Source organism: Cupressus sempervirens, chromosome 7 (assembly GCF_028749045.1).
Source record: "Cupressus sempervirens isolate cs-2001-9-10 chromosome 7, ASM2874904v1, whole genome shotgun sequence".
NCBI lineage: Eukaryota > Viridiplantae > Streptophyta > Pinopsida > Cupressales > Cupressaceae > Cupressus > Cupressus sempervirens.
Window position 1 is genome coordinate 327,464,583 of NC_143124.1, and position 144,179 is coordinate 327,608,761.

Below are 144,179 nucleotides of genomic sequence, written 5' to 3' on the forward strand. Positions count from 1 at the left end.
TGGCAATCATGAAGGCTATAGCGGCCATAGCATCTATTGCTTTTTTATTTGTATCTACTAGAAGGCTATCTTAGTGAAGTGTTGTTTTAAAGATCTTCTACTATCCAATGATATGGCAACAATATTTCATCCTTTGTTTAATATTCACATGTAACTTGTCTAATGACCAATTAGGAGTCTCCAAAGACAAGTAGGCTCTTAAAATTCCATTGGATAGCTTGATGTAGCCCTGTTACTAGTCCTTCATACTCAACTATGTTGTTTGGGCAAGGGAATGAAATTTTGTAAGACTTAGGGATAAGGTCTCCTTGCGGCGTAACAAACAAAATTCTTGCCCCCAATCCTTTTCGTGTGAAAGAACCATCAAAATAAAGCTTCTATTATGTACTAGGGGTAACAATCATAGTTGTATCATCTAGAAAATATTCTATGACAAGATGGTCTCCTTGAAGAGGAGCTTCTACAAGTTTTTTGGTCATGACTTGTCCCTTAATGGCCTTGCGGTCTTTATAGACAATGTTAGATTCACTTAAAATCAAGACCCATTTTGCAGCACGATCAGTGAGGGAATCTTTTGATAGAAAATACTTGAGGGGATCTATATTAGCAATGATATGTGTAGTATGATTAAGCACGTAATGATGTGGATTCTGTGTGTAAAAGACTACAACCAAACAAGCTCACTCAATAGTAGTGTAGTTCAACTCATAGCCAATGAGTGTTCAACTAAGATAGTAGATAGCTTGCTAATTACCATTGTCATCTAGCTGTGCTAAAAGAGCACCTAGGGAAACTGAAGTGGTAGAAATGTAGAGAATTAATGGTTGACCTATGACTAGAGGGACTAGTACTAGTGGATTAGCCAAGTATACCTTAACTTGCTCAAATGCTTTCTGACATAGGCAATCTCATTGAAACTTGATGTCCTTTCAAAGAAAGTGTTGGAGTGGATGGACCTTATTTGCTAACTAGGACACAAACTATCTGATGGACTGTAACCACCCTTGAAAGCTATGGAGTTGTTTTAGGGTAGTAAGTGGAGGCATGTCCATGATAACTTTTACTTTTTCAAGTTCTACCTCAATGCCTCTTCTTGACACTATGTATCCTAACAACTTTCTGGATTGGATCCCAAAAACACACTTCTTATGATTAAGGCAAACTTTGTATTTCTCCAACCTCTCAAATACGGTGGTAAGAACAACAAAATGGGAATCATGTGTCTTAGATATTCCTAAGATGTTATCATCATAGTCTTCCATGATTACATGTAGGAGATCATGAAATATTGTGGTCATTGCATGTTGATAGGTGGTGTCACTAGTAAATTTAGGCTTAAATTTTGATGCAAAAAGGTCAAAATTTTGACAAGAGTAGGTCAATAAGGTGACCAAGCTTGCTGTCGATCTTTTTTGGTTAGTTTTTTGCCACATACATTCTACATCAAAATTTAGACTACATAAAGGTGGACTTACCGACATGACTTTCATTGATTTCCCTAGTCCAAGCTGAACTGGTATTTCCTCATTTGTGAGCAACGCTCGTCAAAATTTTGACGTAAACCTTCATAATTTTGCATCAAAATTGCGACGAAAGCAATTTACATTTCTTTGCTGGTGCCATATAAGCGATGCCAAAGTGGACTAGTTTTGCGCCAAAATTTCAACCAAAATATTGCATTTGTTTCAAAATTGAGATCAAGATATGTAGAAATTTTGACAAGCTATCCCATTTATTGTAAAATCTTTGCTCTCATAGGAGCCTTCTAAACTGCACAAAACTTGATTCTAAAGCGTGATTTCTCACTACATGAGAGTCAGGGTATCGTGCACATTTCTACCTCCACACCATTGTTTCATTCATCACATGATTTATTTCATACAAAACAATGGGAAGGAGGAAGAAATGTGTATGATATCCTGAGTCTCCATCGAGCAATTATGCTTCATAGCTCAAATTTTGTGCAGTTTAAAATGCTCCTATGAGAGTAAAGCCTTTGTAATAATTGGCACAGCACATCTAAATTTTGGTTCCTGTAGGGAAGAATAAAATTAGGAAAGAATTATTTATCGGGAATGAAAGCCAATAATTTCATCTATTTTTCAAACAGATAAACGTGACAAAATAACTTATAGTCCCAATCACATCATCATAAGAGTGCATATATAACTATAACTATGTTTAAAACCAACATAATTTACAAATATCCACAATTCAAATATTATCCTTTGATGTTTTCTTTAATGCAAAGTTTTAAGTCAACTATGTTATCGCCTTGGATGTAATACCAAACTATCATTAGGCTAAAGACTGCAGCAAGATTTACGATTTACAAATGCAAGGAGAACTACCCAACCAAAGTAGAAAATGACATGAAAAGTTAACAATCTATTAATTAACAATCTAGATGAAATATTTCTAGCAATTGAACTGTACATTATAGAAACAAAAAATTGCCTTAAAATTGACACCTCACTAGTTGTTCATTTGCATCCGTAATGGCTTCACAAAAGTTGAAAGCTTACGATTTGTCAAGAACACAAAAGGCACTCATAGTTCAGTTGCATCAATAAAACTAAAGTAGTTCAGTTGCACGGTGAGGGCAAGAGACTGTCAATATCAATTTTGGAGTTGCAGATAGGTAAGCGATAAACATAAAAAGGTAGTACAAGATTTTAATAGCAATTGTGACCTTCATAGTTTTTCTCAGTAGTTTTGGGTCATTAAATTGGATAGAAAATTGATAGTAAAATGTGAAAGAGAACACACATAATGTCACATCAAAATAAGTTTGCATCCTACATATGAGTATGCATCAAAATTAAATTTTTACCTCCTCAATCTATCTGTATCAATAAAGAAATAAGATGTTTTTGTAATACAAAATTCTTGAACCCTATTCGACTATAATCTTTCAAACCTGCAAAATAAAAAGAAGGCCATAAGAACTAAAATAAAAGGATTTATTTCTAACAAACTATCACATATTCTTTGTATGTAGCTTTGGACATGATACAAGCTGTTTCACAAGTAACACTAAACATTCCAAATTTTTTCTCGTTTACTAGAGTGATGATAAACTATATGCAAAGTAGAAATAGTGCAGCATAATAGATGATCAATATCTACAATTTTTAATACTAAAAATTATAAAGAATGTAATACTCACAAGTGTTGCTGCCTAAGAGAATGCAACCCAAGTTTATCATGATCTCTGCAGCATTCATTGCATTGGGAATATCCTACTTATTTGCAAACACCAGTAACACTGCATCTCATAGTTCATCTTGCAAGAACAAGAAACTTAAATGATAAAAAAAAATTCTATGGATAACATGAAAATAATTGTTAAAAGAATGAGGCCAATTTTACACATAATAACCAAAGTTGCCATGAGAAAGACATGAAATCTTCTTGATCCATTTTCCAATTGTGTTTATACAATCTTAAAAATTCACTTTGATAGTTCTGACTAATTATTGTTGGAAGGATTTTATTTACTTCATCGAACGAGTGTATATTGTAGTCTTGGCTTCTTGTATTTTTCAAGATAGTATCATTACTCGTCTAGTATTGTTCAATCTGAAAGGATGATATTGATATGTTGTTTTTCTATAACAGCCAAAACAAGGGGTTGTTAACCTTTACACAAACAAAGGATGAAAGCATAAACATAGGGCATCAACAACACAACAAAATAAACCTTTTCCTATGCACTTGGACAAAAGTCTAAGCAACATCATTGTTACGATTGCAACAAAGGAAACCCCACTACAACCTTTCAATAAGGCCCAAGAGTGATTATTTAAGAGTCACCATTATCAGTAGAATTTTGTTCAAAACAAAAGTGGGAGCAATAACTTCAATAACATAGGCCACAAGGTTAGCAGGCATCGCACCTGAAATACGGTCTAACATCCAAAATTGTGACAAGAATGGAAGCGATAGAAGTCTAGCTCAGATGAACAACATGAGAAGCATCAATATAATCAAAAAAAGTTTCTTCTTTATTAGAAAAAAAGTCCTCAAAAGGAAAATCTCAAATAGAATCAGAAGCTCTAATTGTCAAATGGTCATTTTTGACGGCCCTCCATCAAGTCACATCACCTATTCAACAAAAAATGGCAATAATTAGACATGTATCCTATAGAGATTCATTCTCTACAACAAAATGAAAAACCCTCATATTCAATGCTTCACCCAGGGCCTCTCATCAACCATGATTGAAGTGGAGAGATCTCTATTTCAACTAGAATACAAACATAGAATAGCCCAAAATTGTACTAGATCCATCCAATTTTAGGAAATAGCAAAGGGAATTTCCAATGGCCTCAGGCAAAATAACTCACAAAAGTTAAATGAAGATGAGGAAGGAAAACCCAAACATAACTCACATAGGTATAGCTCAATGTCACCAAACATTAGGGACTTCAAAGAATTAGTCACCCAATGGTGTAAATCTTAGAGGCACTAGAGACTCTAAGAATTTATAGACCATACTTCTACACTAATAAAAGTCCATGTTATCACCACAAAATAGGAAAAAATTTGCATAAGACTTGATAGCCCAAGCATAGCTCCTTTAACCAAAATTTGACAGACAATTCTCTAGAGCATTCAACGGGTCTAGAACCACCAGCAAGAGCAAATATCCTAGCACCTAGAAGCCTAGCTTAGCGCTACACCAGGAGAGTCAAACCCCAACAAAAACCATCCAATGGATCTCTTCTAATGGCATGTGTTACAAGTATATTAAGTTCCCCTCTTTCTCCAGAGTGGAAAACATCATGAATTTTGAGTTCAGATCTACGTTATGTAATACTACTTTACTCATGTTTAGAGACCCTTACAATATATTCAGAGATACTTATTATATCTATTCTATAATAAATGGCAGTGTAATAGCATACTAGCATCAGATTTCATAACCCACATCAAAAGTGGTTAGTTACACAAGAAGAAGCATCGAACATGGGGCATGAGAAACAAATTCAGATTGATTTGTCCTCTATTATCAGAGGATCATAGTAAGGCACAACAAAAATTCTCAAATATAAATAATAGGCAACTATCATTTTACTTAGATCCCTATGAAAATGTAGCATTGAAATACACTATACATTGGAGTTAGGAATTTGGTTGACAACCAAAATCAATTGAATTGAAATAAGAAACTTCACCAAAGAATCAACTAAATATGTAATTTTAAGCATATTTTACTACTCAAAATGTTACGACTTCTTCCTTCTTGGCCTTAAACTCATGACATTTTCTAGTTTTACGGGGGGAAACACGATCGCTCCAACTATTAGTTCTAAATGGCTTCCACCTTAGGCGCATAGAGTCTTTGAACTAGATGGATAAAATACACAACCATGCTGAAGACCATGGAAATAGAGGATAACATGGAAAATACCAAACAAAAAGTTGGATGATGATGAAGACTACAGTGAAGGTAGAAGATCCTAGACATCATCAATTAATACCAAACTACCAGATGGAGTATACAAACTTGAAAATATAAGACACACGTTACAACTAAATGAAACTCTAGAAGCTACCATCAAATGGCATGACATTGAATCATTACCAATAAATGAATACAACATAGAGAAGCTACTAGATATGGTGTTTCTATTCATTTTTCAAATGAAAGAGTGTAGTAGGTATGCAACCACGACTAAGGAAAGTGCAATTTCACACCATTTGCCATGTTGATGTTGAGATACAAACCTGTGCAATCTAATCTCCCAAGGAATAGACAACACCACATATTGCCATTGATGTTAGAATAGTTACTAAAATGGTCATAAATTATGTTGTTATAGTAAAAGAATACTTTTACTTAAGAAAAAAAACTATACAATATTAAAACATGAAATTGTGCTTTAAAAACTAAAAAGGTACCGATAACAAAGAACTTCATTTTGACTTGCTAATTGGTTGTCACTATTAACTATAACCTTATCTTTAAAGTTTGAGCTTCACTTGGTTTCGAGAATAGTTAAATATTCTCTACTTAACAGGGCCAACCACGTGAAGGTGGAAGCTCATTTGGCCTCTTCCTCCCCCCCCCCCCCCTTAACATCACTCTAAATTCCCTATTAACATTTAATAACATTCAATTCATCCATTTTTGAAATATAACATTCAATCATTATAATCACATGATAACATTCATTAACACGTAAAATTCATAAACACACAACATTCATGAGTAATTCAAAATTAAGTCATTCATGAATAATTCATTAACACAATATTCATTAAAACCCAATATTAATGAATAATATTCATTAACACAATATTCAAGAGTAAGTCATTCATGAATAATTATATTTTTTTTGCTTTCTTGCCGTTTCTTTTTTTCATAAAATTTCTAAGAGGAATATCAATGTCCTCGTCATCCCTATTAACATTTAATAACATTCAATTCATCCATTTTTGAAATATAACATTCAATCATTATAATCACATGATAACATTCATTAATACATAAAATTCATAAACACACAACATTCGTGAATAATTCATTAACACACAATGTTCAAGAGTAAGTCATTCCTAAATAATTCATTAACACCCAACATTAATGAATAATATTCATTAAAAATATTCAAGAGTAAGTCATTCATGAATAATCATTTCTTTTTTTCTCTCTTTCTATTTCTTTTTTTCATAAAATTTCTAAGAGGAATATCAATGTCCTCGTCATCCCCCTCCTCTACTGGTTCTAACACATGTCTCCTCCTGATCTATTCAGGAACATCATGAGGCTGTTGCACCAAAGGGGGGTCCATTGCAATAACAAGTACTCCATGAGTTAAATTCGCACCATTTTATATTAGTGAATTATGAGTTTTTATTTAAGTAAAAGGACTATAAATCAAAAAATTAATTTAAAAGAACAAAACATAGATTTTCTTTACCTAAATGTGCGACATGATCTACCTGTTGATCAATCTGAACATCCTCTGGCACTCATTCAACACGACATGATTCTATATCCTCAACACAAAAAGGTTACACCAAGTTCAATTAAAGATATTAAATTGTATTAATAATTATATAATTAGTTTTAAATAACAAATGAGCACCTCCATTGATAGTACAATGCACATCAGGGGCTTCATGATGCTGCGTATGATCTGTGTCACAATTAATTGGCTGCATTACAATGTCATGCACATTATTATCAAATAAATTATTGCTCAAGTATTCAATTTCTAATATATATGTTGGCATATTTACCTGTGCATGTGATGCAGGAGATTTTTCAGTTGGGGTAATGGAAGTTTGCCGTAGGCATTCAGCCACCGCTGCATAGCCTTGCTTGAAGGCAATTTTTTTGTGTTCTTCTATGGCCTCCAGATTAAAATCAGTACCCTACATTTTTTTATTAATTAACAAAATTATTTTCATTTTATAAATCATTTTTCTTTGCAATTCATTTATTGCTACTTACAACACGTGCTTTGATTTTTGAATATCCTCCAGAGCCAAGTCTGTGCTGCCCAACCTTTTCCAGCCTCACCTTTGTTGCCTTTGATGTGTCCTGCAACCTATGAAAAGTTTGAAATATGTTAGATGATATAGATATAAAGATCAGTACTAAATAGTATGAAGGTTTTAACATAAAGTAGCATGTTCCACCAAAAATATGAAAAAAGGGAAGAAATTATAACATCATACCTTTAATTGACATGTGTAATCATGCTATTTATCCATGGAGTTCATGCTAAGTATTTATCCATATTCTGACATGCCTCTCCATAAAATTACACATCAATTTCGATAGTCTATATTATCCATTGTCACACAAAGTAAACGATAAGCTAAAAGTTGAAACAGCTAGTAGATTTTATAGATTAAATTTTTATCCCTACGTTCCACACTCAAAGTGTTTTTATCCCCAAGGCTGCAACAGGTATAAACTTGAGGGCGAATGTCAGATTTTAGATTGTTTTAGCAGCATTCCTTTTTACCCGTAGCTAAAAAGTAAGTATTTTTTTGTGTTCAACTTAAAAGACATCACCTTTGTACATCAAGTGCTTCTTTAGCCTCCACACTGCATGGAACTGATTTTATAAATGGTGGTTGTAACTAAAACAAAATCCCCACTGATTTTCTAAGATAACTAGCAACTAACAGGAACTACCTAGCATTGTTCCGAAAGAAGACTCATGACTTAAGACTTGTCTTAATCTATGTTTATTTTGATTGCTTCTAGTAGTGGAGCACCATTCAGAATGTTTGAGAAGATCAAAAATGTTACATCATAGTTTGGAGGATGTTTCGTATAGTCTACATCCACAACAAACAATTTCAAAGCTGACACTTGGATAGAAAACTGTTTAGATAAGCTTCAACTATTCGTAAAAGTCACACAGTAAAAGAAGAATTAAGGATAGAAAAAAATAAAAAGTCAACTTTAACACTTTTACTATAGAAATTAAGAAAATTAGTATGTGATCATGTTTAAACCATTTGCTTTAATAATGCCACATAATTTTGATCCTATAAATAAGGTATAAGAGTTTAAGAAACAATAAATTTCATAGAGTGGAAAGAAATAGCAAAAATTATTAGCATTATTTATAAGAATGAAATTTGGGTTAGATTTTTCCAAAAAAAAAATCATAACTTTAAATGCTTGCAAACAAATGCTTTCATGCAGATTAAAATAACATAAATGCTTACACTTGTAGGGGATATGGCCAATAATGGAGAATGCATGCACAACTCCTCCAAATAAGGAAAGCATTGTAGAACTTTGACATTAGCAAAATCTTCATCTTTAGAATAGGCGATTTTCCTGATCGATTTCACTTTTGCAAAATGTTCCAGAAGTTGAGTGTCAGTTTCCAAATAGAGACATTTAGGTAAATAGAAGCTCACCATTATCTTATTGGGAAAACTACAATCAATAATTCTAATGCTTTCTAAGAGTGGACAATTCACATCTAGTGTCATATATATATCATTGACATGTCTGAGGGGTGATACAATCAAAAGATCAAAACTAAGTGCTAATCAGAGAACTATCAATATCTCAAGTCTCAAAATGATACATCAAATATACAATGAATCTCATGATCAATATAAAGATACAAAAAGGAACAAAAGATAGCATGGACCTAACTACAGCCTTCCCCCTCATCACTAGGAGGAGGAGGAGGAGTAACATCTGCATGTGCAGGAGGCACTACACCATCAGAAGCTCAAACATAATCAAAGAACCTTGAGACATGTTGAGCTAGAGGTATTGCATTTTCATATACTACATAATAATGAGCAACCCGAGAGGTATGATGATAGGTCTCATCTCGCTCTAACTACAGGTCTCAGGTATGATTACTATATTATATTACAATTATTATATATCATTATATATTACAATTACTGAATATCATTTATCACCTATACTGCTAACACATACAACTATGGTACATGTAGTTGAGAATTACTATATTTTCAAGACATAATATAGCTATATGTGAAGTTATATATCATTGACAATTCACATCCAGTGTCATATATATATATATATATATATATATATATATATATATATATATATATATATATATCATTGACATCAGCAGCCCGAGAGGTATGATGATAGGTCTCATATCACTCTAACTCTATCTATCTCTTTAGCTCTATGATCTCAGACCATAGATCTACTATCTCACAGTTCCCCTCTTCTAGCTAGTCATGCATATCTAACTATAACTTGCACCTGTAACTTGCCCACCTACCTCTAAGAAGTCCTCAATCTCTCCCTCACATGTCATAGAGAATCTTGAGTCTATGCTAATACATCTCCTATGAGTGAAACCTGTGGAGGCTAGTTTGGCATGTCATCACCCCCTCCTCCACCCACATCCTATTGTGGTGGCTCCTCTATGCTATGTCTCCTAGCATCACCTCCTACTACACCCATGGTGCTCATCTCTCTGTGAGTTCTCACATGAGTAGGCCTATGTGCCTATTCATTATTTCTCGATCTAAGATCCAATCTAACAGTATGAGAAGGAATTGTAACAAGAACTACTAGTGGCCATTATAATGGTCTCTCCTTCCTCAAAGGATGTTCTTGTGGTTTTTGAACATTAGGGTGTGGTGGCTGACTAACTATCCCTATAGGATCAGTTATATGAGGAAATGAATGTGTGGCCAAATGCTCTATGTACTAGGGAGTGACACCATCATTCACTACATCTGGAAAGTAGTCCCACCTATAAATGGTAAGGCCACTAACATCTTCCATACATCTAATTGGGTCCAATCTAGGAGAACAACCTTTCTTTACCTCCTTGGTGAAGCAGGTGTAACTATAGTACTCCTGTGATATATTGTATTGATAGTTGAACTATCTCTAGACATGGGTTGGCGGAAATATCTCTATCTTCAATGAAGAATGGTCATTCATTGGCTAAGATACCAACATGAATCCTAGCTAGGAGAAGACATCATCTTATGGCTCTATGCCTAACCATGGTCTATAGGTAACATACATCATGTCATCCAAATGAAGTCTCAAATAGTTTGTCTTACCTAGTGTAGGCTGGATCATCTCTCCACAATACCAATAAATATAAATCTACAAGGGTTGTTGTCAGTCCTCAAAGATGGGAATGTGATTTTTGTCATTAACTTGTGTTTCTAGCATTGAATGTGATGCTTATTACTTTTAGGAGACTGACCATTAGTAAAATTCTTGCAAAGTTTTTCAAAAAAATTGTACTTGTCATTACAATTACTGAATATTATTTATCACCTATACTGCTAACACATACAACTATGGTACATGTAGTTGAGCATTACTATATGTTCAAGACATAATATAGCTATATGTGAAGTTATAAGCGCACTATTTATATCTTATGCAGGATTTATGCCCAGATTGAGATATATACAGTTGTGTCAGCATTGAGATTGAGATTTATAAGCAATTGTGTCAGCATATGAATTTAGGATTTATAAGTAGTTGTGTCAATTATATCTTATGTAGGATTTATGCCCAGATAGAGATTGAGATTTATAAGCAATTTTGTTAGCATATGAATTACATACCTTTCATCAATAGATAGATTAAATTGAGCTAGTTGAAATTGTTGATATTGAAATTGAACCCTAAATTTGCTCATTAATGTACTAGTAGTTAATACTATTGCATACCTTTTTGGATTTGCTAGTGTACTTTCTTTTGGATCTGCTGGTGTACTTTCTTTTGGATGTTCCCTTTTCTCCTTTGCATCCAAAATGAACTCATTCCAGTCCCTCACTGAAACAAAGGGAGGATGCTCATACTTCAGATTTAGGATGAGGCTCTTTCTATATGTGTCCCTCACAACCTTAAGATGTCTGGAAGCTTTTTGTAATAATTTCTTATGATAAAAAATATTACTACCAAACTCATGCTCTATATCTTCGATGAGCTCATCTTTTAATTTTTGATCTTGGTAGTTCCACCTTTTAAGAAAAAACACAAAATTGTTAGATATATCTAGTATAAGAAAAGACCCGAATGAAAGGAAAAATGTTGCACCAATTAATGATATGAAAAAAAAAAAGTGGGATAAAATTAGTTCAGTTATGATGTTCCACCTTTTACATATGGTGGGCCCAAATCTTCACAGCGTGAGGTCATAAAGCCTCCTATAAAATGTATCATTTCCTGCAAAAAATGTCATGGGATAATTAATAGTAAGAACCATTACAATGAATCATGCGAAGAATACTTTTTATAGTGAATAACAAATACATAAAATGAGATACATTTGATCTTTTTAGTGATGAATTTCAAGGTTGGAGGATCAACTTGACCAAAATTGACCAAAAAAGAAGTTTGGAAAAAAATTTAAAATGTCTAAAACCAGTCAAACTCTACCAGGGTTCTATTGTTAATGTTCTGAAACTAAAAAATGTACTATGACTATATTAATCAGTATACCTTGAATAAAAAATATAGTGCATAATACATATAACTTGCCATGACCTTCATTTTTTGTCATTCTTAATTGATGTTGTCACTGATCATACCTGGGATATTATGGAAAACAAATATTGCTAAAATAGACAGTGAAGCTGAAATTGAGCACTCTAAAACTCTAACAGGCAATAGCAATGATGTGGGAAATCATTGAAAATTGAACATTGAATATGAAAGAAGACTCCCACTTTTGGTTCTCTATAGAAAAATTGGTTAGTATCTTCTACTAAAAGCATGAAATTGCAATGTACCGAATTACTAAACTAGAGAATTACTGGTATAGAAAAAAGGTCATTGATAATTCAAATGATCCTACCAAACCACTTCCTATCATGTTTACATCTTGCAAGAAAATCCTTATTACAATATAAAACAATATTATTTAAAGTACCTGGAATCTTAGGACATTTCGAAGGCATTGATTCATCATCGTCAATCAACAACAATGTCTACATAGCTCCCGTGCTAGAAATACAGGTAGCTCCAAGAAATGACAGTGAATTATCACCAATACATGCACTATGATCCGCATTTGGCGGCATACCAGACGGTGCATCTCCTACCAAAAAAAAAAACACTATGTGATGCACCCAAGATTAAAGTACATATTATCAACTCATAATTAACACAAAACCAAATATAGCAAAACAAGGATTTACCAGCTAGACGTCCCCTTGTTGCCGACATTGCAGTTGGCAATCTCATACGGGCATCCGTCAACCTCTTAGGAGTCTCTTGCACTAGATGACTTGAACAATACATTATTAGCAAAGACATTCTGAAATAATAAAAGTAAGAGTTAAGAAGTTTTGAATGTTTGAAATAAAAAATTCCTTCTAACTTGTCAACTAAAAGATTATTTTACCAGTGGCAGTCGGAGCTCTACTACTACCAGCCTCACCGCATTGTCCTTGACCAAGTTGTGGATCAGTTGCCAAAAATTCCTGTATAACAAGAATTTAGTAGTTAAATTTTCTTACAACTCTTTAAAAAAATTGCATCAATAAAGTCTTTTTGCAAATATTACATATTTTACTTCACAACATAAAAGATTATAAAATACAAATCTTTATTAAACTTTTTTTATAACTAAATATTCATTGGAGCTTACTTCATAATGACGAGCTTGCACTCTCAAATCTGATAGCCTCTTCATCATCTCCTCGGATTCCATATTTTCCTCATCCAAAATTGTCATTGCTTCTAAATTAATTTTTAAAAATTTTTTCTTCAACATTTTTATGAAATCGAGAGTTTCAGCAATATCATCATCAAAAGGCGTAGCTAGTGGCTTGGCACTTATTGATGCTACTTTACCCTTATCCTGAACATCAAATTGTGAGAGGAATATCAGTAAAACTATCATAAAAACTAAAAAAATGTAAATAAAATAACGTAATAATATAACAGTTTTCAACTATCTAATTTGTCCAATTTCAAAAAGGTTTACCCTTGCTGAAGAAGGGGTGGGAGTAGCATCCTGGTGACCTCTATCATCTGTCAGATCCATATTGTCCTATCACAAAGATTAAACATAAAAAATTCAGCTAAATGAAAGCAATAAACAGCAAAAAAAAACTTATTAGCAAAATGGTAAATAGTACTTACACCGTAAATAAAATAATGTAATAATATAAAAAATTTCAACTATCTAATTTGTACAATTTCAAAAAGGTTTACCCTCACTAAAGAAGGGGTGGAAGTAGCATTCTGGTGACCTCTATCATCTGTCGAATCCATATCATCTTGTCACAAAGATTAAACATAAAAAATTTAGCTAACTAAAAGCAATAGACAGCAAAAAAAATAATTATTAACAAAATGGTAAAGAGTACTTATAGCCCTCATGATAGTTACTTTGTTTGTATCTATGCGATTTAAATGGTAATCGATTAGCAGTTCTTCCCCTGCACTTATTAATTTTATTACACAAAAAAAAATTTCATTCCCCTCACACGCCTCAAATATGCAATTGGGTTGCTTACTAGTTGAAGAAGGTCACGTACTATTTATAAAACTTGCAATATTACCTATTGCTTTTGGTCTTCCATCAATGTACATAGCAAATCTTTTACTTTGATCATTTTCTTTCCATTGTATATAATTAGCTGATACCCCATACCTATGCATACTTTTTTTATACCGAACAATCCACATCCAATCATTTTAATTGTAACATGGGCCAACATACTTGAACAATTCAACAACTTTGTTATAACCTACCTTTATCCCATCCATGGAAAATAGGCCCAAACCATGTAATGAGGATGGAGCAATGCAATATATCCTCTCATTAACACAAAAATCTATGTTAATTGGAGGTAGCTCATTGGGTACTCATTCTTTCTCAATGTGTGAGTATCGAAAGGGCACCTTGATGTCACCTTTGGTCTCATCATCATAAGAACACGACCCCCCATTAGCAAGGAAAAATTGCATGTGTTTATCAATTTTTTTTCTATTCTTTTGACCTCTAGTTGATCTCCCTATTTTAGCCATACTACATGTAGAGATTTCATCTACCAGTTCCTCATTTCCCTTATTCGATGTATATAGATCCAACAAGTACCTATTTGGTGGGTCCTGCAATCCATCAAATGGAAAGTGAAAGTGACAAATATAAAATGTAGTAAGTTGAAAGTGATTATACAATTCTATTTCTATGTAGACCTTCTTTGTCTATATATATATTATATGATTATATAATATGTCTATTTATAACATGCGTGCTCAATGATAAACAAGAAGAATATAAGAAAATTATGTCTATTTATTGACTTATACCTACTGATCCATGTCACTGTGCACAATCCATGCCAAACGGGTCAAATTTCCTGTAGTCAATTGACTGTTTGCAAAAAGGGTGACAATCAGACACAATATAAACATTGGTAATTATAAATAATATATGTTGTAATCATTATAAATGAACACAATAAATATGTAATCAAATTTCCTGAATATGTTAATCATTTACTTTAAGTTAGCTAAAAATTACATGATACACATTTGCTACAAATAACTTAGATGACAACATGAACAATAGGCAACATCGCAAACATGAACAAATTTCCCTTATATATAGAATGCAAGATCATCAACAGAAGGGGTGACGATGTACCTAGAGTCAATTGACTATTTGCAAAAAGGGTCATAATTAGACACAACATAAACATTGGTAACTATAAATAACATATGTTGTAATCATTAGAAATGAACACAATAAATATATATCAAATTACCTACATATGTTAATCATTTATCTTAAGTTAGCTAAAAATTACATGATATGTGTATGCTACAAATAACTTAGAAGACAACATGAACAATATGCAACATCGTAAACATGAACAAATTTACCTTATATATAAAATACAAAATCATCAATAGAAGGGGTGATGATGTTTGTAGTCATTGATTATCTTCATCATCATCATCATCATCATCACCATCATCACCATCATCATCATCATCATCACCATCATCACCATCATCATTGCCATCATCGTCGCCATCATCACCGTCATCATCGCCATCATCACCATCGCCATCATCATCATCATCATCACCATCATCATCATCATCATCACCATCACTATCATCGTCATCATTTCCATCATCATCATCATCATCATCACCATCATCATCATCATCACCATCACCATCATTGTCATCATCATCATCTTGATCTTCATCATCTACTTCTTCATCATCTTCAATATCTTCTTCTTTCATAACATTATACTTTATCGGCCTTCCTCTTGGATCATGTCTAACAACAAATGACCAAGCCTATTTATGTGGAACCTTTGAGTAAAACACTTGCTCACATTGGCTTGGAAGAACATAGGGCTCATCTTCAACTGGCTCAAATGACCTTGTATTGATCATTGTAAATCCATTATCATGTTGAATAACCGTTCTATCTGGATCATTTTGATTTAATCATAACCTGTACCATTTGACGACGAATAGAACTACTTTGAAGGTGTTAAATTCACACTCAATTATATCATCCAAGATGCCATAGTATTGATTTTGAGATTGTTGAAGATGTATGTCATTTCTAGATGATATATTGGTGACCTTGAAAACTACAGTTATCCTAGAATTACAGGTTTTCTTTGTGTCATCCAACCTTTTTATGTGAAATTTGTGGTCATGATAGTACATAGCTTTGTGGTGCTTGACCTGCAATTTTTGAAGTGTGTGTAAATTATTTTCATCGTGAGTTGATACGAAACATACGTCAAGTTATGATCATTAATAAATTTCTATGTACCTTTCCACCTCTTAAACCTTTTACTAGATTAACTACCATCGGCATAACATTAGAATCTCTATTACGATGAGCTTCTATAACCAATGAAGCAACACCTTCCCATGTTAATTAGAAACCATTTTTTTGACATCATTCAATCCATTCCATCATCCAATCAAGATTGTTCACAATATACAAATGCATTGCATCCCACTCTCGACCACCTGTTTCAAAAAAATACACCAATTAAAAATAACTTATATTGAAGATTTATAAGAATTAATTAACTAAAATAACATCTTAGATTTACCTCTCACTTTCCTTGATCTACCTTTGCCCATCAAGTACTCCCCTTCAAATTTGTTAATTGAGTTGGGATCCCAAATACGATCTACATGGATCTTTGCTGCAAACTTAGGAAGATATTCACTAATGTACAACATGGTCTGGTATACCATATATCCCTCCACCATAGAACCCTTGGGATGTGCTCTCTGTCGAACCAATCCTTTCAAAAATTTCAAGTACCTCTCAACCATCCACATTGACTTGGTTGGTACAGGTCCACACAATTCAATCTCCTCAACTTGATGTATGAGGTAGTGTTATTGTGCATTAAAAAACTTGGAGGTAGACACTTTTGCATTTCACACATCAGAAGAGGAATTTTTCTCTTCCAACATTTTATATCTTCTTTATTGATTTCTTTAGATGACAACCACCTCATGTATTTTCCAAGATCATATATAACTTGTTTGACATTGTTGGCGAAGTGGCATGGGAGAGATAGAGGTAGAACATACTGTAATATTTGTAAAATGATCTTGTCAATATTTTATAAAAGAATGCAATTGAAACTACATGCGGTATATAAATATATAGTGAATACAAAATAACATGAATTACCTTAATAAATGTATGCTAATCGTGTGTTTTCAACCCTGGCCCAAATTCACTTTTATTTGATATGACATTGTTTATGTTCGTAGAAAATCTTGTGGGAAATCATAATTTTTTTATGACTTCTTTTATAGCATTGCTCTACTGCTCTAACAATAACCAACTAAGGGCACTTGTATCAATCTGGTCTCCATTGTTATTTGATCAAATGCCATTTTTCATTGCATGGTTGGATTCTTCAATGTCACTACAAGTTTTGACAATTTGATCTTTGTCATGCCTTCCATCCAAGATTTTCCATAATGTCTCTGCTACATTCTTTCCAATATGCATAGGATCAAACAAATGCACAATTGGGAGTTGCTCATAGTATGGCAACCTAGTAAATTGTGTAGGATAAATTTTTAGTCCTTTTGGAAGTTGGTCATTGATGTCTTGACGACCTTCACAAGCATCAATCACATCATTAGTAAACAAAACACAATATCAACATATAAATTTGAAACAAAAACCATCAAATGGAATGACATTACCTCGACGATTTATTTTATTGTATGCCAACTTCCATAGGCGAGGTGTCATTCTCTATGGCTTTGACGTAGTCTCTTCTAGACCATTGAAAATATGTTTTTTGGTAATTCGGTACTTATGATTTTTGTGCAGAAAGTGTCTATTCTCATCAAACACCTGCTTTCTTAAACTTTTTGAATGACGAGATTTTGTCTTTGGACCACAAACTGGACATGCAAATTTACCCTTTTTTTGAAGACCTACAAGATCATGTATAATTAGATTAAATGTGTTAACTTTGACATACCAAAAAAGAGGTGTCAAGAAGAGAACATACCAAAAAAAATTTGTTAACCCAGGGGCATCATGTATTGTCCATACAAGAATTGCATGAAATTGAAATTTTCTTTGTCCTATTGGTCTACAAATGTCATACATAGTAACCCCATTCCATAACAGCACCAACTCATCGATAAGGGGTTCAATATATACATTGATATCTTTAACTTGGTACATACCTAGTTGAATGAGCAAAAATATTACATAATTATTTTGACCATTTGATGGATTAGTAATAATAAATTAATTTAGATAACCACTAAATAAAAAAATACCTGGAACAATCAGTGTCAACATTATGTGCTCTCTCTTTATGGACAACCAAAGAGGTATGTTATTGTTGATAACAAAAACAAGCCACACCGAGTAAGTAGATCTCATCTCTCCATAAGGATTGACACCATCTACTGCCAATGAAAGCTTGAGATTATGAGGTTCTTCTTTAAAGTGTGGCCATTTTTCCTCTATTTCCTTGAATGTCGAACCATCTACAGGCATTCACATAATGTCATCTTGACTTCTATTGCATGCATGGTAATCCATAAATTGTGCCAAGCTATTGCACTTGAATAATCATTATAGACGTGGAATAATGGGAATATGCCGAAGAACCTTGTGAGGCACCTTTTTTGTTAATCGGTCTGATTGATATCTACTGATATGACAAGTAGGGCATTGTATTGCAAATTCATGTTTTTTATGGTATATAATATGATCGTTCAGACATGCATGTATTTTTTGATACTCCATTCTAATATCTTTCATAATGGTAGATAATTTTTGGCACGAGCGAGGTAGAATGTTTGATGGTGGTAACAAACACTCACCTATCAACCTACAACCAAAAATATAATTTCTTAATTTAAAGAATATTAATTCCTACACGAACCCAATGTTAATTGTAAGGGAACTACAAGTAAAATAATGAAAGAAGATGGCATACCGTAACATACGTGTCATTGCTATGTTGGATAAACCATTCATAACCTTCAAGTTCACCAATAGAAATACAGTGGCAAGAAGAGTTGTTTTCAAGCCTTCATATAGGGACTATTGTGCCTTCTCAAGTAAAGGTACATCAAGCTCTACATCATCATCATCATCATCACCATCTTGATCATTGTGACCATTTTGATCATCGTGATCTTCATCATCCTGGTCTTCTTCCATGGTATCATTACCTTCTACTTCAATATTCACACCTCCATGTTCCCTCGTTTGGAAATCCACATTCTCCGAATTGTCATGGTCCATAACATGAAACTCAGGGATGTTGACCTATATGAAAATGATGACCTTATATTAACCATGACCACAATGTCATCATCAAATCATGTCTTATGTAATTTATAAACTATTAAAATACATACCAATGGGTGATACTTGTTTCCACCTTCAATGTGACCATGTTGCCTACAATGTTGCTCAACTATTGTGATTAGATATCTTTGAGTCTTTAAGCCCTTACACATTTTGCAAGGACAATAAAATTTTCCATCACCTTTTCTTTTTAAGTTAGACCACAGTCTAGCAATTGTCTCCCTATTTCTTTGTGCATTGATATCGTCAGACATGGTCTTTCTTGAATGGAATGACTCGTTGGTGGAAGAAGGATGATTTGTTTGCAACCTGCAGATGGAGTAGTAAGAGGAAGACACATATAAAAAGGAGTTAGGTCTCTGAACCAAGTAGGAGCTAGGACATGTTGGAGTGGGGTCAACCCAAGATATTTTGGAATCTTGAAGAACCTGGCAAAGGGTATCTAGAAAGGTGAAAATAAACAAGTATTTTTATAGCTATAAAGGAGGAATCAAGAGTGTTATAAATAATGAAGAAGAAACTTAAATCCATACAAATTCACCTCTATTTACAATCTGACCTTTCTACAAGTGAAATATGACAACATACAAAATTTATAATCACATTTTCACTTAAAAAAGAACACCAAATATACCTTTGCTACAATATCTTCTTCAAATTCTTCGCTATCAGTTTCTTCAGAACTGCAAGCTCCTGTGCAGAAAAAAGATGAGATGTACTAAGTAATTTTTGATGGGCAATATTTAAACAAATCAACTATCAAAAAAATAATTTATGAAATTCAGTTGCTTTATTATGTACCGAAGACTTGGCAAGATGTTCCCAAGTCTATCTATAGAATGCCTATTTGCATGGTTGTTTGCAAATAGTCTAGTATGGTGCCACTTTTGAACAACAAAAAATGTCACTAGGGCTAGTAATTTGGCTCAAGAGATGCACAAGCCTATTGAGACCACAAAACTTTTAGTTCATATAGCATTTAGCTGTCTTCTTTAACAAAATCCAAAGAGAATACAAACAAACTAATGAGTCGTGTCTATCTCAATTAAATAGCAAGTACTATAGTGAGAATTAGGAAACTGATCTTGTGAATAGCATCTAGTCCATAAAGTATTAGGAAAGTGACCTTGCTGATTAGTTTAACATAGATTGGTGAACAAAAAATTCATAATAAAAATCTGATTTTTTTCCACACTTGTTCAAACTATATAATGAAATGACAAAAAATGAATTGTATACAAGTCACTCCAAACCCTTAGCTTTTAATATGCTTCATAGATGAGATTGCATTATATGTTTTGAACAAGATGTGGAAAAAAATCAAATGACATAGATATAAGCATTCTCACACCATGAGTGAAGCAACAATTGCATAAAGTTTTATTGCAAAAAAATTGTCAATATTATTTACATTGTACATACTTGTTTATATAATGCTTCAATTCCTAAACTAAGAAACTATAGCTATTGTTCTAACTATAGCTATAGTTGATGTATGAAATTATATGCATAACTACTCCTATAATAGTTTATAATACTAGATTATAATACAAAAAATCCTCATCCGAGATTTAGAATACTACTTTGATGATAAGCCCAAGGCTTTTATGACCTAGACCAACACATAAGCTAATGGAATAAGATGGTCACATAATAAGGAGAAGAAAGAGGATCAAAAGTTCAGAGTTACTAAATCAAAAAACTTAAAAATGATCCCCTTGAGGTCTTCTATGAGGGACTCTCATGCACATTAAAAACTACACATGCACCCATATAGGTAAAACTTTAAAAGATGAAAATAAAAATCCTGCATGCAGTTTGGCAGGCACTACTCCATGTGGGAACTGTTAGTTAAATTCACAATTCCCATCAAAACATGAAAAATTACCTACTAATTATTAAGAAGCAACACTTTGAAAACAAAACTCAAGGGGCATATGGGAAAGTGATAAGAGGATTGCCATTACTAAGGGAAGCTGACTCTTTTTTCTCATCCATATTGGATCTAGCGGATGAGATCCAACTTTAGGATATGTCCTAAGGATTTCTACTTCTCATCCATTGAAGAAAAGTATGTCTGATAGTAACAACTTATGTCATTTGGTAAGCCAACAGAATTGCTAGAAGTCTTCACAATCTACTCCTTCCATGCTATAAGGCTTTTGAATGATCTCTTTTAATGCCTTATCAATGGCTTCTCTTGCCTATTTTCCCTTGGATAGTTAAAAGCTTGATGGTGAGTGGAAGATACAAAACTTTACTATTGCTACTCTAATAACAAGGTTAAGAAATGACACCCACAACCATTTTTTGTTTGCTTCATAATCCTAAATATAATTAAAATTGGTTCATACAAACTTCCATTGTATTTACCCATTTTCAATGGTCCAATTTTGAAAAAGCTGCTGTTGGTTTGATTGAGAAGTTCAAGAGGTCATAAAGTGTTTTAAGCACTTTCTAACTCTCCAGCACACATCACAACCTGTCAGGCACTATTTGACACCCTACTATACTGATGCCCACCAAGATCTTGCTTGCAGTACTTTATGTTGCATCATGTCTATATATATTCCATATGCACATATTGAAATATAAAAACAAAAACAATGACAATGAAAATAATTGGATGACACACAGTAGAAAAAGGCCTGATTTGGGGAAGACTCTCTGATAGTAGACAACTGAATACAGTAGGGCTTTATTAGCTCCTGCCTGGCCAAGGAAGAATGCCTTACAAACAGTCTATACAAAAGCATGAGCAAAGAGTTAAAGAAGATTTTCTAGGCAAACAAAACAACATCCTTTCATTTTAAGATGATATATAAAGGCATTCTTCCAGAGAGGGGCCAACTCGGTTCATTTTGAGTTTGCTAGGTTTAACCCATAGGCATTTCTACACCGACCTAGATCTCAAATAAATTTTATATCAGACCCAGATCTAGGGACTATGAGTGCCAAACTAATAACTTAGTTTTTTGTACAATCAAATCAACATATTAAAGACATAAAGCCATTTGTACAAGGGTGATATTTCCTCAAGTTTTCTTTGTTGCCAAATTCCTTTAGATAAAGATAGCTACTGTAAATAAGTGGATAGATTCACCCAAGAATCTCTCCTGTAAATGGAATTCCTTCTCAATTTTGGAAGGATAATTTCACAAATATTGTAATGTAAACTTCTAAAATTAGTTCATCCAGACACGAAACCAAAAAATGTCTGCCAAATCTTATGAGAGAGAACAAAAAAAAATGATCAATAAATTGAAGTGGGTTATAGGATCAGACATTTCAAATACATTTCCATGTAATTATTGGTCTAAAAGGTTGACCCCTATCTTCCTTATGAGAGTAGTTTTGGTTTGGATAATAGTTTATAAAGCAAAAAAGCTATGTTATGGACTGAATCGTTTGGTAGATACATATTCAAATTAGACAATATTAGAGTGCCAGGTTTTATTATAAATGCTTTTTTTGTGATTTGACTTCCATATCCTTGAATCTTGATCTTAATGTTTTGTTTTAATTTGAATTTTGATTATGTAGGTATAATGGGAGAGAATTGGGGTACGTATAATCTCTTTTCTTCCTCACAAAATTGAGCTTCAAATGAGGTTCAGGGGTGGACCCAATATCCATTTGCATTGGATTTTTTGTAAGGTTTACAATTTTGGTAGGTTCGAATTGCATTTTGAATGGGTGTCATGGGTGGTAGCGGCATTGCTCTATTCCAACATTGCTTCAAAAATCTAGAGGTGAGTCATTTTATCCAATTAGATTGGATTTTTTGAAAGTTTTTAACATTCTAGTTGATTGGAAAATTATTTTATTATTTTAGTTGTCATCTTTTCTTAGTTTTCAATCTTATCCTTGTTAGACATGGTTTGTTACTCTTGTTAATTGGGACTTTCACTCCTTTATTAATATTGAATCTCTAGGTAATCATTTTCTGTGTCATTACATTTTGCAATACCCCTATCCCAGAGATTTTTTGGATATCCAGGCATTATATCAATCCTGGCCATGCATCCAAGTGGAATTTCATTTTAAGCCAATAAAATCTATATATTCAATGATATACTCCTCTCTAATTAGTTTCTGAGAAAATAGATACTAACAATATAATTACGTCATGGGATTTATCCTTCTACAAAATACATAAATTCTGAAATCTTTGAACTTAGGAAAATTTGACATATCTGTCTATGAAATCTTCAAAGATAACTGAAAATATCATGACTTTATCTTTGATGCCTTCACAGATCACACAAAGTGAATTTTTTTTTGAAGCCCTTGAAGATTACTGAAAATATTATAAATTAATCTATGAATCCTTCAAAGATCAGTAAAAAATAATTGTAAATTTTGATCTATGAAGCCTCCAAACATGACTAGGATCTCAATGCTAAAGAACAATGTGGCTGCATCATAGATCATCTGCTGTAAAAAAAAAAACATGTTAACAAGGTTATAGTAGTATATTAGTTCATGTTAAGGTTTCCAATATCTATCTTAATAAGTCACACAATATGATCATATCCCCCTTATTTCATTAATTTTCTATATCCATTAGGAATGATTTTTGAATTTTTATGTGCATTGATAAATTTTTTTGTGCATGGACTCTTTTCTAACAAAATGAATATGTTGAGAAATCTTTTCTAACAGTGCCTTATCAACCATGAACATGGTTGTGAGGTAATATGTTTAGTGTCCAACCTCAACAAAAATTGGTTTCATAGAATAAGAGCATAGCATAATTTCATAAGCTATGTCAGCTTCTTCCCCTGCATGCTCCAAGAAGCTTGAAAATTATATTTGGAAAATAAATGTTGATGACAGTCCTCATTAATTATAATCCATCTTTTCCTATTCTATTTAGAATAATATTTACTCTGTTAGATCTAATCTGTTAGTATATCAAATAAGATTTGGGGACATTACATTGTGATAGAGGAGTGACTCTAAGTAAGCAAAAGACTAAAACTACACTAGCAACCAAAGTAGGTCATTGAGTTACAAGCTCAATCACAATCACAAGAAATAGCTCATGCATAGATGAATGAAAGGGGCTATATTTTTTGGATGATAATAGCTCACAGAGATTGCAAATCAGACTTCACAGTCCATCAAGCTTGAGTTCCCTTCTAACATCTCAATGTATCATACCTTGAATACATAGGATTAACAACACATAGATCAGCAAAATGGAGCAATTCCAATTGATAGATGAATATGTTTAAGTTCATTTCCATCATCTTGGTGTATTAGACCCTTGATGTAAAACAATATCAACTCATTGATCATGACATATGCTTGCTGTTTTGCGAATTGACTATTTATTATTTATTCAATATTTTTAGGCATCTGTCCCAATTGATTTTGTAGTTCCAATATCTCTATTCTTTTGCATTACTATTTTCTATCTTATTTTTCATTCTATTATTTGTTTCAATACATACATAGACTATTGTCTTAAGATTTTTTCCTTTTGTCTATTTCTTATAGGTAGCCCAAAAGTGGTTATTATAATGGGCTCAGATTCTAATCTACCAGTCATGATAGCTACTGCAAAAATTCTCAAATCATTTAGTGTCTTATATGAGGTTGGTTTGTGAAGCCTATTTGAATTGCACACAATTTCCTGAAGAATAATTTTAAGAAATGCTTAAATGAATGGAATGCAACAATATTTGGTACCACACATTTTGATAAGATATTTGAATTCTGGTTGTGTTGTAGATAACCATTGAATTTTCTCATTGAACACCTGATGGAATGGAAGAATATGCTAAAGAGGCCCATGGAAAGGGAATCAAATTCATAAAAGCAAGTGCAAGTGGAGCAGCACCCCTTCTTGGTGAGTGAACCTCTAATGATTGAAAAAATAATGTATAAAGTCATTTGTGGTTCACATCTCTAAAAAGAAACAAAATATTTGATAGGTTCTTGAATCTTTATTAATGAAACAATTAAGTTATAACACAGGTATGATAGCTTCAATGACTACACTTACTGTTCTTGGTGTCCCAATTAAAGGTTCATCACTAGATGAAATGGACTCCCTACTATCAATACTTCGGGTGTTTGAAATGATAATTCATCTTTCATGTTTGAAATGGACCAAAAAAATAGATTTGCATGACAAGAGACAAGATCGTGAAAGACCATATCCATCCAAATAAAAGAAGGATAGACTAGAAAAAAAACTAGTCAAGTCCTACTACCAACAAAAAGACACTAAGAGCTACCATTCTTCTTTCCCATATATGAGATCAAATAGTCATATCAAAAGAGAAGACAAATTTAAAGTTTTTTTCCTTTTTACAATAATCCAGTCCTCTTTCACCTTTGTAGCCTCAACTTGCTAGAAAATGGAATCTAGTAATGGAGTCCCCACACAAATCAAAGAGCCAAAAAAAACTAAGGATACAAAAGCACCAATAGAAAAGGAACCAACATCCACTAAATAGATATCACTAGAAAAACCTTCAAGAAGCATAGAAGAAGAACTAATTGAGGCCTTATCAAAAATATTAGCAAAACCATAAATTCGAAATGGAACACTATTACTTGTTGAGCCTACAGAAAGAAAAGAACTAGTAGGAAAAACCAAAGAAGCAACAACATAACCAATAGTATAATGTTGAATTCTTCTCAATAGTATAATGTTGGAATGAGTAATCTTCCCACTAAGAAACAGATTATTTAGACTTAAGGTAGTTAATTTTTGAAGTTCTCAAAGTTTGTTATTCAAATATGGAGATCAGATGTAAATACTGGTCATATGATATTATAAGTATAGGAATACAAAGCAAGGCACTAATGTTTACATAAAAAGTTATGGCATCAGATCTTACCTTATGTTATAAAGGTCATCAGGATAGAAGTATCAATAATAGCTTGCAGTGCTAAGCATGGTTTCTAGATTTTGATGGAGAGCAAATATCATTATGAGCAGTGATTACTAGAGACATTATTAAGTAACATAAATACAATACCATTGTTGATAATTAGTAATTTGATTCTCCAAGTCATACATGGGGTATATATTGTCATAATCAAATATTGAATGTAAATCTTTAACTTCTTGATTTGTCCTTGAAGAAAGGTGAATGCATTCATTTGAACTTTAAATCTTTGAATGTACCTAATGATTTTTGTGAAGCCAATAGTTATTAATGGTAGAGGTAAGGTTAACTGCCATATGGAGAAATGGAAGCCAAGCATACATGGCTATCATCTTTGAGTGAGGTGCACCAGTGAGGAAACAAGGAATTTGAGTCATGATAGTATTCAATACTCCATCTACAATCATGACAATCATCTAGTCCACACGAATAAGTTATGATTCACAATAGAGGTGCTAAGTCACAAGGTCATAATTAGCAACAACATGACATATTTTAAAGAAATTTATACATATGAAGGGGATCCCTTCATAATTGAAAGGTTCAATCCAACTGCCCGGTGCCATGGCTAAGATTGAGCAAAAAATGGTAGAAAAATTTGATAAGCACCTTGATTCCTTACCTCTTCCTCAATTTTTGCCTCTTCTCCTAAATTTCTTGTGCAACTCCCCCACGCATGCTCCTTAGAATCTTTCAAACTAGAGGAGATGACAAAGATGGTGTTCACATCTGTATCCCAATCATATTCACATCCAAATTGAGATGCCCTACAAGTGATATACCTCCCACCCTCTATGCTAATCTCCTCTCAATTTGATAAAATGCAATGAAATGGGTGGCCAAACCCTTATTTAACAAAAAAATGATGCAATGAAACTGGTGGCCAAACCCTTATTTAACAAAACAATGAAATGGGCAGGTGCAACTCTTTTTCATTTTGACATGTTCAACTAAGTGTTGGTTGAAATTTCGACCGATGCTAAGTGTTGGTCAAAATTTTGACCAACACGGGCATGGATTTTTTTTAAAAAGAGATTTTTCCTTCCATATTTCGACCAATCTAAAACATTTTAATAAATGGTCGCAAAATCACCTCAAATGTACTAGTGTGTCAGCATTCTTTAAGCCAAAAGGCATGACTTGATAACAAAAAGTTCCCCATGGGGTAGTAAATGTCATTTTGTGTTGGTCTTCTTGTACAATTTTGATCTAATTATAACTAGAGAAACTATCCATTAGAGATAACATTTCATGTTTGACAGTCAAATCCACTATAATGTCTATGTTGGGTAGTGGAAAATCATCCTTAGGACATGCGAGATTGAAATCTTGAAAATATGAACATATGAGAATGCCCTCAGAGACCTTTCCTGAAAAATGTTGGAAACCCACTTAGGATAATCAATAGGTCAAATGAACTTTGCTTCTAACATTTTTTGCAACTCTACTTTGACTAAAAGTGCTACCTTAGGATGCATCTTGCGTAACTTTTTCTTAACATGTTTAATCTTTGGATCCACTACTAAGTGATACAAAACTAAGTCTTTGTCTAAACTAGGGATGTCTTTGTATGTCCATGTGAAATTTTTTTTTCCTTTTTGTAGGAATTGAGTCACTACTTCTTGTTCTTCTGGGCTTAGGGTAGCAGTAATGTAGGTGATTTGCAGATTATCTACTGTACCCAAGTTAACTAGAATTGTGTCTACATTCAATATAGATGACTTTTTTGGTGGTAGAGATTTGAATGGAAAATTAACCTCTCCCTCTTCTAGTACCTCTAGGAAGTCTTCACCAGAAGAGATGTCCTTTATTTTATCTTTTTCTTCATCCAAGAGTGCTCTAAAAGAGTTTTCACTAGAGGATGTTTCTTCTAGTTATTTATTTTTCTTTTGTGACTAAGAGAGTTGACTTGGCTACCAAAGTAGGCTTCCTCATTTTATTGCATCTCATGCTTGTAATCTTGGAGATTGTTAAGGCCAAAGAGTGTCATCAATACTTCATCAAATTTATAGGTATCGAGAGTTGGTGGTGTGTCTTGAAGGTCCCAGTCTATCATATCAGGGTTGGTGAGGGGTAGGTCAGTGGATGAAAGGTCAACTATGGTAATGGCATGAACATAGTTATCTAGGTCATCCTCAATGTATTGGAAAGGTACTTCAAAGAATTCTTCCTCTTCAGTCTCATAATCAGGTTCAACCATACAATAGTTGTCAACAAATGACACCTTGGTTTTAATGGAGCCCAAATCTCATCCTTTAGGATAGCAAGAAGCCTCAAGGGGTTGTCTGATTCCATCTTCTTTAGGTCCAAAGCCAGTGTCATGATATCCCATGTTTTTAATGATTGAAGGATCCTTGCTATACTTATCTTTAGGGAATTCCATAGGATCATCTTTTCCATCATAATATACCCAATCTAAGATATTAGACTCCTTTTGTTCATCACTAAGTGAACCCCAATGTTCAAAGGTTGTTTTATTAACATGCATAGTATCTTTATTTGTAGGAGGAGGTATTTGGGAAGGTTTACCAAAGGATTAGGGGAAGAGTGGTAGTCATCCAACACACAAGGTATTCTCAAACTTATACTCTCCCATTCCTTGATTGACAAAGGTAACCTTCTTCATTGCAATATTGAACTTGATAAATTCAACCTTCTCTTTTCCTTTATGGGAACTAGAATCAATATTGGATGACTTTGAAATTATTATGGAAGGTTTTTTCGTTATGGTGAGAGATCTAGGTATAACCTTAGCAAACTCACTGAGTAGACAAAATTTTTTTGGGATACCTACCAATCTGTTACAAAAAGAAAAAGGCAAAGTATCTCCTAGAATTGTGACCTCTCTTCCCTGGTGGGGAAATTTCAAGCACTGATGATAAGTAGATGGGATTGCTTTTAGTGTATGTATCCAAAGTTGACTAAGCAAGATGTTATATGGTGAATCCAAATCTAGGACATGACATTCAATGTTGATTATGGCTAGTCTGACTTGTAGTGGTAGCATTATAACCCCTTTTGATTCTCTTTCTCTTTCATCATATACTTTAATGGTTATCTTTTTATTGATGTCTAGTAGGTCTTCTAGGAGCCCCAAGAAGTGGATAATCTTCAATGTACAAAGGTTTAAACTAGATCCATTATCTATAAGGTCTCATTGTATTTTGTTTCACTTTATAACAACTTTAATGTGGAGTGACAAGTTATAGTGTTTAATGGAACGCTTGTCTAAGAGTTTGTGTTCAATGTTCTTTCCTTTCTTGAATAATGTGGCAATGTCTTTAGAACTAGTCATTTTCATTTGGAAAGACATCTCTAGAATCAAATTTTTGATGAATAAGTCTGCAAGGTGGGAATCTTCAATTTTTTAGGGCATGTGATTAGCAAGGTATCACCACCATTGTAGAAAATAAGAAAATGTTTCACTAGTTCATTGTTTTGTGTTGCACAAATCACTCAAGGAGGCATGATGTTCAAGATTTTATGAGTATTGTGCTACGAATTATCCTATCAAGTCATTGAAGGAGGTGATGGAACTTCTTGGTAAGTTCATCAGCCATTCAAGTGCAAGGCCACCGAAGCTTCTTGTGATGAGCCTCTTAAGGTAATCCTCACTGTAGGCAACTTCTTGACAAATGATGGAAAACTCTTTGAGATGTGTGACAGGACATGTTTCTCTCATGTATTTGTCAAATTTGGAACTCTCAAAGTTTGGTGGAAATGGTATCATGTTGATAGATTTGTCAAATGGAAAGGGGAAAATTTCCTCAAAAGTGAAATCTTTCATCCCTTTGTTGTTCATATTATGGACAAAACTCCAGAGTATATGTAACTGCTAGGCTAGATCCTAGTTTGGTTGTATATGTGATGATTGTGCATTGATGTTGAATCCACCTCCAAAGTTGTATGAGTCCCCAAATGGATTGTAGGGTGGTGATGGATTATGAGGTGGTGGAGGTGGAAATGCGCCACTTTAGCCAATAATTGATATGAAGTTCTTAGGATTGGCACAAATGTTTTCAACATATTTTTTGGCATTTGTAAATAGGAGGAATACATTGGTTGTGTCAGGACTACCCTTTGTTGGATAGGTACTTGCCCAATGTTTAAACACCCTATAGTTGGACCTGTCAAGGTTGACTGCAGAATACTAGCATGTGTAGTTGTGTTGGGCATAACACTAATGATTTTTTGAATGTGTTCTGCATTTAATTGAAATTTGGGTTGTGCTGATGTTGATATAGGTATAGAACTAGTTCCCACCATAGGTTCTTTGCCCTTGCTAGATGTTTTTGCTATGGTGGAATTTGGCAATACAAGAGCACCATCTTTCACAATTTGTCTAAACAAAGTGCTCTCATCAAAACTCATAAGGACATTAACACCATCTTTGACAAGGTTTAGGAAGATCTTAGTTTTGTTTTCCTTGATAGATTTTTCCAACATTTCCAAGTTGTATGTGTCTGCAAGAAATGTTTGAACATTACTAGGAATGTCATTATTTTTAGTGGGGTCTTCATCTTGGTATACTCCATCCTCATTATGTGTGTTACTGCCTATAGTAGTGTTTCGAAAAGGATTCTCTAGTTCTTGTGTCGATGTCGAGCTAGGCATACCAAAGTTCATACTTGGGGAAAATCTATTCCCCAATGAGGTTGATTAAGGAGGAAAAGGATTCTCCATCTCTTGTTGTCTTAGTGATTCCAATAAATGAGACATGGGGTTAAACGTGAGTCTATTAGATTGTGTTTGTACCATACAATTGTGACCAAACTGATGGGTGGAAGCTTGTGGAAAGAGAAGATGTGAGAGAGCAATTGAACCTTATATGATAAAAGGGGCCAACAGCCTAAATGTAAACAAAAGACCTTGTTGATTTGGCAAACCAAGTGTGATATAGGATAAAAGTATCTTTCTCCTACCAAAGATGGACAAATGATATTTGGGAAAGATAGGAAACCAAATAGAGGACTCAATATTTGGAGATGGACTTGTGATCTCAAATGAGTGAGTGCAACTATGATAAACATTTTCTTGTGGATAAAGGTCTAGTGTTGTAATCTCAAAAGTTTTGTAACCAAGATGTTCTCAGGCCAAAGGATTAAGGTTCAAATGATCAAGCTCTCTAGAGGAAATTTTTCAAATGGAAGACTAGAAGCTTTGAAAAAGAAAATACAAAAATGGATTGATGTAGAAAATGAGTATGATATGGTCACTATGTGGGTAGCTTAATTCTCTCTGACTAGAAATAGAAATCACGAGTTTACTCTAAGAAAAATGAACCAATTTGGAAGTTTAGCATTGTATAAGATTTTTTCATTACGATCTTGTTCATACTCTTCCTTTTTGATGTCTTTGATAGTGCATCGTAATTGTTTATCATTGTGGGCTAGGCTTTTCCTTTCCTTGTAGGAAAATAGTTTGGATAACTTCATCTTCTTAAGTTTGACTTTGTAAGACATGGCAGGAACAAAATAACCCCAATAACAAGACCAAGCACAAGAATTTTACCGAAAAATGTTGTAAATAAAAGACCCAACGAATCTCAAATGCTAGAACAAGTACAAGGACTTATGCAAATAAAGTAGGTCAAGAGGACCCACTTACAACCATTTTTCTCACTGAATGTTTAGCTCACCATTCCACTCATTTAGACCTGTTTGATGGTTGGTATTGGTTTTGGATTTAAACACTCAAGCACACAGAACACATCAACAATCCTAAGAAGGCTTCAACTAGGATGTAGAAAGATCAACAAGAGGGTGTCCTTGATATATATCCATTGTATGTGAGGCCAAAATCCATTTATGAAAGAAAATAGTGCCACACAGCCAGGAGGAGACAGTAATCCAGATATCCACCTTCAGTTTCCAAAGGTATAAAGTTCTTTGGAGCTTAGCCAAGAGTGACAAAATTTTACTTCCAAGAGAGGTGTATTTGGATTCACCTCCCGATATTTATACTCCACCAGAACATTGGAGTTGAGGTTGTCCCAAGGGGTGATGAAATCCCCTAGAAGGCCTCCTAAAAATTTAAAAAAAAGACCACTTATTTATTGTGCACTCAAGATCACCTAAAGGTGTGAGAGGAGAGAATATGTAAGTGGCCTCAGGGTTTAAAAGAAATTTGCTCTTTTCCAAATGAAGCTTTAGATTTTCTATCTACTTTTGAAAACACTCATGTTTATAGCATACAATGTTCTTTCCAAGTTAACAATGTCGTCAACATAATAAAATTGAGAATTCATCAACAAAAATAAATCGATCATCATCAACATAAGAAAATTGATAAAGCTAGAAAAAATTCCCTTAAGTCATTCAAGATTGAGTGTATTTATTTTAAGCACCAAGTTGAAATATTTCATAGCAAGCTTCTTTGTCTCTCAAGCATTCAAGATTTTATGAGAATGTTTTAAGCCCAAATTGAAATATTTCATTGCATTCTTCTTTGATCCTTAAGAATTCAAGAGTGTGTTTTTCTATCTAACCATTCATTCCAATGAAAAGAATGTCAATTCCTTAAGACACTCAAGATTGTGTTTTGTTATTCTACACATCGATGTCAATAAAAAGCTTGTTCATTCTTTTAAAACACTCAGGATTGTGTTTGAACATCCATTCCAATGAAATGTGTGTAAATTCCCTTTAGGACATTCAAGAGTATGTTGTAATGTTACTTTAGATGCATTTGAGAGTTTGTTTGGATTTTCATATTAGTTACAACATACATTCCATGGACAAATGATTAAGCCATAGAAGTTAATTTATCCCCTAAGTCTAAAGTTCTCCAAAGTTTGTCTCCAATAATAAAAATTTGATCAGTAATCCCTATACATCAAACAAATAGTGAGTTAAGTATCAAAAAATTAGTTAATTTGTAAAAAATCTTAGTTGATAGAATGTACGCATAGATGACAAAACTTTAGAGATGAAAGAATGAAAATGATAGAACAAAAGCAAGTATGATATATCTGATACTTACACTTATAGTTGTAGATGACATGATAGGATTACCAACGCCAAAAATCGCAAATGCCAGAATAATCGTAGACGACAGTTAATTGAAATTGTAGACTTTTCAGCTGCTTAATGATAGAATACTTATTATGGAGATGATAGTTTATAAAATTGTAGACTTTAGTCATCCACAATGTAGATGAAAGAACAGGAAACTACAGAGATGAAAATTTATAAAAATGATAGGCTTTCAGCTACCCACTACATAGATGAAAGAGTATGAAAAACTTCAGAGATGAAAAAATATAATTTATTTGCAATTTTAAGTAGTTTTAAATATATTGTTGGTGTAGATGTTAAAACATAGAGATGATGATCTATAGAGATGATGAAACATCTTCGCAAATGACACTATGTCCTAACGGAGATGACAATGCATAGTTTTTTATAGAACACTCCAATTTTTGACCAAATTTGAGTATGGAAAAGAGACACGGTTCCCACTAGGCATACCAAAATGTATATGTGAAAAGCTAACCTATCAGGAGCATGCATAAACAAGAAAACATTAGTTGTACATGTATATCAAAGATCTAAGTAAACTAAAATACAACTAATTCTACTTGGGTTGTAAAGCTTAATGCAACTGAAAAGAAAGAGTCCTCATGCAACCTAAAAGAAACTTAATAAGGGCACCCACAAGAGGCCTTTTTGGTGTGCTCAATAGCGAGGGATATGGATGTGCTCTCCTCAAACACAAGTATTATATAAATCCCTTCAATGATGAATGTATGAAAATGAGATATGAACCTATGCTAGATGAGTGAGGAATGCTTCAAGAGGAGGCTATGGAAGAAGTCATTCTTAAAAGATTCTAAGAAATGGAGGTGCATGCAAGAAAGTAAACTAAATTATCAATGCATGAAATGAAATCTAAAATAACTACCAAAGAGTTAGTAATAATGCATGAAAATCTCTAAGAAGTTCTGAGCATAAACTAACATGATAACAATGCATATGGAGGAGATGAAGAATGCTCGAGACAAGGGCACTATATATAGGTTTGAGAGAGGCCTTGGGGAGGTGGCATCTATGTGGAATCCACATAGGTGCCACAAGGGAGTCACATGAGCTAAGGGGACAAGCCATGCAAAAGTCAACATAACCATTTTTTGTGATTGAGATGGCTCAAGCTGTGCTCACACATGTGTGAGCAACCTTGGAGAAAGGAAAGAGGGACAAGTGTGTAAGAGTGTAAGAGACTTTTTGGATGAATTAATTAAAGGAGGGATTTCTTGAATTTTGAGTTCCTTACATGTGTGAGAAACCACTTAGGGACTAAAACGTGTTTAGGAGGGTATTTAGGATAATAAAGTGGGATTAATTAGTGGGTAGGCTTAGAAGGATGAGAATGATGGGTAGTAGGCTAGGTTTTAGGTGGAATTAGGATTAAATTAAATAGGATTTAATTCAATCATAGGATTATAGAATTTAACAAAGTGGAGGGAATTAGATAAATTAGAATTTATTTAGAAGGGGATTTATTGAGCACTATCCATTAAATAAATTTAACACATTGGAGGGGAAGTATTCAAATTAAATTAAAATACATTAGGGAAGTGAACCTATTTAATTAAATAAATTTAATTAAACAAGTAGAAGAATATGACAAATATAATTAATTAATTAATTAATAATTATAATTTTAAGAGAAATATTAAATAAATTAGTGTAATGTTTGGGATGATTTTAACCATCTACAGTTACTTTATGAAAGTGACAAAAATTTCATGTGGGAATCCTATTAGCTTGAGTAGGTCACCTTATCCTCTTTGAGTGAGAGTCTTAGGTGGAGACCACCTTATCTTTAATTAGTGGGAGTCTTAGGTGGAGATCACCTTATCTTCTTTGAGTGGGAGTTTTAGGAGGGGAGTTTTGCATTTAGAGGGGATTTCAAAATAGAGGGAGGGGGCTTTTGGTTTTGAAGATTGGATCAAGGAAGGATGCATAGCTCTTCTCAAATGGGGTCATTTTCTATAGCTTTGGATCAAGGTTGGTTTTTCCCTTGCCAAGAATGTTCTTAATTGTGTAATAGAAGATCTTGTGCATGTGTTTCATGCATTTTATTTTGTATTATTGTGTTGTATTTGTAAAGGGTTGGGAAATGGTGTTTTCAAGTTTTCTTTATTTTATTTTCTTGGGGGATTGTTCATGGGTGTGGAAGAACATCACTCACCCTTGGGAGGGAAGTAGTGGCCTTTAGGTGAAGCAGTTAGTTGAGCCTTTTCTTGAGTGCAAACCCTCCTTCCTATGTGGAAGAGGGATAAACATGTGGTATAGGCTACATGTGCCAATACACTGTAATGCATTTTAGGGGGGATAAGGGTAGAAATTATGAGAGATATGATATTGAATTGTATGCCTTGTGAAGGCGAATTGTATTTTGGATATTGATTTGTAAGTCTTGTGAAGGTAAATGGTATTTTTTGTATGTGGCTTCTCCTCTCGATTTAGGCACACCTTCACCCATTATTTTTGTTGCTATGGTAACTTGTTGTGTAAGCTTAAAAGGGTGTTAAATGTTGTTTACGTGGTTGTGATTGATTGCTACCTAGTTGGTTTTGGTTCTCCTAGTTCAGGGGGGGTCTCATAGAGACCTAAGCTAGGAGGTGAGCTCTCCATTATTTTTTGGTGTTATTTTGTTAAAGTTTCTTATAGATTTATATTGAATAAAAGATTGGGATATTTTATCCTTATTGGAGTTGCAAAGATGAATATAATTTGAGTATTAGTAAAAGAGTTGTAAAAGTTCTATATTATAAAGATCACATATAGATCTTCTGTTATGAAATTTTGATTTTTGTAAAGATTCAAGGTGTTTGTCATACTAGAAGAGAGAATTTCAATATTGTGAATACATTACATTTCAAATGTTTCTGGAATAAGATTAAACATATTTGAATTACTTGCAAATATTTGATTGAATTCTTAAAGTATTTTGAAAGTTATATTGAATAGTTGTGTGTGTGTGTGTGTGTGTGTGTGTGTGTGTGTGTGTGTGTGTGTGTGTGTGTGTGTGTGTCTTGTTCAATAAATTTAGGCATGACATATGTTTGAATCAATTTTATAGCTTTGAAGAAATGTTTTAGATACAAATGTAACTCACACAAAATAGTAATTAACCCATCCACTCTCATAAAAATATTTTTTCATCGTTTTCAATTCATGTAAATTTATGTGACAAAGATAGAGTTGATTTTTTCAAAATTTAGCATACCCCAATTATTTATTATCCCTCATTTTTAGAGAAGAGTCTTATCATTTGAACGATTCTATTTAATTTTTTCATTTAAGCTTTTCAAATAGAACTATATTTAGTAATATAAAAATAAATTACTTAGAGTAGTACCATAGAAATTTTATAATATCATAATGTAAATTTACTTGCACTAGAAATTGTGTTAGTTTTAATTAAGAAGTTGAAAGAATATGTTATTATTTTTTTCTTAGAAGCTTTTTTTTAGGAATATATATACATACATATATATACATATATATACATATATATATATATATACATATATATATATATACATATATATATATATATATATATATATATATAGATATATATATATACATACACACACACACACACACACACACACACACACACACACACACACACACACACACACACACATATATACATACATATATATATATATATCTATACATACATACATATATATATATATACACACACACATACATATATATATATATATATACATACACACATACATATATATATACACACATACATATATATACATATATATATATATATACATATATATATATACATATACATACATACATACATACATACATACATACATACATACATACATACATATATATATGCACACACACACACACACACACACACACACACACACACACACACACATAGAGAATTTTAATATTTGTTAAAAAGTAATTTATCTTTATATAAATATTAGTGTTGAACTTGTTTAAAATTTCTTATGTGATATTTTCTGATAACTGGTTAGAAATGTATAATTTTGACTTTAAAATTTAGCTCCATTAATCTTTTCCTTTTGCTAATTTTTATTAAGTTTTATATAGACGTTGATTTTAGTGATCATACTTGATGTTAATGTTGAGTGTCTTTATATTAATGTGTTATGGATGATAATATAATAGAACGATTTACCCTATTGTGTGTAAATTATTGTCTATGTTTTAGTTAATTGACTACCTTAATTAATATCTTTCACTCTTTTGGTGGCTTAGGCATTAGACTTTGTGTTTATAATCTATGCATGTCTTAGGTAAGATGTAAAAAGTGTCATGATTAAGAGTTGGAGTGGATTTTTCATGCTGTATATTTTCAAATAGTTTGGGGTCTTTGTATATTCCCAAAATATTCAATGAGAGTATTATTAATGACATAAAGGTTCTTCACTATTCAAATTATTTAGTAGTCTATAAAATCAATACTCCTATCAGCTAAACGTTGCATGCACAAAAGCATGCAACTAGTTAGATTTGTTGAAATGTATGCTTATTTTCAAATTATATTATGTATCTTGATCATTATAAATACAAGTACAAAGCATTTTTTTCAAATTTACTCTTGCCACTAATAAGTGTAAGAAAATGACTCTTTTTAGAATATGCTGGTCAAGATGTGTCATCGTATTTGATAATGTGGACTTGAAAACTTAATCATAAGCATAAGAATAACTATTAGATCTTCTCCCCTATTGACCTTAATTATTTTATTTTACTTTATATTATGCACAAATCAGTTAATTTTTTATTATATCAAACATTGTTTGAAACATGTAGCAAACTTATATACTTTTCTACCTTTGAAATAGACGAAATATTTTTTTCACTTATTTTAATTCTCTTATCATCTCCATAATAGATCACTTGTATGATAGAGAAGTTTAAAAAAATATTTTTTACATATACTATTTATATTACAAAAAATTCTGATTAATAAATGAGAAACCCAATTTCCATTACCTAAAATAATACTAAATTTGATTTAAAAATAATAAATATAATTGAAAAGAAAAAGTAATTTTTAATTTTTCAAATAGTCAAACTCTTAGAAACACATACATACTTATCAGGGTTCTAAATCTTCTTGCAATCAAAAAAGAATATCTAAAAAAAATGAATACTAATTATTTATGGTGCTTATGGGACCATGTTATAAAATTCTTTTATTTAAAAAGATAGTATATTATGACAATTTATTCATCTACCTCATTAAAAAATATAATGAACTCTCTCCCCTCCAAGTATACTTCTTGGTCATGGACATCTCCATCAAGTTCAACACCTTCTAGAGGTTGTCATTTAATATCTCGATCCCTTAGGACACCATTAGTGTTGATGCTTATGATCAACAATGAAAAAATTCATTAGTACACCTGAGGTAAGCCCAAACGTTTGTTTTTCAATCTTACTTTGTAGTAGTCGATAAGAATGGAATGGACCAAGGTGGGAAGTTGGTGAGAAAGCATTTCTTACATTTCCCTCAACTATCCTCTAGTGGATGTCCAAACTCCATTCCCTTTTGCCACACACAGGATTGACACTTGCAAAGAGTGAGGAGTTCGGCTAGCCACATTTTGCTAAATACTATTCTTCCCAATGGTAATGTCATCCTATGAACATGAATGAGAATGTTGGGGATCTTTCACAAGGCCCTGATATAAGAGTTTTCATTTGTTTTTGTATTCAAGCAAATGTGATTGGCATGTGTAAAGCTAATTTCCATAATCTCTGTGAGTATTCTCGTTGCATGTGCCAAAAGTGGAGCTTTAGAATAAGGTATGGACATCCATGGAAGGATAAAGATTTTTTTGCCAGATGTTGTAGTTGCAATTTCCATGGTAGACATGCTTTAAAAATAGAAGAATAGACAAGGCATGCAAAAACCGCCTTAAGAAAATCTTAAATCAATTATACATTTTATTGTGCATTCATTATTGCATTTTTTTTTGAAAACCTTGTTTGGGATTTATCTAAGCTTTTCTTTCATGACCAAATCCAAAGATTGGACTATTTTGAATTTTAGTTATTTTCAAATGAAATGCATTTATTTGGTCAATTTTTCTTTCCTAAATTTTCTCCATTTAATTTTCTTTCCAGCTAGGATTCAACCACCTTCAGAGAGATTTAACACATTTGAACATGTATGAATTTTACTGATTAAAATTATTATTATATGGAGAATTCAGCTACGAATTTGTTTTCCTTCAATTTTCACTATCCTAAAAATAGGGACAAAAAAGGTTTAAATATGCAGTGCCCAAAGTGTCAGGTTATGCCAACTATGTATTTTGATGACTCTTCAATAATGTTTGGGCAAATGCCACTGGGGTCACTGATGAAAATAAACCCACTAGTTTCATGAACTAGCGCTTGCACTTTTGAAGGATGCAAGGGTTACATCGATAGTTTTATATCTATCAAATGATGTCACTATAGTGTTCATAACATTTTTTTTGCATGGTGAAATATTGGTAAGATAATTTTTAAATCTTAATAATTTTCTCTTCCTTAGTACCCATGGAATATAGCTTGTTAAACTTTTCTTTTGTCAATTTTCATCTTGTCTTTTCAATAATTTATCTTCTTTGCAGCTTTTGTCAATATCTTTGCACCCTTTTTCATCTATAATGAATTTTATAGACTATTGGTCGTTATGATGTGTACTTTGATTTTCCTCCAAAACCATGGATAGTTTAGGAGCATTGACATTGTTATTAAAGAAACTACAAACTATTATAGTGTTTTACATCATGACATAAGACATGTAGTGTGGGAGTATATGAGCTATTAAAATTGTTGATTTGAGATACTTGACCCTTCAAATGGTGCATATGAATGTTAGTTTTAGTCACCATGGAGGTTGCATAAATCTCACAATGGTTTACATAAGTTGCATCTTCTATCATTTTTTCATAGTATTCTTCAAAATTCATATAATCTTTCTAAGAAAAAAAAGGTTGAAAGTCCGAATGATGCTCCATAAGGAAATCTACTACCATAGTATGATACTTTAAGTGTTTCTCTTGGCCACCTTCAAGTTGATCTACTAAGGCTCTAAAAAAACAATGTCCATCTAGTAACATTGGCACCATTCTCATCTGTAGTCTATTATGTTGAACCATAATTTCTTCTTGGCTCTTCTCATTGTTTTTTTGCGTCATCTAATAGGACATTTAATTGAGATTGCTTGGCTTCTTCTTTGATGGAAATTTATGACGAAGGAACAAGTAGAACTAGTAAAACAATCATTTAACATATAGTTTAGATAGATAATGAATGTATAATTTAGCCTTACATAGAAACCATAAGCATTTTATTTTAGAAGAGCATATTGTTATGTTCAACTATTCTGTAATAATCTCAAACTTTGCATAAATTATCAAATCCATCAATGTTTGATCCTAGAAAATTTAAAGAAGACTAATTGTAAATTTTATTTAAATATAACATTGCATAATACAAATTAGATGAATTCAATTTTTTATGAAAATGTACACAAGAAATTACCTTTTAAGGTGTAGGAGATGAATAGTTATAGTCAAGAGTGATGGGAGACCCAAAGTCTAGGCTAATATATATTTGGTAAAATGTGAGAATCAAGTGCTATATATATAATTCACTTATATATCCTTGACATAGTGTGAGGAAAATTTAATTGCATGTCTACGATATATTAACATGATTAGATACTTGAGGTGGTGATAGGTATAGTTTTTGATCTCTATCATGCTCACACACATGTTTGGTTGAACTGAGACATTGCCACATTCATTTCTCTATCACAAGGTGTTACCATCTGTAGTGCCTATACTTGCATTTTATAATTCCCCTTATATTATATTTTATTGTATTTTTAAAAAGATGATAATATTAATTTATTTAGATTTTAAGAATTTGATGATTATTAAAGAATTTTTTTTAATAAAAAAAATTTCAAATTATTTTTTTATGAAATTATATTAAAATTTTAGTTAAAAGTATATATTACGGCATTAAAGTTGGTAAATTATAAAAGTATTAGTTTCATTTTTGTCTTTTCAAAATGAGCTATATATAATCTTTTTTATTGATGTAAAAGACAGTCAAAATAAGAAAGGAATCCATACAAAATCTAAAACACATCCTCCCTATAATAAGGAACACAAACAAAAACCATCTTCAAGCACCCACATTTTTTCTCCTAAATCAAACTCATGTATAACTTAAAGGCTGATTTTCAGAAGCTTACACCAACTGGCTTGCATCCAAAACTACAACAAAAGCTAACAAATTATCAAAATAATTTTAATTAATTGCAATCTTAAATGTCTTATCAATCTTAACCAATTGACATATGAAATCCTCATCATAAGATCCTAGGATCCTTTATTATATGTATATTTTTACAGAACTAAGAAATAAAACAAGCCATGAAATAACTTATAGAAGACTAGACCTAGGGAGTGACCTATGCCCAAGTTTGTTTTGTAGGTGACAAATGAGTGAATTACAATTATTTAATTATTGATTTGTGAGCTGGATGAGCCAGAAAAGAGGGGAGAAAAAAAGCACATGCCATAGTGATATTTAACCAACTTGCCCATCACTTTATTGACCTCCTCCCACTTCATTTAGTCAGTACACATTTAACCAACATGTCAATCATGTATTGGCATCCTCCCACTTCATTCACTTGGTACCACAAACCCTTTAAAGGGTGCATGTGCAACTGACTTGGTGCTATGCATCAACTTCAATTTGAATCACACAAGTTGATAAGACTTCCTTCTTATAAGGAGCATCGTCATTCCAGTAAGGAACCATGTCATCAAATCAAAGATCTACTAGAAGGAAATCTATCATTTTCTAGGTAGTTTATGAAAATATGTCCTTGGTTGATAAGCAAATGAGTTTCCATAAGGATTAAAAGTTACCTAATCAAATATTAGTTTCTTTGATTAGGATAAAGTATTGAGTTTTCTACACTTTCTAATCATCCTTAATGATATTTTTATGAATATATTATGCAAGTAAAAATAAGTAAGATATTTTAGAGCTAAAAGTATACTACAATTATGCATGTTACTGGCCATAAGGAATGTCATGTTATATTATTTGATGATGATGAGATCCAATTTGAGGATTTTAATAATACTACATTATTTTTACATGTTATGATGAAATGTGATAAATTGTTAATTAAATCATCTGATAACAATCTAGCTTAAACATATGTATCAATATTTTTTTAAAGCAATTTGAAATAGAGATGTCAAAGATAGGTAGATATTCCACTACAACAATTGGTCTCTTTTTGAAAGATGGACCTTGCATGCTAGACACCTTGTTCTATGTAAGCCCCCCCGCCTCTCCCCAACTAATAAAACTACCAAAAAACTTATAATATTGTTTCTAGATATCTATAGTTATTATAAAATGTGTACCTACCACTACTACTACTTTACATCAATGTGTAATTTTCTTGATATAAAGGTATTTTTTATAGTATACATATAATTTATGTGAAACAAATAAATAGTTATAACAATTTCATTACATAAAATAATGCGTAGAATATGAATGACATAAATTAGGACCTTCTTCTTGGTATACTCTTGATAGAAATGACTATAGTTCATTAGATTTTGTCTTGTGATGTTGAAATCTAATGTATATATCCTCATGTTTATAATATTATATATCTTTATATATATTCATTCAAAAATAAAAAGAATATTAACATATAAAAAAAACAATTCTATTTTTTTCTTAAATTGGAATAGTACTAATGTTTCACTTATGTGAGTATAAGATAAAAGAAAAAAATGCTCAGTATACCATTTGTTCTCATAATCCAATAGACTCTTATAACTACTATTAATTAACACAAATGAAAAACTGCTTTGTACTTTTTACTCTACAATCTTTCAATTGTTCGATTATTTATTGTAATAAATGTTGTAGAAAGCATATTTAATGTCATTATGAATTTACTAATCTAAGATCAATGTAATAAATGATAGAGAAAACACATCTTTACATTATGAATTTACTAATCTAAGATCAATACCATTGGTACAATTTGGCTCCTGTCACTAAAAATTCCAAAGAAGTTCAAGTAGGGAGAGGAGAAAAATAGGCATTGGCCTTCTTACATAATGTTTGATATAAATAAATATAATTCCAATGTATTAGCTTTGTTTAGTCTACATGATAAAGTTTAAACAAAAAATGAAAAAATACTTATTCTAGTATTCCATAAAATAATAGATAAATATATGAAACATAAAAATAATAATTTCGGGATAATTAATCTTTTTTAAACAATTGTAATAGAATATATCTATTTTCTTTCAATTGAAACTATCAAATTTTTTTTATATCACTAAAATAAAATCTTCAAAGAATCAAAATCCTTAGACAATAGAATAATTAGAAGATTAAAATATTCATCCAAAATAACATAAAAACTAAAAAGAAATTCACCAAACTAAAATGGAAGCCTTGAAATTCTACCACAACAAACTATGTATAATTCAAGATTCTCTGCAAAAGAAATTGGACTAAATCTTCTAGGAATATTTTTTTTGACAAAAATACTAAAATAGGGTAAAAGTTTATAGCATATGCCAAAAAGGTGGAGGAGAATAAAAAATAATAGAACTAGAAAAAATACACAAAGAAATCTACACTCATTTTTTAGAGTTGGCATGATCTTTTGCCAATGCATTTTTTATGATTTGAAAATCCTCCAAGGCTAGTGATGTCTCATTGACGACTAAATTGATCCCCTCACATCCCAGGTTGGTAAACACATCGGCCAACAAGTTTCCCTCACGATATGTGTGGACAATATAAGTATTTTCAAATTTTGGTAATATCTTCCACACTTGCATCACAATGTAGTGAAGCCTCTAGTTTGTGGATTTCTTGGTCTTTGTTGCTTGCATGATGATCGTTGAATCTCCTTTAATGACTACCTTCATTATGCAATGGGAAAAAATTGCTTGAAGACCGTATAATAGGACAAGTGCTTCTACAGTATAGTTTTTTGTGGGATGAAGAGGAATCATAGAACCCTAAATTAGGGAGCCATTATGATCCCTGATTGCAAATCCTACACCTGACACTCCTGGGTTGCCACACAATGCACCATTAAAATTTAACTTGTGGTAGGGGCATGGGGGGTATGCCAACAAATTTTGTTTCTATTGATTTTCTGTTGAGGGGCAAAGGTAAAGGCTTAGGGAGGAGGAAGACTAATATATTTCTAGTTCTTAAGCACCTTTGCATCCCATAGTAACAAGATGGTTGACAAGGAGTTTTTCTTCAACACTTGTGCATTCGTGGATTTTGAAATAGAGCATTCTAATCTTTCAAGGAATACTGAGTTAGTGGATACCTTTTATCAGAAGATCCTTTGAATCTACTCCCACCATAATGCCCAAATAGTTATCACTAGAATTAGAGTCCACAAGGAGCCAAAAAGGGAAGATTGGTACATCAAGGGCCAACATTGTAGCAGGTCCCAAAGATGCTTTGGAAGGAGAATACCCAAGTTTAGCTTTGCCAGAATAAAACTCCAATAGTCTTGAGAAAATTTTTAATTAAGGAATATGTGGTCTGACTCTTCTACATTATTTTTGCAGAAAACATAAAGAAATGGATTAGAGATATTAAGTCTAGTAGCACGGTCACTTGTCAATGCTCTCTTCTGCAAAGCCAACCATAAGTAGAATCCAACTTTAGGTGGAATGAGTGGACTCCAAAAAAAAATGAAGGGTCTACAACTAACTATATCATTTTGGATTGTGGAGAGTGTTGCATATCCTCATTTGACTGAATATTGCCTGGTATTTGATGGGGCCTATTTAACTTCATCTTGGATGTCTAAGAGGAAAATGTGTCTACTTTGTAGAATATCACACAATAAAAGCTGACCTGAGCAAGAGGAATAGGGAGATTAGAAAAGTTTTTCCATAAGACTTTATTAGTGCCAATTTGAATTGCGTCTATATAGTGCACGAGTTTTGTGCCCCAAATTGAAGATACCAAAGCTATAATTACCCTAAGCTCCTAAATAGACACCAAAGGGGGGAAACTAGACCAAGAATCCAACCAGAAATTGGCTTCCTCACCATTGTGGACTTCCCATGTAATGTAGGAAGTGATAAGCTACCTTGAGTGGACCATGAAATTCCATATCGTTGATCTAGAAGGAGGATTTTGCATAGTAAAGATCTGTGTTTTATTTGGAGAATCTAGATATTTGACTTGCATTATTCTAACCCAGAGGGATGAGGGGCATGTGTACATTTTCCATACAAGTTTTGCACCAAATGCTTGATTTTTGAGGGTAAGATCATGGAGTCCCACACCACCAAATAGTTTACCCAATGTCATATTATTGAATGAGACCGAACAAATCCTTCTCTATCCTATCATGTTGTTTGTCCAAATGAAATTGGAGATGATCTTATAAAGTTGTTTGATGATAGAAATAGGGGCTTTGAGGACCAAGATGACATATTTTGGGATTTTAGTAAGGCAAGATTTTACCAGAAGTAGTATGCCTGAAAGGGATAGCCAATGAGCTTTCCATGAAGTAGTTTTTGCCTTAAATTTGTCAACAATGGAATTCTAGAATTTACTTATATTGCTTCCCATAAAGAGGGGGATTCCCAAGCATGTATTGGGAAGAATAGCTTCCCGGAAGCCCAGAATAGAGCCAATCTTATTTTTTAGTGAAGCCTTCACATTAAATGTAAATAATGATGACTTGTGAGGGTTGATTTTTTGCCTAGAAGTTGTTTCATAAAATTTGAGGACCTTCTTTATTTGTGTGATTTTTGATGTAGTAGCTAGCCCAAATAATAGTGTTTCATCTATGAAAAGTGTGTGTGTAATTAGTACGAGAGAGTTAGGAATATTGATTCCTTTCTAAAGACCATGATCATGAGCCTGTGATATTGATCTACTTAATACCTTTTCCATAATTATGAACAAAAATGGAGAGAGCAAATCACCTTGTCTGACACCTTGTGTATTATTGAAGTGATCCATTGGGGATCCATTGATGAGGATGGAGAAAGTGGCCCCTCTAATGCATTACATGATCCACTTGCACCATTTTTGATAAAAACTAAAAGCCAAGAGAACATAGTGAAGGAGATACCAATTTAGCTTGTCATAAGCCTTCATCATATCTAATTTCACTATACAAGCAAGGATTTTATGTTGCTTAACTGAGTGTAACACTTCATGAGCTACCATTGTGCCTTTGATTATTTTTCTTCTAGGCACGAAACTTCTCTATTAGATAGAGATGAGTTTATGAATTAATGGTTGCAGCCTGTGGTAAATTGTCTTTGTGAAGATTTTGTAAATAGTGTTACATAGAGAAATAGGTCTAAAATCCACAAAAGAATTAGGTTGGTTAACCTTCTTATTTAGAGCAATATTTGTGCCATTGAAATGACTTAGCATGTCACCATTCTTTCTGGATTCCTCCATGGCTAGTAGGAGATCAAAGTTCATTACATCCCATGCCTTTTGGAAAAATATAGCTATAAATCCATCTCATCTAGGAGCTTTGTCTAATGGAAGGAAGAAGACCACATCTTTTATTTCTTTAGTGGTGAATGGATTCATGAGATGCATATTATCCTCAGGAGTAAGAAGGGATGAGATTGTTTTTAGAATATTAGAATCAAATTTTCTTGGAGGGCCTAGGGAGTGTGGTGTTAAAAGACTTGTGAAGAATATTAGGCCTTCTTGCTTTATGCCCTTAGCATTTGATATGTGGTCCCCTGTGTTAGCATGGTGGATAGAGAAGATGGTATTAGTTGCCTTCATAATTTTTGTTGCATTATGGAAGAAGGTTGTGCTTTTGTCCCCATCCTTAAGCCATGTCTCTCTTGACTTTTGCTACCAGTATATTTCCTCTCATTTTTGAAGCTCTTCCTATTCTTGTTGCAATGTTTTCTACTAATCGTACATTTGTGAGGATAGACTATGTTAAATGATAAATGAGTGGATCTATTCTAACTCTGATGGCACAAAAAGTTTTTGGTGAAAAATGTTCTTAAACACATCCCAATTCCAAGTCATTATGTTCTTTTAAAGATGTTGCATCTTCATGTGGAACTGATACATATGTGTACCCTTAGAGAACAAAGCTAATACCCACCATTGTTTAAGTAGTTGAAGAAAATGTGGGTGTCTAAGCCACATTTTCTCAAACTTAAATGATGAACCTTTGTTCACTTTGATGTTTGGAGTTGAAAAAACCAATGAAATTGGGTAGTGATCCGATGATAGGAAAGGAAGAATGTGAGATTCAAACTACATATTAGGGGTTGCCTAGGAACTAGAAATTAGGAAACGATCCAATCTTTCAAGACTTTTATGAAAGCCTTTCCTTTTATTCATCCATGTGAAGTAACCATTTGAGGGACAAATATTAGTTAGAGAATTATCGTGAATAAAGAATGAAATGCCATTCATTGTTGCTTGGGGGGGGGGGGGTAGAAGATGCCTCCTTGCTTCTCTACAGGGGGGAGGATAACATTAAAGTCACCACCAAGAATATAATTTTGAATATGGAGACTATTTACCGAAATAGCTAAAGCATCCCACAATTTTCCTTTTGAAAATATGTGGACGTAGGACCATATATGTTATAAAGCATGAATTGTATGTCAAATGAGGAGACTTGTACCAATTACCAATGAAAATATGAGTGAATGTGAACAGTTTGTAATGTCTTGGGGTTCCATAGAATTTTCTTGTGAAGGTTGTTCAAATATGATCCATTTGGAGCATAGAAAAATAATAATGTGTAATGAAAAAATGAGTTTGAGAACATTAGCTTTATTACGAAACTATAGAATTCAAGTAATTTTTTTACACAGATTTGCCTCTTTTTATTGAACACTATGATCTCTCACATTAATCATGTAGATGTCCACATTTATGTGAGCACAAAGATACCTTCTAAATCCCCTCTTGAGTTTTGCATTTGCAACTTTGTGGCTTCAGTTCAAACAATTCTCTTTCTGTGTTAATGAATTCAAGTAGATTGAGACCAAGGAATGTCTTTATTAATTCCTTGGAGATTTGGCAGACCCTACAACAAAGTAAATTGTGTTCAAAGTGATAGTGGAAATGCTTAGAAGGAACACAACCTATATTATCCAAAAATGTACTGAACACTTGGTTATCAATGGTGGTTGGAGTCTTGTATCCTTATTTCAATGAAAAACTCCAATTTGAATGCAGACAGTGTCTAGCATAATGCTATGGTAAAACCATAAACCACCTAAGCATGACTATGTGCCCAACAAAGAAAGTAAGAAAAAAATAAGTATTGTTTTTCCAGTTTATTAGTGTCTGCTTGCTAGAAAGTCTGAACAAATCGACCAAAGCTTCCCAAGGAGTGAAGCCTATCGGCTTAATTACTATCGACATCACTGCCACTCAACATTTTATCAATTCTGTTATTTTATTAGTTGAGAGGCTCTTTAGTTACATTATGAATGCCTTAAATCTATAAAGCTCTAGAAATTTGTGAAAGTCTAGAAGCTAGTGCAACTTACGCAATTGTAAAAAAATTGATCTCATGATATGAAATCAATTGTAATGAAAATGTAACTAATTGCCACATAAGATCATTTCCTAATATTTCATTTGGAACATAACTTCTTTTATAGTTTTCATATGTATAAATTGGACCTTCATCTCTCCCCAATAGAAATGAGAGATTGACATTCTTATGCAAGTACCTTTATCTTTTGTTAGCATCATAACTTCCATCCACCTAAATAGAGCATGCTATGAAATACTGCACTTTTCAATAATATGTACATGTGGTAGAACTAGGCATTCTAAACATAGCTCTTAGTTTTACTATATTTTTAGGCTTTTTTGTTCGAATTCCTAGGTCTATCCAAGTTATCCAAAATCTTTATTTAATAAGGTTGCCCTACTGTGTTTAGTATTTCTAATCCTTTTTCAATGTTTTCCTAACTTTTCATCATGTAATTTTTTTATAGGATTGGGAAACTTACTCTGACTTTGACTATGAAGATGGGAGGCAAATTTTGGATGCTTCTCTGAAAGAATTCGACACCAATTATATTAATCATCGGTGAAAATCACAGAAAGAAAATTTCAATGTAAGGGAAGAGGAAAAGAACTAGATATTTAGATTGAAATAGGCATTAAATGTTGTTCAGGAAATATCAGGTTTTGAAGGATTACGATTATCTTGTGAAACCGATAAACAACGAGGAAAATCCGAGGACAAGAATACAATAGACAAACAATATTTGAAAATCCTCCTTGGCACCTTGGAAAAAGTCCAAGATGTACCAAGAGAGGGGTTTGAATTCTTTTAGGAGTTTAGATTCCATGGTGCACCACGATATCTTACATTTCCCAAATTAAACTCCAAATTCTTAGAAAAGCTTATAAACAACTCCTTTATCCACTCTTTTAACTCTCTATCTCAATCTTCAAATATATCATTTGGAGAACTATGGATACATTAGAAATCAGTTGATTTACTAGTATTGTCTTATTTTACCAAAAGTAGATACATTAGAAACTATTTGATTTACTAGTATTGTCTTATTTTACCAAAAGTAGTATATAATTTTTTATATTCATTTACGATTTGTTTCCAATGATTTATGAATATATAATTATTCTTATGAAACAATTGTTTTGAGTTCTTTCCTTTTCTTTCTTATATTTCTTTTTTTGCCTCTTTCATTTCTTTAGCCATTTCTAGATTTGGGAACTTGTGGTTATGGATTTATAACTCTTTCTTTTTTAGATTCAGCTCTAAGAGCCCTACACTACACATTCAGTGTTTTCTATATCTTAGTATAACTTCAGAATGTGGAAAATCTTGATTGATTGTCAAATAATCCATATGTCATCCACAAATTACTTAAAATATGGTCTAGATTGATAGACAGGGCATGCTGGAAGGTCATGTTAGCCTCCGCACTAAATAGTTAGGGTAAAGAGGTTACCTCTATGATGATTTATTTATTTTATATTAATTAGCCAATAGGCTAAGGAAACCGTGTGAGATATAGACTAAGGAAATAATTGTCTGTCTTAGGTTAAACCACATGGAGTAACGCCATTATTTTTGCAAGCGCAGGTCGACCCACTCACAGATCTACCAGGGTGCGGAGAATATTTAGAAGAGACTTTCATTTTCATGTCCGCCTGCAAGGCTTGAGAAAAATAAGAGCTGGTGCTTACAAGTCCGGTGCATTTTGCTGTAATAACACCCTGGCCAATTAGTTGTGCCAAGTCTTGTCGTACAAGATCGCAGTCGCTTGAAGAGTAAAGTGTTGAGCGTTAGATTAAATTTTGGCTCTTGTTTGTAGTGTTACTAATTTATGCGAAAAAAAGTATCCAAAAACATGAAGAGTCGGAACGAAAAAACAATTTTCATATAATCTGAAATTAATATTTTAATTGCCAAACGACGGACAATTAATAATGATCCACAGAAGAAGAAGTTTGTTTTTTTGGGATGAATCGACCAAAAATTCATGGAAAGAAAAAACCCAACTGAAAAAGAGAAAAATAACTAAATTAGAAGCTTTAAAATCCAAACCACAAAAATCTCTTTGCCTTCCATCTCTCTTTTCTTTTTTCTGACTGGTTCCAGTGGATCCTACCTCTTCTTCGGAGATCTGAAATAAAAGACTAACATAACAAACCAAACTATTACCGCTTTGACAACAAGTTATCTTGTATCCGACGGGGTAAAGAAACAATAGCTAAAATGGGTTCTTTGTGCTATGTCGCCGCAAGGCCAATTGAATCAACAAACAACAAGGCTTGGGGAGAGTGGTCTGTGGATCTGAACGACGCCATTGGAAGGGCCAATGGAAGCTTCTCTCCACTATTTTCAGGAGGTCTGAGGCAGGAGGGAAGCTGTCATTGTAGACATGGGTCTTCGTATTCTATTAGCAACAAGGGTATGAAGATCTGCAAGATGACACAATCAGTACTCTGTCTGATGGAATTGTTTCCTATTTTAACAGCCCATCTGAGAGTTTCAATGCACACCAGTGTATGAGTCCCATGCCACATGGAGTAGGGGATTTTGCTGCTGCTGCAACACTTTCAACATGTATTTTAATTTTAAGTTTTGTGCTTGATGTAATGACGTGTTCTTGTTATTTTATTTTGTCAGGTAGGGACAATACAAAACTAGGAAATTGTGGAATTGAATTGGATTTCAGACAGACTTAGAGGAAGACGTTTCTAGGGTAGATTGGTTGGTCTAAGATTTAATCAAGCATTTCTATGCATTTATTATTATTATTTGAATGGGGATTGAGAGAAAACTGATAGTGGGTTTATTTGAAATTCAATGAGAAAACATCTCTTTGAGTCATCATATCAAACACTTCACGTGTCTTTCCCAATTTGGGGACATGTCTACCAGAAGACATGCAACAACATCTAACGAAATTCCCTTATCCTGTATGCTTTGGCAGACGTCCATGCCTTTTTCTAAAGCTCCTATTTCGTTACAGGTTGGGATTACGCTTCCTAATGTGAACTGTTCGGTTGGAGACTGGCTTATGCATTTGGTGAAACAATTTACATGCATTATCCAGACTTCCACACTTGGCAAACATGTAAATAAGCTTATCATGAAAAGTTGGGACGGCAGTAAAAACAAATAACCTGAGGGCGATCTATTAGGCACTGGCTAAATAGCTGAATAAACTACCATCGCCCAATCGATTGCACATGCAGTAGCTCCCAAAACTCAGCTGCGAGTGAGACCAGTATAAATGAGAAAGCCGATGAATATGTTGGCCACAAATTATGCATTACGTTAAGAAAAAGCTCATCGTTTTATCGTGTCTGATCTTATCAAAATTAGATGAGCGTAGGGGACAAGTCATCGAAAACAGTTCTTGGTATTTTCAAATATCTGAATTGGGTAAACTATCTTGGAGATTAGCCTGTACCACATTTATATCCTATATTCAATGGAGATGTATGTAACTCGTTCAGCCCTTATTGTCCTTAAGCTATACCGTATTTATATGATACAAATAAGACTTCCATAGTAAACACTTAGATAATTGATTGATTTCTCTTTATTAATTACAATTTGATTTAATTTTTTATTTATATTAGTAACATAACAATACAATATACATTTACTTTGTTTTTAAATCTTAGTCAATTTAGATTTACAATAAAAAGAAAAATGTGATAAAATTTTACTTGAAATTAAAAGTTAGATATTGATTTAAATTGAAATTAATTTATGAAAGATTGGTTATGGAAAACATATTCTATAAGTTAGGAAACGATGAAAGAATATTAAAAAAAACTATGACTGCCAAAGATGGAGTATCGCTTAGATGCATATAAAATGGATGATAATCTATCTCTAATGATATATTTGAAATTAAAATTTGGACAAGAAGCTAGAAATCATTGTGAAAATGAGAGCCCCACCTTATCACCAAAAAAGTCAAGGACTTTCAAGTTTTTTGAAGTAAGTATACACCCTCTTAGATCATAACACGCAAGACATAAAACAAGGAACTTCATACAAGGAATAATAATTCATATTATTTAGTTTTGCATCAATATTTATAGAACAAGTATCATCTAAATAAATTAATCAATAAGTTAGTCATCATAATTTTACATAACCAAAAAGAGAATGGTAAGATGTGTGACTTTCACTAGTGCATTTACCAAAGAACAAAAAAACAAGAATAACCAAACCATTTTGATTCTTCAAAGTGGAAAAAATCAAATGGCTTTATTATAATTGTCAACTCAAAGGAATGTGATTTTATTTGATTAAACACTATACATACATCAAACTCAAAATAAATTGCTTAATCATAGTTTTTTTTTTAAAGTAAAGAGTTATGACATGATGAGTCAACTTTCTAAAGATAGTTTAGTACTCAACAATCGATATCTAAAATATGATATATTATAATTATTATTTGAAAATGTCTTGAACATGATCTATATTAAATATCATCAACATGTGATTATCCAAAAATATGTTGGTCATGATCCTTCATATAAATATCATCAACACCTACAAATAAATTGAGTTAGTTATAAAATTAATTTCTAAACTAATGTTGGAATCGATTAAATTTGAATACATGATTTTCTTACCATCTCCACTTTGCATTGTCTCTTTTATGGTTATTGCTTGGTTAAGATCAAGACAAAATGGTAACACATGGTCTTGGTTGTTGTATTGATCATTTAAATCTGCAACAAAATTCACATCTAAAGACTCAAAACTTATGCATCAAAGGCACAAAATTTATGAAAATAGATTTACCATTTATAGCTTGCATTGCATTCATTGTTGTTGCCTTGGGTGAGATATTTTCTTGAGCTTTTCATTTACCATCTAACACTGCAACATGATTGCATATTTAATACATTGAATCATATAAAATCAATATACAAACAAAATAATCAAAATTTATTTATTTTTATTTTGTAGTTTCATCACAATTTCTAGTTTGGATTTCATTTTCATGACAAAAACTCGCTCTAACTTCATCACTTTCATCAACAAATGGAGTAACATCATCCATAATTGAATAAAACTAATTTACTTAGTTTTGAAGAAACATAATAATCATTAAAAAAAATACCATATGTAACTTGTAACCATTTGGTTCAAATCAATGGAGAAAGGTAATTGACATTGTCTACTACTTTCTTGATCATTCAAGCCTACAAAATGACATAGGTTTATCACACACACACACACATAAATGTATATCTATATATACATATACATGTGTGCATATATATATATACATATACATGTATATATACATATACATATATATACACATATATTTATGTACATGTATATGTGTCTGTGTCTGTGTGTTGTATTCTTATGCCTAATCGATTGATGGTCTTCTTTTTCTTTTTCTTTCTAGATCTTATAGAGGGGAATTGGAAATTTGCTTGGTCCTTAGCTCTTTCATTTGAGTTTTGAGTTATGTCATTAAGCTTTTGATGAGTAAAATGAAGTTTACACATTTTACTTGGATTAAACCATGGTAATATTAGTCTGATAGATATTTTATCTAAGCTAGGGATTGATTTGAATTTGGAAGATGAAGAAAACTTACATGCATGTCTTTTTTTAAATCTCCCAACACACTGACTAAACATGATTTTATCATCTTCGTTAGTTGGTAAATTTTGAAGCAATGAAGTTATGTAGTCAACTGAATCTATAAAGTCATTGTTGGCAGTATTAGATGATTTTCAACCATTTTTTATAGAAATAAAAATAACTAAGTTGAAAAGCATTTTAAAAATTCTAATGCTTCATTATAAAATGATGGTTTTGAAAATCATCATTACTTTGAGCTTCAACAATGACAACTCCAAGAACATCTTGATCTTTGGATGTATAAAATCATCTATAATTGAAATAATAATTAGTTAATTTTAGAAATTAAAAAAAATACTTAATACTTGATTATAAGGATATATTAACATTACCAATGACACCCTTTTCATGAAAGCAACTCCCTCTCACTTCATCACTTTCATCAACCAATGTTGCAACATCACCTGTAATTTAATAAAATTAATTTACTCAACTGAATCTAGAAAATCATTATTAGAAGTATTACATGATTTCAAAGCATCTATACGATAAATAACAATGACTAAGTTAAAAGAAACAATTAAAAAATTATAATTCTTTAATCAAAATGATTGTTTTGAAAATTACCAATACTTTGAGCTTTGGCAATGACAACCCCAAGCACATCTTGATCCTTTGGATGTATGCAACCATCTATAATTGAAATAATGATTAGTTAATTATAAAAAAATATAAAACTATTTAATACTTAATTGTAAGAACATTAACATTACCAATGGCACGAATTTCATGATAAGAACTCCTTCTAAATCCATCATTTTCATCAACCAATGTGGTAACATCATCTATACAATTTAATTTAATTAATTTAGTTAGTTAAAAAAAAATTATAATCATTAAAAATAACTATTAAACTTAAAGAATAAATGGAACTTATCACCAACTTGATCTTGTTGGTTTATTTTGTTTCTCTTTAAGAGATCTAAAACTTTCATCACATGTTTGCATGTGTTTCATCTTTTTGCCCACTAACAATCACAAACATGTAAATCTAATCCAAATTTCCTAACGAGGTACCATTTTGTTGGATCAGTTTGGCTTCCTACCTTATATGTACTAGGAAGAAGATCATAGGGATAGCAATCTGTATCAACTATTACTTTTGATCTCTCTAAAGAAGTTATATAATATCTTTCCTTTTTGAAGTTAGTCAAGAATCTAGATAACTTTAGATATCTTTTATTTTTATAGTATGGATCTACCCTATGGAGAAGCATATGAATTAGCCAATCCATTCTCCTTGTGCATTTCTTAGAATGATCACTTAAATAATGACTCTTTTATATGAAAATGGTATGAATCTATAGCTGGATTAGTTTCTTGGCTTGCATGGGAGAAACTTTAGGAATTTCTTGCCCACTCCTCTACACAAAAAAGTGATGGTTAAACTTAAACTATAAAAAAATTAAAAGATATAAATGCATATAAACATAATGATATTTTGATTCACTTACCAATGCATCTCTCATTTTGACACCAAGTTTTTTTAAAATGCTCAATAAATTGCTTCTCTTCTTTAAATTCCTTTATGATTTTTTTTATCAAATGAGTGACAATTTCTACGTTGTCACTCATTGCATACATTATTTCACCCAATCTATCAAATATTTTTGTTCCAAAATCTTTGTTATTTGCAAGCCTAGATTATAAAAATTATGTCAAGATATGATGTTTAAGCATATGATATTTCCTATACTTTAATTGAATCATGACTTACCTATACACATTGTTCAACCATGCTCCACGTACATGCCAAATACATAAAAGTAGTCAACAATCAAATCTTGATCTACAAGTTACATTATAAAACTTAGTAATTAAAAGTGCATTCTAAACAATTAGAATGTTAAATGAAAAAATAATTCTTGTTGGAAATTAGGAAATATATATATTTTTGAAAATGAAATAGAAAACCATTACACTCTTGCAAATATAAAGTAAGTTTAATAAAACCTGATTGCTCCAATCTCAGCACTAGCATCATCTATCATGAATGCATTGACAATCCAATATTCTTTACATGCTTTCCTTATTTTGTAAACCTCTATTAGCCATTCATATATATCTTCAATTTTATATTTTGAGGATATGGCCAATGCAACAGGTACATCACCTTCTTGTTCATCAAATACAAGCAATGTATATAACTCATAATGCACATAAATAAATTAGTGATGCATTATTATTATTTTTGAATAAATTAGACTGAAAATTGAATCAAGATCCACAAATAAAATTAGCATTGTTATACTTTCACCATATTTATTTGTTGAGAATGTAGAATCCATTGCAATGATTGAGTCATGTGAATGTTTCACTGTCATTTCTCATATCCATGGTGTCTGAATGCCTATAATAAATGGAATTTTTTCTGCATTGTTTGGTGTTTTATAGTAGAATAAGTTCTCTTTCTCCTCCACATGCCACAAACATACACTTTTTGCATCATCCTCATTTTTTTTTGAATGTAGTGAGGACACACTTTTCCATGCATTCAACACATCCTTTCTCAACAAAAACATGTCTCTCTTATTCATCAATTTTTTCAAACAAAAATCTAACTAGTTTTGCTCACATATTATTGTTTCAATCCCCACACCCATAAGTAATAGGGATTCTATATATGATTTTTACTCGTTTGACAACCTTGGTGCAAGCTACTCCTTGGATCACCATATGGGTCATCCTTTCCATGACAAAATTTACCACTAACATCTTGATGGATATATTCATTATATTTAATAATAGAAACATCTTGTCTACCTTACATAACCCTAATGAGAAAGTGGGCTTGCAAACCCCTTTTTTGAACAAACTTGTGCACCCTTTTCTTTTTTACATTCTTGTTTTCATATGGATTTCTATCATCTTGAGGCCTAAAAGCACAATGATAACTATATATATATATATATATATATATATATATATTGATATTATTAAAAACAAGTGACATAATTAATTTATTAAATCTAGACTAACTTTGAATACATCTTTGTGGTGTGGTTAGATAATTCTTTCAAAATATGCTTAGTGTGTTTTTTTCGTATAAAAGTTGTTTATGTGCTATCTAATAAACCTTCACCTTTCACAAAGTGAGGGAATATTTCAAAACGGATAGTAGTACACAAGTCTATATGTTGGTTATTATCATTTCCAATAGGTGTCCATTCAAGTTCATAATGTGAGAAATGATTTCCTTGATTTGGGACATCTTGCATGTCTAGCTTGATAAGTGATTCCCATTGGTTCTTTCCACCCATCCTGAATAATATCAATATTCACATACTGATCTTCCTAGATTTTCTTGTGTAAATAATTTTTAGCATCAATGTTTCAGATCACACTCTATGATCCATCATTAGGATGAGAAAATGCAAGAATAGAATGGTAAAATATGATCTATCTTACCATTTTATTCTTGCATTCTCTCATCCTAATGATGGATCATAGAGTGTGATATGAAATGTTGATGCTAAAAATTATATACACAATCGAATCCAAAAATATTAGTATGTAAAAAATGGATTGTGGAAACCTGATAAAATTTAATATCAATATTGTTAGAGGGACTAGATATATTATTTAAATATATTAAAAAAAGGTTTAATAATGATTTCATTATATTTATTATTTAATATCCTCATAAATATATTTTTCTAATATCAAACTTTTATAAACACCATGCTCAAGCATATCATATTAGAAAATGTTTCATTCTAGTTATGGGCCCACTAGGTGAAGTTAATACATCTATCATACATACTTAAACAAAAAAAAAATTAGATTTTTCATATACTATAAAATAGAATGGTATATACTATAATGATTTCCTGAACATATCAATGCTTATGAAAAAATGTCAAGATCAAAGGATGACAACAAAAAGGATGGTGATCAAACCTACCTTGAGTTGAGTTAATAAATACTTAATTTAAAATAGATTTTCATGAAGATATTATGATTGTGATCTAACCTACGATATCAAAGCTAGCTTGAGTTGAGTTAATAAAGACTTAATTTAAAATAGATGTTCATGAAGATGTTATGATGGTGATCAAACCTACAATATAAAACCTATCTTGAGTTGAGTTAATGAAGACTTAATTTATAATAGATGTTTACAAATATGTTATGATGGTATAAGTTAATCTACAACATAGGATATCAATGTTTATGAATATTTGATCAAGGTAGGTATGAAGATTTAATCAAGGTAACTATGAATCTATAGGAAATGCAAACCCATCTAGAGTTAAGTGAAACCTAAGACTTTATTTATAATGAATGTATATGAAGATGGTGCGATGGTAAGTGAATCTTTAACCCAAGACATGTATGTGCTTGAAGATGTTATGTGACTATGAATACTATAATTTGGTTTTGTAAACTTAGGAGATAAATGTTTATAATGGTGTCAACCTAACTTGTAGATAGAAGAATAATTATCATTATATATTAATGGAATAAAATAAGAGACACAATTAAAAAACATATGGTTGAAAGGATAATGTCACCATTTTCCTTCAAGTAGAGAGGTTGTAATCTAACATGGCAAACACAAAAAAATAAAACTATAATAATTATTTAAGTAGGAGTGACTCCTAGCATAAACACAATAAATGTATATGCACATTAAATTCTAACTCTTTTAAAATAACACCTTTGTAAAATATACTAAAAAAATAACTAAATTATTGAGTGCTTCATCATTTTTTTATTCAAATGTATATGTATATATATAAACACACATATAAATAAACATATACATTAATCACAATTAGTATGTAAAAGTTAATATAATTTAATGCTTTAAATAAAAAATATCCAAGAGTGAACAAATTATTTCAGTTGATTGAAATAAATTATTTAAAGAATTTTAAGATATATAATTAATATCTAAATATTAAATTATAATTTTTTTTTATAAATTAAATTGATACTATCAATTTTCAACTTAGTGTAACTTAAAGATTGAAGAAGAAACCTACTTACTTGATCTAGGGCATCCAATATGGAGAAACAACTTTTCTTGAAGACAACTGACTTTCAAATGCCTACACATATTTAAAAATATAGTTGATAAGATATATGATTTATTATGCTTATATCTATGCACCTATCCCCACACATTTATTATTCTATCTAATCTTAACACTTCCATGTATGCACCATTTTTTCAAGCATAAGATCAATCTTCCAACTATTAACACAATCCACTTACAAAAATAAAATCCAACTTGGGCTTGACATTCTCTTATTTCAAGTGTTTGATTGAATTGTTTTTTTCTAAATCTCTTCAATTCTTATCAAATTTTTAATAAAAGTGAAAATCTAATGAAATGAAAAAAAAAATGAGTGCGATGACACTCAAATTATTTACAATTGTAGTTGTACTATATTACTTTAGTTGAGATTTTAATTATGTCCATTACTTAACTTCTAAATGATATCTAGATTTTAAGATTGTATTGTTCGTACTAATAAAATTATTCTTATTAAGACAATGAAAGACAAATTATCTTTCCAAATATTTTTAATAAGCTTTTGATTCAAAAAATCCAAAAATATAAATTTTTCAATTAAAAAAAAAACATCCCTCTAATTTTGTAGCAAGAAAACAATTATGATTATGATTTATTACTATTAAATTATCCCTAAATGCAATAGAAATTGATATGATAAGCATTCCACGTGACACCTAAAATAAGAGAATAAAGTTGTACAATATTCAATGAAAGTAAAAATTGATTATAAATATCTTTTTATGATTGTTTATTAAAATAAAAAGAGAGTTTTGAGTTTCTAAATAAAGTTTTTTATTCACAACATCTAGAAAAGATTTGTTTTCAAAATTAATATTTCATTTATTTTCTTTGAGAATATATATATATTTCCTGAAATTAATGTGTATTGTCTTTGTTTTCTTAAATAAAACTAATATTTATGTTAGTTATTGTCCCATATTCCAACTGGTATGTTATAAATATAATATCATTAATATTTTAAATTATATTCTATGATCTATTGCGATAAGATGACCTATTTTTCTATTATAAGATATATTTTAAAATGAACTTAAATAAAAAATTTCATGATTCTCAGATTGAGGACAAATAAATAAATTTGAGTATTGTTCAAGCTTAATAGACTTGCTACATGTCTTACTAAAATTTAAAACAATAAAAATTTGATATGGGTTCACTAGTATGAAGAGTGGGAAATATTGCCTACTCATTCAAAAATGATATTTATAGCAAATAAAATAAGTCTTTGAAACAAAAACATTTATCTATCTATCACTTACATCAACACTATTCTTAAAGTATTTGAACTACATGTACATAGACAACAAAATCTCTAAAATAAAATTTGGTAAGAATAGGCATATAAATCTATTCTCTAATATTGAGAGACTAAGAAAATAGCCTAAACAAAAAAAAAGGATGATAAAAAGATCAATATAATTAAAATATTCATTGAACAATTACCTGGAGACAGCCTGATACCACCGCTCAAGAATATTTTTGTTGTTTCATAGCTTGTTCCTACTATTCTTTGAAGAGGGTGTTGTCATCCATGGCCACAACCATTAACCAACACCCAAAGAAGAACTTGGTGTTGGCATGAATCAACAAGAAAAGTGCAAAGCTTGACCAAAAATAATAACCAACTATGTATTCATAAAGGCCAGTCGCTACAAATAGGTACTAATAAAAATAAATTGCAGAATAGAGAAGATAGAATAGTCTCCAATGGTGTATGGTACTTTGATTGATAGTGGACAATAAGCTTTTGGAATCATTGGTACAAGAGATAATTGACTTATGACACCCCTTACATGATTGACAAGAACCATAGTGGATGTCAATGAGGGAAAAAAAAATAGGTTTGGAAAGGCACTGGCTAGCCAAGTAAAAATATTCTACTATTTAGCTAGTGCCAATGTTTTTGGTATCAACATAAGTGAATTACATGACTGACAAGAACCGTAGTGGATGTTGTTGAGGGGAAATGAAATAGGTTTGGAAAGGCACTAGCTAGCCGGGTAAAAAATTTGACTATTTAGTTGGTGCCAATGTTTTTGGTATCAACATAAGTGAATTACATACACTTTTTCCCATGGTTAGTGGTTAACATAGATTGATATAATTTTGCATGTACAACCATCTATAGTTACCTCTAGCTGCCCATTCTAACCATACTCATTAATAATCCATCAAACCATGATCTAGAATTTTTTATACATTTATTATACATGTGGCTATAAATAGAATGGCTGGGCCTGATGTTTTTAGTGCTCATTTTGAGAGAAAATTTATGTGTTTCATATTCCAGTGGCATTTTTAATATTTTCATGGTATCAGAACCATGAATGTGAGACTTTGTAAGAGAATTTGTGGACAATGAATGAAGATTGTAATTGCAGGTTTGAAGAATATTATTTTTGTGAAGGTTTTCCCCTTTACAAAGCAAGATTGAAGGTTAATGCTAGTTTGAGGAGAACAAGGAAGTGTTTATAGAAAGTTGTCCTAAGGAGGAGTTGTTAGAAATCTGTAAGCTACTATAATACTAAAGGTAAGTTTATCTCATTTTAAATGCAGTGAAGGAATATAATACAATTATTGTGGTGCAGTTGAAGTGTTCCTTCTTTATCATTTGAGAAAAGCTTGTATATAAAGGACAAAGTATATTTTAAAAAAAAATTGAGATATGAAATGTGTGAGGCAATTTGATGAGAAGGCATGTTGTCTTATATGGTGATTTGAATTTTCTTTTTGGTGTCATTTTTATAGTTAAAATATCTAATAGATCTTTATATTTGATTAAGAAGTGATAGTCTATTTGGAATATATAAATTGTGTGTGTGCCTCAAGGTGTGTGGGGATATTGAAGATTTATTGTGAAGAGATTGATAAGAATAGAAAGTGGTAACCTTGTGTGGAAAATAAAAGTTTGATAAAGTTTTTTTAAGTCTTTGTTTCATTGGTTCATAAGAAAGCCAATATCAAGGCATGGTCTTTGCTAGAGGCTTGATGCTTATGTGATTGTGTGCATGTGTTGGTATTTGATTGGAATTTAGTTATGGCTACGAGTGAGATGTCTAGTCTTGTGGTTAGTGAAAAATTGGATGGTTTAAATTATGCTAATTGGAAATGTGAAATAGAGTTAATTTTATAAATGAAAGACTTATGAGAAGTAGTCACAGATGAAGAGCCTATATATCAAAGTGAACATGATAAATATAATAAAAAGGATATGAAAGCTTATGCACAAATTTTAAGGAAAATTATTCCAGGGATTAGGCCACACGTTCAACGTTTAAAAACAACAAAGAAAATATGGGAAACTTTGAAAACAATATATGAAAGAACTAGAAAGCTAAAACCAATGGATATTAAGAGGCAATTAACAGATTTGAAAATGAAAGTAGGAGATAACATGAATGATCATATTGCTAAATTGAAAAATTTGAGAAATCAAGTTACAATAATGAAGGTTGAGTATGAAGATGGTCAAATCATAGAGTTTTTAATTAAAATTCTTCCAAAGGAGTATAATAATTTCATTCGTACTTTAGAATTAATTGAAAAAATTTGAAAATATAAAACTGGAATAATTATATGGTGCTTTGTTAAATGAAGAAGAAAGGCTTAAAAAGTTTACAAATGAGTATAACAAGAGTCAAGCTTTTGTAGCTAGAGGAAAATACCAAAATTACAATCAAGGATCATCATATCAAAATCAAAGAAGTAATCAAGGGAATCAATATAGAACTAATCAAAGGCAATGGACTCAACAAACAAATAATAAAAATAAGAAAAAATATCAAAGGCCACAAAACGAATAGAGAAATTACAATAATAATTTTAAGGGAGGAAGTACATTCAGATGTTACAAGTGTGGAAAAGAAGGGCATAAAAGTGATCAATATTTTAAGAGATGGCTAAGGAGATTTAATCAAAGAAGGCAATCAAATTTTGTTCAAGAATATTGTGATCATCATATAATGATAACTTGTTTGGCTAATCAAGGTGATTTTAGTAATGCATGGTATATTGATTCAGGAGCTAGCAAACATATGACACACAACAAAAATATCTTTAGTTCTTTAGAAGCAACAAAAGGTGCAAAAATATTACTTGGTGATGATAGTTCACTTGACATAGAAGGAATAGGCATACTTTCAATGAAAGGAAATGATTGAAATTTTTTGGAAATAACTAATGTGAATTTTGAATCTAGGTTGGCCAAAAATCTTCTTTCAGTGAGTCAAATAACACAACATGGTTATAAGGTGGAGTTTTATTCAGATAAATGTTTAATCAACAATATTAATGATGGATACAAAATAGTGGCTACGGGAATTTAAAATGATGAAATATACAAATTTCTAGCAAGTGTTGATAAGAAGGCTTATGCTACTACAAGATCATCTTTAAGTCAGTTATGTCACCAAAGATATAGTCATTTAAATTATCAAAGTTTGGATATGCTTTCAAAGATGAATATGGTTGATGGATTACCTTGGATAAAATTAAATACAAATGTGTGTGAAGGATGCATGGTTGGTAAACAATATAGAGACACTTTTGAGAGGTCTATATGGAGAGTACAGAAAAGTATAGAAGTTATCCATGGTGATTTGTGTGGTCCTATGAATCCAACATCAAAGGGAGGAGCTAGGTATATCCTAAAATTTATCGATAAATTTTCAAAGAGAGTTTGGGTTTATTTCTTGAAACAAAAAGATGAAGTATTTAACAAATTCAAAATGTTTAAAGCTCTTTTGGAAAATAAAAGTGGGAATAAGATCAAGTGAATAAGAACTAATAATGGTGAAGAATATGTAAACAAAAGGTTGAAATCATTTTTTGAGTATCATGGGATTAAAAGAGAGATGACTATTAGATATACACCTCAACAAAATGGCATTGCTGAAAGGAAGAATAGGACTTTAGTAGAAATGGCACATTGTATGATACAATCTAAGAATCCTCCTTTGTTTCTATGGACTGAAGTAGTTAATACCACATCTTGTATTTTGAATAGATCTCCCACAAGTTATTTGCAAAATATTACTCTTGAAGAAGCTTGGAGATGTCAGACCTTGGACTTCTGCACTATTTTTTGTGCCTATAGGTTGTTCAATCTTTAGATGGGATAGCCATATTCCAATAGAAGTATGCTCTTGATATGCTTCAGAGTTTTTTCATGCTTGATTGCAAGCCTAACCCCACACCTTTTCAGTCAGGTGTTGTTTTATCTATCACTTTCTCTACTCCTACAATGGATTCCACTCTATATAGATAGCTTGTGGGTAGTTTTTTGTACCTGACACACACACGTCCTAATATTTCTTTTGCAGTTGGTCTTGTCTCTCAATTCTCCCATGATCCACATGAGATTCATTGGTAAGCTTCCAAACGTATCTTGAGGTATATTAGAGGTACAACATGTTATGACATTCACTACACATCAGGGGATCCTCACATTGTTGGTTTCACAAATTTAGATGGGACTAGAAATATTGATGATCACAAGTCTACTTCTTGTTTTGTATTATATCTTGGTTCTGGTCCTATCACATGGTCTTGCAAGAAGTCACATGCTCATGCATTATCATAAATAGAGGAAGAATATAGTTTAGTTGTATTGGCTATTCAAGAGGTTTTGTGGCTTTGACAGTTGATCATAGAGTTTGGATTTTCTCTTGATAGTCCCACCTTTCTTTGGTGTGACAATCATAGTGCTATACACATTTTCTGTAACCCAGTTGAGCATCAATAGACCAAGCACATTGAGCTTCACATGCACTTCATCAGACATCTCATTCAGGATGGTGCCTTGAGCTTGTAGTACATTCCTATTGCTGAGCAGGTTGCAGACATCTTCACTAAACCTTTTGCATCCTCATGGTATCTTTAGCTATGTTCTATGCTTAGAGTGAAGGAAGTTGTCCTTGTGGGGCCTAGTGATGAGTCCTTCGTTCCTTCTTTTTCATGGTATCCGAGCCAGATCTACTATAGCTTTTTCAATATTTGGAGAAAAGACGAAAGAGGGTTTGACAAAATAGATCTGACATTTTCCAAGCATTTTTCTTTGATTTTTGGAGGCGTGGCAATGACGATTCAAAAAAAAAAATTAGAGAGGTGATTGTTAAATAACAATATCTCCATCATACAAAATCCTTTTTCCAAGCAATTTTTTTAGTTTTGGGGTAGAATTGTGTGATCTAGACATTGGTGTAAGTTGTTTGTGATCTCTGGTCCTGAATTTCTCTAAAAATTGCAAATCCCAATTTTTGCAACTTCAAAGGCTTCATTCGAGCTCATATGGACACATATTTCAATGCTATTTCTTAAAAAAGTGCATGATTTATTGTCTACCTTCTAGATCTGGTATCAATTTGGAGTAATATTGAGTGGAAATAGTACTTTCAGCATTTGGTCATTTTTTGGCTACAAAAAATAGGTATTTGTGATTCATATTTGAAGCTTTTTTTCTCTTCTCTCATTTACGCATTCCTTCTAGCAATTGGGGTTTGGTTTTTTGCATTGTGGGGGATGTTTTATCATATTGTTTCTATTATTTACTTATGTAAACTAGAAATACATTAAAAAAAAATTCAACACCTTCTAAAACAATGGTTAAGACCTCTTCTTGTGTAGAACTTCTGACCCCTCATAATTCTCACACATGGAAGACCTTGATGACATGGCTTCTCTGGTCAAAAGTGTTGTGCTCTTGTTTAGATGTAGTGTAGCCTATATTTCAAAGTCAATATTAGACTTTGTAGCACAGGAACAAGATGGATGACGCAATAGTATTGATTTCTTTACAGGTCTCCGATAGTCTACAATTTCATCTTGATGGGTAAAACACCCCTCTAGCTTTGTGGACCAAGCTTGAAGGCTTGTTTGGTACAATGAATGAGTTCAAGGCACTTCAAATTGAAGCAAAGCTTACCTCTCTTGTACCAGATTACTTTCCTTCCATTGAGGACTTCTTAATGAATTTCAATCAACAGATATCCTTATTACAATGTTGTGGAAAGATGAAGACTGACATTGAGTGTATCTACCTAATTCTTTCTAATCTTCATGGAAACTTTCAAATTTTTTCTTCTACCTTCTATTCCAACAAATATTCTTTGGGTAATAGATTTTCCATGCCATCCTTTGAGGTTTATTGTGATTGTTTGACTTGAGAGAAAGCTAAGCTCTCTCAATTGGATTCTCTCACAAGCTCTTAGACTCATGAATTGGTAGCTTGACCATCTTTAGGGACGAAGGAGAAGACTCAAATTTCTCATTCTATAGAGTCTTAGATTGATTCTAGTACTCACAGTTCATCAAGGCCAACTCCTCATAAAGGGGGTAAATCAAAATAAAAAATACCGAAGTGTTCTTATTGTAATAAGCCTAATCATGATGAGTCACATTGCTATGAGAAGAAGTTAGATGGCTATGCCAAATAGGTTTAAGATTTGATAGCTCTCCTTCAGAAGAGCAACATTGATATTGATTCTACTTCTCATAGACCTTCTTCATCATCATCATTTTAGTTAAATGGTAAAGATATAGGAAAGAGTCGTGTACTATGTGCAACTACTATTCCTCATTAGTCTAGATGGTTAGTGGATTCAGGTGCTTCACACCATGCGGCATCCTCTCAAGATTTGTTCTCTTCTTTTTAGGCTTCTTCTACTCCATATATTTTGATGGGGAAAAATATTGTTACAACTGTAAGTGGGAAAGGTTCTATTGAAATTGATGATGGTAAATTTCACGATGTACTTTGTGTTCCATTTTTGTCCTCTAACCTTCTCTCTATTTATCAGATTACACACAGTGGGACAAGGAAGACAGTTGTGTTTGCACAAGATTCAATGTACATCAGAGATAGTGTGACATATAATATTGTTACTATAGGGACTATTAATCATGCTTCCTACCTATATTCCTTGTCACATTTTGGTCCACCATCTCCACTATTTTCACAAGAGTCCATTGAGGTGAATTTAGTTCACTTGAACTTATGTATTGTTCCTGAGATTGGTGTTGTGACTTCTACACCTCTGCCTCCTGTTCATATTTCATCTCTTGCATAGGATTACTCTTCAACATTGCCTACTATTGTAGCTCTAGTCATCGAGCCATCTACTACAGTTGTTGAGGATATATCAAAGGATACACATCTCTTAAATGATAGATTCAATATGTCTATTATCTCACCTCCATTGGAGATTCCATGTTAGGTTTCTCATGCTTTCTCTTTTGAGCATTGGCTAGGACTTCTAGTTGCACCTTACATACATGGGTTTTATGATCCTTGTCGACTAACTTTATTTCCTTCAGATTGGAGCCACATTATTATTATTGATAGATAAATGACCTAAGTCTTGATACATCATAAAGTACATCAATACATCTGGATATCAACTTTTAGTCCCTAGAACTTTATATTTTTTCATCTTCCTTCTAGGTCATTCCTTATCCTTTCTTATTTTGTCTTTGATCAATATCTATATATAATCTAACCACTACATCTTGCACTTATGTTAAGGATAAAGCTCTAAAAATTTACAAAACATGAGTACAAAAAGGGCATAGAAATGAAATGTAAAGTGATACACACATTTTCTTAAACAAAAATTAAATATACATCTAAATCGTCAGAAATTTTAGAAGAGGGAACATACCTTAAGGAATGTGATTACCATTTTTTTACACTAGAGGGTATTTTATTAGCTTAGTTACATAAAAATACATCAACAATAAAATTATGTTTCTCTATAAGTATAAAATTGGGGAAAGAGGCTCCCTGTCATTCTAAATGTCCATTGAGTCCAAACTAGATGGTTATAAAACCTTTAAATTAACCTCAAATTCATTTTCTCAAGCTCCAAAACCATCTTCCACAACAAATCTATCTATCCAATCATACTATCTTGGGATACAAGATGTAGGAAGTGAGTAAAACCTAAAGAAAGACCCATGAATCTTCCCTAGGATAATGAGATGTAAAATGTGGTTGAAATTCTAAAAATTCTAAACTATCCTTAATTCAAATGGAGTCCCTATATAAAAATTATGACTTTGTATGTATGACCTTCTTCTATACCTATATTAACTAAATCATCCACTCTTTGATTACCCTTTGGTATATATGATTAATCATGATCTTGTCAAATATTTGACATAGTGAGAGGACTCTAGATAAAATTGAGTCCAATATCCAATTAATGAGGGATCCTTTCCTTATAACATTTATTACAATTTCAGGTTATCCTTCAATCTCTATGTTCTTGCACCCAAGAGTTTTATGTAGTTCTAGTCCTTCAACTAAAGTCGTTAATTCTACCCAATTATTAGTTTCTATTCCTATATATCTTGATAACTTTTCTATCTCCATGAATTCTACACTATGGATACTATTTAACCAATGCCTACTCTTCCTAGATTCCCTCTTGAAGGTCCATAAAATTGAGTTTAAACTATCCCACTGTGGGTGGTTTCTATTGGCACAACTTTCATTTACTTTTTGAAGTTCCCCCTGCTCCTATAAAGGGGAGTAATTTTATACCTATTCATTTGCCTCTCATTTTCGCATCCTAATGATAAATTATAGCCTCCTTTTGTTTATTCAAAACTTGCTTGTTGGTAAGTTCAGTGACATAGGTCTCCATTTTAATTAGAAGTGGTTCTACATTCATCTTCTTATCTTGAAAAAATATTCAATTGCATTCCTTCCACTATTCCCATAAGAATATGGAAGATGCATATATCCATAAAGAGCTATAAATAGTATCATTTCTAACAAGGGGCCTAGCCTGTAGTATGTATGTTATAGTTCTTCTAAATGATGATACCCACCCCAATTGTGAACAGAGCCATTTCCAAAATTGATTCAAATAAGGGAATTTCAGACAAGGTGGTCAATAGGTTCTTCCTCATTTTTTTCATAAAGGAAATATACTTGTGCCTTGGTATCCCATTTTCTCAAATCTTTCTAAGGTAATGACCTTCCTACTTAAAAATAACTAGGTGAAAATATTTCCTTCGGCAGACAAAATTTATACCAAAATGATGTTGTGGGGTGGGAGTCCTTTGTGCTCATCTAGGGAGACTTGATAAATTTATACCCTAGCTTTGAGTTGTATTCCCCACTCTTTCTTCCATCCCACATCAATTTTTCCTTTCCAAAATTGAAAGTTACTTTCCTATTTGATAAGGTTCATTTTAGATCTCATAGTTCTTTAGGTAGGAGGTTCATTTCCTTAAAATCCTTCAATTTCTAACATTTTCCTCCATCCTCGAAGGTAACATAATCTATAACTCTTTTTTCCCATCTAGCTTAAAGTGTTAACCTTTATTGGGTTAATTTACCATCCCTTTCCAAAGAACCACACCCTATTGAAGAGTCTTTCTAGAAGAGAGTTTTTCCCCCCTCCCCAAGTTCCATGTTAGTCTATCCTACATGGATGATCTACAATCCATCATAAAGTTCAAAATTCTTGATCCTCTAGGCATTGATTTCTCCCTGCGTATGTTGATTTGATCAGTATTGCTTAGATATTTATTTATTAGGATCTTTGGCCACATGAGGAATTCTCCATACTATTCTAGCTCATAAAGCTTTACCTTGAATTTGTATGTTCCTTGATTTTAACACCTCCCCTATCTTTTGGTTTGCATGCCTTGTCCCAATCTAACAAGAAATTTTTATTCCCTTGTTCCTAGCCAAAAGAAAGTCTAAGGAGTCTATTGATCTTGTCCCTATTTTTTCTAAGGAGACCAATAAAAGATAATTGATAAATAGGTTGTGTTGAAAGGGCATATTGTATCATTATTTTTGTACCCAAAGAAAAGAGTCATTTTCCTGTTGAAGAATCCATTTTTCTTTTGATCTTTATCTTATTTGATCCCATAATTTTTTTGAACATGCCCCTTTGTCTAAAGGGACATAGAGGTATTTACAAGGTAAAATTCCTCTTTTGAAATTCAAAATTTGGAATTGTTTTTGTTCAATATTAGGATGGGTATTAAAGAAGAAGATTTCTAACTTCTCATGATTATTCCATTGACCTAATGCACTAATGTATTGAATCAAAATTGTTTATATGATTTTACCTCCTCTATGGTAATTTTTCTATTAAGCATAGTTTCATAAAAAACCTATTGGTGGGTTGTCTAATTTAAGTCACTAGTGATTTTTATTCCTCTAATAGTCTTCCCATACCTGACATTGTTTATTGATCTTCCTAATGCTTCTACCAATAAGATGAAAAGAAAAGTGGGTATTAGATCCCCTATTTAAGTCCCTTTCTTATTCTAAAAATCCTTTGGGTATTCCATTTACCAATATTGATAACTTAGGGGAGGATATATGCATTGACAGATCACCATTTCCCATTAGTTTGTAAATCCAAAGGCTTTAAGGTATTTCCTCAAAAAACCTGAAGCCACTCTGGTATATGCCTTTCTAATATCTAGCTTAATTAACATAATAGGATCTTTATTGTTTTGAACAATATGTATTGACTCTTTGGAAATAATTACTTTATCAAAGATAGATCTTCCCTATACAAACCTTATTTTTTCCCTGCTAATCAATTTTGGGAGGATTTTATGGATTCTCATTGTCATAGTCTTAGTAAATAATTTATAGAGAGTATTGCAAATAGTTATGAGACAATAATAATTAAAGATCTCTAATTTATCCTTTTTTAGGATAAGGGAGATAAAGGTATCATTCACCTCCTTGAGGATTTTTTACAAATTTCATATACCTTTTAAAGCCTTAGTTACCTCCATCCCTATGAAGTTCCAACATTTTTTAAAGAAACATGCTAAAAATCCATCCGACCCTAGAGATTTATCTATATTCATTTTTTTGAGGCTTGCACTTACTTCCTTAAAGGTAATTTTTCCCAACAATATATTTTTTCTTTGGATATAAGCTTTGAGATGTTCTTAATGATGATTTCTTGCTACCCTAGGTTCTAATTTCCATTATTATTGATGATCTCTTCAAAATAATTTATTGCTTCTTTTTTAATATCTTTTGTGTGCTCAAATATTACTCCTCCTTATTTTGAATGGAGGTAATTCTATTAGCTATTCTATGTTGTTTTGTACTATTGTAAAAGAATTTTGTGTTTCTATCCCATGCATCTAGCAAGTTTCTCTTGATTTTTGTCTCCAAAATAGTTCCTCTTTGGTTAAGATATCTTCATAATCCCTCATTAGGAACTTCACTCTTTCATATAAGGTTAAATTTGTCCCTTTCTTGATAACCTCCTTGTTTAAATTCTCCAATTCTTCTTCCAATAACTTCATTTGGGAGCTTCTTAATAAGCTACAACTCCAAATTCCATGATCTTCTAAAGATGTTATAGTCGGAGACCTCATGTCACATATGAAATTTAAATCTCTTGAGGATCCCCTAGCTATAGATCCCGATATCTCCCTAAATCCTAGCTTATTTTGTAATCCCTCTAGATCATTCCTATCTTGCTTCATTTCTTGTAATAAAATGAATTCTACTTTTATATTCTATATGCAACATTTTAAGACCCGCTCCTTGTTAGGGGCATTTAAACCACTAAGATTCTAAGTTAGGACATTCATGGTGACTTTGAAAAGATCTTCCCTTCCCTACATTTAAGATATCAGTTAATTTGGATTAACCATAAGAACATCCATCCCTCATTCTCAATTCCTAAAGGGTTTTTCTTACCCTCTTTTTATTTGTCTTTGCACAATTAGGGTTATTCTTATTGGGTTAAGTCATGGTTTTCCCCATCTATTCTTGATTATTTAGTTCTCTATCTTCTAGTTCTACTAGTAGCTATTCCGCTTCCACTTTATCCATTAGATCGTAAACTTTAAAAATTTCCTTGATCAATAATTCATTTTTGTCTTAGTAGTTCTTCCTCATCACAAATTGATTCCAAAAATTCATTCATTAGTTCATTAACTAAAAACTCACATAAATGCCTAAAAATCATCCTAACCTCTTCCTCCACCCTAGCTTGGCTATTGCATTCCTCATTCAAAGGGATTGATGGAAACAATGTTTTCTCTTGGATATCTATGTCATTATCTAGGTGATCCCCTCCCTTGTAATCCTTTTCCTCCCTCCTTTGACTTGTTTCATTTTTTTAATCTTCCTTCTTCCTCATTAAGTATTATTGCTATGTCTTTCTGAGGCTTGTCTAGTTTGGATTCCCTTCCACCTACTTCTATGGTTTCTACCCTCGAGTTTTCACTAAGGCATTTCTTGGAACTTTCCTTGCCCTTTTTTTGTCTACAAATATCTCTAACTCTGTCATGTCCCCTATTCAAATAATTAAAAAAAATAAACTTTGTTAAGGCAGGCAGGCTCCAAAAAGGTGAAATTTCGGAAAAAGGGGTTAATCTTTGGAAACCAATGGACTAATAAATAAAAATTATTATTAAATTATATTTTATTAACCCCTCTTGGACGTGAGTTAGGGTTATGCCCTCTTTAAAAGGGGTTTGGAGGCATTTTGGGCTGATTCTACATCTTGATTCTTGCTAATTTTCTTGTTGTTCTTTAGAGGCTGCCAAACCTGTGGAGAAGGAGACCCAAGAATGGGAGTTTGTAGGTTTCCAGGAAGGCTAAGGACGGGAGTTTGAATCCATTCCATGTGCATGCTCATACAGAGTTTGCCCTTGTGCTGAATAGTGCCGATTTGGGTGTTTTCGGGGTTGTTTTTGGTTTGAATTTGGGTTTTCAGTTGAGTGTTTCATATCAGTTTGGTTTGCTATTGTATTTCAGACTTTATGATGTTAAAATAGAGCTGAATATATGTATTGGGTCGTGATTAAACTTCTGATATAATTTATGAGTGTTTTGTGGTGTTTTCGGGCATTTTTGTGTTAATTTCGGGAGCCCGATTGAGCATAGTTTTGCTCTACATTTGTGATCTGTTGTGTAAGGGCTATACAAATCTGGAAATTTCATTTTTTAGGCTATTATGCTGCTGAAATTTCTATAAAAATGTCCATTTTCAGATTTATTAATAATTTGTGAAGGTGTGAAGTTTTTGGCACTAATTTGGACATACCCGATTTGGGTTTTATTGGAGAATTGGCAGATCTTTGTAATATTGGTTGTTTGATTTTAAAGTTCTGATTTGAGGCTGGAAATATCATAAAAAATCAGTAAAGGGACATTACAGTGGTATCAGAGCCATGATCTTGCCAGCCTGAGGGTTTGTAGAAGTTGCATGTCAGTTTTAACAACTACCCAGATCTTGCATGTCAAGTTTTGATAACTACCCAGATCTTGCATGTCATATTTTATGATTGCATGCAACTAAGTGAAAGAGAAAAAAGATATTTGCAGCGAGAAAAGAATAAAGAAATTTTGATCAAACCCCCAGTTGAAAGCAAAAGTACAAAATCCAAGGAAGAAAAAAGTATGGTTGATCCAGATGAGATGGCAAAGAAATTCTTCCAAGACATCCAAAATACTCAGAAGCAAACAGTGGATGGTTTGGCGGAAACTAAAGAGGCTTTGCGAATATTGACAGAAAAATTACAAGGAATTGCATCTATTAATGAGAAAGGGAGCACTTCAGAGGAGCCAAGAAATGGGAGATCCACACCATCTAAATCAACCAAATCTATTTTCTTGCCTGCAGATGAGCCACCAGTACCAAATCCAGCCATTAATCCAGTGGAAGAGGTTACAGGTAATTTGATTACATTAAGAGCTACTTACAATGGCTTAGATGATGACTTTCGTAGTTCAGTTCCTTTTAGAGAATATGTGGATATGAGTAACGCTTTGATGCCCAAGAAAGAGAATAGGAGGGAGCATGACACAAGTGGAAGAGAGCTCAAAAATAAAATAAGCAAGTTTACAGCGCCTACTTTTGATGGAACAAATAAAATTTCAGCTAGAGCATGGCTACAAAAATTACAAACTTTCTTCACACTTAACCCCATGAAAGAGAGTGATGCTATTCAATTTGCAAGTCTACACTTGGAAGATGCAGCCTATGATTGGTGGTATCATGGAATGACTACTCAAGGTCACGATTAGGTAACTACATTTGAAGATTTCAGTCAAAGGGTGATAGATAGATTTGACCTCAAGGATGATGAAGAGTACTTTAAAGAATTGTCAAAGTTGAAGCAAACCAAATCAGTTAATGAGTATATAGAAGAATTTCAAAAAGTGGCTGTTATGGTACCTGATATGAGTGAAAAGAGGATCGTTTATCTTTTTCTTGATGGTTTAGAAGATTCTGTTAAGGGTTTGGTTAAGGCTTTCTCACCCTCAACCTTACAGGAAGCTATCAAAAGAAGCTTGCAACTTGAAACTTGCGTGCCTATGAAATCAATCACTAATCAAAAACCCCCAAATCTTTGGCAACATAAGGGAAATTTTCAGAAAAAGACTTTCCCAACACTACCACCAAAAGATGTGACAAATGTGGCAAAAAAGAAGGTAGATGAAGAGACTAGGAGTGAATTACGAAGGAAAAAGCTTTGTTTTACTTGTAGAGAACCATGGGTTCCAGGACACAGATGTTTGGGGAAAGGTCAAGTGCACTATATTGAAGTTGCTTCAGAATCTGATTCAGATGAGCATGAGGAATTTCATGATACTAAGGAGGAGGTAGAAGAAGAGAAAGTAAAAGAAATCAGCAAGGATGGCACTTTAGCAGCATTATCAGGAGTCCCAAGATACCATCCCTTCTGAATTCGAGGGGTACTAGCAGGGCAAAGGTTGACTGTTCTTTTTGATAGTGGGGCAACTCACAATTTTATTGATGAGGGATTTGTCATGAAAAGAGGGCTTAAAGCAGAAGATTTTGAGGGATTCAATGTTACTGTAGCTGATGGATTCACTATGCCTTGCACACGGGTGGTGAAACAACTCAAGATGACCTTAGGAGATTATGAGTTATGTGATGACTTCTATGTGGTTGGTATTGGGGAGACAGATCTTGTATTGGGTGTTCAATGGTTGCACTCTATCGGAGGCTATTACATGAACCATAAAACTATGGAGTTTAAATTTCATTCCAATGGGAAAGAAGTCATATTGAGAGGGTTATCAAATGGAGCACCTAAGGCGGTCTCTGCAAAGAGGATGGAGAGGACTTTTCGAAGAGGACAAGTAACATGGGCAGCAGGAGTCATAATCCAACCAACAAGCTCTCCCAAGAATCAAGGTAATTTCCATTTTGAAATTCAAAATATTCTTGATAAGCATAGTATAGTTTTCAATGACTTGCCTCCAGGATTACCACCAGATAGAGGTTTTGAGCATGTTATAGAGTTAGAACAGGGTGCCAAACCAGTTATAACAACCCCATACCGCCATCCAAGAGGTTATAAGGAAGAAATTGAAAAAACTATTAAAGAACTCTTGGACATGGGATTTGCATCATCTATGGTACTTGTCAAGAAAAAGGATGGTACAATGAGAATGTGTATAGACTACAGGGCTCTAAACAAGAAGACCATAAAAAATAGGTATCCCATACCACGCATAGATGAACTCATTGATGAGTTACATGGTGTTGTATACTTCTCAAAAATTGACTTAAGATCAGGCTACCATCAAATCCGAATGAGGAGTGAAGATGTGGAAAAGACTGCTTTCAGATGTCACTATGGGCACTTTGAATTTCTTGTTATGCCATTTGGACTCACTAATGCACCAGCAACATTCCAATCTTGTATGAATAAGGTATTCAGTCAGCATCTTCGAAAATTTGTTTTGGTATTTTTTGATGATATCTTGATATACAGTAAAACATGGGAAGAGCATCTAAAGCACATAGACACTATTTTGGGAATCTTGGAGCAGCAATCCTTCTATGCTAAGCTATCTAAATGTGAGTTTGGTTTGACAGAGATCCTATATTTGGGACATATTATAAGCTCTAAAGGAGTACAGGTTGATCAACAAAAAATCCAGGCAATTTTGGATTGGCCTCCACCCACTAATCTTACACAGTTGAGAGGTTTCTTCGGGTTGTGTAGCTACTATAGGAGATTTGCCAAGGGATTTTCTCAGCTTGCTGCCCCCTTGACTGATTTGACAAAGAAAGGAGATTTTTTTTGGACAGAAGAGGCACAAAAAACATTTGATAAGCTTAAGGAGGTAATGAGTTCATGCCCTGTGCTTGCAATTCTAGATTTCTCTTTACCTTTTGTTGTTGAATGTGATGCTTCGGGAGAAGGTATAGGGGCTGTCCTAACTCAAAGGGGACATCCAATAGCATTTGAGAGTCAAAAATTAAATCAATCAGAGAAAGGGTACTCCATCTATGATAAGGAAATGTTGGCAATCATGCATGCACTTCATAAGTTTAGACAATATTTGGTATGTGGGAGATTCATTGTAAAGACAGACCATAATAGCCTCAGGTTCTTCTTGAACCAAAAGGATTTGAATGATTGTCAAAAAAAATGGGTAAGCAAATTGCAAGCTTATGATTTTGATATTGAATACATGAAAGGAAAGAATAATGTGGTTGCTGATGCTCTCTCAAGAAAGCCCACTTTGTGTTCCTTATCATCTATCTCTGCTGATTGAAAAGTCTCCATAATTTTAGAGTATGCTAAAGATTCATTTGCCACCAAGATTTTGGATAAGTTAGTGGATGATAACAGGTACAAGGTTGTTGATGAATTGATTTATTACAAGAACAGGATCTTCTTAGTACCAGGGTCAAAAACTAAGGAGAGGATATTGAGGGCCTTTCATGACACACCTTTGGCTGGTCACCAGGGATACTTCAAGACATACAGGCAAATTCTAGAGCGGTTTTCATGGAAGGGTATGAAGGAGGATTTCCTTAAACACATTAAGGAATGTATGGTATGCCAACAAAGCAAGAGTAAGCAAAATTTTCCTGCAGGGTTGTTGCAGCCACTTCCTATTCCTGAACAAAAATGGGAAAGTATTTCCATGGATTTCATCACTGGGTTGCCCAAGGTTCAAGGTAAGGATTGCATATATGTGGTGGTAGATAGACTAACTAAGTATGCACATTTCTTTCCTATCACATCTGATTTCAAGGCATCACCAGTGGTCGAATTGTTCTTCAAGGAAATTTTTAGATTACATGGTTTGCCTAGAAACATTGTTAGTGACTGGGACAGTAGATTCCTCAGCTCTTTTTGGAAGGAGCTCTTTCATTTGGCAGGAACTGAACTCACTCCCAGTACTAGCTATCACCCTCAAACAGATGGACAAACAGAGATAGTTAATAAATGGATAGAAGGATATTTGAGGAACTATGTTTCAAATCAACAACATGCTTGGGTGAAATGGTTACACCTAGGGGAGTATTGTTACAATACATCTCATCACATGTCTATTGGTATGCCTCCTTTTCGTGCTCTTTATGGTTACGATGCCCTTTCCTTTGTTGATCTAATACTTTCCGATAGCAGAGTACCCGCAGCAAGTGATTTCATCAAGCAAAGCCAAGACATAATAAGGTCCCTCAAGGATAATCTACAACATGCACAAAACCAACAAAAGATATATGCTGACAGGAAAAGGATTGAAAGATCTTTTGAGGTGGGAGATTTGGTATTTGTTAGGTTGCAGCCATATAAGCAAAGCACCTTGAAGAGAAGTGGGGCAGAGAAACTCAAGCCAAGGTTCTATGGGCCTTATAAAATCATCAAGAAGGTAGGAGAGGTAGCTTATGAATTGGAGCTCCCACCAAACAGCAAAATACATAATATTTTTCATGTATCTTGCTTAAAGAAGGTTCTAGGCCAGCAAACCATAGTATCTACAGAATTACCACCTCTTGATGATGAAGGGAAATTAGTTTTGATACCAGAAGAGATTTTGGATACAAGAGAGAAAAGGTTGAGAAATAGGAGCATCATAGAGCATTTGGTCAAATGGAAAGGATTACCACTAGAGGATGCAACTTGGGAAGGAGAACATATTCTTGAGAATTTCAACCTTCATTTCTTGAGGACAAGCAATATTTGGGAGGGGAGGACTTGTCATGTCCCCTATTCAAATAATTAAAAAAAATAAACTTTGTTAAGGCAGGCAGGCTCCAAAAAGGTAAAATTTCAGAAAAAGGGGTTAATCTTTGGAAACCAATGGACTAATAAATAAAAATTATTATTAAATTATATTTTATTAACCCCTCTTGGACGTGAGTTAGGGTTATGCCCTCTTTAAAAGGGGTTTGGAGGCATTTTGGGCTGATTCTACATCTTGATTCTTGCTAATTTTCTTGTTGTTCTTCAGAGGCTGCCAAACCTGTGGAGAAGGAGACCCAAGAACGGGAGTTTTCAGGTTTCCAGGAAGGCTAAGGATGGGATTTTGAAGCCATTCCATGTGCATGCTCATACAGAGTTTGCCCTTGTGCTGAATAGTGCCGATTTGGGTGTTTTCGGGGTTGTTTTTGGTTTGAATTTGGGTTTTCAGTTGAGTGTTTCATATCAGTTTGGTTTGCTGTTGTATTTCAAACTTTATGATGTTAAAATAGAGCTGAATATATGTATTGGGTCGTGATTAAACTTCTGATATAATTTATGAGTGTTTTGTGGTGTTTTCGGGCATTTTTGTGTTAATTTCGGGAGCCCGATTGAGCATAGTTTTGCTCTACATTTGTGATCTGTTGTGTAAGGGCTATAAAAATCTGGAAATGTCATTTTGTAGGCTGTTATGCTGCTGAAATTTCTGTAAAAATGTCCATTTTCAGATTTATTAATAATTTGTGAAGTTGTGAAGTTTTTGGCACTAATTTGGACATACCCGATTTGGGTTTTATTGGAGAATTGGCAGATCTTTGTAATATTGGTTGTTTGATTTTAAATTTTTGATTTGAGGCTGGAAATATCATAAAAAATCAGTAAAGGGACATTACAAACTCTAGTTGGGATAAAAGGGGGAAATTCATAATGAATCTTTAAGCCTCCCCTCAATGATCTATAGAGTTAAAAATTCCCACTATAACCAAGGGGAGTGAGGGTACAAATTCTCATATTTCCCCCTCTTCCAAATCATCCCCTATAGGGGAATCCACAATATAAAAGCCTCCCCTTTTATTTTTAAGGATAATCTGCATGCCCAGAGGAGGATAAGGAAAATAAGGGCTCTGACTCGAGATCAGAGAAGCTTATACATGGTCCTCTATGAAAGATCATTCTATGAATCTCAATTCTATTATTATTGACTTTCCTTTAATGCAGATGTTTAAAAAGACTTAGGTTTTAAATGTTTGCATCCATGTTGACTATGATAATTGGATTGGAGAACCTCAATTCAATTTCTATGAAACCTATAAATTTCCTTAACTTGTTGCCTATCAATTTAATAGTCTATTTTATTAGTAGTTAAATAGGGAGATTAGACAAAATAGCAACATGATCTATTATGAAGGAGCATGAGTTATTTGGGTTCAAAAATTGGCTTCTAGTAAAGGAATCTAAAAAATTTTCCTTTGAAAACTAAGGGCATTTTTTTTAAAAAAAATTTGCCTTTGAATATATGGAAGAATAAGAGAAATCTAAGGATAAACTAGTTGAGACAGTTGTGACAGGAACAAAGATAACTTCTAGTAAGAAGTCCTAGAAACCAAAAGTTGAAACATTGAATGTTCAAATTATTAATAATAATTTTTTTGTACTGTTAAATAAGTTTTACCATTTGTATAGCAACATGGATAGAATGTTTTCAGAAAATTTTGTGGTTAGATATATGATTTTGCAAAATAAGAAATTTGAAGATATTGACAAGACTATACCACAATACCTATATAATAGATCAAATAATAGAAGGAAAAGAATGGTAAATGAAGATAGATTAATCAAAGAAAATTAGATAAGAAAACTCTATAAGGTTAACAATGATGAAGACATGAAAAGAATATTGAAGGGTATTGAACCCTTGTTAAGAAACAAAAAAATAACAATTCTATTGATGGGTGGCTACTATGAAGAGGTGAATAAAGAAACTAAATTTGGCCATTATCAAATTTATGACCTCTACACCTACTATTACAAAACAAAGTAAGGACTTAGGGGGAGAAACCCCTATGCTAGAAGAAAAGAATGTACCAGCCAAGTCCACAACAACTGAAGAGAAGGCTACTGAGAATTTACCAATAGATACATAAGTTGCAAAGTCAACGATAGAGACTATGATGATTAATCATCTTTGCAGATTACAATTGGTACTATTATCATGCAATTAGGAAATACACATATAATGATTAATGGTAAGAAGATCCTTTTAGAGGTTATGGTAAAAACATTTTCAAAAATATAACTAGCTACACTAGCTAAGAAGAGGAGGAAGATGAAGAAGAACAAAAAAAGAAAGAAGAAGAGGAGAAAAGAAAGAGTGAGGGAGAAGATAAAAGAAACAAAAAAGAGGAGAAAAAGGAGGAGGAAGAGGAGACAAGAAAGAAGTAAGTAGAGGAAGAGAACAGTAGATGAGGAAAAGAAGAAGAGAAAATAAAGAAGGAAGTAGAAAGGAAGAGAAGAGAAGAAGAAAGAAGAAGAGGAAAGGAAAATGGAGGAAGATGAAGAGAAAAAGAAAAAGGAAGAAGAGGAAAAGAAAAAGAAATATGTACAAATCATCATTCAAACCTCAACTCAAATATGTTACAATAGAATATGACAAAGTGGAGTTCCAACATGAGGTTGATATTCTGTTGAGTGCACCTAAGAAGGAAAAATCATTTATGATAAAAATGCTATCTATTGCATTAGATGATGATGATGATGATCTGAAAAGACTTATATCATCACTAAGAAAATTGTTGGAGAAGAACACAAAAGTCAAAAATCTTTAGAAGACCTCGGAAGAGGTTCTCGAGAAAGTATAGAAAGCAGTCATGACTAAGGTAACAAAGCAAGACCCACATTTGAAGGCAAAGGAATTAGAAAAATTCTTTGATGTGGAATTCACTAATCTATCAGAAATTACATCAGTGTAAGCTCAAATCAACCATGATGCACAATTATTTTCTATATTATGCAGTAATGTGAGAAATGATTTGCAAACTCTTGACATCAGCATCAAAGAGTTAAGAAGATGTCTAGAGGAAGGGAGAAAGTTTTATGGATAATGCACCATGTCATAAAAATATCTTAATGATATAAATGATGTAATCAATTCAAAGGTAAATGAACTTCAAGCACTGACATCTACATTATCGCAACTAGAAACTAGTGTAGAAGATCTTGACGAAACAATATCAAAAATTCATGATGACATCAAAATCATTGAGCTTAGAAAAGAAATATTAATAAAATAGTTCTCACTACTTAGAGAAAACCTAACAATGGAGGTCAGTAATGTGTAGAAGAAGCTGGAAGAATGTCTTGCAGCCAAGGTATTTTATGAGAAATTTGCATATATAGACTTGAACATAGTTGAAGTGGGCCTCGTATGGACTATGTGCAATACTAAGCATAATAGAGGCAACAAGAGATACACAATAGAAGGATTTTGAGTAGTTGAAGATAAATTTTGCAAATTGTCTATCTAGAATCTCAAATTCAGTTTGAGAAAAGGTAACAAATTTTGACTTGTATATAAAATTTGACACCTTTTTCATTAATGCCAAAGGGGGAGTCATATAGAAAAATTGTATAAAGTATAATGTAAGTTTTATAGTTCTTTAGAATAACTGAGAGGGGGGGTGAATCAATTATTCAAGGTCCAATGCCACTTTTTCCACAAATCTTTAATAGCACATAACTGAAAGTATCATGCATGTAATTTGAACATTTAGACAACTATGAAAAGTAAACGTGCATCACACCATAACACTAAGAATTTGATAACCTAGAAACCCTCTAGGAATAAGAAGGTAAAACTGGAGAGGGGGTGATACCCACAAAATAACTGTGCAATTTGATTTCAACCACTTCTGATGGTCTGCATTGTTAAAGGTCTACCTTGTTAAAGGCTACAACACATTATTAAATGTGACATTGTTAGAGGATTTCACCATACTGTTAGGAATGGGCCTAGTTAAAGGACTTTGGAACATTCACTTGGAATGTTACCCTGTTAAAGGATTTACAACATGGCTATCAAACCAACCTAAGTCCATAGGATTTAGACTAACTGTTACAATTGCTAGAGAGTAACAATAATGACTATTGATCTTATAAAACTTATAACATATCTTGCAGATTATAGATCATGCTTCAATTCAATCCTTTGCTTGGCTTTAATCACTACGACTCTTGACAGCTTGTCTGCCTTCCAAAATTAGTCTCCTTGAGTCTTCTTTCTCATTGTACCAATGCAATCATCCTTGTGGTCATCTATCAAAACAGATTTTCTGTGCTTTCTTTTCCCTTAGCACCTTCTTCAGCACTTCATGCTTTCATGCTTGACCAACACACCACTATTTGCTTCGTGATCTTATGACTCCTTAAATAGAAATCTGAAATACCTTTCCTGCTCGATTCTCCCTTTCCAACTTTAAGGTTACAAAAAATTAGGTAAGATAAAATGTATCTATCCCATATTTTGCTCTTATCTAGAAACTTTGTCTAGAATCCAATTGTATTTTCCAAAAATGGTTTACATAGTGTTCTATGCCACCAGCTCATCATTCTTATCTTCTATTTGGTTCACAAAATTCTAGATAACTACCATGTTGGCTCAGATCTGGCGAATCTTTGATTTTCAAAATAATGCAGCACCTCAGCACTATTGGTTTACTAATGCTCGACACCCTCTGTATTACTTGATTCTATATTCTGTTCGGTATCTAATCTTCATTTGGTACTTGAAGATCACTCGGCACTTAATATTTACTCGGCACTTGAAGATCACTCGACACTTGATATTTACTCGGCACTTGATATTTACTCGGCACTTTATAGATCACTCGGCACTTGATATTTACTTAGCACTTTGAAGATCACTCGGCACTTGATATTTACTCAACACTTGATATTTACTTGGCACTTTCTTATGAACTTAGTTAGGCTATACAAATGACTTAGCTAAACCTTACATCTTTGATATGTCTTGGTGTGTCTATCCTCTGTGTCTTAGAGTATGTCATCAATACACTATTTGATATGTCTTGGTGCATCTATCTTCTATGTCTTAGAGTATGTGATCAGTACACTATTTCGTCAATGGCTTAGCTGATCCTTATACTTCATTACAACATCATAACTTCAACCTTTGTCTAGGTACTCTAGTTACATCTTATTGATTGCCACCTCCTTGTCAATCAACCAACTTATAGTATTTGGATCACTAAAGAAATTGTCATTCCTGCAAGTAGCAAGTTTGACATCAATTAAAAAAAAATGATTGAAAATATTATTTACCAATTCCATTACTCTTCATTACTTCTCAATCATTTCCAACAATCTCCCTCTTTGGCATTGATGGCAAACCAAACTGATCACTTGATCAACTTAGTTACCACCAAAATCATATCGTTTCCTGCTACATTCAGCTTCCTTCTTGACTGCTGCATCCTTTAGTACTAATCTCATATATCTCCATATCTTTACCTTTCAGTTTCTCATAAATCTCCCTCTTTCATATATATCTCCCTCATGAGTATCTCCTTCTTACTTTGTATTGATCAATTTTCTACATATATCTCCCTCTTTGACATAAATGCCAAAGATGTAGCATCTTTAACATGAAAAATATAAGCTTTGCATCTCATGTTTTCTCCCTCTGTCACCATGCTTATGACTGATTTGGAGTTTCTTGTTTATGCTATCATCCTCTACATCATCCTTTTGATATTTCAATGATTTTCTCCAGTTGATGCAGGGCAGCTTCTTTGCTTTTAAACTGCTTGAGTTAGGGGGATTACCCCCAACTTACCTCTTAGATATTCATAAGCATCCTTGGGAAATGGTTTGGTGAAGATATTTGTAGTTTGTTCCTTTGTGTGAATGTACTCCATCTTCACTTGTTTGTCTTCTACCAGTTCTGTGACATAGTGATACTTGATTGCAATATGCTTGGTTTTTCCATGCATTACTGGATTCATAGATATGTTTATAGCACTTGTATTATCACAATACAATATCACAAGTTTGGTTACCTCTTCTTTCATTCCTTTCAATAGATGTGTGAGCCACACAATGTTTGTGCAATTGACTGTTGCTGCCACATATTCTAATTCTGCAGTGGACTAAGATGTGTATGTTTGCTTCTTGCTAGTCCAAGTAACTAGTCTTTTACCTAAAAATAATGCTCCTCCACTTGTGCTTTTTCTGTCATCGATGTTGCCTCCCCAATTTGCCTCTGTGTATACATTGAGCTCAAAATTTTCATTCTTTTCATAATATAGGCCAAAATCATCAGTTCCTTTGAGATACCTCAATATTCTTTTTACTGCTATGAGATGATTTTCTTTAGGATTAGCAGAGAATCTAGCCACTATTCCAACTGCTAATGCTATGTCTGGTCTGCTATGTACAACATATTGTAGTTTTCCAATCATGGATCTGTACATTTTTTGATTAACTTCAGTTGATACATCATTTTTGGATAGCTTATGTTCTATTCCCATTGGTGTGTTGATTGGTTTGGAGTCTTCTAATCCAATTTTTTTAAGTATCTCTTTGATGTACTTTAATTGTGTCATAAATATAGCATGTTTTAGTTGATGTGCTTGCAAACCAACAAAAAATTTGATCTCTCCAAACATAGACATCTCAAACTGATGTTTCATTTTGTCTGCAAAACTTTTGCAAAGCACTTCCTTTCCTCCAAATACTATGCCATCCACAAAGATTTTAGATACAATAATATCCTTACCTTCTTCTGATTTGATGTACATTTTGTTGTTATCATCAGTTCTTTCAAATCCTATTTGCACTAGATACTTGCGAAGTCTCTCATACCATGCTCTAAGTGCTTGTTTTAGACCATAGAGTGCTTTATGTAGTTTACAAACCATATGCCTATTATTTTCATCAACAAATACCTCTAGTTGTTCAATATAGACTTCCTCTTCCAATATACCATTCAGAAAAAGCAGACTTTACATCCATCTGATAGACTTTAAAACCTTTATATGCAGCATATGCAAGTAAAGTTCTTACTCCTTCCATTCTTGCAACAGGGGAAAATGTTTCCCCATAGTCTAATCCTTCTTCTTGAGCATAACCCTTACATACTAGTCTGGCTTTGTTTCTAGTAATCTCTCCATTCTCATATAGCTTGTTTCTGAATACCCACTTGGTGCTAATCACATTCTTGTCAACTGGTCTAGGAACTAAACTCCAGGTTTTGTTCTTCTTTATTTGATCAATCTCTTCTTCCATAGCTTTATACTAGTCACCATCTTGTAATGCATCATACACTATCTTAGGTTCAAATTTGCTTAACAAACATGATTCATTTCTTAGTCTATTCCTTGTCATTGGTCTTGCATCTTTGCCACCAATTATCTATTCAACAGGGTGATGCCTCTTCACATATTTGGACAATCTTGGTTCTGTCCTTGTTTCAATAGTTGATCTTTCACATTTAGGATCACTATGCACTTTTTTGTCAGGTAGTTCTACATCTCTGTCATGTGCACTGACTTCAAAGTTAGAATGAGCATTTCCTTCATTCTGCAACTCGACTTCTGAATGCAGCTCGATATTCACTGGTTGTGACTCAGCTGAGACTGAAACTTGCTATTGAATTCCAATTTGATTGATAGTATCCTCGTCAATAGGCATTCCTTCATAAGAATATAGAAAGGTTCTGTAGTCATCCATTTTCTTTGATTTTTCAACTTGGACATTTGCATGTTCATCAAAGTTTACATTTGCACTTTCCACAATTTTGTCAGTGTTAGCATTTAAACACTTGTATGCTTTACTTCTTGTGGAGTAACCAAGGAATATGCCTTCATCATTTTTGCATCAAATTTTCCATTTCTAGCATCTTTAAGGATAAAGCATTTGCAACTAAATACTTTGAAATGCTTTACATTGGTTGAGTGACCATACCATAATTCAAAAGGTGTTGCATTAGTACCTTTCTTGACTTGTACTCAGTTTAGTGTATGAACAGCCACACTTACAGCTTCTCTCCAATATTTTAGAGCAACAATCTTTTCCATCATTAATGTTCTGGCACAGTCAATCACAGATCGATTTCTTCTCTCAGAAATTCCATTCTATGGGGGTGTTCTAGGAGCTGATGTTTGTCTCTTGATTCCTTTGTCTTTGCAAAATATCTCAAATTTGTTTGATGTGAATTCAGCACCTCTATCTGATCTCAGGCATTTCAAACTCTTTCCTATTTCTTTTTCAACTCTAGCTACATACCACTTAGACATTTGAAATGCATCAGATTTTTTTTTTAAGAACATAACAGTCATCATCTTGGAATAATCATCAACAAACAACATTATATATTAATCTCTTTTGTAGCTTTGTACTTCTATTGGACCACATAAGTCAGTATGGACTAACTCAAGTACTTCTTTAGATGTATAGTTTTTACTCTTGAAACATGACTTGGTCATCTTTCCTAGCTGACATTGTTTGCACATGATATTGTCAAGTTTCTTCAGTTTAGGTAAATCTTTGACTTTCTTCATTTTACTGATATTGACCAGATTATCAAAGTTGACATGACATAGCCTTCTATGCCATAACCACACATCATCAAATTTTGCAACAAGACAAGAAGTATTTTCTAGATTAAGATAAAACAAATTACTTCTTGTTTGATCTCCTTTTCCTATTAATCTACCATCAGTATCATAGATTTTTGTAGTTTTATTTCCAAATTCTACTTTGCACCCTACATTGCCTAACTGTGAGACACTTAGCAAATTGTAGTTTAGTCCTTCAACATAATATGCATTATCACATGAAATTTTCTCTATAAGCTTAATGGAACCTTTTTCTTTGATTTGACATGGAGCATCATTACCAAATCTAACACTCTTTCCATCATACTAAGTAAAGTTAACAAACTTACTTTTGTCTCATGTATGTGATGTGAGCATCCGTTGTCTATAATCCATCTTCCATTCTTGTTCATATATGTTACTAGTGTTGTAGGCTCTTCTTCATCAGATTGGTCCTTCATGGCCATGTAGACAACTTCATCATCATTATCATCAGAATCTTCTTGAACAATATAGCACTTCTTGCCTTTGTCTTTGTAACCTCTCTTGTCATCTTCTTTTCTATTTTTGTACTTGTTATCTTCCTTGTATTCTTGTTTTGGTGTACACCTTGCAGAAATATGTCTTACTTCATTGCAATTGAAACAAATGATAGGTAGCTTACCTTTGAATTTTCCTTTGCCTCTGTGGAATCTTCTAGCTAGCAATGCTTCCAATTGTTCCACATCTTCCTCATCAGTGCTACTGTCACTGGATACATATTTGATCTTTCTTCCCTTGTTCGATTTCACCTGTTTAGCATCTTTTAGTGATAGCTTGACCTTGAAAGAAGATTCAACATTCTTAGGTCTGTAATTGTCAAAGTTAGATAAATCAAATGCAGTGAGTCTACCCACTATACCTTCAAAACTTAGATTGTTTCCTGGCACACATCTTAGCTCTTGTATATCTGATACTCTAATAGCATAGATAGGGAGTAAGGTTCTCAAAAACTTACTATTAATAGTATCATCATCTAATTGACCACTTAAATAGCTTATTGCATTTACCACTTCCTTTATTCTAGCGGCATACTGAACAACATTCTCACCTTCTTCCATTTTCATATCATCGAACTTTCCTCTAAGGCTTTCTCTTTTTTCTCTTTGGACATTCTGATCTCCTCCATAAATGTTTGATAGGGCTTTCCACATCTTGAATGATGTGTCACATCCTTTGATATCATTGATTTCAGCATAGTTGAGTGTAGAAGCAATTTCCAGCATTGTCTGATTGTGTTCCTGTTTGTTTTTCAAATCTTCTGCACTAAGAGTACCACTTGGATCAACATGTTCAGTAATAATTGAATTTTGGGCATAATCTCTGATGGATCCAAGATGTAGCTTCATCAAGCTTTGCCATGCAACAAAGTTGTCTTTGTTGAGCTTGGGAACTTCTCTCTTAGGCATTTTGATATTTTCTGCTTCTAGTCCCTTTAAACTAAGTCAGAAAAAATGCTCTGATACCAATTGTTATAATTCTTTAGAATAATTGAGAGGGGGGAGTGAATTAGTTATTCAAGGTCCAATGCCACTTTCTCCACAAATCTTTAATAGAACATAATTGAAACTATCATGTATGTAATTTGAACATTTAGACAACTATGAAAAGTAAACATGCATCACACCATAACACTAAGAATTTGATAACCCAGAAACCCTCCAAGAATAAGAAGGTAAAACTAGAGTGGTGGTGATACCCACAAAATAACTATGCAATTTGATTTCAACCATTTCTGATGGTCTTCCTTGTTAAAGGCCTGCCTTGTTAAAGGCTACAAGACATTGTTAAATGTGACCTTGTCAGAGGATTTCACCACACAATTTGGAATGGGCCTAGTTAAAGGATTTTGGAACATTCACTTGGAATGTCACCCTGTTAAAGGATTTACAACATGGCTATCAAACCAACCTAAGTCCATAGGATTTAGACTAACTGTTACAATTGCTAGAGAGTAACAATAATGACTATTGATCTGATACAGTTTACAACATATCTTGCAGATTACAGATCATACTTCAGTTCAATCCTTTGCTTGGCTTTAATCACTACAGCTCTTGACAGCTTGTCTTCCTTCCAAGCTTTGTCTCCTTGAGTCTTCTTGCTCATTATACCAATGTAATCATCCTTGTGGTCATCTATCGAAATAGAGTTTCTATGATTTCTTTCTCCTTAGCACCTTCTTCAGCACTTCATGCTTTCATGCTTGACCAACACACCACTATTTGGTTCATGACCTTATGACTCCTTAAATAGAAATCTGAAATACCTTTCTTGCTTGATTCTCCCTTTCCAACTTTAGGGTTGCAACAGATTAGGTAAGATACAATGTATCTATCCCATATTTTGCTCTTATCTAGAAACTTCATCTAGAATCCAATTGTATTTGCCAAAAATGGTTTACATAGTGTTCTGTTCCACCAGCTCATCATTCTTATCTTCTATCTGGTTCATAGAATTCTAGATAACTACCATGTTGGCTGAGATCTGGCGAATCTTCAATTCTCAAAATAATGCAGCACCTTGGCACTATTGGTTTACTGATGCTCGACACCCTCTGTATTACTCGGCTCCTATATTCTGCTCAGCATCTGATCTTTGCTCAGTACTTGAAGATCACTTGATATTTACTTGACACTTGAAGATCACTCGGCACTTGATATTTACTCAGCACTTTGACGATCACTTAACACCTGATATTTACTCAGTGCTTTGAAGATCACTCAATACTTGATATTTACTCGGCACTTGATATTTACTTGAACCTTTCTTATGAACTTAGTTAGGCTATACAAATGACTTAGCTAAACCTTACATCTTTGATATTTCTTGGTGTGTCGATCCTATGTGTCTTAGAGTATGTCATCAATACACTATTTGATATGTCTTGGTGTATCTATCCTCTGTGTCTTAAAGTATGTCATCAATACACTATCTCATCAATGGCTTAGTTGATCCTTATACTTCATTACAACATCATAACTTCAACCTTTTTCTAGGTACTCTAGTTACATCTTATTGATTGCCACCTCCTTGTCAATCAACCAACTTATAGTATTTGGATCACTAAAGCAATTGTCATTCCTACAAGTAGCAAGTTTGACATCAATGACCAAACAATTATTGAAAATATTCTTTACCAATTTCATTACTCTTTATTGCTTTTCAATCATTTCCAATAGTAAGGGGGAGTAATAGAATAGTTGAATAAGAATATGATGTATATACAAAGGGGAGCAATACTTATGTCAAGCATTATAATACAATATATAAGGAAAGATGGTTATAAATGTAATGATCAACAAATTTTGAAGTTCTTGTAAATTTTCTAAAGGCTGAGTTTTGTAAAAGCTTTTGATCAACATTTTGGGTCTTAGCCAATTTTTCCATATGTTGGCATCAATTCCAAAGGGGGAGATTGTTGAAAATTTGGCCAAGGAGGATAAGTTGGAATAGTGTTAGAGTTGTCATTTATGGAAACATATAGTTTTTGTAAAGAAGATACTATGTATAGATGAAGATTCTATAGCTAGACATGGAAAATTGTTTAAGTAGAAGTTAGTTATCCCAAAAAATTGAGATAGTTTTGATGTGTACAATTAGTAGACACATTATTGGCATGTGTGCAATTGGGTATAGATAGTAAATAGTGTCAAGATGACATATGTCAGAGTGCAAGATAGTATAGATAGTACACAGTGTCAGGATGACATATGTCAAAGTGCAAGACAGTATAGATAGTACAAAAGGAGTTATGACAATTTTACCAATTGCGATGTTATATAGGGAGAACAAACCATAACAATAAATGGGTAATTATGGGTTAAGGAATTATTTTATTTACAAAATAATTACTTAACAAATTAGGGATGACATCCTACATGTTAACCCTAAGAGAGCAAGAATTAATTTTTTATTTTTCCAAGTGTGTGAAAGCTTGAAGGTTGACTAGATAGTTTTGTAAATTGTAAAGGTATAAATGAAGTATGAGGTAGACTTTAGTTGAGCTTCTTTGACTCTAGTTGTTTGGCACTAAGTTTTGTTAAATTTCTAATACTGTCTAGTGTCTATTGTTTGTACCATGGGTCAGCACCTTCTTGCTTCTTTTTATATTAAAAAATATATGAAATTATATTGTAATATATAATAATATACTATGTTGTACACTACTACATTTAACATCATTTTTCGACCAAAAATTTTGACCATCCACTAAATAAATTTAGGGTGGTCGAAATGTAAAGGCAAAAATTTCATTTTTTTACATATAAGACCCGTGTTGGTCAAAATTTTGACCAACACAGGGCTTATACATCCGCAAAGTTCAAAAAACATTTTCCCAATTACGTTTTTCGCGCCCGATTTCAGTTGACATTTTTGGAGCATTTTCGCATGGTTATCTCTGCATTTTTCACATGGTTTTCTCTAAGCCCAGTTTTTTTTCAGGTTTTCTCCACCCACTTGATTAATGACGCCTGCTAGCCCTAGGAATAATATGAAAGGGAGCCCTACAATTGCATCAATATAGGGGGGGGGGGAATAGTAGTTTGAAACTCTCGATATTATCTTTCTTTCATTCTTCCTGATGTGCTCGACTTCAAAAGTTGTTCCGTTCACGACCTCCAATCACACCTGCATCTTCGGTGGTCGAGGAGAGTGATTTCTCTTCGAGCATATTTCCATAGGTAGATGTGTATTTTTTTGTAGGTTTTTATGATAATATTGAAGATGGAAGTGAATACTATTACTATCATTATTATTTTTTATGCCAAAGTTCAGCCATTATTGTGTAATATAAATCGGAGAGTCTCCACTCAAGTGTTTTTTCTTAGTGATGTTTTGATGATAAGTGTTAAAAATATTCTAGTTGCAAAAAGAATATAATGTACTTGTTGTTTCATTTTATTGAAAGTGTGTAGATGCAGATTTATCATTTGGAATGTTGGTCTATTGTAACAACTGTTATACTTTTTGTTATAGTAATAAAAGAAAAGAAAGGAAATGTATATGCAGAAGCTATAGTTGTAAAAGCTTAGAAGAAATAATAATGACAAATTTTTTGTTTTATAAATATAGTTGTGTTGGTATCATATTTTTCTTGTATTTTTGTTTTAATAATACATAATTATATTGTATCATTTAGACAATAGTTTCATATTCAAAAAAAGAACAAAAAGAAAAAAAATTGAGTGTGTTTCTCTCTTCAACTCTAGAACATTCAACTTAAACATCAACACATAAAGATAATAATTTGAAATCTGGTGTGTTTAGTGCTTGGAGTTGTACCCTCAATACCTAGGCCATGTGGGCTATAAAACATGATATTCATGTGATTCTATGTTAGATGATGATGATGATAATGAATAATCACCATCTACTACTAGCTCATGTAGTGATAAAAGGTCTTCAATGCACCTCTAACTACAAATATGCCATGGAAAACTTGTGATGGAGATGACTCAAACTAATAGACTATCATGGAAATTTTTTGATGAAGATGACACCTACAAATACTAGACTATCTTCAAAAACTTATGATGAAGATGACACCTAAATTTACTAGACTATAATTGAATTGATGTACTTTGGATCCTTCACCGAAAGTCTTTGTCATTTTGTTAAAAGATTATTTATCTTCTAGTTCAACCAAAAGAATCTCTCTCCTATATTTCAACATTACATTTAATTGTTGCATTGCAATTAGGTCTTCCTACAAGGGTTTCCATTTGGATGAATAACAAACTTGTTGGTGTTTTAAAACTACTAAGCAACAAAATGCTTAATACCAAGATGACAATACTCACACAGTCTAAAGACTAGCCAATTCTTATTATCAATTGTATGTGCACACCATTTGGGCCAAACTTCTACAAAACCAAGGGTGGTTTTCTACTCTTTTGGCTCTACAAAACTAGGGTGGGTATACCCAGGGATGATACAAGACTGGGAAAACTGTATGAGAATTATCTTAGTTTCATTCTTATTCTCATCTCAAATTCTCCAATACATGTACAATTCTTGATACTTTAATAAACACATCCCATATAACAGATATGGCCAAAAATATTCTATAGGTCTGCAGATGTTCTTAGCAATAATGGCTAACTAAAGCTAATACATTCCATGCAAACAAGTAGAGGCCAACTTTGAAGATCTACAGGAAATAAAAGTAAAGTTGATTATAATTCTACATTTTGACAATCATGTGTGACATATTTCTCTTTCAGCTGGATTAAATTTGATCAGTGCCTAATCCATTAGGGTTCAGAGTCTAGTACAAATCTCTAGATCTAATTTGTTGCCTTACAACAAATTTTATCAGCAATTCTTATCAAAAATCATCATTCAAAATCATTTCCACTACTGTAGCAACCTTATCAAATTCATCAAAGCTTTTACTTAATCCATTGAATTAACAACCATGATAAAAAGATACACAACCTAATTGAACTATATTCAATTGCACAAGCCTTTACTTATACAACATCAAGATAAGCAAGTAATCAAAAGGAGACAAAGTTCAGAAAGAACTGATATGGGGACACTTCATAATTTGTATTCATTTTCCTTGAAAATTGTATACAATTTACAATAGACTCAGAATGACCTTCAGAAAGAAACACAGATCATTCTACATTCATGTATTCTCAAGATCCAACAGAGAAAATACATCACAAATTTTTGCTCAAAAATGGTGGACCAAAAACAAACAGGTGTCTTTTACAAGGAATATCTACATACACCTATCACAAAATGACAAAACTATGGTTAAGAGAAGATATCAAAATCAAATCATTCCTTTCGATGAGTCAACTTCTGTTACATGTTTTAATGTTGCTGAGTTGGCTATTGATCTGATTCATCTTCATATGTAACTGCTAAATTAGACAACGATGAAGCTTGTTCTGACAAGGGCACATTAACCTCCACCTACAGGATTCCACCACCTTCATTTTGCATGGTAAGGACAACTTCTACCTTTTCCTTTTCTTTAATTGTATTGGCATCTTGTGGTCTTGGTTCTGCAACTGAAAGTGATAGGTTTTTCTTGTCTTCTTCTTCTGATTGGGTTTGATTAGTGATGGTATCAATGATTTGGACTTCCTCACCCTACACTTCATCACTGTCAATTTCATCTACATCAAACTGTTCACTAGAAGGCATTTCTGCCATCCACCTATCAAATAATGTGTCATCTGGCCAATTGAATTGCAAAATATCCTTTTGTTTCTTTATTATATAATCAGCCTCATTATCAATATCAAAAAATTCTTGTTTTAAAGAATCAAAAAATATTTTGGCTTTCACCATTTCTTCTATTGTGGTGGCCCACCGTGCATGCCCTGTTTCTTTTATGACTTGATTCATTCTTAAACAGAATAAATCATCAAGTTCCTTTGCCCATTCCTCTTTGCTTTTCAAATAATTTTTCTTATCTAGGGCATGAGGAAATAAATTGAATTTTTGGCTCTTATATTTGTCTAAGTAGCCTATTATTATCTTCTATAAATGTATCCTTTTGCTATCAAAATCAGCAAGATCAGAAACAATGTCAAAGGTTTTATCAATCTAATCACGAGAATTATTTATAACAGATAGACACAATAAGGTTATTGCTTTCTCCCTTCTCACCCATTTGTTCACAATAGGCTTTAGAGCCTCATCATCTACTTATAACTCCTCCCAGATGTTAATCACCTTGGCCAATTGATCATGGATTAGTGGCCATTCAACCTTGTCTCCTAGATATGTAAGAGTTGTTCTTAGTTTATCTTCATATTTAGATTCCAACTCTACATGTAAGGCCCACAGTTTACTCTTTTCTTCTCCAAAATCCTCAACAGTGTAATACTGTGGCCCTTGGGGTGTGTTTGGTATTTCAATGAGGGGGGTAGATTTGAAAGGTTCAACAGGGGCAAGGGTATGTTATTTTAGGCCTGGTGGATTTTCCCAGTAGCTTGTTCTCAAGCTCAACTTTCCTTTTTAAATCTTTATTGTAGGCATCCACAACTGCCTCATATTTACTTTGTAATTCAAACGTTTCCTTTTCCTCCCTTTTATCAGTAGCTAAGGAAAACTGAGAATAATCCACATTCATGTGGGCTGCCTGTACGTGTGAGGTATTAGCAACTCTCCTCACAATAATATTCACTATCAGTCCTGAACCATCAGGCTGTGCTGATACAATCCTGGATCCTTTTCTTAATGACCACATAACAAGAGTAGCCTGATCATCACTAAAAGTAGTTCCTACAAATTCCTTTTAATTTGGGTCTTGTAACTCCAGTCTATTAGAAACAGAGTTGAAAATCAATGCATCTGCAATATCCCAATTAGGCAACAATAGTATGTTAGAAGTTTTTACCATTTGCCTTCCCTCCTCAGGGGTAATGTTCTGGAATTCTTGCATCATTTTCTCCTTTATTTGGTTTTGGATGGAGGCTTCATCCATTTCTAGATGCTCTATTTTCATGTTCTTACATCTTTCCTCAAAATTGTGGATGTTTGCCCTCCAAGAAAATTGATGGAAATCCCTAGACCTTACAAAACTGTCATCTTACAAAAATTGCTAGCTGGCTTGTTCCAAAATAGGGTCCAATTCCCTTCCCTTAAAATTAGCTACAGTCAACTCAAGGCTTGGCACAGGAGGTTCCTGGGGGTTCCCTTCATCAATCTCTGCTTGAGTAACAAAAACTCCCTCTTGTGATCCAATTTGTTCAATTTTCTCAATAGTGAGCTGCTCCTCCCTAGTTCTCAAAGGGGTCTATGAAGGTGAATACTCCTCAACATGAGAATCCTCCTCTCTTATTATTTTCCTCCTCTTAGGGGAGGGCTCAGTAGGCCTCTCTTCCAAAACCCTACTAGTGGACTCAATTATTGGTTTGCCTTTGTCCACTGTATTCTTTTTATTTTGAACAATAGTATATCCCCGCCTTTTTTGGATAGTTAATTGACCTGCCCTTATATTGGGAGTAAAACCCAATCTTCCCATTACTTCCCTGGCCTTATCCGGGTAGAACCTAATAAAGAATTGCTTCTTTTCATTCATTGCCTCTATTATTTTAGGAAAATTATTCATAAGTTTTCTCATCTTATCTACATTTGTAACTGCATTGTCCAAAGGACTATAATCTGGATCAAAACAATGAATGAAATCCAAAATTTTAGAAAAGACTTTCCACTTTTCTTTCCTAGTCTCTTGCTCCTGCAAGGAGTACTCATTCCTTATTAAGTCTTTAGGAAAATAAAATTCATGCTCAATTTTACCAAGCTTAATTCTCTGCCTCAGAGCCAAATGATAAAATCCTTCAGAATCACAAAAATGAGGATAGGAAGTGGCCATCTTATAAGGATTCAAAATCTTGTGTAGAGAAAGCCAACCTCCTTTTGTGATTACAAAATGATGAGCCACTGTGCAAGTAGGAAAAATTGACCCCTTTTGTCTTTTCAATAGAAGGGCTTCCTCCACTCCTCCCAGCTGCCACAATATCTTAGCAACTCCTACCTTCAAAGGCACTTGATAGGGTAGTACATGAGGGCTTCCTTTAAAACCATATATTCTAAATACAGTAGAAATAGAATATGGAATGACATCTCCCCAGTTATGTGAAACTTTCAAACCACTTGGGTTGTCCATTGGCCTAATGAGATTCATTAATGCTTTGGGGATTCTGGGATTGTCCCTTAATAGGAGGCATCTCAGCTTTGAAGCAAAATACCTAGAAAACATGACAAATATGGCATTCTCTGCATCCCAAGTCATATCTACACTCCACAATTGAACTTGTAATGCTTCCCCACTCTCTTCTCTGTCTAATTCCATTTCTTTACTAGAATATGTTACTCCCTTGAATAAGAACATGTGCATTAACAGAGAATAATGGCCAAAAGTTTTTTCCACCTTACCCTTAGCAATTCCAATCAGTCCAATGTGAATCTCCTTAGCTAAGTAAGAAGCAAAATCAAAAATTATATCCACACCAAAAGAGGAAATCTGAGTAATCATATACATAAAATCCACAGGCATGAACTCTTCTTCATCTCTCCCAAAAACTTTACACAAGGACCTATATATTTCTATAGCCCTAGAATTGAAGTATGCCCTTTTGAAAGGCTCCCTGGACAATGTTGTTATTGCTGGCAGTGTTCCAATTCTACCTATGTGTGCGCTCAGTGCTCCTTGCCTAACTACATCTCTCTTAGACATATACTCATTTTCTAACCCTTTCAAATCAATGGGCACATGATAATCAGTGACAGGCCCTAAACTGAAAGCTTCCCTAATCTCCTTTGCATTGATTGTAATCAAGGTTTCACCATCAGTTCTCCTCACTACCCTAAGGGCTTGGTCATAATTCTTAGCTACAGCTTCCAAAAGATCATAATCCATGAAAACACTAGGAACCACCATTTTCCCTAGACCAAAATTCCAGATGTTGGCATGTGGGGCAAAAAGGTTCCTCTCTGAAAACCATTTTTTGAATAAAACAAGACCAGTCTGTGAAGTTGTTGCATCCCTAACCTAGTTTCCTTTGTCATACAACCCATCTGCTATTTTCAGCCTAGGGTTTAATGAAGTTATCCTCTTAACTTCTATAGTTTCAATAGTGGAAGAAGGGAGCAATTCAAGCAAATCATTGTGGATATTCCTATCCAAATAGTTCTCTTGACCAGAAAACGCTTTCTGTTTTGGATCCATTTTAATTAACTCTCGAAGGAATTGAAGCAGCGGGAGGATTATAATGCAAGTACTTTGAATTTCGCTCTAGTTCTTCTCAGTGTTACTGCAATCTTTTTGCAAACAAACTACTTCACAATCTTACCGAATCCAACACGGTCTTCTCAACAACTGTTTCTACTTAGAAATGCTTTGAATCTTTGTTTGAGTATGATGGAATTAAGAAAATCTTCTGTGATATACTCTATTTTTATTCACACATGAAGCTTTCATCTCTCATAAATGTATAGGGTGGCATCACCTTCTATATTCAAATTTACACCATGGATTTATGAAAAATCCTACAATCCAGGGATGCAAGCAAAGACGACTCATGTTCCTCTTGACAAGCTGGCAGTCAACCCAATGAAAATATTCCATGTGTACCTTTCCTTCATTGTTGGCATCTCTGAAATGGACCCACATAACTTTGAGGACACGTGTCACTTAGGCGCTATCTCACTATACATAAAGAGTGAGCACCTTGCCATAGCGAGATAGCGCCCATCATTGATCCTAATTTGATCATGCGGATGACATTTGATGCATTGCTCAAAAGAAATATGGTAGGCCCCTTGTCACCATGTCTCTATTCGTAACATTCGTGCAACTCGCAATAGCGAGATAGCGACGATCATGGATCTGAGATAGATCTGATGATCAGTCTTTCATATATTTTTTGAATAGGGTGTGGGTCCAATCATTGATGATGTGATGAAATCTTGGCTATATTACCTACTTCTTGGGGCCCATATTTTTTTATTACTCAGTCGGGCGCTATGTCGCTAACGGCGAGAAGAACAAGTTCCCAATAGCGACATAGCAAATCTCGGTGTCTTTTCTTTTCCTGGCATATATGTGTAGCCCATTAGATGCCAGTGTGTTCCAAATCTTTATAATTGATATCCGATGGAGTACTTTCTGGGACCCACTTACTCTGAAAAGTTGCCGCAATACTACTTTTTGTTTGGGCACTATGTCACTAATGACGAGAGACACCAATTCTTCGATAGTGACATAGCGATTTCTGGTGACTCATCAAAATTTCGGGTCAGAAAGATAAAGGTGAGTGAAGTCATAACTACCCTCGTTAATGCATTTGATACATAATAAAACAGCACGTGCACCACGCAGCCTGAAAAAATTTACGATCATCGAAAAATTTAAAAGTGACTGTCGGCCATTATTTTTGGTGAAGGCATCATGTCACTAATGACGAAGTGCCCAATTTCTCTGATAGCGACAAAGCGACTAATCGAAAAAGCTAAGATTTTTTTTGACACCTTTTGTACCTCAATGTTGTAATTCCTTTTCAAGTTCTGACATGTCTATTGTAAACGTGATGAAATATCTCTGAAACAATACAATCTTCAGTCACCATATTTCCACTTGACAGTACTGCTTTTCAACTTAGCTGTGGTCGTTATGTCACTAAGGGTAAAATACTTGTATCTTTTCATAGCGATATAGCGATTGCGGTAGATCTTTTAGGGATCGGGCGGTCAGAAACACAAAAGAAAAGATGTGACTTAGGGCGTGAAAAGTTTGAAAAGGATGGGAATCTTCACATATTTTTAGTTTTGCGCCCGAAAAATTTAAAAGAAAACAAGACCTAGGGTTTCAAAAAAAATTTGCTTCAAAGACCTACAAAATATGACTTGGCTAGAAACCCTATTCACCATAGGTGGATCCCAATCTGAATTCTTCTATACCTTGGACAAAGGAATTTGATTATGCAAAAATTCAAACCAACAAAACTATCATGGAAAAATTGTGATGAAGATGCAACCTGCAACTATTAGACTATCATAGAAAAATTGTGATGAAGATGACATTAAAAACTATTGGACTATCATGTGTACAAGTCACAAAATGATTCCAACATATGAAATTAAGTGTACTACATAGGATAGTGATGACTGAATTTCCATGCCCTCCAAATTTGGTGGTTGTAACATTTATACCAATTTCATTTGTAGGATACACACTCTTTAAATACTCCAGGAAATTCCTGAGTGCAGATGTTTCGATTCCTTAGTGTCAAAACTTGAATATATTTCATGCTTATCATTTCCTCTAGCAATTCTTATGTAAAAAATCATTAAAATAATTGTTCCTTTTGACAGCATCAAAGAGTGTATATATACAATATTTTTGAAGTTGTTTTGTGCTAAATGAACCTTTTGTGATCAAGTCTTGTAAATATCTTGGTTGGTAAACTGCAAATTTCTTACTGGCTTTGTACTAGTACCCAAGATTAACATTGATGACATTAGTAGAATTCCAAGTTTTGCTCTTGTATTCCTATTAATTGTACTTGATTGTCGAATATGTTAAAGAAGAAACAAATGCCAGTTAATTTACAAACTGTAACTGACCTGAATTGCTTGATATATTTTTTAAATGTTGAGATGCATATATTAAGAATTTTTTGTTGCTGCAGGCCAAGCCACAGCTGATAGATAGGTCAAAGCTTCCAACTATTGTGGATCCTATGATTAAAGAGTTGCTGAACTTGAAATATCTTTAGCAAGTAAGTTGCATGCAAAATATTTCTTTTGAAGGGAATTGACATTATTTTTAAAAATACATTCAGTTTATACAATTTTACTCATGTTTTGGTGGATAAAAACTTGACGTTCTTCCACATTTCTTGCCCATTTTATTGCATATCTAAAATAAGACATAGTCTTGCCATTTTCCAATAGCTAAATTTCTTTAACTATGATTGGAATTTGGCATAAAATGTATTTTTTAGGTTAGATTGTCAGCTAGTTCTGGTTGATCGCCATTTGAAAATTAGAGGTGCTAATCCTTTCATTGAAGATAAAATTTATAGTGCACTGCATATCATAACACTTACCCAAAAAAGTTGAGCCAAACATTTGATTATCTAGATTGAAAGTCATTGTCCACTTCATAATCTTAGCAAGAAGAACACCATAAGTGCTTGTGAAACAAGTATTTACAATGAAGCAAGAAGGAAAGAAAAATGAAAAAATGTGTTGAGTCGAGAGATAGACATTGGAAAGAAAGCCATTGATTATAAAAATTATTAAGATCAAGTTTAAAAATAATATTTTAATTGACAACCACAAAGCAAGATTAGTAGCTAAAGAGCAACAAATTTTCCTTGTACATTCGTGCACTATCTCCATGATTCCATGTTTGGTCCTTAGCCTCTTTGCAATAACCACACGATCAATGATTGCCAAATAGTGCCAACATACTATAGGGAAAGGCCCTTTCTAGATCATATTTCAATGCAACAATTTATCAAACGGTGGTGCTTTCAAGGGACACTAATCATATTCAATCGTGTGACTTTGGCTCATTGCTTCAAATTTGTTAGAGGATATAGAAACTTACTGACTATAAATAATAGGTATGTTCTTAGAAAAAAAACCCATACTCATTGTAAACAGAAGATATGGACTTAATGCATATTTCATGAGTTGTGGTTCATAAAAACCCATACTCATCAGCTTGAATTGTTTGTTTAATACCCAATGCATTAAGGTGACACTTACAATTTGAATTCATAACAACCATTTCTCATCAACTTAAATTGTTTGTTTAGTACCCATTGCATTGACGTGACACTTACAAGGTTGAAGTATTGCAACTTCCTAGAAGGTCTACCTACTCAATTCCATGATGGTCCAACTTTCCTTGATCCTTGGGAGAATGATGCAGGAGCATCAAGGTCAAGGTTGAAGGCATGAGAAGACATTAAGGTCTCAAGATAACCAACATGACCATGTTAGAATAGTTGATGTAATAAGACCCTATGAAGGTCCTTTTTGATATGTTTGTAATCATTTTAGTTACATTTGAAAACATTAATTAACAAAAACCATATGTGCAGATATAAACATTAATCACAACATGTCCAATTTATTTGTAGGTATATTTTCCTATGAATAAAGGCCATGCCTAACAATATGAATCTAGAATAAAATAATGAGACAATGGCTGCATTGTGGGGTCAATTTCAAAGAAAACCTAATAAATGTTATTGTCCTTGCAAAAAGTGTAAGGGTTTAAAGAATCAAAGAATTCTAATCACAACAACCCAGAGCCATTGTAGGCAATATGGTCATGTTGAAGGGGGCCACGATTTTTGTCCATTGCTGAATGTGGATTTCCTACTGGAGGAACATGGAGGTGTGAATATCCAAGTTGAGGATAACGCTCCCATGGAAGAAGATGATAATGTGCCAGAGGAAATGATTGAAGAAGATGGTATTGGGGCAAGTGATGAAGAGGCTCACAATGATGGTACTAGCGAATTTGATAATAATGATGAAGATGGTCTTGATATACCTTTACTTGAGAAGGCACACAAGCCCTTATACCCAGGCTCCCAAATAACTCTACTGTCGATTATCGTGTTGTTGGTGAACTTAAAGGTTATGAATAGCATATCCAATGTAGCAATGTCACATATGCTAAGGTATCTCATTTTTGTCATCTTCAAGGTTAGCATACAATTACTATTCATTATATTAACAATGCATATTTTTTGTTGTAAGTTGATTAGTGAGTTTTTGTTACCACCATCAAACATTTTGCCTCATTTGTACCGAGAATTATCTAACATTATGGATCAGATTGGAATGAAGTATCAGACAATACATGCATGTCCCAATGATCACATTCTATATCATAAAAAACATGAATTTGCAACAAAATGTCCTGATTGTCATGTTAGTAGATATCAGTCAGATCAAATAACAAAAAAAGTGCCTCACAAGGTTCTTCGGTACATTCCCATTATTCCACGTCTAGAATGGTTATTCAGGTGTGCTAGCTTGGCACAATTTATGGATTACCATGCATGCAATAGAAGTCAGGATGACATTATGCAAATGCTTGCCGATGGTTCTGCATTTAAAGAGATAGAAGAAACATTGTCACACTTTAAAGAAGAACCTCATAATCTGAAACTTTCATTGGCGGCGGATGGTGTCAATTCATATGGAGATATGAGATCTGTTTACTCAGTATGGCCTATTTTTGTTATTAACAATAACATTCCTCCTTGGATATCCATAAAGAGGGAGCACATAATGTTGTCAATGATTGTGCCAGGTATTTTTTTTTTATAGTTATCTAAATTAATTTATAAATAGTGCATGAAAATGGTTATAATAATTACGTAATGTTTATGTTCATTCAATTGCTAGGTAAATACCAAGTTAAAGATATGAACTTTTATATTGAGCCCTTAATTGACGAGTTGTTGAAGTTATGGAATGGCATCACTATGTATGACATCTCTAGACCAATAGGACATCGACAATTTCAATTCCATGCAATGCTTGTATGGACAATACATGATGCCCCTGGGCTAACTCATTTTTGCGGTATGTTATATTGTTAAGATCACATATTTTTGGTCTGTTATAGTGCTTACACATTACTATCAAATACTTAAGTTGCGCATGATAATTGTACATGATCCAATTATACATGATCTTTTAGGTCTTCAAACAAAGGGAAAATTTGCATGTCCTGTTTGTGGTCCGAAGATGAAATGTCATCATTCGAAAATTTTAGGAAAGCAAGTGTTTGATGAGTTTAGACACTTTCTCCACAATAATCATAGGTGTCGAATTGTCGAAAAACATCTTTTCAATGGGAAAGAAGAGACATCATCAAGGCCATGAAGAATGACACCTCATTTATGGAAGTTGGAATACGATCGACTAAATCATCGAGGTAATGTCCAATTTGTCATCCAAAGTTTACAATTTGTATTTTGATATTGTCTTATATTTACTAATGTTGTAACTGATGCTCATGAAGATTGTCAAGTCATCAATGACCAACTTCCTAGAGGAATGAAAAGTTATCCTACTCAATTTAGTAGGTTACCATACTACAAGGATCTCCCAATCGTGCATTTGTTTGATGCTATGCATATTGGAAAGAATGTAACAGAGACACTATGAAAAATGTTGGATGGAAGGCGTGATAGAGAAAAAATTGCTAAAATTTGTACTGACATTCATGAATCTAATCATGCACTAAAAGTTTTCATTGAATTAAATAGGAATGGAGATCGCATAAATACAAGTGCCCTTCCTTGGTTATTAATGAAGCAACAAAGTGATGCATTAAAAGAAGTCATAAAAAAAAAATTCCAATAGGATTTGCTACAAATATAAGCACTCTTCTATTAAAAAAAGGTGATTTTGGGCCAGGGTTGAAGACACATGATTGGCATACCTTCCTCAAGGTAAGTCATGTTTTCTATTTACAGTATATTTGTAAGATTGAATGTAGTACCAGTTGCATTATTTAATAATATATTGAAATGATCATTTTTTAATGATTGCAGTTCGTCCTACCTCTATCCCTTCCACAATAGTTTGACAATAGTATTAAAAAATTTATATATGATCTTAGAAAATACATGAGGTTAGAAAAGTTTTTTTTCTTAGATTTGTAGCTTTTTATCTGAAATCTATTGTATAATTTTATTTGAAATCTCCTCTATGTGTTTCTGCGTGTTGAATCTCATTTAGGTGGTTATCATCTAAAGAAATTGATAAAAAAGATATAAAATATTGGAAGAGAAAAATTCCACAGCTTATGTGTGAAATGTAAAAGTATTTACCTCCAACATTTTTCAATGCTCAAGAACACTACCTCATACATCAAGTTGAGGAGATTGAATTGTGTGGACCTGTACAAGCTAGATCAATGTGGATGGTTGAGAGGCATTTGAAATTTATGAAGGGCTTGGTTCGAAAAAGAGCACGTCCTGAGGGTTCTATGATAGAGGGATGTATGATATACTAGACCATGGTGTATATCAGTGAATATCTTCCAAAGTTTGCAGCAGGCATCCATCTAGATCGCATTTGGGATCCCAACTGTAATGACAAATTCAAAGGGGAGTACCTGATGAGGAAAGGTAGATTGAGGAGGGTGAGAGGTAATTATAAGTTTTTTTTGTAATTTAACAATTCTTATCCATCATCAATATATATATATAAGTTGTTTCTCACTGGTGTAATTGTCTTCTTTATAGTTGGTCGTGAGTGGGATGCACTACACTTGTATATTGCAAACAATCTTGATTGGATGACAGTGTGGACTAAACAGTCTCAAGAAAATGGTCGCTCATTAACATGGGATGGTGTTGCATCATTGGTTAAAGAAGCTCATCGTAATGGAGATCCCAATGTTATGCCAATGGTACTTGATCTAATATATGACTTAAGAGATACAAAGGTATGCATAAGATTACTAATCATGAGACATAAGTTTAATATCAACTCACAAATCAATGAGAAGATTCTTGACATGTTTGAATAATTGCAGGTCAAATAGCACAAAGCTATGTACTACCATGGCTATAAATTCCGCACAAAAAAGTTAGATGAAACAAAGAAAACGTGTGATTCTGGGATAAGTGTTGTCTTTGCGGTCACCAATATTTCATCTAGAACTGAGATACATCCTCAACAATCTAAAAATCGATACTATGGCATTTTGGATGATATACTTGAGTGCAACTTTAATTCATTCAAAATAGTTCTATTTGTCGTCAAATGGTTTAGGTTATGAGTAAATCAAAATGATCCTGATAGGAATGTTATTGAACACGATAGTGGATTTTCTATGATTAATACAAGGTCATTTGAGCCAATCGGAGATGAGCCCTATGTTCTTCCAAGTCAATGCAAGCAAGTGTTTTAGTTTGGTGTTCCAGACAAACTAGGTTAGTCATTTTTTGTTAGACATGACCCAAGAGGAAGGCCGATAAAGTATAATGTGATCGAAGAAGAAGATATTGAAGAAGCACAAGAGGAAGTAAATGATTATCAGGAACAACAGTTACCCAGTGATGAAGAAGAAGAAGATGGTGATGATTTTGGTCATGCTAACGATAATGGTGATAATGATGATGATGATGCTGATGACGATCATGATCATAGTGATGAAGATGGTGATGATCATGGCGATGATGGTCATGATGATGATAGTGATCAAGTGGATGATGATGGTGATGAAGATGGTGGTGGTGATGACAACGATCAAAGTGACGAGTACGATGATGGTGATGATGATGATAATGATGATGATGATGACATGGATGACGATCATGATGATCAATGAAATCTTCAGGTACGATCAATGTCAAATATGATGGGGTCTTGTATGACCAAATATTTCTTTCCAAACCATATGTGCACATATAAACATTAAGTAGGACATGTCAAATATTGTTTTAGATATAAACATTAGTTATGCTAAATTTTTAACTTAAGAAAAATGATTTACATATACAATCTACTTTATTATTAATACTTTTTTTGGTAAGTCTATTACTTTAATTTCGTTGCTGATTTCTAAGACTTACTAATTTTTTTCACAGGGCGATATGGATGCACCATGTCAAACACCTTCAATAGAGGTAAACATTAATTATTGTAAATTTTAATGTTAATATAGAAACAAATGTCCTATTATTATATTCTTTTCTTTATGCCTTTGGAGTTATTTTGATGAAAGCATACGAATATTTGATGTCACAACTAATAGGAAAAAGCTACAATGATTGTTGATCAAATGCAATCTGAAATATGGGCATCATATCTACATGACATTGGCCTTAGTACTAACCCTGTATTCATCACCCAAAAAATTACACAAAGATACACTGATGAACTTGTTCAAATTATCATCAAGGGTGATAGAAGTGAGGAGAAAGAGGCACTGAGAATAGAATTGGACTGTAGAATCCAATCTTTGAAAGTAAGCAGTAATTCGACTAAAGTAGTAATAGAAGTTCAATAGATATTAATATTTTATAGTATCTTATGGATCATGATCTCTGATTTTATGTGTTCTTTTATAGACATATGTGCCAGTTGTGACATCACATGCTAAACATGGTCAGGGTTGTTTCACAGTACCTTCGTGTAAGTAACACTTTGTTTGTTTTGATCAACATTATAACACTTACCTTTTTTTTGTCGACATTTCTCGCTAGTATCCCATTTTGCAAATGTCTTTGCTAACAATATTCTATTCTTCAGCTCATGATGAAGTGCGGACTCCTCCTTCGGTTGGCGATCCACTATTGTCTGCTGCATTGTCGGCAACAAGGACCATGCAAACATTATCATCTATGCCTAGTAGAGCTGGTAAAACCTTGTTTTGCTATATTTTGTAATGTGCTATATTTTGTAATGTCTTTCTACAAGTTGATGAACAATCAAGTAGCACATTAGTGCTTAAATAATGTCTACAGAAGCTTGCATACACACAAACACATGCATACACACACCACGCATACATACATACATACATATATATATATATATATATATATATATAGCCACACATAGAGAGACATGGACATAGGCGGGGAGGTAGACCAATAGAGAGCAGTACTAAAATTGTCATTTAATTGTTATGATGTTTCAATTGATAGAGCAACAGAGAGCGGTACTACTGAAGCTGATCCATTTCTTGGAGCAATTTGTGTGATTAGTATTGGTTTGTATGAAGGTACATCGTTGCTAAATAAGAAAACTTTGTTTCCATTAAGAGAACAAAAGCTTCTAGGTGCTTTAAAATTGATATTTTTTAAAGTGTAAATTTAGTTTACTTTTACATTACTCATTTTGGACTGATAAATCCTTTATGTTTTTATAGGTAATAATGCTTTCTTTGAACATCTTTTTCATATGACATTGAGACTGTTTGGACCCACCATACGTAAAAGGTACGTAGTTTCATATCATTGCTACATAATTTTTATTTTCTTCTATATATTGTAATATATTAAAGTTATTGATCTAAGAATCTATTTATTTTTTAAAAGGTGGAATTTACAAGTTGGGGAATTAAAAAATCAGCTGATTGTATCCATTGAGGAGAAATTTGGGAAAAACATTTTTGACACTGGCCTACTTCTGGAAAGAGCAACAAAGCATATAAAGACTGTGAGGGATCAATATAGAAGGTGTCTTAAGGATAACCCAAAGTATGATCGTCCTCCTATGATTCCACCAATAGAGTGGAATGAAATAATAGAAGATGCAAAGGAGAAAAGGCTATGTGAAGATAGAGATAATGAAGCAGCACAGGGCAAAAAGAGGTATGTCATTATAGTATTAAGTACATTGTAATCATGCACTAATTATTGATATTTGTAAATATATAATCAAAGATGTTTGAAATTGTTCATAAATTGCAGGACACATCCATGGCTACAAAAGCGAGAACAGAAAAGGTTGGCCAAAACAAACTTGGCTCTAGTGGCTATATGAATCTGCAGTCTCGACTTGTAAGTGGAGCAATGAATTTTGTTTTTGTTTTTTAATATAATGTTGCAAACAGTTTTTTTGAATGAAACCATACATGGAAAATTGATGTTATCAAGCAAAAACCACAAGGCACAGATTTCAATGTGGAGGTCACAGATGAAGATAGAAAAATTGCCTTGAAGGAAGGCTATAAAGTTGTGGTTGCACGCCTACGTGAAGAATTTGTAAGCCTTGCCCAAGAATCCAGTGCACCAAATGATATCTCATAGGTAAATTGGTCAGATGAAAAGTAAATGAAATTAAATAGTTGAGAAGATTCTTTTTTGATATTAGTTTTAAACGTAAATTGACTACATAATAATGTGCATAACATTTTACTGCAGCCTTCATATCCTACCACAAAACCTGCTCCTAATGAAGGCCATGATGTGCATTATAGTGGTGGAGGTATTAATTTGCTATTGGAAATTAATTATGCAATTATGAATACAATTTAACATCTTCAATTGGAATTTGACATGTATCCTTTTCTTGAATATTTCAGAGCATGTTGAACATCATGCTGAAGGACTGAACCATGTTCCAAGTGTTCAACATGTTGACGCGGTGGTAGATCAAAATGTTAATGTACATGATGTGGCATTTTCAGGTAAGAAAAATGCATTTTATGTTGTGCTCGTACTTAATTACAAACTTGTAACAGTTAGAAAAAGAAAAATAGTATGCCAATTTATTGCATTCACTTGTTCTTGCAACAGAGCCCCCTTTAGTGCAGCAACCTCCTGCTCCTCCAAAGAGAAGGAGCCATCCTAATTTGACATTATACGTGCCAGAAGAGAAGGAGAATGAAGTAGATATGGATGTCCCTATGAGAGCTTTTCTTAAGAGAGCTCAGAAAAACAAAAAAAAGAAATGATGTTTTAAAAATCTTCTTTGATAAACCTTGTTGGATAATGAAAGAACTTTGTTTTAAGTAATTATGTATGAATGATGCGTATTAATACAGATTTTTATTTTATGTTAATAAATATTGTTATGTGTTAATCAAGTTTTGATTAGTATTGTGTATTAATTATTTTTATATCATATTAATGAATGTTATGTGATTGTATTGATTGAATGCTATAGTTCATAAATGGATGAATTAATGAATGAAGTATGTAATTAGATGATAATGGGTACTTTAGATTGATGTTAGGGGGAGGGGGTGAGGCCAGATGAGCTTCCACCTTCACGTGGTTGGCCTTGCTAAGTAGAGAATATTATAGTATTCTTGAAACCAAGTGAAGCTCAAATTTGTTAAGTCTTCAAACACACATCCCAATTCTCTTTAACGAGACTAAAGTTTTTTTGCTTGTAATAGTCTCATTGCAATCATCTTTTGGTTCCTTGAACATATAGTTCTTGCTTAGTTTAAATCCCAATTATTAGATATTTGTCCACATTGGAGTTAGTTTGGCATAGAAACCTGCATATTTTATTATATATATTTATTCAACTGAAAGCAATGTAGAAAGCATTCACATAGTTGATGTCTAACAAAAGAAGACAAGATGCATATACTATTATGGAAATCCTTGTAGGTGAATTGTGTGTGTATGTACACACACACACATGTATGTATTTATGTATATAACTTCAAACAAATATGTAGACTCAATTAGCAAGAGACACCAACCTCAAATCCTGCAATGCAAAAGGAACTAGCCTTTGAAATGCAAAGTGTTTATAATGTAGGTAGATTTTCTTTAGATCTCCTTCGAGGTCTTCAAAAAATCTGCCTTGTACTTATGAATAATCCACCAAGATTTGAAATATTGTTTTTCAATAAATGCTCTAAACTTGGAATATACCTTCATAAATATTCTACCTTAGATCTGCTCATCATATTCAAAATAAGCCTTCACATGTCTATTCACTTAGGTCTGATTTAGGTCTTCCACAAATTTGGCTTATAATTATGCTCTTGAATCTCTTAAAATCTTCTTTCTATTCAAATGATATTTAATGAATTGATTGATACAAATTTCTTCATACTTGAATCCAAATATCATTGTCATTGTCAACCATAACACAAACATAAAATCATTTTGGTTATTCGCTTGTTATACAAGTTAGTCTTATCTTTTTGGTTTTCACAAGTCATGCACTTATGCATCTTTGGGATATCCACAAGCTATTAGAGATGTTTGGATGGTTCATGTCCTTATTTTTTTTGTGTTGTTTGTAGGGTTTTTGCCATGAAGTCTAAGGACAGACATGTTGGATGTTTGTGATAGACATGTCCACCTATAAGAAAAGTATCAAATGTAAAAAAAATGCAAAGAAAAGCTTGTAAGGGTTTTAGGTGTCTTTAGGCCTAGTACAGCTCGTAAGGGTTTTAGGTGTCTTTGGAAGGGTTAGTGAAGTTATAAAACCTTTGAAAAGGTTAGTGAAATATATTAAAGGCATATACGATTGTAAGTTGTTGAAGTTGACACTTTGTGTCAACTAGACAACAAATTTTAGTTTATAACTAACTGGTAACAGTCATATAGTTAGACATCAGTGGTTGTTTACTGTTGTTTGGTTATTTAGAAGGGATTTGTCAAGTTTTTAGGGGAGAAGTAGAGTTGGGGTGGTGAGACAAGGCATTGTGAAAAAATTATAATCAATAAAATAATCTTGTTCTCTGCAATTCAGTCTCTGTCCCATGGAACAGTGAATTCCTATGATGTATCAAATGCATTTTGACTAATATTTAATGTGAGAACATTTTATTATTTTTGTTATCTTGTCCACGCATTCTTTTAATTTTCATTGTGGGTTGAGTAAGGAATAATAGATTGGTGCATTCAAACCAGTGACTGGTTAGGCATAATCAACTGTACTTATTCTGAAGTTTCCAATGTAGATTCTCTCCTACCACCTGTAGTCACTGTTATTTGTGGGAGACAATGAGGTTGTGATAATTTATTTGTACTATATTAACCAAATGCAGGAGAGTGGGAAAACTTGGTGCAAGTGCAGTGTTGGATGGTAATTGTTGATGGAGGTTTAGCTTGGATTAGACACCAGTCTAATAGACAGTGGATCATTTCATGTTTGAAGATGTTTGGGGGGTGAATCCTTCATGTTTGGGGGGTGTCTCTATTACCAAAAATGAGATAGTAGAGCACTGCTAGTGTTATGGTGGGCAAAATATGTCTTTCATTGTGATAGACTATTTCTAAGTCATCTGTGTTGTTTCTTGCTATTGTCAAGTAGTCTTTGTTTTCCTTGAGACCATGAACAAAATTATCTACCATTTTTGTTAATGATAAAATTTTGACTTGAACAATGATAAAGTTTATTAGTAATCATTATAGTGGAACAACTTTTGACTTGTTCAAAAAATTTAGTTGAAGGTGTTGGAATTGATAGTGAATCCCAAGCTCCTAGAAATCACCTGCAACCAAAATGCATGTTACATCTGTGTTTGAGAGAGAATATGATCCAAAAAGCATGCCTACTTTGGTGATTTGGCTATTATTGCAGCACTACAAAGTGTCTTATAGTGTTTCTCATTTTCTTAAATAATGGGCAATTAGTTCATGATTTCATTATATCTTATAGTGGAACAACTCCAAGAATCTTGGGTAAATTGCTTTCTATAAGACTTTCTTGTATATGACACTCAATAATGTGGGCTAAGTGGTGAGCACAAAGAGGAACAAGAAAGGATCTGTACAAGTGCACGGTGCAGTAGAATTCAAAAATGAAATTATCTTAGTTTCATTCTAATTCTCCTCTATTACCCTCACATACATACACAGCTCACTTCAATTCTTCAATGCTCTTAAACTTATACACATCCCTTATCAGCAGATCTAGTCATAATTCTCCTAAAATTTACAAATATTCCTGGAAATAGCAGCTACCTAAGACTCAGGAATTAGATATAAATGAGGTGAGACCAGCATTTATAATTCTTGAACAAGATTGAAAATAATTTTGATTTTGTAAGATGATTTGATATGCAGCAGCAGAATTCATCCTTGTTTACTTCTGATTTATAGGACCAGTGCCTTATCCATTGGGCAAGAAATTGACTACTGGCGGGAGATCTAATTCAAATAACTTGTATAATAATTAATCAACTACAATCACCCATCTCCATTCTTATGCAATATCCCTTTTATGAACTCATAAACCCTACTGATTTACTAAAGCATTTATATAATTGCTTGAATTAAAAGCAACAATAAAACTAGCATACAACCCATCCAGATAGCATTCAGCCAAATAAACCTTATTTAAATGACTTCAAAGTAAACAAACCCATAAAATGGAGATAGAAATTGATGATCCACAGATATAGTGTAAATACCCCTTTGTATTATCCTTTTCATATGACTAATACAATAACCAATAGAAAACCAATTGAATGCCCAGAATAGATTATCATTTCTGTCATTTCAATTTGCTTATCAGAAAGTACAATCAAAGAAAACTCAAAACCTCTGCATACTATTGGACTAACTGAATATGTACTCTTCTTGAAAGAAACAAAAAATTGCACAAGTCTCGGACCATCACAATGCCTTGACAACTCATTTATATAGCATGAGTTGCAACAAGCAAAGGGAAATTGTGATTTGACAAGTGTCCAAGGAACAAAGCATCATACAAAAGACAAAAACAATCACAACAGAATGCCAGCTGTATCAAATATTCCTTCAGGTAGGCCTGTTCTAGTTTCTGTTGTGAATCATCAACTTTTGATTTGTCTCTCATTATTTTGGCTCCTCAGAATATGTGGCTACCAAGCTGGCCAAAGAACAATGATCTTATGATACCTCCAAATTGGTTTTCTCCTGCGGATTCTCACTGCTTTCACCCTGAGCAGGCATTATTACCTTTTCCCCTTCTTCTTTTTTCAGTTCTAGTGCAGAGGTGTCAATAACCTACACCTCGCCTTCTAGTTTCTCATCATCATCTGAACTGTCCTCCTCTAACTGCTTGTCCAATAGAAGATCTGCCATCCAAGTGTCAAATTATATATCATCTGGCCAGCTGAACTGTAGGATATCATTTTTCTTTTTTAAAATATAACTAGCCTCCTTTTCAAAACCAACAAATTCTTTCTTCAAAGAATCAAAAAATAATTGGACTTTAACCAATTCCTCTTTCGTGGTGGCCCACCAGGCATGCCCCTTTTCATTAATAACTTTATTTATCCTTGTGCAAAAAAGGTCATCCAATTCTTTACTCCACTCTTCCTTATTTTTCAATTTCTTCTTTCTTTCCAAGGCACAAGGAAATAGATCAAATTTTTTATTCTTGTACTTATTCAAATAAGAAACAATTTTCAGTTGTAGAGCAACTCTCCTATTATCAAAATCTGACAGGTCATTAGCAATATCATACAATTTTTCAACATGGTCATGGGAAGATTTTATAACTAAATAACATAGAAGGGTGATTTACTTTTCCCTTCTTCCCCATTTATTAACAATAGGCTTTAGGGTATCATCATGAGTTTTCAATTCCTCCCATATATCTATTACTTTTACCAATTGATCAAAGAATAAGGGCCACTCAATTTTGTCCGCTAAATACATTAGAGCCTTTCTAAGCTTATCCTCATACTACGTATTTAACTCTACATGTAAGGCCCATAGTTTGCTCTTCTCTTCTTCAAATTCCTCAGCTATATAATATTGAGGCCTTTGAGGTGTGTCTGGTATCTCTACAAGGGGGGTGGATTTAAAAGGTTCCACTAGAGGACGGGGGTATGTTATTCTTGGCCTTGTGGATTTTCCCATTGCCTTGTTTTCAAGTTCAATTCTCCTTTTTACCTCCCTATTATAGGCTTCAAGAAGTGTTTCATATTTATTCTGTAACTCAGACATAACTTGTTCCTCCTTCTTAGCAGTGGCCAACACAAACTTAGAAGATTCCACATTCCAATATGTTGCCTGTACATGTGAAGTGTCAGCAACCCTTCTTACAAGTATATTTCCCATAAACCCAGACTCATTTGATTGTGATGGTGTGGCTCTAGATCTCTTTCTCAATGACCAACTGACCAATGCATCTTGATCTTCAATGAATGAAGTGCCTTGGAAGTCTCTTCTATTTGGGTCTTGCAACTCCAATCTACTTGAAACAGAATTGATAATTAATGCATCTGCAATATCCCAATTGGGCAATAATAAAATGTTAGATGCCTTTATAATTTTCCTCCCCTCGTTAGGGCTTATATTTTGCAATTCCTTCATCATTTCTTCTTTAATTTGGTTTTTCATAGAAGTTTCATCCATTTCTAGATGCTCTGTTTTCATCTTTTTACATTTCTCCTCGAAAACGTTCATGTTTGTCCTCCATGTAAACTGTTGAAAAGCCCTTGATTTCACAAAACTGTCATCAATCAAAAATTGATGACTTTCCTACTCTAATATAGGGTCCAACTCCCTGCCTCTATAATCAGCTATTGTTAGATCCAAACTTGGGAGAGGAAGTTCTGGAGGGTTACCCTCATCTAATTCTGCTTGAGTAATAAAAATATCTCCCTGTGATCCCATTTGTTCAACCTGTTCACTAGTGAGCTACTCTTCTCCAATCCTCAAAGAGGACTGGGTGGGTGAATATTCCTCATCTTGAGGCCTTTCTTCTATCATTACCTTTTGCCTCTTAGCACTACTTAGCACTAGGCTCTTCAGGTCTCTCCTCTTGGGCTATACTGGTAGATCATATTATTTGTTTGCCCTTGTCTATTGGAACCGTTTTATTCTGAATTATAGTATATCCGGGCCTCTTTTGTACAATTATTTTATCAGTTCTCACATTTGGAGTGAAAGCCAACCTCCTCATGACCTCTCTGGCCTTATCAGGATATGAATCAATAAAAAATTATTTCTTTTCATTCATGACCTCCATTATTTCAAGGAAGGTATTCATCAGCTTACTTATTTTCTCAGCCTCTGTAATAGCATTATCCAAAGGATCATATTTATTATCAAAACAATGAATGAATTCAAAGACCCAGGAATAAACTCTCCATTTTTCCTTTTTAGTTTCCTACTCCTGTAATGAGAATTCATTCCTTATAATATCCTCTAGATAATAAGAATCATGCTTGACCAGTCCCAACTTGATTCTATGCCTCAACATCTGATTGAAAAATCCCTCAGAATCACAAAAATGGGGATGAGAGACAGCCATCATATACTGCTCCAAAATTTTATGCAAAAAGATCCATCCACCTTTTGTAATCACAAACTGATGGGCCACTGTGCAGGTAGGGAAAATTGACCCTAATTGCCATTTCAACAAATATTTCTTCCACTCCCCCTAACTGCCATAAAACTTCAGCCATTCCCACCTTCAAAGGAACTTGGTAAGGCAAAACATGAGGGTTCCCCTTGAAACCATAGATTCTAAAAATAGTAGAAATAGGGTAGGGGATGATATCTCCCCAATTATGTGAAACTTTCAAGTCATGGGGTTTATCCATAGGCCTGATGAGACTCATTAGTACCCTAGGGATTCTGGGATTGTCACTCAATATGAGGCATCTCAATTTAGCAGCAAAATATCTATCAAATCTGACAAAACTAGCATTACTTGCATCCCAGGTCATATCTGCACTCCAAAACTGGATTGGCAGTATTTCCCCATTCTCCTCTTTGTCTAGTTCCATCTCATTACCAAAATATGTCACTCCTTTGAACAAAAACATATGCATTAATAGAGAGTAGTGACCAAAAGTTTTTTCCACCTTGCCCTTTGTAATCCCAACTAAACCAATGTGAATTTCTTCAGCCAAAAAGGAAGCAAAATCAAAAATAACATCTACACCGAAGGAAGCAATCTGAACCATCATGTACATGAAACCAATGAGCATAAATTCTTGCTTATCTTCACCAAAAACTCGGCATAAGGTCCTGTATATCTCTACAGCCCGAGAAGTGAAAAGACTCTTCTTAAAAGGTTCTCTAGAGGCTACAGTAATTACTGGCAAAGTTCCTATTGTACCAAGATGTGCCCTTAGTGCACCTCCCCTAATTACATCCTTCTTTGCTTTATATTAATTCTCTAATTCGAGCAAATTGATTTGCACATGGTAGTCTGATAATGGTTCCAAGTGAAAAACCTCTCTAATTTCTTCAGTAGTAATCGAGACTAGAGGCACACCATCCTTTCTTCTTACAACCCTAATGGCTTGGTCATAATTCTTAGCAATGGCTTCCAGAAAATCATAATCCATGAAAACACTTGGGACTACTAACTTTCCCAAATCAAAATTCTAGACATTAGCATGCGGGGCAAACAATTTTCTTTTCAAAAACCACTTTTTAAACAAGATAAGGCTAGTTTGAGTAGTTGTTGCATCCCTAACCCAGTTCCCCTTGTCATATAGGCCATCACCAATTTTAAGCCTAGGGTTTAAGGAAATTAACTTTTTAACTTGTGCAAGCTTTACAATAGATTCTGGTAGTAATTATAATAAATCATCATGGACATTCCTATCCATATAATTAATTTTCCCAGGGAATGGTTTCTTAGGAGGCATTTTGACAGTATTGAGAGAATTGGAATGCCATAGAGGTTATAATATGAGTACTTACTTGACTTGCTGAACTTGTTCTTCTCTGAACTTCTAAAATTTCTCTCGAATGACAGAAGAATAGTTTCACTTCTTTACCAGGCTTAACACGACACAATCAATCAGGCTGTTGTGCTCAGAAAATTTGCAATCTCTGTTTGCGTGGGACTGGAATTAATAAAAATAACTGTGTTATTCTCTGTTTCTCCCACACGCGAATCTTTCACTTATCATAAATGCACCGAACAGAAAAATAGAGTGGTGTTGCACTTTCTTTTTTGAACTTGTGTCGTTGATCCTTGAAAAATCCTACGATCTGGGAATTACAACTAAGCTGACTCAGGTTTCTTCTTAACACATTGGCAGTCAAGCCAGTAAAACACCTCCACCTCTACCTTTCCTTCAAGGCTGGCGCTTCAAACCGGGCCCTTGCATGACTACGCACATGTGTCATCAACTCGCTAACTCATTATACATAATTCTCGAGCACCTTTCCAGAGCGAGCTAGCGATGATCACTGATCTTACTTTAATCATGTGGTAGACAATTGAAACAACCTTTAAGAAAATGATGGTGGGTCCATTGCTCGTTAACTCAGTATACCTAATTTTTGCACATCTCTTTATAGCGAGTCAACAAGCGTAGTCGATCCAGACTTGATCTTGTGGACAACAATTTTACTTCAACAGTAGTGGGCCACACTCGCTAACTCACTATACTTAACTTCCAAGCACTTCTTCATAGCAAGTCAATGCCACCCTTTGATCTCGGCTCGATCTCACGATCAAAAATCTTCGTACCTAGTACACGAGAAGTGGGTCCATGATATCGTTGTCCATGATATGGGCCCTACAGATTTCTACCAAGCATTGGTCGAAAGTTCGACCAATGAATGGCAGAAAATGCGCTAACAATGCCAACATTTTTCGACCAACGTATTCGTCGAAGTTTCGACCAACCTACTGCATGGTCGAATTTTTGACCAAAAAGTTTTCAACCAGTGCCATCTAGTTTTCCACCATGCATTGGTCAAAATTTTGACCAATGCCCCACAAATTTCTACGAAGCATTGGTCGAAAGTTCAACCAATGAATGGCAAAAAATTGAAATTCCCTCCATCCAGTATGTTCGTCGAATTTTCGATCGAAAAATTATCGACCAATTCATTGGTCAAATTTGGTCAAAGATTGGTCAAAAAATGAGTCGAAATTTTCACCAATAAAGGTCAAAAAATGAGCCCAAATGTACTAGTGGTAGTATGTTATATATTATATTAAAATATATTTTATAATATATTGTATTATAGTATACTATGTATAACCTATCAAATAACATACAAGTAATTTAGTTTAAAACATTACAAATATTTCATATTTCAAATGGGATTTGGTTTGACGGGCTTTATCGGGTACCCAAAATATTGGGTATCTGATTAGGTTTGGTAGAAACCAAGATTAAATGGTCAATGCCTTAAAAATAACAAAAACATGTTTTTGCCTTCTTTATCTAAGTTTCACACTTTGAGGGTGTAGCTAATGACTTTTTTCCACCTAATTTTGATGAAATGAAAAGGGTTTCTTAAGAATGTTGTCAACTTTCCATTGATATAATTATTGTCAAAATATGATTTCATTAAGTAATTATTACTTATTTTCTAATGGAGTTACTTATAGAGTTTTGACTTCTATGTCTTTCAAATGCTACATCCTTTTAAAACTACATTCAATTTCTTATATATTGTATTCTTACAACTTTTTGATATAAGATTCATAACCACTTCAAAATTTCACATCAAATTGCCTAACCTCCTACACATATTCGTGTAATGAAGACTAAAAGTTAAAATTGTAGATATTATATTGCAAATACATAGTTTAGATATCATGAACTTTAAAAAAAAAATCTTTAAGACTACCTTTATAATTCTTTGTGTTATTAATTTAATCTACATTATCCTAAATAGTAGTCCTTTTAGAATCATCCTAATTTTGAGTATGTTTCGACATAACCATAGAATTACATCCATGATCTAAATAGCAGATGTTACAGTCTATTTGAAGGGTGAAGAATAGTCAATTTAATTCTTTTATTTAATGTTTTAACAAAAATATTGATTGTCAATTTTTAAGGCTAATTTAATAATTTTTAAATGAATAGTCCGTTTTCTATTAATTAAATATTAAAGTTACATATTTACCAATAATTTAATAACTTTTTAAATTTAGATATTTATAAAAAAAAATTAATTATAATAAATAATGATAGTTGTTTACTGATAAAAAAACAATTTAATAACTTTTTTAATTTGAATAGTTTATCAATATAATATAAATATTAAAAAAAATTCCAAAATTTCAAATTTTATAAATAAGTTTTTAAATTTAAAAAAGATTTTAAATCAATAATAATAATATACAAGATGCTTCATCTTGATTGATGCTTCTGCACAACTTCTTTTTGCCAAACAAACCTTCAACCAGAACGACTTCATCAATTTCATTTGTTGCCAGTTCCGCATCGGCTAAACACAGTCTCACACCGTCAATGCATTTGTTGAAGAGATCATTGTTAAGATCTTCAAATTTGGCTCTACTAATTTTCGAATAGAAGTCGATGCTTCCCAAAAGGCACTCAATCTCAACAGTTGTTTCTGTAGCAGCAGAAAGACTTCTTTTGGCCTTCTCGCATGCTGTACGAAGTCTACGAATTGATTTGGGATTCCCCCCAATTTTTTTCTTATTCTTCCTTTCGAATTCTTGGATGAAATGATTAAGCAGTCTTGTATTAAAATCCTCACCACCCAGATGAGAGTCTCCACCAACTGCTCTGACTTCAAATGAACTCCCTCTGGCAGTAATAATAGAAACATCAAGCGTGCCTCCTCCAACATCAAAAACAAGGATATTCTTACCTGTGGGTGAAGTGTATGCCTTTGTATCCAACCCATAAGCTATGGCTGCCGCATTTGGTTCATTTAGAAGTAGCAACACATTAATCCCGGCCAACTGGGCTGCATGCATCGTAGCTCGTCTCTGTGAATCGTTGAAATAAGCCGGCACAGTAATTACAGCATTCTTTACTTCACAATTCAGGAACGTTTTTGCAATCTCTTTCATCTTGAACAACACCAAGCCTGAAATTACTTGAGGTGTAAAAATTACTTGAGGGTCCTAATTTGTACTTTTCTGAGAATTCATGTATTAATTTTTCTGGCCACGTATAAAAACCGGTTATCTAGAAACTTTTCACTTGCCCTATTCCTGGTCTGAACCTTTCCTGACTGGTGACGATTGCTCTATTATGGGTAGGCAATCCCTATGTAAAAGAAAAGGCCAGGGTCCAGCAAAGGTAACAAAAAACAAGGTAGAGATCGTGAGAGCAATGTCAGTCACTGACCTGCAAATTTAAAATAAAAAATAAAACTCTAAATTCACTGTCTGGCTGTGTGAAGAAACTGGAAGCGGTTTTCGTTTGTTGATGGTTTCTGTGAGCTACCCGGTCAGTCAGTAAAATAAGACAAATCTGAAAATTACCTATATGGTGGTTAAGCAAACTTTGTGAAACAGTTCTACGGCCAAGCTCAGAAACTGCAAGTCAGCAACTCAACTACAAACCAATGAAGGTTCAACATTAAAAATCGATAAAATATCAAATCCCATTTTTATAAAACAAAAACAATTAATCCTTACAACCCCAGTCATCCTTACAGTCCACTTAGGCTAGGGCCCTAGAATTTCAGAAGCAGGGAGTCTGGTAAAGAAAAAAGAAATAATTTAAATCCTGATTAATAGCCGCCTCCACATTTTAGGGCTCTATATTTGAAGAGGTGATTATGGGATGGATAAAATTTGTCCTAATCATCTGAAGTTTTACATTCACACTATGAATAAGATTTAAGTGGAAATTTGTATACTTCTATTTATAGTTCGTTCCATCAGCTTCCCTATATTTCGCACGTTGAACTTTAAAGCTGTACAGTTCATAAGACCACCAACTGGTGAAATACTTTTATAAAATATCAAGAGAACTTGATAAAGTTTCTTGGGAAAAAAACCCAGACAATATTCATAACTGTTGTCGATACTTATTCATAATAGAAGATCTTGCAGCCACAGGAAACCCTAATAATAAAAGTTTTCTCAGTTTCTTATAACAGCCAAGAGAGAACATCGCTCAGTTTTGAGGCTAACCCAAGAACATCAAATGTCAACCCTGAGGGCTCGTTTGGTTGCGGGCATAGGAATGGAAAATAGGCATGTAATATTGGGAATAGGAATGGGTATAAGCTCATTTTAGAGGCAAAATGAGAATACGTATTCCTATTCCCTATTCCAAGTGACGAACCAAACAGAAAATGAAAAACGTATTCCAAATTTTCCATTCCTATTCCAGCAACCAAACGGGCCCTGAGTTAATACATCTACCCATTTAGACAGTCTATAGGAGAGAACGTGAATTGATAATGACTTACCCTAATACTGGTACCATAAACCTGGCAATGTAATAACACAGCGCTATCCTTATTCTCACGTTCTCGTCTTGGAAAATTTAGCAGTCAAGAAGTTGAGAACCTAGTTTGTCAACAAACAAGATTACATGGAAAAAACAACACTAGAGAGAGCAAGTACGACAGAATTTTGTATTATCAAAAATACTAATTGACACAGAAACCCTAAAGATTCAAACATTCATAACAATCTCGAATGTATAAGCACACAACCGACGAGCCTCACTGTAATAACAACGTTATCAACTCAAAGGTGGTGAGCAATAACCAACCTCAACCATCGCAACATAGAGGTCAGTTTGAACAACAATCAAAATAAATGTAAGCAAGCACTCGGATAAGAAGGAACAAACAAACTCTAACTCTATTTAAGAATACTATGGTACAATATTTAACACCTCTCTCATTTGCCTAATAGAAAAATAATATTTTCCAGTTTCCATTTCTGGAAACAACGGAGTTAGAAACTCACCCGGAGCTCCAGGAAAACCTCCTTTGCAAACAAATAGGTAACCGAGAGACCTTCCAATCTTTTCACTCAAAAAACTTAAAAAGACTTATTCGTCTCACTAGAAACAGGTCCAGAAACTGCATAGATCATTTTCAAATATTTTATCGGAACACCTAGGGTTTTGAGCCCATAATCCATTTCTAACAACCGTCCTTTAAGTTCGTGCCAGAGGAGCTCTCCAATCGCCCCACGTCTAACATTGCTTGTTGAGGATGTCACCCGCCGAGTCTTGAATAGTAATGATTATTTTTTTATTTAACAGTTAATTTTGTTTTCGTCAATAAAACGTTATTATTATTTTTAATTAGCTCCTCCTGTTATTTCTGCATAGAATACATTAACCGATTATATTTAAGAAAATTTTCAACCTATGCATATTTCTATGTTAATACATTTATGTATATTTTAAAAATATTAAAAGTGTTAATTATCTTGATGTTCACTAGTTTAAAGTAAAAATAGCAAGGAAAACAATTATTTTTCATTACAAATAAATATACAAAAAAATTATATTATAAGTCCTTATTAGTCTTAGTTTTGAGTTTATCGACTAGACATAAAGTCTCCATAGCCTTCTAGAAAGGACATGGAAGCCATTCTTAACAACATGATACAAACAATCATTCTAGTGATTAAAATGAGGGTTTTGTAGGTTTGGAATATGTTTTTGAAGGTTTGGAGAAGGGTTTTGCACAATCCTCAAATTCATAAAAAAAATTGGTTTCTCTCTGCTATTCTCACTGTTATTCTCCATCAAAAACCACCTCCACCAAGTTGAAGTCAAGAGCTCGTCTACACATTCTTTACCTCAGCGTTGATTAGCAGTTGAACTTGAACTACAACAAAATGGGATGGCAATTGAACACTAAGCCCCAACAAAGAAGATGGTTTAAGCCAACATCACTTGCAATTATGGGTTCACTCTTGTTCTAGTTGGCACGAGTGTCACAAAAATGAGTATTCTTATCAAGCCTCCAACCATGGCTCATATGATCACATGTATGTGGATTAGGGCTTAGGCTATCTCACCATTTACACCCTTCTCTACAGGAGTACTTTACTTTATTTGAAAGACTAGATGTTGCACTGCATACTGGGATGGATCGAATCTAGCTACATATCTAGTTTAAACCCTTGTAGAGCCAAGGATAACGACATAGGCAATAGATAGAACTATTTGTAAAAATGATTTACTAGCATATATGCCCCTCTAGGCTTAAGTACTTGCCAAAGAGAAACATAAATGCTCTAAACAGTTAGTACTCAGCCATATTGTTATTAAAAATTGTAGACCGAATTTATTATCCAATGTGAAAGTAATATGATAGGAATTGAGACATGCTTTCCTAAAAATATTTGCATTCATGTCATATACTATTGGAAACTATGGTTGGAAAAATTGTTATGTTTCCATTGATGTCAAATGTTACTGGTAAGACATTTACTAATAGTGTAGAGTGTCATATTTGTCAATTGAAGAAGAGGATTTGAAAAGAGAGATACCTAGATAAACTAGTGAAGTTGTTGAGTAAAGAGGCGTAAGTATGATGGACTTACAATGGGCATGTGATCAATTAGTCTTTGACAAGATAATGTGTTGATTAATTATTATATGAAGGGGTCAGTGCAAGAAGTTGGGTCTCACTTTTGGCCAGAAAGTTGAAATGTTTTTCCTGGTTTTTAAATATATTGTCAATTGGTGCCAAAATTTGAGGCATTTAGAGATTCAATATTTAAAAAACTTCAAAAATAAAAATTGTAGCGCTTGGAATCTCCTTTTTGAATATGTAATTTATTTGTATACCCATATGATAGATTTCTTTTTCTTGTATGAATCTTTGAAAACCACATTTTCAAAATGCCTATTTCAGCACCATACCACGCTCATATACGAACACCATAATTTGACACCACTAAATGATTTTTTTTGAATCCTTTTAAATGAAGTTACTTGACACACAAAAGATTGGTGAGAATAATTTTCTTGAATTTTTTAATAAATATTTTTTTATTAATTTTTAATTGACGATTAAGCTAATTTCTAAAACCTCTTGTGCACGGACACCATAATTTAATAATTAAAAAATGGATTTTTTTAACTTCAAAAAAATTGTGTGAAGATTGATGACATGTAAATTAATTTTAAAAATATGAAAATTTAAAAAAGTTATTAAAGTTTTAGTGAATCTTACTATTTTATGTTAAGAGATACTTTTGATTAATAAATAATGAAAAAATAGCAAATGAACTCATAACACTATAAAATTTACATTTTTGAAATTAGAACAATAAAACCTATAATGGGTTTCCATTTTCTCAAAAAATTCAATGGGGACAACTGTATAAAAATTATGACAATCCCTGAAATTGCTGATTAAATGCCCTAGTCAAAATTTGGTTCATAAAGGCACAGGCTTGGTCCCACCAAGCCTATGCCATGCCTTTCCCCAAGGCAAAACTCAATGTGAATTCTCACCCATGGCACTAGAATTGGGCACCAATTTGCAATTCAAAAATTGGGTGCCTGATTTGAATTTAGCCATTAACAAAATGGAGTACCGGATTGTTTAAAAATTGGGTACCTAATTCTGATGTACCTATTGGGCCCCAAAAGATGCCCCAGAAAGCATTTTTTAGTGATTACAATGATTGAATGATAGTTTTGAATTGCAACAACGAATTCCTGTCATAATTATTATGTTTTCTTGTCATCTTTTACAATTTGGAAGCTATTGACTTGAATTCAAAATTGGTGCAAACATGGGATCAAACCAATGAAGAAAGAAGAAAATAAAAGTTTTGACAAATCAAGAGATTGCAACAAACAAAGATAATGAAGCACAACATCAATGAAAGAGAAGACAAAGAATTAGAGAGTTGAGAAATGTTTCAGGGAAGAAAGACATTGAAGATACCATGATGGATGAAGAGGCTGAAGAAGAGAACCCAATACAAAGAGATTCTAGTGCACATTCTAATCAAACATTCAATACTGGTGCATCTCCAAACCCTCAAGTTTTTTCTCATGATGAAATTGGTAATTTTTTAGAAGTAGGTTATGATTTAAACGATTTAGACTTTCTTCATGAGAATAGATTTCCAAATGACCATGCACAAAAAACTCCAATGGAAATGCATGCCCTAAAAGAAATACCAAGAAAAAGTGAAAATGAGATTCAAATTCCAAATAACATTGAAAATGAAATGCCAATTGAAAATAACAATGTTATGAATGTAGACATGAAAACACCAAGTCCTAAACAAACATGTCTAAACGATATTGCAGTGCATGAACATAATTTTCTTTTTTCTAATAATGTGCTAGATAATCTTCATGGATTGGTTTTGTGGAGACAAATTAGGACATATGCTAATAGATTATATAGACATTTTTTTTATAATTATCATTTAAGATCAGGCATTTGAATCTAGAATTATGGTTTAGATTTAGATTTAGAATTGATGGATGATAATTTAAGATTATAGTTTAGCACTTAGAAACAATGTTTAAAAATTAGGATTAGAATTAGGGTTTACATTTTAGGATCACATGCTAGCTTTAAGAATTAGAATTTTTAATTATAATTAGGATTAATATTACTTTCCATTATGTTTATTGTTATGGTTACTTGACTAGGGATCAAGTGTTAGGTTTAAGATTTGAAGTTACAATTAGAATTAGGGTTTAACATTTAAGATTAAGTTTATCATTTAAGAAATGGGTTAGGATACTTATATTAGGGTTTCAAATTAATGATTATGGTTATATTTCTCATTTTTAATTATATAATGGTTTAAATTAAAATTAGTGTTAGGGTTAGGCTTAGAATTATGGTGAGACTGAGATTTTACATCAAGGTTAATACTATGTTTAGGGTTAGTGTGTAGTTTTATTAAAAAAGATATGGTCATTAAATTATTGAAAATCTTGTTGTAAAATTTATCTAACTAAATAATGAAATGATAAATGGATATGATGACACATAATTTGGAGTAGGGGATTCAAAATTACATTTGATTTGGAAGGGAAACTTTACTAATTGAAAACCACAAATAGAATTTAATAGAGTCTACATTATTAGGATTAACCTCAAACATAAATAACCATTATATGCAAATATAAACAATATCATAAAATAATAGATCACATAAAAAAGAACATAAGACACCAAGATTTAATGTGGTTCACCCAAACCCTAGGCTATGTCCACCAAACAATAAGTCCAATATTATTACAATCTAATGATTACTACCTTATTACAATATGTAATCCCTTACAGCTCAATACCGTCGCAACAAGTAATTTCACATCACATATAATGAAACAATCCCTAACCCTAAGCCCTTTTATACAAGTATTTTTGCCACTTTGGGGTTAAACTTAGTTACAACATGTTAGGCATGGGATTATGGAATATGTATAGTACTTCCCTAATTAGTAGCCACAAACTAACAATCTCCCACTTGGGGACTAATCAGGCTCCACACTAAATAACAATCTCTCACTTGGAGATTGATCCTACAGCTATGCCACTACTCCATGAGGCTCCCACTGGATCAAACAACCCTGGACTCTAATGTTCAATTATTCTATTCAGTCTAGAAGACCAACTCAAGTTGAAGAGGAGTACAGCTTCTCCATTGTCACTACCTTTGTAAACATATCCACTAGATTGTCATCTATGTGTATCTTGTCTAGCTTTAACTATCCATCATCTAGAACTGGCTAAATGAAATGGTACCGCAACTATATTTGTTTTGTCTTTGAATGTAGGGCTAAATTCTTTTCAAGATAAATGAAACTCTAACTATTTGTAAAAAAATAATTATCCTTCTGAGGGTGTCCCAATTCTTCCAAAAGAACTGAAGCCATATCATCTCCTTGGTTGCCTCTGTAGTAGCCACATACTCTGCCTTTGTAGTGGATAAAGTATTTACCTTCTATAATAAAGAAACCTAGCTCATGACTGCCCCACCAATAATAAATACATAACCTATAGTACTTTTCTTGGTATCAATATCCCCTACTAAATTTGAGTCAACATATCCTTGTAAATCAGTATTATAGCCCCCAAAACATAGACACTTATTGGATGTTCCTCTCAAATATCTGAGATTCCATTTGACTGCATTCCAATACTCAACTCCTGGATGACTCATATACCTGCTAACAACTCCCACTGCATGTGCAATATCTAGCCTTGTACATACCATAGCATACATCAATCTTCCTATAGCTAAATCATAAGGTACCTTAAACATTTTATCCTCCTCTTATTGTGTCTTGGAATGCATCTCCTTAGTCAACTTCAAATGACTAGGTAAAGGTGTGTTGATAGCTTTAGCATTCTCCATAGAGAAACATTGGAACACCTTTGCAATATAATCAACCTTAGATAATGTCAATTTCTTATTCTTCCTATCTCTGCAAATCTTCATACCAAGGATTTCTTTTGTTACCCCCAAATCTTTCATAGTAAATAAACATGCTAATTGTTCTTTTAACCCCTTAATGTGATCCATGTTAAACCCAACTACAAGCATATCATTAACATATAAACATAAACTAATGTAGCTATCATCATCCAACCTCTTAAAATAAATACAATGATCTAAATGACACCTACTATCCATGCTTATGCATAAAACTATCAAATTTAAGATACCATTGTCGAGGTGCTTGCTTTAAGCCATATAAACTTTTCTTCAATCTGCACACTAAGTTCTCCTTACCTTTTACCTTAAAACCATGTGGCTATTTCATATATATCTCCTCATCCAAATCACCATGAAGGAAGGTTGTTTTAACATCAAGCTACTTCAAATGTGAATCTTCAATAACCACAATACTTAAAACAATATGAGTAGAAGTCATTTTTACAACAGGAGAGAATATCTCATCAAAATCAAGACCCTTTTTCTATGAAAATCCTTTTACAACTAACCTGGTTTTAAATCATTTCTTACCTCCATCCTCTTCTTTCAACCTATAAACCCATTTATTCTGTAAAACCTATTTACCTGCAAGCAACTTGCATAAATTCTAAGCTTATTTTCCAGCAAGGAGTCCATTTCACCTACCATTACAGACTCCCACTAAATCTTAGTATCCATCTGCACAACTTTATCATAACATTCAGGTTCAGTAAAATAGGGTACAAAGAAGGACAAAATCTTTCTGGAGGTCTACTTAGCCTTGTGGACTGTCTAACATTCACTGGGGTGTGTGGTATTTGTTGTTGCGGTTGTTACACATAATGAGAAATTTTTGGAACATCATCTTTTGGAGTATCATCTAGCACTACATAATCATCTTCTTTCTTCTCATGTTTCTACAATAGATCTTTGTACAACACTTTCTTATTGAATATGACATCCTTGCTTGTTACAATTTTGCAACTTTCAAAATCCCAAAGCCTATAACCAAATTCATGAATTCCATATCCAACAAATACACATTTCTTTGACTTAGCTTCCATCTTGGTTCTATTTTTAGAATCTATATGAGCAAATTCTTCACAATGGAAGATTTTGAGAAAAGAATAACTCACCTTCTTACCAATCCCTGCTTCCTCTAGAATACCAAAACCCAAAGGAGTAGAGGGACCTCTATTAATCAAGTATACAACAATATTGATAGCCTCTCCCCACATTTTTAAGGGCTACCCCATGCTCCTTGCATGCTTCATTATAGTCTTGTTCATGCATTCAACCACTCCATTTTCCTGTGGAGTCCTTGGAATAGTTTTCTATCTATGAATACCATTAGTGGATCAGTAATCTTCAAATGCATGATTACAATACTCACTACCACTATCAAATCTAAGACATTTTAATTTCTTATCAGTTTCATTTTCAATAAAGCATTCCCGATTCTTAAAATTTTGAAATACATCAGATTTCTATCTAAGGAAATAAACCCATACTTTTCTAGTTGCATCATCAATAAATGTAACATAATAATGAAAGCCACCAAGGGAATATACTTGAGCTAGTCACCATAAATCTGTATTCACAAGCTCTAATCTCTCACTTTTCTTTTCCTTCCCATTCTTCACAAAACTCACTCTCTTTTATTTTCCATACACACAACTTTCACAAAAATCCATATTGACACATTTTAGACCTGGTATAACTTTCTTTGAATGAAGTACTTTCATGCCTTCCTCACTCATGTGCTCAAGTCTATTGTGTCATAGTGTTGTATTAAAATCTACAACAACTATTTGTTCTCCCTGCTCAACTACAACAATTGTTCCTAAACATTCATTTTTCTCTTATACTATCAAAGTAAGAGGAACAATATAACTTATACAAAGATATAAGGTGCCTACTTTCACACCTTTTGCTACTACAAGAGAACCTTTTGAAATCTTCTATTTTTTATCATTAAAAGTAACTACAAAACCCTCACCATCGAGTTGCCCTGCTAAAATTAAATTCCTACTCAGCCTTGGAACATGTTTTACCTCATGTAGTAGCGAATGATTCCCGTTCTACAACTCAATCTTAACTTTTCCTTTTCCAACAATTTGATAAGATTTATTATCCCCCAAATAATAAGCCCAAAATGCCCTTTGAAATATTCAATAAAATAACTTGTATGAGGTGTAGTATGAAATGAAACACCAGAATCTAAAACCCATGAATCATCAACACTTTCTAAAGATAGAAGCAAAACGTCCTCTTCAGATTTGTTACTTACCACATTTGCCTCCTTGTTCCCTTCTATTTTATCTCCTTCATTTTTCTTTTAAGTCCAACAATATTTCTTCTTATGCCCTAGTTTTCCACAGTACTAGAAGTCATTTGGTCCTTTGTATTGAGACCTCTTTCCCTTTGAGTTTCCTCCTAATTTTCTATGATTTTTGAAATTGTTTCCTCTCTCAAATATTCTGCCTCTGCTTTGTGTGTTCAAAGCACTTCTTGATATAGATCCACCTGAGGTTTTCCTACAAGTTTCCTCACTCAAAATAACACCAATCACATCATCAAATTTTAGGGTATTAGATGCAAAAATAGAATTACTCATAGCCATTACCAAGCTATTCTAGCTTTCAAGCAAAGAAAAGAAAATCAAGAGAGCCCTAATTTCTTCATCTAAATTAATACCCATAGAAGATAACTAACTAGTAATAGGATTAAACTCATTTAAATGATCCAAAATAGAACCACCTTCTTCCATATTCATATTAAAAAAATGCTTCATGAGAAATACCTTATTGGAAGCGGAGGACTTTTCATACAATTTCATTAGGGTTTCCATCAACTCTTCCGTCATCCTCAGTTTTGTAATGTTAAATATCACTGGTGGTTCTAGGAATAACCAAATAATTTCAAGTGCCTTTCAAACTAAAATGTCTCAGTCCTCATCTATCATAATTCCTTGTTTCTTAGATTTTCCTTCCAGCGGCTTCCATATATCCTTCTAATAAAGATAGTCTTCCATTTGCATCTTCTATAACTAAAAGTTCTACCCATTAAACTTCTCCACCTTCAGCTTACCTTCATCTACCATCGCTCCCACTCAAGTGTGAGACTTTTCTATTGTATGCCTAAAATGTTAGCACACTTCTATGAAACATTATATCCAAGATTTCTTAAGAATGAGGTCTCAAATGGTGGCTCATAGCTCTCTATTCATGGAGTGAAAAGGTTTGTAATGGAAGCCCTCAATTTGACATAGTTTGTGCCCGTGCAAATACATCATAAAATGAGAGATTCAAAGATCAAAATATGCATGCAAATGAAGATGCAATATAATCTAAATGTTAACAATGCAAAGCAATACAAGAAAGGAAATCTAATCTATGAAAAGAAATAATAATGCAAGATTAATCTATGAAAGAAAATATGGATCTAAGCTAATATGAAAGTGCAAGGATGGATCATGATGGTGGAAGTCATGGATGTATGAGAGAAGAAAAAAAGAATATATAAGTTCTCCACAAAAAGCTTTAATGCACAAACTCCCCTAACAATCACTCTCCAAACTTGTAGCATAACAATAGCATAGTCATGGATGTCAAAAATGAGGAGAGGGCTCTCCCTTATAAAGAAGAATGGATGATTAAGATTAAGAGGCAACAAGATTTAATCAAGGGTGGAGAAAGAATGATCCGTGTGAGACAAAATTTCACCAATGAGAAAAAAAAGTGAAAAATTTAATGGAATCCCACTTAGAAATATGTGCATTTAAGTGTAGAGGAAAAAAGAATTTATTTTATTCTTATTTATTTTATTTCTTTTTTCAACTAGAATTTTATTTAACTAAAATGGAGCGAGTTCTTTTGATTAAATTAGAAATATTTAAATTAAATTAAAAGAGAGGTTTTTCTCTTAATTAATTAAATATGGACTAATTATTTAATTAAAAGAGAGGTTTTTTTTAATTTAATAAGACTTAGGATAAAATGATCAAACCTTAGGAAATGTTGAAATAATTGAATTAGTTACAATTTGATCAAAGAAATTAATTTGAATTGATTTAATAAAATATTGCAAACCATTGATTTGGAAAATTTGATAAATTTAATAATGGGGGTCCATAGTCTAGGGGATCATTTTAGGGTGCATACATTTGGCCCTCTTTGAATAATGTGTGATCAATTTGGGAACACATGTATTGAGAGACAGAAATTGAAGTTCGAGATCAATTTGGGATCACAAAACAACCCAGATGTGTGGTCAATTCGGGAACACATCAAGACAAAGAATACAAATAAATTTTGACTTAAAAAAGTCGAGGATAAAATTGATAAAATTGAATCAAGGATTGAAGTTGATAGGTACTACCCCCTCGTGATTGAAATTGAAATGAGATAGAGGAGAAATAGCAAATTGATAAATTTGATCAAATCAAACAAAAGATAAAGTTCTTGATATAAGATGAAAGATATAAGAATCACAAAACCAAGGTAGATCATCAAGCATGAAATATTATGCCCCAAAGGTAAATTAGAAGAAAAGAAGTGGGTTAAAAGCAAATGGAAGGTAGAAATGTGTAAGATATGGAAAGAAATAGAAAGAAGAAAATATTTTTTTTCATAAGAAATAGAATGCCCCAAAATCAATCAACTATTTAAGATGGAAATTTAGATTGAGATCATGAAAGAAGATAAGGAAATGAAGATCAAAACATGACCATAGTTGATTAAAAGTCCACAAGAAAGATGAAGGGAAAACCCTCTCAAACTCATAATGCACCTAAAAATGCAAACTAACTTGAAGTCTAATAATGCAAGCTACATGAAAATGCAAAGGCATACTTACAATAGAGCAACTATAACATAGGATTTTGTTTTCATCATTCATTAGAGAATGTAAAAGAACTTATTTAATAATTGGGCCATTATTAACAAACATCAAAAAATCACACAATCATCACTAGTCACAAGCGCAACTATGAAGATATGAATGTGATTTATATCAGACTGGAATGTGAAAAGATTCTAACATAAACATCAAAGGTATAAAGGTCAAGATGACTTTGATGTTAGCTTACCCAATTTAATGTAGCAAAACCATGCTTACATCAAGGCATAGATGTCAGGATGACCATAAGAATGATTGTGCAAAGGTAGTCAATGATGATGCCTGAAATCTCCTAAGTGTTTCAAGGGGACAACAAGAGACACTCTAGAGTTTCAAGACCACATCCACAAGTAGAAAACAAATAAAAACATGTTAGAAGTTGTAATCTTTCCTTGGTGTGCTATAAACCAAAGTTAGACCTCTTTTCTTTATTGTTATAATATATTAGGATATAAGCCAAGGTATCCTAATATATTTCATTTTAGTCCTTTTTCCACTACATCTTATTTTGTCCTCTAGTGGAATATGTGAGGACAAATATTTATTGTAATTTATAATTTAGATTATTCCTCCTTAAGAGGAATCTCACACTTGGCCTCACACACTTATGAATCGTGGCATTCATAGACATGGGAGTTAAATTCTAACTCCTCTCTCTCATCTCTATTTAAGAGATGACCCTCCTCTCTCATTTCTAATGAGGTTTCTTCCTCTTCTCAATTATTGTATGAGCCATTGCTCTCTCTCTCTCTCTCTCTCTCTCTCTCTCTCTCTCTCTCTCTCTCTCTCTCCTCTTAGGCTTTTCATGCCTCATTCATAATGTCACAAGGGGTTTTCTTTGCTTTCCCCTTTCCATATCTTGTCTCATGGAGTTGGATCTTGAAGCTTTCTCTCTCCTATCTTTTGGTAATATATTTTTATGCATTAACTCACTTAGATTCTTTCCTGGTATTGCTTATTTACATATTTCTTTTTCCATTTCTAACATGGTATCAGAGCAGTTTAATCTTTGTTTTTGAGTGTTTGCATGAAGGTACGATTCGAAGGAGACTCTTGAGAGAGATTTCACTAATTTCTTTTTTAATCTTCTTAAGTTGGAAGTAATTGAATTTTTTTTTGGGTTTGGCTGGTTTACCACCAAACTCGATTAACTTCTATTTTCTCTAATGTCATGTCCCCACTTTTGGTGACAGTTCAATTTAATTAATTTAATTAATTTGGTTGTCCAAAATAATGCATATTTTATAAGGATGACTAATTAATTATTTTAATTAAATAAATAAGTAATATTAAGTTAATTATTTATAAAGTTATCAAATAAATAAATATTAAAAGATAACTTTATATTTAATTAATTTAATAAAGTGACTTGGATCATAAAATATTTAATAAAGTCACTTAAGAGATAAGATCGAAAATGTTCTAGAAGTCTCTGGAGAAGATGGAGAGAAAAGAATAAATAGGCACCCCGGGGCTCCATTCGAATCAGGCAGTTATTTTATCTCTTTTGATTCCAGATTGTGATTTAATCACAAGAGCATTGTGGAACCTAGGGTTTCTGTAATTAGTTGGCCATTGAGAACGATAACTCTCAATCGGTACGCAATTTTGAGGGTGTGAAATATCATCTGAATTATTGCAGATTGGAGGTGACTTTCAGTCATTTCATTAGGGCGACCATTTGTGGCTTAAGGCCAAATTTTGGAGGATTGAGTTTTGAGGATCACTCTGAGAATTGAGACTCGAAGATATAATCTATTCACAAGGTCCACAGGATCAGTGGCAGTATTGAACAAATCAGGGAAGAAGGTAAGTTTTCCTAGACAATCCTTCCAGCCAGCACTTTCGTTTAGGACGAAATCTGAACCGAGAGCAATTCAGAAATCAGACTATAAGGTGACATCATTGGGGTCAGGCTAGAAGCGGAACCAACTCAGATTTATTTAGGAATTGTTGTATAGCAGTCGGAGTAACTCGCACAATGCCTAGCGGAATTTGGTAAATCTGCATTTTTCGAGCCAGGCAGCTTCCTTTCATGCATTTCCATCATTGTTTATAAACATCGCAAGACTTGGGAAGTTTGCAAGTGTATTGAAGGGGGTATAATACCCTCCAGCGTCGTCTTTAAAGACTAGTGCGACCCTGGGCTACCGCTCCAGTAGCGGTGGATTCATTAATTAAAGTCGGGGGTAGAGATCGGTTGAGCGGCTTCAGCTCTAGGGCCCGGTCTGAGGGTTTTCAGCAGGAGCACTTTCGGAAGACTGTCTGCTACAAAGATTTTGCACACCCTTGCCATAGTTGGTAACAGCACAAACTGCGAAATTAGGGCATCCGCTAAGGTTTTCCCCGACTGTTACAGACCACTTACGAGTCGGGATGAAGGTGTCACCAAGTGACGCTTTAGGAGCTAACAGACTTGGCGATTTAAGAGTCGATAGCAACTTCAGAAGTCTAATCCCGAATAATTTTGAGAATCGATTATTTTCCAAGGGGAAACCAGTGTACCCGCTAAGGAATTACAATGGCAAAAGTCGGCAAAGAATACTGACTCATCAGTTCTTTTTCAGACGTATATATATTAAGAAATTCGGCATCGACTTGGTTTATGGGACTCGATATTCGCTCCCATCTTTTCAACTGAAGATCTGATTGTTCATCTGCAGCAGTAATACAAAGTTTTGAACTTTCAAGTAGACACTTGGCGGCATTAGTTTCCAAATAGGGTATATATGATGGTTAGGTCTCCCGTGAGCAAGCTCTAAGAGTGGAAGCACTGAGCAAAGACTGTAATCAGTAGTCGACAGAGGAAATGCAAGAGACCAGTTTAAGTAATTGAAGACTGAAATAAGTAAGATTATAGCATAATACATTTGTGAATTGTAAATCTTTGCAAGTTTAATTTAGCAACTAAAGTTGGCATCAAGAGTGTTAACAAATTGTCGGTATAATTAGTAGCTCTTTCAGACATGATTATTACAGTAGCTCCGAACCTTGATTGCTAACTGTTGACAAAATGACTGAACCCTTGAAGTTTTAAGTTTTGGGTGTAAAAAGGAGTAAATAACCTGTCGGGGATATTTCAGTGGTATCAGAGCATGTTTGCAAATTATTTGACGAATTGCCACAGTACAATATTGGGATTTAGTGACCTTTATAGCTAGGGTCATCTCATCTAATTTGTATAGGCTTTGATATATTGTTGATAAAGAAAATAATATAAATTTAAAGATTCACAATCCTAATTTAATAGTATATTCTAGTACAATCTAGTATATTGTTGAGAGAATTTATTCTAATATATTTCATTTTTTTAACTAATTTAATTTAGTAGAAAAATTTAGTACCTCCCCTTACTTTGTTAGTTCAATTTATTCTAAATCTTCTTTATCAAAATTTTGTGCTAATTTTTTATTATTATTATCTTTTATTATTGTATATAAATCAAAATCTCAAATTTTATCCTTTTCATCACAACAACGACTACAACTGAGTTATTATTGTTGTTGTAGTGATGTGATGATACTAATAAGTTTCATGAAACTAATAGTGGTGGGCTTTTGTCATGGCAAGTTCAAGCCTTGATACTGCAAAGAAAATTGAAATCGTTGGGGTTAGTATGCCATCTCCAATCACCATGTAAGTACCAAGGAGAACCACCATCAGCAATGCCGTGTGCAAATTTTTGTGCTTTTCAAGAATCCTTTTTACCCTTGACAAATTCTTTGTCTCTGGAGGATATTCCAATTTGTATGTTGAGACTTCCTCATCAACAATCTGATGGTTTGCCAAAAGACTAACATTTGCATGTCTGCATAATAGAGAATATAAGGAAAAACTCCCACCTTCACCATTATCATCAGCTCTTAGAACTATAAAGACATACTTGAACAATGGAACCAAAGTCAGGTTCCAAAAGACATAGGATAAAATGCAAAAAATCTCCTCATTGGACTATGAATGTTGAATATCTTCTGCAAAGGTGCTCTTGTAAACATATAGAGGAAAGATACTCAAATCTCCATAGACAACACCAAGGCTTTGATTTCTTCTTATTTTCCTTAAGCTGATTAATTCTAGCTTTCGGATCCATGTTCAGAAACACCTATGTCCAAGAGCTTTCCAGACCAAATAAAAGAAGTCGAGACAAAATTAATCATTTACAATGCAAAGTGACCTAAAGCGAATGAGCCACTCCATTGCTGAGCTATTGCACATTCCCCAACACATTCTTCCTGTGATGTTGACTACTTCCCATATGGAATGGTCCCATAACTCTCAGACCATACCATTCTCTACCCATACTCTGCCAAAAGAATAAGTATATCATGTTTATGTCAGGCATTTGTCTTATATAGAACGAATATAATTGGGCACAGCATCTGGTGAATCAAAGTATTATTTCTCTCCAAACCTTTTGGTTTATTAATAAAATTCATAGTTATTTCTTACATCTACTGACAAGATTCTATCTTTTTGTTTCAATTTAAATCATTATTCTAACATTTTATTTTGCAAGATTTTTTTTCAGACTCTTAATCATAGCTCTGTGTTGCTGCTTTGGCTCTGAGGCATGCCCTGTGGCAGTTTTCTAAGCACGAGATTCTTCGACTGGCTATATGTTTTTTTACTTAACCTGTGTTACATGTCAGAATCGATAGCTAGGGATAGGTTCAACTTTCATTTTTTTGGTTTGGCCCGTAATCCTCCTTTTTTAGTCATTTGCCATCATTATAGCTGTCAAAACCTTTTTTCTAGATTTCAATTATTCTTTTGTTATAATCGTGGCCACCAACTATAATTATATTATTTTGTATGTTTTATTTTAACATATTATTATTCTTTAATAGTAAGAAAATGCAGTATTTTTAAAAAAATCTTATGATATTGTGACATTCTCATATTCTTTGATATTATGATATTTTTTTTTTTTGGAAGAATTCCACAACTGCAAAAGGTAATTATGTTTATTTTCTTTAATTCATCTTATGCATTTCATATACATTATCACTGGACAATCTTAACAAACTTTTTAAATTATTAGTTCGCTCCACATGTGTCACCCTAGAAGTTATCACATTAACCATTTCTTATTACTTATTATGTTGGTAATGATTTTCATTATATTTGAATAACAAATATTAACTATTTTTTTACTTAAAAACATTGTAATTTATAATTTGATTTGGATACTATTTCAATAAAAAAATATTAGAGTAATCATATATATATATATATATATATATATATATATATATATATATATATATATATATATATATATATATATATATATATATATATATATTTATATATATTTATATATATATCTTTGTTTGAGTAATAATGTTTATTATATTTTCATTTAAGACTATATGTTTATTTTTTGATTAAATTCATGCTTATTGATGGTGATACTAAATTGCTTTAGTTCTCTCTAAGATAGTCTATTCCAAATTAAAAAATGCTTTAAGGTGAGATAAGGTGATCTTTTGCATTGGTATGACATGAGTTAAAGCCTATAGTATAATTATTACTATTAGGATAAATTATCTTGTCTTATACTCAATTTTAGTTGTCTCACTTTATTAAAAGTTACTTTTCATATATCTTTGGTACCTAAAGAGGGGATCTATTTATTTCAAAATTTTACAATTTTTTCTAACTCTTCCAATGTATTTACTTTATGTAAAGTATTTATATTCCATTGGCCATTTGGCTTTCATGCAAGTTAGCTATGACCCTATTTGTCGTTATTTTAATTATGAGATTTCATACCATGATGTTTCAAGTATATTTGTTCAAGTATATATGGGTGCACACGTATATACCTAGATAGATATACAAACTATTGTGACTGCAATGATTATTAAAGTCTCTTGTATATTCTTGTCTCAAATGAACATGTTCAAATTTACAAATGAATTAAGTACCCATGTTACCCTCAATGGAGTTTTATACCTTATATCCATATATTGTTTATTTCTCATTGATCTTCCTTGGATACCAGCATTTACCTCAATTTTGTTTAGATTATGACTTATCTTACACTATTGCCTTCAATTGTGCTATGATTTATTGATTTGCACCTAGGTTGTGCATTTGTATGCTTTTATAGCATCATTCTATGCCCATGGTGGCACTTTATGGTTTTATACCATTGATTTACATGATTTATATGAAATTTTTTTTTTGAGTTGCATAGGGAGCCAATTTTTTCTCAAGGTTAACTATGTAGGTCCCCTCAGTATAACTGATACATAGTTTCCTTATCTGGCCCATGGAGTATCCCTCCATCCTATATTGGTGTGCACTCATTTTATATGGAGTTCCCCTCCATTTGATCCTATTTGTTCTACTTCAAAAGGATTGATATTTATATGAAGTTTCCCTCCATTTGGTTCTATTGGTTCCACTTTGAAAGATTGATATTTATATGGAGTTTCTCTCCATTTGATTCTATATGCTCTACTTTGAAAGGTTGATATTTATGGAGTTTCCCTCCATGTTGTTCCATTTTGTTCCTCAATGAAGAGGATACTATTATTGGAGTTTTCCCTCCAAATTCAGATGATTTGATCCAATTTGAAGGCAATATGTTGTTAAACCCTCATAATCCATTCGTTTGAGTATCCTAACAAAAATCATGATAATACTAATTTGATCAGCATGTCTCTCTTTTTACTTTATTTTTATATTAATGTGATAATGGTTTGCATACTTTATTGCTTAGATCATGAGTCATGCATGCTATGGAGGGATGCCCCCATTAACTTGCAGTGAGATGATTTATTAAGTGGATTGTCTATATCCCTGTGATTGATGCAATGTTGATGCAAGTATCATTAGTTGGCCTTGTCTGTGGTCATTAGTACATTAGTATAATATACTTTTCTTGAGAACACTGATCAAGATTTTTTTTTCCTTGTTGATAATATTTTGAGCATTTACTTGATCTTGATATTAGGTTATCTCCATTATTTTGTGGTAACATGTTTTATTCTCCTCATTGTTTCTCTATGAGAGTTTTACTACCCTTACTCAAAAAGACTTTCTAATTTGAATATAATATGCCATTCTACTTGTGGATAGTTGTCTTGTTTTTTGTTCTCTGCCTTTTTTTCCAGGTGATCCATCAAGGAACCTTCTCATTTTTTCACATATGAAGATGTGTCTATGCTTCCACTTGATCAAATTCAAAAGACTCATGTAATTCTCTTGGATATACAAATGTACCATATGACTTGAAGACAATCAAATTACTTCATATTGAAGATTAAGTTGCAGATTGTTATAAATTATGGGTTTAATACCCTTTGATGTAATTACCCCAAGTAAAGATTAAAGGGGGGTGTTAGAAGTTGTAATCTTTCCTTGGTGTGCTATAAACCAAGGTTAGACCTCTTTTCTTTATTGTTGTAATATATTAGTATATAAGCCAAGGTAAACTAATATATTTTGTTTTTGTCCTTTTTCCACTCCATCTTATTTTGTCCTCTAGTGGAATATGTGAGGACAAATATTTATTGTAATTTATAATTTAGATTATTCCTCCTTAAGAGGAATCTCACACTTGGCCTCACACACTTATGAATGGTGGCATTCATAGACATGGGAGTTACATTCTAACTCCTCTCTCTCATCTCTATTTAAGAGATGACCCTCCTCTCTCATTTCTAATGAGGTTTCTTCCTCTTCTCAATTATTGTATGAGCCATTGCTCTCTCTCTCTCTCTCTCTCTCTCTCTCTCTCTCTCTCTCTCTCTCCTCTTAGGCTTTTCATGCCTCATTCATAATGTCACAAGGGGTTTTCTTTGCTTTCCCCTTTCCAAATATCTTGTCTCATGGAGTTGGATCTTGAAGCTTTCTCTCTCCTATCTTATGGTAATATCTTTTCATGCATTAACTCGCTTAGATTCTTTCCGGGTATTGCTTATTTACATATTTTTTTTTCCATTTCTAAAAAAACATGCCCCATGCCCCAAGTCCTCTAGTTATGCATCCTAAAGAGACTTATTAGACAAGGACACTCAACAAAAATCAATAATAGTCAGCACACAAAAAAAAGATCATGACATAGGTCAAGCATTAAGTGTCATGTTTAAAATTTTAAGCATGTTAGCATATACTAAGTTATGAGAATAAGGATCAAATGCTTGCAAGTAGGTAAGATCACATGATGAAATTAGGTAAGACCAAACTGATAACTATTGAAAAACACTCGATGTCAAGGATTGTATTGAAAAATATAGTTGGGGTGGTGTTGAAAAACACCATTTGCAAAGTGTCCTAAAGACTAACACAACCAATAAACCAAAACTAATATAGTTATGCTCCCTAGACAAAGACAAAGACCAATTCCATACTAAGGAAACAAGGACAATGAATGATGGAGAAAGGCTAAGTGTTGAAGACACGTGCTAAGAAATAGGGGTGCAAAGGCCTCAAGTAGCGCCTGTTTCCAAGTTTTCACCACTTGGATTTTTTTATTTTTTTTAGAATATATAATTTTTTTTGGAGATACATCAAAGCGCTTATTACTAAGATGATACTTTTTAAAGGATATTTTCCAATTTTTAGAATTTTGACAATATATCATTTTTTTGGATTTTTAAAATATATCATTTTTATATTTTTTAGGATCAATAAATATGTACAAAGATGCCCCTAGACACAAGGAATCATGGATAGAACTTCTTCAAGTTCAAGACATTGATAGGATTAGGGAGTTGCTCTCCTTTTGCTATATTTATTGACAATAAATAGGCACTAGACCCAAAAGTTTTTGTAATAATGTAAGGTCCAAGCGAACTAGGTTCAAATCTACCCTTTTGATCTCTATTCTCTATTCTATTGATTCTTAGGATTTTCACGTAGGACAAGATCTCCCACCTAGAATTCTCTAGGGTGAACCTTTTTGTTGAATGTTTTTGACATGTGCTTTTGATAGACCCTCATATGGTCAAATGATGCTTGGAATTTCTCATCTAGAAGTTCTAACTTTGGAAGTCTCATGGTGTAGTAGTTTTCATCTGCAACTAGACCTTTGAGGGGAAATTTGAGTGAAGGAATCTAAACCTCTAAAAATAACACTACTTTAGCACCATATGTAAGGGCAAAAGGAGTAGCCTCAGTAGGAGTACCTATAGGCCCACAAAGTTGGATTTATCTTCAAGTGCCAATCTCTACCATTCTTATGAACTATTCTATGTAAAATTTTGAGAATGGTTTTATTTGATGCTTCTACTTGACCATTTCCTTATGGGAAGTAAATGGAGGACCAATGTTGTTTTATCTTGAATTTCTTACAGAGTTGTTTAAGGTCCTTATTTTTAAATTGGCCTCTATTATTAGTGATAATCTCATAAGGAACTCCATATCTATAGATAAAATAATTCATAATAAATAAATAAACTATCTTACCTGAGGCAACAGAAAGTGGGACAACTTCTACCCATTTAGTGAAGTAATCAATAGCAATGATAATAAACTTATGGCCACATGATGAGTTGGGATGAATTTTCCCAACAAGATCAAAGGCCCAATGCTAAAACAACCAATAAGAGATAGAAGGAATGAGTTCCCTACCCAAAGCATGTATTAGGTTATCATATTTTTGACACTTTTCACATGACTTTCCAAAATCTACTACATCACTGTTCATCATGGGCCAATAGTACCCCACCCTAAGCAATGTTTGAGCCCTGGAAAGACCATCAAAATGTCCCCCATAGGTGCTTTCATGGATGTCAACTAATGCTTGATTAGATTCTTCCCTTTTTAAACATCTAAGAAGTGTTCCATCTAGACCCCTCCTATACAAATCACCAAAGATAAGGGAATGGCAAGAGGTGTTTCAAATAAGATTTCTATTTTTAGATCAGTTAAAGGTTTTAGGTCTAATTCCATCATGAAGGCATGAATAAATAGCACCATAATAGGATGACTCATGACCAACAAGGGTACAAATAACATGACTTTCTTAGGAATCATAGATAGGGTGATGCAGCTCTTCCACTAGGAATTCAAATCTTGATTCATGTTGCTCTAATTGGAGAAGTGAAGTAAGTGTAGCCATAGCATTAGTGTCTTTGTTTTCTACTCTAGGGATTTGCTAAAATGGGACAAATTTGAAGTAGCGTCTCAAGGAATCAATCATTTGCTTGTAAGGTACCAATTTCTCATTTTTTGTTAAATAATCATCATTGACTTGGTTGATTATCAGCTATGAATCCCCATAGATGTGTAACTTTGTAATTCTCTATTCTATAGCCATCTTAAGTCCATTTGTTAAAGCTTCATACTTAGCAATGTTATTTGTACATGAAAATAATAACTTGTAAGATCTAGGAATAGTGTACCCATTAGGAGAAACAAACAACACACTAGCTTTGGAACCATTTTTCATAAAGGATCCATCAAAGAACATCTTCCATGCTATTTCAGTCATATACATGAGGTGGTCATCTAGGAAATCAACTTGAATAGGTGCATAATCTTGTAGTGGGAAATCAGCCAATTGATCTACTATGGCTTCCCCTTTGATTTTTTTATGCTCAACATACTCTATGTAAAACTCTGAAAGGATCATCATCCATTTATCAAGTCTACCCATGAGGGCTGCCTTACCTAATAAATAATTGAGTGGATAAATTTTTTCTATGAGGTGTAGTGTGTGCAAGCATATAATGTTGCAACTTTTGGGAAGCAAACACAACTGCAAGGCAAGCTTTCTCAATATTGGTGTACTTAACCTCATATAAAATAATAGTACGACTAATGTAGTACATTGCACTTTGTTTCCCATGTTCATCTAGTTGAGCTAATAATGCCCCCAAGGAAGACTTTGTCACTGAAATGTATAGAATAAGTGGTTTCCCTGGGATAGGAGGCATTAAAATAGGAGGATTTTCCAAGTACTTCTTGATTTGATCTATGCTCTTTTGACACTCTTCATTCCATACACATTTGACTCCTTTGTGTAAGTTCTTGTTGAAAGTTTGAGCTCTATCTACCAAATGTGAAATAAACCTCCTTATAGATTGAAGACACCCTTGAAGACTCCTCATTTGTCTAATTTTTTTGGAGGGACATAGACTTGTGTCATCCTGATATTTGAGAAGCAATGGAAGATCTTCAAAATTCATGTCCACTTTCATCTACATGGATGAGGAAGATCCTGCATCCCACATTCCCACAAGCTCATCAGATGATGGACTCATTTCTTTCCCTACTTGTACCAAACATTTATTAGTAAATCATAAACTTGTAATCACAAAAACCAAATTGCTAGGTTAAATGTGAGCTTCCTCTCTCTAGGTTCCAAGGTTGGCACTTTTGTTTCTTAATTGGTGATAGTGGGAAAGAACTTAAAACCTGAGACCCAAAATAGTGACTTTTATCTTACTTAGAAATAGGATCTAGAAAGATCATACCTTGTAGGAGAATTACCTCTAATGAATTGGGAAAGTAAGAAGCTTGCATGAATCCAAAGACCTATAACTTCTAGCCAATCATTAGAAGGTGAATCCTACCTAGTTAAAACTAATCCTTATTGTCATAACACCAATCATCTGATGGTGACAAAAAAAACTTGGTCATACAAATCAAAATGCTAGTATGTACAATCAATACAAAAAGATAAGCATTTAAAGTCTGCATGTGTGACACATAAGATCATGTCACACTATGTGTTGGATACTTGAAAATATGTGACATGATAACAATTTGAATTCAAAAAATAAGAATAGTCAAAGTGGTGCCATGAGATGCTCCACTTGAGATAGAGTATTTGTTGGGACTAATAGAATGAAAGAGGAAACCCCACCCATCATCAATACCATAAAGCCATTTATTAGAGTATTTTTTCATTTATACTTATTAATTAAATCATATTGATTTAATTATATTATAAGTTTCTATTACTCTAGTTACTTAAGCTTCATTTAGGTGCATTATTAATTAATTATTAATTAATAATGTGCAACCTAGTTTTTTAGTTTAGGGTTTCTATCTCACCTTTATAAGGTTGAGCCTTGTACTTTTTTCATTATCTCTTGTGCATTTTTCATATTTGAGAGCAACTTTTCTTCTATCTCCATTATTCTT

The 144,179-nt window shown here is 33.1% G+C and overlaps 1 pseudogene; it reads right to left on the reverse strand.

Annotated features, from left to right (window-relative positions):
• Window positions 1-54,814: 54,814 nt before the first annotated feature.
• Window positions 54,815-119,858, reverse strand: LOC149546753 (heat shock 70 kDa protein 3 pseudogene; annotated as a pseudogene).
• Window positions 119,859-144,179: the final 24,321 nt, after the last annotated feature.